General features: G+C 38.8%; 8 protein-coding genes, 1 long non-coding RNA gene and 3 pseudogenes across 17 annotated transcripts; 6 read left to right on the top strand and 6 right to left on the bottom strand.

Annotated features, from left to right (window-relative positions):
* The first annotated feature begins 215 nt into the window (after nt 1–215).
* LOC146707162 (uncharacterized) lies at nt 216–10,259 on the top strand. 2 transcript variants are annotated; one of them, XM_085458494.1, is made up of 5 exons: nt 216–903; nt 1,049–1,365; nt 1,484–1,633; nt 6,899–6,959; nt 7,031–7,363. In XM_085458494.1, the coding sequence occupies exons 1-5, from the start codon at nt 275–277 to the stop codon at nt 7,233–7,235; spliced, it is 1,362 nt and encodes a 453-aa protein (XP_085314620.1). In that variant the 5' UTR covers nt 216–274; the 3' UTR covers nt 7,236–7,363. The 2 variants fall into 2 exon arrangements, with proteins under 2 accessions (XP_085314620.1, XP_085314621.1); XM_085458495.1 differs by lacking the exons at nt 6,899–6,959; nt 7,031–7,363 and adding an exon at nt 10,053–10,259.
* Nucleotides 10,260–12,724: 2,465 nt separating this feature from the next.
* On the bottom strand, nt 12,725–17,429 carry LOC146707161 (ras-related C3 botulinum toxin substrate 2-like; annotated as a pseudogene).
* A 1,201-nt stretch (nt 17,430–18,630) lies between these two features.
* On the top strand, nt 18,631–24,907 carry LOC146707160 (kallikrein-8-like; annotated as a pseudogene).
* A 3,425-nt stretch (nt 24,908–28,332) lies between these two features.
* Nucleotides 28,333–31,781, bottom strand: LOC146707159 (uncharacterized). 2 transcript variants are annotated; one of them, XR_014920769.1, is made up of 3 exons: nt 31,471–31,781; nt 28,640–30,017; nt 28,333–28,409 (listed from the first exon to the last, which is right to left on the bottom strand). XR_014920769.1 is itself a non-coding variant. In XM_085458492.1 (2 exons), exons 1-2 carry the CDS (start codon nt 31,520–31,522, stop codon nt 28,912–28,914), a joined length of 1,158 nt encoding a protein of 385 aa, XP_085314618.1. In that variant the 5' UTR covers nt 31,523–31,781; the 3' UTR covers nt 28,333–28,911. The 2 variants fall into 2 exon arrangements, 1 of the variants encoding a protein (XP_085314618.1); XM_085458492.1 differs by having other exon boundaries at nt 28,333–30,017.
* A 225-nt stretch (nt 31,782–32,006) lies between these two features.
* Nucleotides 32,007–50,122, top strand: LOC146707157 (uncharacterized). 5 transcript variants are annotated; one of them, XM_085458489.1, is made up of 6 exons: nt 32,007–32,383; nt 33,327–34,374; nt 34,520–34,763; nt 35,313–35,440; nt 35,685–35,834; nt 50,037–50,122. In XM_085458489.1, exons 2-4 carry the CDS (start codon nt 33,746–33,748, stop codon nt 35,415–35,417), a joined length of 978 nt encoding a protein of 325 aa, XP_085314615.1. In that variant the 5' UTR covers nt 32,007–32,383; nt 33,327–33,745; the 3' UTR covers nt 35,418–35,440; nt 35,685–35,834; nt 50,037–50,122. The 5 variants fall into 5 exon arrangements, with proteins under 5 accessions (XP_085314615.1, XP_085314613.1, XP_085314612.1 ...); XM_085458487.1 differs by having other exon boundaries at nt 35,649–35,834; XM_085458486.1 differs by having other exon boundaries at nt 34,520–35,440.
* On the bottom strand, nt 40,269–41,825 carry LOC146707158 (serine protease 1-like). Its single transcript, XM_085460735.1, has 5 exons — nt 41,754–41,825; nt 41,493–41,659; nt 40,981–41,042; nt 40,541–40,683; nt 40,269–40,461 (listed from the first exon to the last, which is right to left on the bottom strand). The coding sequence occupies exons 1-5, from the start codon at nt 41,823–41,825 to the stop codon at nt 40,303–40,305; spliced, it is 603 nt and encodes a 200-aa protein (XP_085316861.1). The 3' UTR covers nt 40,269–40,302.
* On the bottom strand, nt 49,321–57,390 carry LOC146707156 (F-BAR and double SH3 domains protein 2-like). Of its 2 annotated transcripts, XM_085458491.1 has the most exons (6): nt 56,402–57,390; nt 54,972–55,067; nt 52,978–53,061; nt 51,304–51,487; nt 51,074–51,219; nt 49,321–49,605 (listed from the first exon to the last, which is right to left on the bottom strand). In XM_085458491.1, exons 2-6 carry the CDS (start codon nt 55,023–55,025, stop codon nt 49,522–49,524), a joined length of 552 nt encoding a protein of 183 aa, XP_085314617.1. In that variant the 5' UTR covers nt 55,026–55,067; nt 56,402–57,390; the 3' UTR covers nt 49,321–49,521. The 2 variants fall into 2 exon arrangements, with proteins under 2 accessions (XP_085314617.1, XP_085314616.1); XM_085458490.1 differs by lacking the exon at nt 56,402–57,390 and having other exon boundaries at nt 54,972–55,613.
* Nucleotides 55,651–77,277, top strand: LOC146707155 (uncharacterized). Its single transcript, XR_014920768.1, has 2 exons — nt 55,651–56,083; nt 77,152–77,277. It is a non-coding gene; the product is annotated as an uncharacterized LOC146707155 (long non-coding RNA).
* LOC146707154 (ras-related C3 botulinum toxin substrate 2-like) lies at nt 75,440–79,701 on the bottom strand (annotated as a pseudogene). Its single transcript, XR_014920767.1, has 7 exons — nt 79,528–79,701; nt 78,911–79,026; nt 78,363–78,480; nt 78,157–78,219; nt 77,598–77,757; nt 77,158–77,291; nt 75,440–75,951 (listed from the first exon to the last, which is right to left on the bottom strand). The product of XR_014920767.1 is annotated as a ras-related C3 botulinum toxin substrate 2-like (transcript).
* Nucleotides 79,702–83,257: 3,556 nt separating this feature from the next.
* On the top strand, nt 83,258–84,042 carry LOC146707153 (snake venom serine protease BITS01A-like; the record flags this gene model as incomplete). Its single annotated transcript, XM_085460734.1, is given in 4 exon segments — nt 83,258–83,446; nt 83,504–83,541; nt 83,623–83,753; nt 83,756–84,042. Coding segments are annotated over 4 exon segments (438 nt in total), but the record flags the coding sequence as incomplete, so codon positions are not given.
* Nucleotides 84,043–91,129: 7,087 nt separating this feature from the next.
* Nucleotides 91,130–94,581, bottom strand: LOC146707152 (uncharacterized). Its single transcript, XM_085458483.1, has 2 exons — nt 94,228–94,581; nt 91,130–92,835 (listed from the first exon to the last, which is right to left on the bottom strand). Exons 1-2 carry the CDS (start codon nt 94,277–94,279, stop codon nt 91,727–91,729), a joined length of 1,161 nt encoding a protein of 386 aa, XP_085314609.1. The 5' UTR covers nt 94,280–94,581; the 3' UTR covers nt 91,130–91,726.
* A 1,841-nt stretch (nt 94,582–96,422) lies between these two features.
* On the top strand, nt 96,423–98,392 carry LOC146707151 (uncharacterized). Its single transcript, XM_085458482.1, has 3 exons — nt 96,423–97,133; nt 97,279–97,595; nt 97,804–98,392. The coding sequence occupies exons 1-3, from the start codon at nt 96,505–96,507 to the stop codon at nt 98,262–98,264; spliced, it is 1,407 nt and encodes a 468-aa protein (XP_085314608.1). The 5' UTR covers nt 96,423–96,504; the 3' UTR covers nt 98,265–98,392.
* Nucleotides 98,393–121,896: the final 23,504 nt, after the last annotated feature.

The following is a 121,896-nucleotide window of genomic DNA, read 5'->3' as shown; positions in this document are numbered from 1 at the left end:
TAAACCTACAGTGCTGCTGACATAGGATGATGATTTATACCAACTATTGGAAGAATTTTGTCTTCAATACAGTTTGTTGTCAATGTGAGGTGATAACTTACATAGTTGGAACACAGCACCACTCTCCCGTTTTTCACTTGGTCATCCATCCTTCTCATCGGGTTGGTCGGGGTAAGGCTGTCTTCTGGGTGGGGTGTTTGCTCCATAAAGTCAAATTGGTTGCTACCACTACTGATTGTTGGTCAGCTCATCAGAAAAATTACCTTGGAGTCACATGCCATTGGAGGAAGAGTCCCTGGAAAGAAGATCTGCAGCACCAGCATGCAAAAGATTGAGAGGGTCTCACACATTTGACATGCTTGCTGGTGCGCTTGATGATATCCATTGCCAATACAAGATTAGAGGCAAAGTTGTAAGAACCACAACTGATAGTGGATCCAACTTTGTCAAGGCCTTCCACATGTTTGGGGCACAAAATGATGCAGATGAAGCTGAAGATGAAGCAGACCCAGAAACTATTGACCTGACTGACCATATTGACTACCATGAGGCAAGTGCAATTCTTGATGAAGACTCTGGTTTGGAGTATCAACTCCCGCCTCATCAGCGATGTGCATGTCACCTGCTAAACCTTGTGGCAACATCTGATGCTGCCCTAGCAGAGAGCATGAATGAAACCTACAAGAGGCTCTCCCGTGCAACCTTTGCAAAATGCCAGGCCATTTGGAACAAAACTCATTTGGCTAATGAAGTGGTAGAGGACAAGTGTGAACTACAGATCATTCGTCCCAATGCAACAAAGTGGAATTCAGCCAACCTTGCCATTGAAAGGATAATACGCATCATTGATGAGAAGGGGGAAAATGCCATCAGGAGCATTTGTGAGGAGTTCAAGGTGAAAGTGTGAGTAAAATTGGACACCTACCAATATGGTTGCAAATTTTGTGAATTTTCCTTAATGGATGGTTAAAAACGTGAGCAGACTCTTAATATTAAATCAGAAGATCCCTATTATAGTCATGGTGGGTTTTGTTGTTGTGTCTTACAGGTTGAGTCCTGCAGAAGTTGCATTCCTTAGGGAGTACTGTACCACCATGAAGCCACTGGTGAAAGCTTCAAACATTCTTCAGTCTGAGTCCACTTCCTTTATGGGATGGCTCCTGCCAGTAATCCAACAACTACTGTCCAAACTTAGCAGGCTGGAGACATCAAGCAAGACATGCGTGCCACTCATCAGAGCCCTGCAAAATGGCCTTCAAAAGCGTTTTGGAGCGATGATGGAGGATCCAGAGTTGGCTGCAGCTGCAGTCCTCTTATCCAAGTTCAAGACTTCCTGGACTGACAGAGCAGATGTAACAGAGGCTGGTAAGGATTCATGTGATCCCATTTTTGTGTATTTTTACATTTGAACAGATGCTTAAGTGAGTATTTCACCTAATACATTGTAAGTTATTGATGGTCTGTCCTGAATACTAAACAACAGAGCATGAGAGTGAGGATCAGCAAAGAGAGTCATCTGATGAAGATGAATTCTTCTCCAGACCAATCTCCAGAAGGCTCCAAAGTGCAGTTGAGCTTGATGGTTACCTTGCTTGTGCCACAGACACCATGGAGCTGCTGCACTCCTTCTCAGGTATCAAAAACCTCTCTCTTAAACTGAACACAGCTCTGCCTGCTTTTCTCTTGTTTGTTTATCACACATTTCGAGCCAGAAAGAGGAAACCAGCGGTGGTCGCTCTAAACAACAACAGCAGGTTAAAGCTTGATCAGCTGCTGTTAGAATTAATTTAATATTGCTTTCTAGTATCAGCTGATGTTGGCTGGAGCCACAGCTGTAACAGCTGCTGGTCATTGATATCGGTTTGGATATGTGGTGAGAGGGAAACGTGAAGATGAAACCAGCAGATGTCCTTACTGAATCATCAGAGCTGAACAGGTGATGGAGAAACAGGTTTACCTTTTAGGTGACATGGATGAGTTGAAGGGAAGTTATGAACTGTTTCTAAGAGACAAATAACATCAGGATCCTTTTCTACTGACAGCTGGTAACTGTGCAGGGACGGGTCTAGCAAAGTTTTGCAAGGGGACAGGTAACCATATACATGCACTGTTCATACAGGGAGTGCAGAATTATTAGGCAAGTTGTATTTTTGAGGAATAATTTTATTATTGAACAACAACCATGTTCTCAATGAACCCAAAAAACTCATTAATATCAAAGCTGAATGTTTTTGGAAGTAGTTTTTAGTTTGTTTTTAGTTTTAGCTATTTTAGGGGGATATCTGTGTGTGCAGGTTACTATTACTGTGCATAATTATTAGGAAACTTAACAAAAAACAAATATATACCCATTTCAATTATTTATTTTTACCAGTGAAACCAATATAACATTTCCACATTCACAAATATACATTTCTGACATTCAAAAACAAAACAAAAACAAATCAGCGACCAATATAGCCACCTTTCTTTGCAAGGACACTCAAAAGCCTGCCATCCATGGATTCTGTCAGTGTTTTGATCTGTTCACCATCAACATTGCGTGCAGCAGCAACCACAGCCTCCCAGACACTGTTCAGAGAGGTGTACTGTTTTCCCTCCTTGTAAATCTCACATTTGATGATGGACCACAGGTTCTCAATGGGGTTCAGATCAGGTGAACAAGGTGGCCATGTCATTAGTTTTTCTTCTTTTATACCCTTTCTTGCCAGCCACGCTGTGGAGTACTTGGACGCGTGTGATGGAGCATTGTCCTGCATGAAAATCATGTTTTTCTTGAAGGATGCAGACTTCTTCCTGTACCACTGCTTGAAGAAGGTGTCTTCCAGAAACTGGCAGTAGGACTGGGAGTTGAGCTTGACTCCATCCTCAACCCGAAAAGGCCCCACAAGCTCATCTTTGATGATACCAGCCCAAACCAGTACTCCACCTCCACCTTGCTGGCGTTTGAGTCGGACTGGAGCTCTCTGCCCTTTACCAATCCAGCCACGGGCCCATCCATCTGGCCCATCAAGACTCACTCTCATTTCATCAGTCCATAAAACCTTAGAAAAACCAGTCTTGAGATATTTCTTGGCCCAGTCTTGACGTTTCAGCTTGTGTGTCTTGTTCAGTGGTGGTCGTCTTTCAGCCTTTCTTACCTTGGCCATGTCTCTGAGTATTGCACACCTTGTGCTTTTGGGCACTCCAGTGATGTTGCAGCTCTGAAATATGGCCAAACTGGTGGCAAGTGGCATCTTGGCAGCTGCACGCTTGACTTTTCTCAGTTCATGGGCAGTTATTTTGCGCCTTGGTTTTTCCACACGCTTCTTGCGACCCTGTTGACTATTTTGAATGAAATGCTTGATTGTTTGATGATCACGCTTCAGAAGCTTTGCAATTTTGAGACTGCTGCATCCCTCTGCAAGATATCTCACCATTTTTGACTTTTCTGAGCCTGTCAAGTCCTTCTTTTGACCCATTTTGCCAAAGGAAAGGACGTTGCCTAATAATTATGCACACCTGATATAGGGTGTTGATGTCATTAGACCACACCCCTTCTCATTACAGAGATTCACATCACCTAATATGCTTAATTGGTAGTAGGCTTTCGAGCCTATACAGCTTGGAGTAAGACAACATGCATGAAGAGGATGATGTGGACAAAATACTCATTTGCCTAATAATTCTGCACTCCCTGTAAGATTGGGGAAACCTGCAGTCAGCTGAGACTGAAGAAGTCAATTGGATGAGTGACGAAACGTTTTTCCCACAAAACGTAAAGTCCAGATGAACAGAATCAACTTTTGGAGATACTATATAGCTCATGCTAATATCACATCTTCACATTTTTCTTTTTAGAGGTAACAATAACTTTGCATTCTCGCTACTCACCATGCTCTAAAACAGGTATATGTTAGCAATGACAACATTTAACAAATGTTTTTAAAATTCTAGCCGTGCTAATTAGCCTTAGGATTGGTTGAGGTCTGTGAAAGCCTTTGGAACAAAATCAGTCTTGTAAAGCTCACTATTTTCCAGCTGAGCCTATAGCACATTTGTTAAAGTCAGTCTGGATTGTACAGCTTCTAATCAGAAACAATTAAAGTTTGTTTCTTTTTTTTCTGCTCATCAATCTTTTTCTGTAACCAGGATACCTGGAAAGTCTTAAATAACTCATGTTAAAATGTTGCAGTGCTGTAGAGTGGGGTCATGTTAACAATCCATTCAAACTTGTGGTCTTCGAGGTCAACTTTATGATTTATTGGTTGAAAATTGACAAAAAGCTTTAGAACTTAGAAACTATCATTCCTACAACTGTGCTGTGTATATGTCACAACATATAGCAGGAACCTATAAAGGTAACTGACCTTTGACCTCTCCTTTAAGAAGGTACATGTAATGTCCACAGTGATTAGACATACTTAATAAAACAGTGTGGGGCCCAGAGTATTGTTGTGCATCAGTGTGGAACATGTCAGTAACACTGAGGGTTACACACACTTTGCCAGGTACACCTGTTCACCTGCTCGTTAAACACAAATGTCTAGTGAACCAATCAGACGTCAGCAAATTAAAGTATTTTAGCATACAGACATGTTCATGATGACCTGCTGAAGGTCAAAGCAAGTATCAGAATGGGGGAAAGAGATTGCGTGGTTGTTGGTGCCAGATGGGCTGGTCTGAGTATTTCAGAAACTGCTCATCCAATGAGCTCACAAAATTACCTCCACAGTTTACAGACTGTAGTGGCAATCCAACCAGCAAAAGGCCACCTGAGGGAATTTGAGTTATTTCCAACTCATCCTGGTGATGAGGTCAAACACAACCAGTACTTTTAACATTTTATCAATTATTTACCAAATTAAAAAACAACATGTGGTAACTTATTTTTAATTTTGCTGCAGACAAGTTGAATGAATGCTTACTGGATCTAGAACACCATTTAGATCATAACAGCTCCTGATCAGGATGAATTTCATTTTCAAATCAAATTTCATGTCGCAGTTTCACAATTTTGTAACATATTATTTCAAAGCTTGCTTATGGGCTTGTTTTGGAGCAGACCAACAGTCAGGCTCGTCTTCACCCTTACTGTCAGACTCTGAATTGATGGTTCTGCTATATCTCACCTGGCTGAGTGGGGACACATGTACTAAAGGTTAGAGTTCCCACTGCAGGAGCTTGGGTTTGAGTCTGCCCTCGACCGTTTCCTGTGTGCCATACCGCCTCACTCTCTCCCCACCTTCCTGCCTCATGTTCTGAAATCTCTTCCTCTCCATCATCTTTGAGTTTCTTTGAGTGGAGCTTCTTTTGCAGCTGTGACAAAATATAGAACGGTTTCTGCAACCAGGGGAGTAAAATGTGCTGCAGTGTGAGGGCGCACAGGTGTAGGTGTGGAATTTTACATATAAATATTATAGTTTACTTCATGCACAAGAAATGTAAACATTTAATCTAACCCACTTTTCATCAACTACATAACCTTTATTGGAGAGTACATTCATAAATTGTGTGTATCACACACACAAACACACATCCACTAAACTCTCTCGTTCTATATTACGGGCGATCGTGGCTCAAGAGTTGGGCGTTCGCCTTGTAATCGGAAGGTTGCCGGTTCGAGCCCCGGCTTGGACAGTCTTGGTCGTTGTGTCCTTGGGCAAGACACTTCACCCGTTGCCTACTGGTGGTGGTCAGAGGGCCCGGTGGCGCCAGTGTCCGGCAGCCTCGCCTCTGTCAGTGCTCCCCAGGGTGGCTGTGGCTACAATGTAGCTTGCCATCACCAGTGTGTGAATGTGTGTGTGAATGGGTGGATGACTGGATATGTAAAGCGCTTTGGGGTCCTTAGGGACTAGTAAAGCGCTATATAAATACAGGCCATTTACCATTTACCATTTATATCTCTCCCTCTCTCTGGTGAATGATGGAAGTTTGGTGGACTGTGTGGTTTGTCTGGCTGAAAGTTGTGTTTTTTTTATGTGTGGCGTGTTGTGAGGCTGATGATGAGTTAGTGTAATTGTGTATGGTGTTGTTAGTGTAGTTTATGTGGCGTTAGTGGTTTTTCCTGGATGCAGAGCAGGTCAGTATGCCGTGGACTTTTACACCACCATGTTAGGGATGGAGTAAAGTAACAAAGCTTGCGTGGAGAAGCTGCTGCAGGGGCTTCCTCAGCTGAGCTCTGAGGACAGAGCTGTCCTGGATGCTAACTTTTCTTTGGAGGAGATTAGTGCTGCTGCTGGTCAGCTGGCTCCTGCACAGGGTGGGCTGCCTGCAGACTTCTGTAAAAGACTGTTACTGGCATCGAGTCATCATGTGGGGCTCTCTCTTCTCCCTAAAAAACAGAGATTTGTCTCTGCTTAGAAATGGAGACGTGGCTCTGTTATGCACAGATTACTAACTTCCTTCAAAGGTACTGGCCACCAGGCCGAAACACTTTGTGAAATGAATCACTCACAGAGATCAGTCGTACTGTGTACCACACAGCTCTAATGTGAACAAGAGTTTTCTCATGAGAGACTTGGTAGTTATTTGTAAATTGTACAGTTTGATGTTGGAATAATTTCTTTAGATTAAGAGAAAGTGTTTGATAGGATTGACAATCTTTTTTTGTTTTTCCATTATGAGAAGTTTTGCTTTTTGGAGGTGGATTTTTGTCACTTTTGGGGCTGTTGTATCAGGCGGCTTTCTGTTTTGTAAAAGTGGATGATGGGCTGAGCTGCCCAGTGTAAGTTTGGAGAGGATCTAACTGGAATGTCCTGTTTCTGGAATATATATTGATATTGGTATATTTGTTAGAAATGTAATCTTTGTTGAATGTTTTAAGAGATAAATAAGCAAAGTTATCTGGATTTATGTTGCCAGGTTTATGTCGGAGGCCTCTGCTGGTGTTGTCATTGTTTTTCTGTTTTCATTACAGATCAGAGTGATGTGGACTTTCTCAAAAGATGTTTAGATTTGTATGAGAACCTTCAGCAAAGGTGAGCTGGTGAAAAAATATGGTGTAACAGGTTTGTTGGTGGTCATATAGACTTTTTTTTTTTTTTTTTAGGAAAAGAAGAGTCTTGGAGGTTGCCATGGAGACGGTCTGTGTCAGACTGTCTAAACCAAAAATGGATGCTGTACATACACTGATAAATGTCATTTCAGGAGTGGCCAGATTGAAATCCAGAGAAAACTATGCTAGAGGTGAAAGGTCAAACATTGGTCATCATGTTGAGATTTTTTTAATACCACAGACTGACAAAGAAAACTGAAATTTGTGAATTTTAAAGGTGCAAGATGTGCTGTGTTCAGTCGCAGGGCCTTGCCTTTTATTTCATTTGTCTTTGGTTTTTATTTGTGCTCTTGTAATTATTTTGTGATAAAACTTTTTCTATTTTGAGATCAAGATTCAAGTGGAAATCTTTGTGTGTCTGTCTCTCCCTTGGTTTCTGTAGAGGTACAGTGTGGGGGCGCCTGGATAAATGTTAAACAGAAGCTAGATGTAGTGTTCCTCCACTGTCCATTAAGGATATGAGGAAAAGAAATGGTCAAGAACAAAGTGTATGGTGTATTTATAAAAGAAAATGGCTTTTAAATTGTATACCAAAACCACCACCAGAAAGTCAACTACAACTTGTTACATAATCATCATGACTGTTGTATCAGTTTAACAGTTTATGGGTTGACTTCTTTCAGTTCATTCACTGTTTACATCATGAAGGAAAAACAAGGCAACAGGCTGAGAAATGAAGCTGTTGTGTGTCTTTGTGGCCACACGGGGGCAGTGCTGCATAAATAGTAGAATCTCTTCCTGGACACTTTTTCTAGACCTTTTTAAATGACTAATAAAGACAACAACAAAATGAATTACATCAGGATCTGATATGGTTTTGTTTTTTTGTTGAGCTTTATATATTTCAGAATGCCTAGAGTTTGTTTGTTTCCCATGTTTTGTGATACAGAACATCTCCTCTCAGACGGCTGTTGTCTCATAATGGGTCATTACCTGGTCTGATGGGGTGTTTGTTCCATTTATAAATCAAGCGATTGATTTGTAAAATGAGAGATGGCCTCTGACCTGCTGACTGGTGTCTGATCTTCTCTGCTCCCCTCAAATTTGACAACTACTCAGCTGATGTGATGGTGGACAGGAAGTCACTAAACCTGGGACTCTGGAAACACATTTCTAGGGATAGAAAAGTTAATGTAGATCGTTTCAGGAGATAAATATGAAATGATCGATTTGGTGATTATACTAATATAGTAAGAAAATAATGTATGAAAAAAAGATTTTTTATCTATACACTTAAGCAACGACCAGAGTCTTAGAATTGCGCTTTCACCAGGTTTTACTTGACTGAACAACAGAACTTCTCTGTCTCCTTTATAAGGGGTCACATCCTGAGTTACACAATGAGTCTTTCAAACGTGTGCGATAACCCACTGCATGTGTAGTCGTGCTGAGACCGCGTGGTCTTACTTTTATTACCCCTTGATTCAGCTGTGACCTGCTTATCAAGTCTTTTTACAAGTACATCATAATTATCTGCTCTGTGCAGACATAAGTTGAGCAATGGTTTAACAAACTTTCCCATCAAAAACATGAAGGTTTAGCTTTAAGCTTATTTGTCCAAACAACAAAGGATAAACTGCCAGCACCTGGACTGAAACAGAACATAGTAGTGTTGGATGTAAGTAAAGGAAATACAAGTATAACTGTGACTATGGAACAAATCTCCTTCAATGTTAAACCTTAATGTTAACCTGATTGTGTTTATTAGAAAAATCAGCCATTACAGTGTCTGTGATTGCTTCACATAGTTAACTCTGGTTGTCTGTGGGTTTGTGTCAAACTTGGAGTGAACAAAAGCATAAAAACTGTGGAAGATGCAGACTGTGAAAGTCTAGTTTATTTCATGAATACAATTATTTTTTACAGTCGCTAGAACAAAGTAGCGTACATTCATGATAAAGTAAATACCACAACACAACATGGACAGTAAGAAGTAAACTGAATTGTCTTAGAACTTATTATATTCTTTAAGCTTAAAAGCAACACCCAGGATTAGACTGTTTGTGTTTTAAGCCTTTTATTCAAAGCTAGTATGTGTCAACACTTCTTTCTGCCAGCAGCATTATTGAAGTGACACTTTAACGACACTTTACCTGCTGATGCTTCACATCACAATCTTTATGACGAAAAAGCTCAGATGTCTGTGCTGTCACTTGTTATGAAAATGGACAGAACCTGGGCTCAGGCTTCCTCTTCTTCTTTCCTTCCTCTTTAATAATAACCATAGATCAGTAAAACAGCCATATTTTTAAACAAATGATTGTGATGAAGAGAATTTTTTTTCCAGTGTGCATGAACTCAAAATCTTTTAAGTTTAAATCTTTTTTGTTTACCAACAACTGGGCAAATCCAAACTTGATGTACCAGGTCAACTCAGCTCCTGCCTTGACCTCCCCTCTGCTGAGCGTACACACACACACACACACACACACACACACACACACACACACACACACACACACACACACACACACACACACACACACACACACACACACACAACATAAAGCAACATGAAATAACGGATCTTTCATCTGAAATAATTACAGTTTGTATAAATTTACACTGAAGACCAAAATACACACACATACATAAAACCCATAAATCACTTAAACCTATTAAAACACATGGAAAATTACCTCATTTGTTGTGCTATTCAAAGATGTGTATGTGTGTGTATTCAGGCCAAGTCATAAAGAAAACAATAGAGGTCAATATACTTTATGTTCTACAGTCGCTGCAGATTAATGAAATATAGTGGAAACCTGAAGATCCTAGGTATAGTAGTTTGTGGGAAATAAATACAGTGAAGTGACCATTTAGCTCTTGTGGCATGAAACTGCTTAGTGCATTATTATTTGCATTTCTACAATATGATATTTGTTTAATAATTGATTGATTTAGTGCATAAAATAGTTGATAAATAAAATGTTAAATATCTAATCATCATATCAAAAATCATATATTTGGAGGGAGTGTCTTTGACACATGCTGACTGCATTCTTCTTATAACCAGAACAGGAAGTGAGATCAGAGGAGAACAAGAGTGAGCAGTTTGGTGAAAGGAACAGGAAGGATGAAGAAGAGGTGAACATCCACACAGTTTAAAAGGAGACATTATGGCACAATAAGAGCACAAGCTCTAAGATGAAGACTGGTAATGATTAAAAACTGCACTAAATAGTATCATTCTGTGACTTCACACTTTAGGTAGTGCATAACATTTACCACTTTATATTAATTTTATTATATGTTTAAATAAATAAAAACAAATAACTTTAAAAGGTGCTGTTATTGAGTGAAAATTCAAAAGACTTCAGGGCTGGGGAGGAAAAGGGAGAAAGATGGAGGAACACAGCACACATAAGAAACAGGTAAGAGTGGACATGAAGTCAAAGTCAGCGACATGTCCGATAATAAAGACCTTCCACCTGGCTACATACAGTGGGGCAAAAAAGTATTTAGTCAGCCACCGATTGTGCAAGTTCCCCCACCTAAAATGATGACAGAGGTCAGTAATTTGCACCAGAGGTACACTTCAACTGTGAGAGACAGAATGTGAAAAAAAAATCCATGAATCCACATGGTAGGATTTGTAAAGAATTTATTCGTAAATCAGGGTGGAAAATAAGTATTTGGTCACCTCAAACATGGAAAATCTCTGGCTCTCACAGACCTGTAACGTCTTCTGTAAGACGCGTTTCTGTCCCCCAGTGAAACTGGTTCACCCGAAAGATAAAACGCCAAAACACAGACTTAACAATGTGGTGTATGCTGTACAGTGCAGCGAGGAATGCCCAGACCTCTACATTGGAGAGACCAAACAGCCACTTCACAAGTGCATGGCACAACACAGAAGAGCCACCTCCACAGGACAAGACTCAGCAGTCCATCTGCATCTTAAGGATAAAGGACACTCTTTCGAGGATGCCAATGTTCACATTTTGGACAGAGAGGACAGATGGTTTGAAAGAGGAGTGAAAGAAGCCATCTATGTCCACTGTGAGCGACAATCTTTGAACAGAGGCGGGGGTTTACGACACCAACTCTCTGCCATCTATAATCCAGTTTCGAGTTCCCTCCCCAGACGCCTTAACGCCCACTCACATCCTGGGCCATCTGATCTCAGGAATTCGCATGATAAGGTGGGGCCAGGTTTCACAATGAACTCACCCGAAACTCTGGCTGATTGGGACCCACGCCCAGTTTCACACCTTGGCTCAGGCGATTAGAGGATCATCAGGGGGTCCTTTTGTCCCTCTGTGGGGGGGATACTCCCACTAGGTTTATATCTGGGACTCTCCACCATTTGACCTTAGAACTAAAGAAGCTTCTCGGATGAGAGGTGAAACGTCTTCAAGTAACTTACAGTTTTCTACAGACGCTAGGACACATTTCTCAATACTTAGGTCACATTTGCAAAACTCCTCACACAGTGAGCACAACAGAAGTCTATGTGGGCTAAACTGAGGACCAGTTATCATTGTTTTGGCACAAAATGCATTCAATGACTACATCTCTCAAATTTCATGAATTATCTTCTCACTCAGACACAACAACTGCCAAAAACCTTTGTACGTGCAGGACATTTTGCATGTGCTTACATACTGTTTTCAAAACTGTTAAACTTATGGCCAAAACAATAACACAATGCAAAACTTGAAAAGACAGCAAAATCCAACAGCAATATTTTATTGACACATATTTTAAATCTAAAAATGCAGTTTAACCAGCCACAGCTGATTCTCATTGTAGATGAACATCTACACAGGTGTTACTCCTCCAATTTTTCAACTCCTTCAATTCTGGCAGCCAGAAGATTCTTTCCTAGGTGTATTGCCCTAGATGACATAAGATGTGATGTGGATGAGAACCTGTGGCCAAATGGAGAAGACCGAGTAGATTAGCATTACTATTGTATGAGTATCAGTGGATGGTGTGTATACAAATTCTTGTATTTTGGGATTACTTAGTGCAGAAAAATAAAAATACATAAACAAATATTAATGAATTCTGCATGATGTCTGATTCATTCCAGTAACATATATTGAAATTATAAACAGAGATGTTTCCTTGTTTTACACAGGAAAACACTGTGTAATGCTACATGTTGTTAGTGTTTTTTAGGTCATTGTTTTGTGGGTGACAAAGTGTGTTTGTCGGCTGTCAACCTTTGCTAGTGTTCTGGAAGAATGAGTTTATTTGAGACCTGAATGAAGTGTTTTGGTAGTTGTAGTGCATTTTGAATGTGAAATGAACTGCTTTGCCACGCTGAGGGTCAGTTAGGAGAATTGTGTGAAGAGTTTTGCAAAAGTGACCTAAGTATTGAGACATGTGTCCTAGCGTCTGTAAAAAACTGTAAAGAAGTCCAGACGCTTTTCTTTGCAAGCTCCTTTGACTACAATGACCTGGATGACTGAGAACCTTCACAGACATGAAGGTGTTTTGGCAAAAAAAGCTGGTCAAACATTAAACTGCAAAACTGAAAGTGCTGCTTGAGTCTGAACATTTTCAACTCACCACCAGAAAAAGATGCTGTTCTCCACAATATGTAAATAAGGATAGAGTATAGGCGATATCAGCAGCTGTATCAAAATGAGAATTTTATATCCCCCATAGTTGAGTATAGGCATTCAATCCAAAAGGTCACATGTTGTGGAGAAATAATGTGAATCTTTTGTGCAATCAAATGTTTTATTTTTATTTTAATAGCACAACAAATAATACATTTGTTAATAAATCTTATTCAGACACAAGTTTGCTTGTTGCTTGCTTCCTCACAAACGACCATTTCTGCTCCTTACATTCATCACCCTGAAAACAGCACAGTGAACAAATCATACTGAAACACTGTGTTTATTTCAGTTACAAAAGTTATTTTTATTTTAGGTTTCATGAAACACATATATATTGTTGGCAGTACTTTAGATGAAGGCAGCATGCTGCTCTCAGACTTACACTTAAACTCAAAGGGTCTATAATCTCTAAACTGATATATTTTACAAAGAAATCCTGTCTGGGCAGCGTCTGGATTTGGACTGAAGAGCTCGTTGGCATTTCTAAAACAATAGCAAACCTGCACACCATACATTGTTTGGTTTTTTGTTTTGTTTAAAGTTGTAGATATACATTAGAGACATGGCAGATTTGCATATATTCTTCAGGGTCTGCAGTCCTTTTCTCTTCTTCTGTGCTCCTGTGAGAATCTAAAACAAAGGTCACATAAATCATGGGGTTAAATTGATGCCTGTGGGACAAAATTACTCCAACAATATTCAGGACAAATTTATTTTTCCTCTGCAAAAAAATGAAATTGAGTACAAAGCATGTGAAACTTTTCTGTCTTGTGTTGTGTTCATTTATGTCTTTTCTTTTCTCTTTAATGTTTCTGTCCATTATATGTGCAAGAACAAACTTCTGAATCACCTCTTAGTGATAAGTGTCTACAGTTTCCTTTCTCGTTTGGCTCTGAACGAAGGCAGTCGCACTTTTCTCCTCTCCCTCTTCCTTCTCTTTCCTGCTTGGCTTCTCAATGTCCTTGTCTAGTCTCGTTTACTTTTCTACTTTTGCCCTGGATGACTCTCACGGTCTGTTACAACCTAAAAGAGGAATTATGGATTTGAACAACTGGTCCCTGAATGCAATTGACACGCTCTTCTCAACGAGAAGCCTGGGCTTGAGTAAGTCCGAGTGTCCTAGAGGGACGTTCCCCTCTGGATACACAATGGACGGGTGGAGGAACTGGAGGGTCGTGTGCCTGGCGGGACTGTCAATCGAGGACATTGTAGACATCTACCTTTTCGGAACCATGATAATAGGGTTCTTGCTGTTCGGAGTTGGCTTGGCCCTGGCTTATCAAGGAAGGCGGAATTGGCTTTCCAAAACCCCACAAGGCTGCCCGCTGTGATGGAAATGATGGGACGGGTCGTGACTTCTCAAAATGGGCTCATTGAACGCAGCACGGATACGATCTTGGAGAAGCTCACGGCAGTCTCTGCTCTCTGAGCACAAGATTGATAACATCTCAGAGAAGCTCTCCAACGGGAGACTGAGAGACCAGTTAGACCAACTGTGAAATTGACATGCAGTTGTTCGCACTAAAGGAAAACCACCATCATTTCATGCAGCTACCATATCGGTGTCAGCTGTGGTCTCAAGGCTGGAGCTGATATGTATGTATGTTCGGGGGGTCCAATTTCACTGCAGATGTAAACATTGCATGTGACAAATAAAAGGCTTGATTGAATAGCTTCAGACTTATGTTCAAAGAAAAGAAAAGAAGCCCTCAAACCTCTACTCTACTTTATGTGTTGATTTAATGAGCGAGTTCACTTTGTTTCTCTCTTCTCTCAAACGTCTAATCTCTCTTCCTCCTCTTCCTCTGTGTTTTATTCAGTCGTACCGTTTACAGCAGCGAGCAGGGCTTCTTCTTGACCTTGGCGGGCTGAGGGCAGAGGACGGCACGAATGGCCTCATCAAACACAGTCTTCAGACCACGCTGGGTCAAGGCTGAGCACTCCAGGTATTTGACTGCATCTATACATGCGAAGACACATATATGTTAATAAAAGAAGAGAAAGAACTACAAAGACAAAGTAAGAGAAGAAAGGTTTGCTGGTAGTGGAGAAGAATAAGTTCAACTTTCAAAGAACACTATAGTCAACTACAGCTACTATACTTTTACTGTGATGCCAGGAAATGAGGGGAATAACAAAAATTTGCAGAGGCAGTCAGGCTACAAAGTTCTCTAGCATCTTCATCTGCTAGTTTCATATCTTCACTGGTGAGGAGAGCTTCAAATCTTAAAGTGCTTTTCAAGCAAATAAAGTAAGAGTGACTGACCTATCTCCTTAGCCAGAGCTAGGCCCTGTGGATAGGTGATAGGCGCCAGCTTCTTGTCCTTCAGTTTCTCAATGGTATCCTTTTCATCCCTCAGATCCAGCTTAGTGCCAACCAGGATGATGGGCGTGGAGGGGCAGTGGTGACGGACCTCAGGGTACCACTGGCAGAATACAGAGTAAAGGAAAACTAAATAAGAGGCAAGAAAGGGGAACACGCAAAATCAAGGAACGTGTTAGAGGCAAAAAACAGAATCAAAGGTGGAGGGAGATGAAGCTCTGATGCCAGGTGTTACAGAAAGGTGGATGAAGGCATGAAAAACAAAAGATATGCTGTAGCTATTAAAGATGAGAGAAATACATCATCCAACTTTCACCCACAGCATCAATCATTCATTCACATCAATTATTAGACCTGTTTAGGCTTTTTCTCCATTTTGTAATCCAAGTACCTATTTTTTTTCTCTATAATAAATTCCTGCTTTTGTTCCGTTTGTTCTTTTTTACATTTTGTTCCTCGGCAGCTGAGAGACAGGCCTCATAAAAAACAGCCAAAACTCACCTTAGCTCTGACGTTCTCATAGGATGCCGGGCTAACCAGGGAGAAGCAGATTAGGAAAACATCCTGGATGGAGAGACAAGGAGACAAAGAATTAGAATAGCTGCTGCAGTTTTAATTAGCTGACATGTTATATAAGTTCTGTCTGTGTAACTTTATGTCCATTAGTTACTGTGTGTGCCTGTGTGTGTATGTGTGATTCTGTACCGTCTGTGGCTAGGACAGTGGGCGGAGCCTGTCATAATCTTCCTGTCCAGCTGTATCCCAGAGGCCCAGGTTGACCGGCTTGCTGTCCACCATCACATTAGCTGAATATTTGTCGAATCTGTGGGGAGAGTAGAGAAGGTCAGCGATCAGCCAACAAGTCATAGGCAACCTTTCATTTCATTGGTTATTCATTCATTCAACAATCTTTCAATTCACTGATTGTTTAACCAGTGAAACTCCTGTAATGGAGAAAAAAACAGGACCATACTTGAAATACCACTGTTCACAAAAACATTAACCAACAACATTACTTTGGATAGTTTGACACAAAAGCCATCCTAACCATGTCTAGTAAGAGAGAATAATACATAATAAGGCAGGGCTGCCCCCGTGTGGTCTCATAGTAGAATAACAGTTTAATTTCTCATTTTTAAAAACTTGAGAAATTTCATATTCATATTCAAATGTATTCAGGCTCAAATGAAACTGATAACACAAATGTTTGCAGACACAGATGTTTTTTTACAGAAAGAAAGAGACTACTGTACCAGATTAATCCTGTTTTATGGCCTGTCCGAGGTCTACCCCGCCCTTTGCCTAATGACAGCTGGGATGGGCTTCAGCCTCCTTAATGACCCAGTAGTTAAAAAGATGGATGGATTTCCTGAAATAGAAAAGTCACTGAAATAACGTAAACTGTCAAACATAGAACAACTATGACAAACAGTCAACACTATCTGAGATCCTGCTGGTGGTTAGGGAGGATATACGTGATTCTGTTTGTTGTTTAAACATATTTATAGAGTTAAGAGTTCAGATTGCTGGAAGAACAACATTCACGCAGTCTGATTGCTGTTTTTCTCCCAAAATGTAGAAACACCTGCTAACCATGGCACACTCTGCTTTTCCATTAGGTCTGTGCAAATACTACTTAAGTACACTCATCCTCCTGTGCCATTAGTGATATTAACAGAGTGTATTTTTTGACATATATAATATAGTTAGTATAGTTATTATACTAGCCGTAGCTGCCCCGCTTATTTTAGACATTCACAATAAAAAAGTAAGCGATAATATTTCAATATCAAACGTCATAATTAAGGTCAACATCTAAATAATGCTGTGTACAGACTCACACAGGTGTTAAATTACAGCATAAACTTACCTTAGACCTTCCTCCGTCATTCTCCTCCTAATTGTGCTCGGAGACACAGAAAACATATCGGCAATTACCCCGATGGTTATCCAGGACAGCACTAAAGTCCTGAGTGCTGCAGCCGGGATTTCAAGACGTGGACGACCAACATTTGAAGACTGTTCTTCCTCGGCGTATTCCAAACGAACACGGTGCTGAATTGATCTTAAACTTTCGACAATGCTGTCATCGATGCTAACATCTTGAAGAGCAATTATCATCCCAAGCATTTCAGAAACATCATCTAAACGACTCAAAACAGTATCTACAGGTAAATGTATCTACCCTCTCTATCTGATCTGCTAAAATGAGCAGAATTGACTGAAGTTCACACCAGTCCGCCATCCTCCCTGACCTTTGACCTAGCACGTTTTTGCTACCTGTGGCAGCCGTCCGCGGAGCAGGTATCCAGGAAAACTAGTCGATAGTAAACGATCAGCCAATAGGCGCAAAAGTCAAGCCCACTTGTTGTGTGCCCACCTTATTACTAAATTAGGCAGAGCACTCTGAATTGAATCAGGACATAAAGCACGGTCTTTATGTTGCTTTATTGAACACTGTCCATCTTACAACTAGCCACTTAACGGGGCTTCCTTCGGACAACCACATCCGGTTCAAAGGTCATCACATTAAGACATAGCCATATCAATACATGACACCCCCCTTTTCCTTAGATTCAAACTTTAGTTGTAATAACTTTGATGTCTTTTTTTCCCCCAACATTGAACATTCTTCTTGTCTTACTTTCTAACAATTATATAATCTAAATGTCTCACCACACATGTACCTTTCTTTTTTCAATATATACATGTCGAAATACACATATGAACTTGAAACTTGCCAAATGTAAGTTACCTCTTCACCTTAACATATTATAGTTCATTTCACCACAAAATCACGAAACCTCTCGGGTATCTTTTTAGCCCTCTGTGATCTACTTGGTCTCTCTGGCCCCTGGGAGCCCTCTTGTGGTGTTGGAGTGAAGGTGTCAGTCTTTGTGGGTGTTTCACCTTCCTCCCTTTCAGGTATTGTGTCATAGTGTCCTTCTCTGGTCTCATTTGTCTCGTATTTCTTCACATGTGTGGTATTCCGGTGATAGCGAGCTCCTGTTGGTGATTCAATAATGACTTGGTTTCCAGTTCTGCTTACAACTTTGTGTGGTGTTGCGTTGAATGGTGTTGTAAACTTGTCCACTTTGTCTTGTTGAACCAGCACTGTGTCTTCCTATTTTTATTTCTTTTTTATTTTTATTTTATTTATTTTTATTTTTATTTTATTTTTCTGAAATTACACACGTTACTAACGTGTGTAATTTCAGAAAAATAGCTCTACCATTGACCAATCTCACCTGTCCTAAGGTTATTTTTCTCACCTCCTATCACTTCCTGTTCCAACACATGGTTGTGTTTTTGTGTAGCTTATCTGGATAGCCGAAATAACTAAAAACTTATAGATAACTTCTTATTTCATAGTTTAATCTTCACTTGCTTCATCCGAAGCACACTCTCTTGTATTCACTCCCTGTATTTTTAGGAATTTGCTACCTTAGCTTAGCTAAGCCAAATAACACAGACCAATTAGTTAAACTACATGAATGTCTCAAAGCCATAAAGACCTGGATGACCTCTAATTTCTGCTTTTAAATTCAGATAAAACTGAGGTTATTGTACTCGGCCCTTAAAATCTTAGAAATATGGCATCTAACCAGATTCTTACTCTGGATGGCGTTACCTTGGCCTCCAGTAACACTGTGAGGAACCTTGGAGTGAATTTTGACAAGGACATGTCCTTCAATGCACATATTAAACAACTATGTAAGACTGCTTTCCTCGATTTGAGCAACATCTCTAAAATTAGAAATATCCTGTCTCAGAGTGAAGCTGCAGTTATTACTTCCAGGTTGGACTACTGTAATTCATTATTATCAGGATGTCCTAAAAACTCCCTGAAAAGCCTTGTAGTACCATATCACCCTATTAGAGCACTTCACTCTCACACTGCAGGCTTACTTGTTGTTCCTAGAGTATTTAGAAGTAGAATACGAGGGACAGCCTTCAATTTTCAGGCCCCTCTTCTGTGGAACCAGCTTCCTGTTTGGACAGACACTATCTCTACTTTTAAGATTAGGCTTAAAACTTTCCAAAATATATAATTAGGGCTGGACCAGGTGACCCTGAATCCTTCCTTAGTTATGCTGCAATGCGGTGGGCTGCTGGGGGATTCCCATGATGCACTGAGTATTTCTTCTTCAGTCACCTTTCTCACTCACTATGTGTTAATAGACCTCTCTGCACTGAATCATACTTGTTATTAATCTGTCTCTCTTCCACAGCATGTCTTTATCCTGTCTTCCTTCTCTCACCCCAACCGGTCCCAGCAGATGGCCCCGCCCCTCCCTGAGCCTGGTTCTGCTGGAGGTTTCTTCCTGTTAAAAGGGAGTTTTTCCTTCCCACTGTCGCCAAAGTGTTTGCTCAACAGAAAGGCAGTTGTTAGAGGGTGAATGGCAGGAACACTGTGTCTGCTGCCTCTTCTCTTGCCTCTGTGTATCAGTGAGTATTCAACAACAGTTTCTATATTTAACTGCAGGTTCTTACTGCATAATTCTGTCTGTATAATATGAAAATGATTCAATGCATCGAGTTATGCCAAACCTCACAGAAACTGTGCACGGTGGGTATTCTGAATTGCTGCTCGGCACATATATGCAGACCACAGTCAGAGCCTTACCCTCTGCAGCTTGAAGTCACACAGAGGTAACCCACTCGCTCTCTGTCAGCACGCAGTCGCAGACTCGTGAGCGAGGTTTTTTTTTTCTTTTGTTTTGCTCTTCTACTCTTAAGAGCTCCATTAGCCACACAGAGGGCACAATATGTTCTGCATTGCTTCTCAAAGTTAGCATTGGTTAGTGATCATGAGCTGTTTTAGGTTTATAAATCATTGGTTTACACCACATTCCTCTGAATTAATGTCACAAATTGACAAACTGACAGTGAGATACAGTGAAGTGTGTAGACCATGTAATTCAAATCAGAGCACGAGCAGAACAAGAGCATGAAGCTGAGATCAAACTTCATTTGCTTCCATCTATAAGGTGCAGGTCACTGAGGTCTTCTGACAGAAACCTGCTGGTGGTTCCTCGTTCTAGGCTGAAAACCAAAAGAGACTAAGTGTGTCTTCAAGGCTGTTGGCTGATAATCTATGGAATGCACTAATATTACATTTGATCTCTGCGGTCTGAATATTTGAAAGAGCAGCTCTACTTATTTGTACAGGCTTAATTTTAGGTAGTGGATATTATTATTGTCTTTTAATGTTTGTATTTATTTTTATTGATTATTATTGTGAAGCACTTTCTCTATAGAAATATTTTACCTTCATTTCCCTTCTGTAACTTTATGAAAGCCAAAAGCAAAAAGAGACGATAAGTAACTTTGCATAAATGTGTGGAGCTTTGCAGCTTTGCAGTTCATAAAGCTTCATAATGACACTATGTGACTATGCAGTGTCCAATATTCAAACTGAAATGCAGTCATTAGAGAGTGAATGGCAGCAACACTATGTGTGGTGCCTCTTCTCTTTTCTCTGTGTATCAGCGAGTGTTCAGCTACAGTATCTATATTTAATGGCTCTGGTCCTCACTGTGTGTTTCTGCCTTACTTCTGAGAGCAGATATTTTACAGGTACAAAGAAAAACTGGCAGTGACCTGGTGGGCGGGGGATTCCTCTTTCAGGTGTGACGGCGAACACAGAGGTCGCTCTGCAAAAGAGAGTCATTGGAGGTGATGAATGTGAGCGACAGTATCATGTACAGCTCAGAGCAGTTTATCCACATGGACCTTCCAGCTTGTGTGGAGGCTCTTTGATCAGCGACCGCTGGATTCTGCAGCTCACTGTCTGAAGCCAGGAGGGTGAGGAGACCAGAGCAGCAACTAAAACTTGTTAACCCAAGGAATGTCTAGTAGCCATGTTTTTGCTATTCAGTAAAAAGTAAAATACATTCAGACAAGATGAGAAATAAAATATGGTGACCATCAGTAATCATGTTTTATGTTTGCTGTGCACATGCAGGACCATGTTTGCAAATCTAAGTGTGCATCAAGGGGGTCCGGAACAAGAAGTGCAGATAACAGCAGAAGCTGAGATCTATACAGACAAAGACACCAGCACAGGCAGAGTTCATGACATCATGCTGCTGCAGCTACTAGCAGCTCTGATATCCAACCTATAAAACTACCTGACTGTGAGTTGTGGATGTTTCTGCTTCAGGTTCATGTGTTCTGACAGATACTGATACGTCGTGCTAACTTCAGTTTTAGATTCAAATGATACTTTGATGTTCCTGTGGCTCAAAGTTTCTTGCTTTGAAGTTTTTTTTCTTAAAGTTTCTTCTTGACCTGAGCTCTGTGCTGTGAAGTGAGTTCAGCATATGTAGAATATATTTCCTTTATCTTATCCCAACAGTGGGAATCAGGATAAGTACTCACAGGAAGCTGCTTATCAATTGAAAGCCCTGGTTATCAAGTTAACCAGGGCTTTCAATCCTAATGGATGTGGATAAACTATACTGGCAGTGCAGGTTTTAAAAAGGAAGATAAAACTGTAATATTAGAAAAATATGAAGGGTTTAAATGCATAATACAGACTGAAAGTAACAGCTGCTGCAGAAAAATCAGTGTTGTGTGTGTGTGTGTGTGTGTGTGTGTGTGTGAGTGGAAAATTGATTGGTAGTAAAAGCACTATATGAATGTGCAAGAACTTCAGATGCTTTGTTCAATAAGACTATCAGGAGGGACTATGCGCTTACCTGCTGCTCCTTGGCAGGTAGCTCCATGCCCTCCTGGGTTTTAATTGCACCTTAGAACACACATGCATCAACACTACAATGAGCGGGTGGAGGGAGGTTTGGAGTCTTCTCCCACCCCCGTTCTCTGCGGCCTGCTGGAGCGGGAGGGCTAGGAGAAGTTGGCCGTCCGACTGCGGTCTGGGGTGTGGGGCCTCCCTGCTGCTACGGAGTCGGGGTGGTCTGCCTCTCCCCACCGCAGGGAAAAGGGTAACACCACCTGGGTCTGGGTGCAGTTCCCCCCTCCAGGGGCAAGGGTACCTAGACCCGGTTTGTAGAGTACGCTTGGGGAGTGTGATCGTGTGTACAGCGTCTCTTTATGTCTGTCTCCACGTTGGTTGAGTGTGGAGTAAGTGCACATGAGAGCATGAGGGTGGGAATGGATGTTTGTGTCTGTGTGTGCCCGTATGTCTGTGTCTATATGTCAGGTTGGGTATCAGACGCCACCTCTCTGGGGACACCTCAGGCCCTCCAAGATTTGGAGGCCTATCTCCACCCACCACCACTTCCCCTGCCGGTGGCGGACTCCCTCAGGTGTCGGTGCGTTGGTGGTTCTTTGTGTCTGGGGGTGGGTGTCCAGGTACACACTGGCTCACTCCTTGGTGGCCGCTTATCGGGGCCTGGAGCCTGGGGCTCGCTCGGGCCCCTTCGGAGGTGGGGTGCCCCCGGCCTCTCGGCCTGGGGCTCGGTCACTCAGGCGCAGCTGGGGGCCGGCGGAGCTCATGGGCGCGTCACTGCAACTCCCCCTGGCTTCTGCTCCGCGGCTGCTGAGTGAACCCTCATCTGGGACTCTCCTCAGCTCTTACTGGAACAGTGGCGCGGCTGCCCCTCTGTTGGTCTTCCATGGTCTCTTGTGTTCTGGGGGCCTCTGGATGTCTGGAGTTTTGACCTCCTCCATACCCGCTTCACACCCTGGAGGACGGGGCTGTGGCCCCCCCACACTCCCTAGCAGATCGTTACATGGAGAAACCTTTGGAATACAAGCGCGCTGATCCACACAGGTATGTACACGGGTGTTCACTGCTCGTAGACCCAAATTACACCTTTCTTGGCCGCTACTTCGAAGCACATCTGTCCTGCGTGCTGCACAACAACATTGAATATTTAGTATTTACTGCTGTTTACACTTAGCTAGATTAATGCGATGGTGTTGTGTTTAGTATGTTGCTTTGTTTTTTTTGCTTGTTTTCTATTTTTCTCTCAACAGGTGATCCAGGAGATTTTTTTTCTCCCCCCCCTTTCTCACTGTCCCTCTCCCCTTCTGTTTCTCCTTTCCTTCCTCTTTCTTTCTTCCTTTCCTATCCCTCACTCATGTCTGTCCCGTCTGTAAAATCTGAAAATAAAATATAATAAATAATAAAAACAAAGATCGACCAAATGGACCAATACGGCAATGCCACGATGATCCATTTGGCAAAGTAAATCCATTGGGTATCCTTGTTGGTCTTCAGACAACAATTCTGATGGCTAAAGAACCAAATGGGACAGGCAAAAAAAAAAAAAAAAAAAAGACAGCAAAAATCCTGACTGACATCACGACCTATCATTACACAGGAGAATCTGATGGATGGATAATTAAGTATTTCATTTAATTAATGTTTGAAAGACAGTTTCAGCTTTTATTCTGTCAGCTACAAACTTTCTGCTGTTTATTAGTTTAAGAGAAAATAAAACTTAATATAACAACAGAATTTAAACATGGGCTGCAAACTGAAAAATGTCTACGAAAAAATGCTATTGAAGAATTTTAGCCCCTCCCACTGTCCATGTAGTACAGTAGGAGGGTCTAAAGTTGAAAGTTTCAAGGGATCTTCCAGGAATGGTGATGCTGCTTTTCTGGACAAATGATCTCTAAGCTTGAACTTAACCAGAGGGATATAGTACAAAGAAAATTCAACAAGGCTTGGCTTACTTTGCGTTAGCTGGCTTGAGAAAACGTAAAACACCAGTCAGTGTCACGCCGCCGGGTATATCAACTTCTCTTTTAAGCTGTGCTTTCTGCTTCACGCTCCGTGCCCACGCATGTAACAAGGGCTGCTACAAGGCCCTTTAAAACAGGAAGTAGCATGTGCTGCAGTGAGCTTGAATGGTGTCCCAATGCGCTGAGCAAGCACAGTGCAAGCATGCTAGCCAGGTGTGGTGCGTGATGATAAAGTGGTGACTAAAACTCTATAAAGGACATAACTAATATAACAGCAGGTCAGGGTTACTCTTACAATTTTCTCTGGTAAGAAGTCAAAATCCTTCATATAGAACTCTGAAGTTACCTGGAGAGATGAGATCCTGCTTCATAGTACAGGCCTCAGGGCAACATTTCAAAGTTAATGTGCAAAACAATCAATATATGTATTTGTATGTAACTGACAAAAAAAAGGAGAGAAAAGCGTCCAAACACTTCTTGTGCCATTCCAGAGTTGAGGTCGCAGGTTATGGTGCCACCACTGGACTAGCTAATGAGAAAAGGAGTAAGATGATTTTTAACAAATTTGTTGTATTAAGAAAAAAGAAAACAAACCATCCAAACTGTTACTTTATTAGTAAAGAGATGTTGCAGATATTTGTACTGAAATTGTATTTTGCTTCATTTCTAATGTGTTCAAAGTAAAAACAAGCTTTTCCTGTGAGCTCAGACCATTTTATTTCTTTCTGCTGCATTTCTGCATAAAATACAAATCTGCATCATTTTTTAAAAAGTGCTTTAAGCTGAACTAATTGTCCCTTTTTTCTAGAACCTGGTGAATCACCCTCTCTTCACTGTGCAGAGACTGAGGTTGTCAGCTGTACAGAGCTCAATGATATTTTACAGAAATAATTCCCCGAGGTCCACAGAGTCAGGAGCTATCAGCACTGGTTCTGTGGACAAAGTCCTGGGAAAGATATATGTCGAGTGAGTTTGCATGATCCCTCAGCTCACAGCTGCATTTATTAAACATTCAAAATACAGAAAGATTTTATAAACCTGGGAAACTGTATTTCTGTCTTGCAGGGAGACTCTGGTGGAGGAGTGGTTCATAATGGCAGGATTTATGGTGTCTCTTCTTTTGTGGGAGATCCAGACTTTGTATGCAGAGCACCGGCTGCCTTCATGGACCTCTGTGATCCTGAGTATGCAGATTGGATCAGGAAAACTATCAACCCATAAAAAGCTGTGAGGTGTGGATAACTGTAAACAAGCTGAAATAAATAATCTTTTAGAGTTTAGCTTTGGTTTCTTTTATTCTCTTTGATATAAGCAGTAGAGGATTTCAGAATTTCTGTTTTATTTGCCAAAAGACGTTTTTTCAGCTGCACCCACACACAGTTTCTTTAGATAACTTCAACTGCAGAAAGTAAAAACTCAGCATTAAGTTTCAAATGCAGTTTTAAAGATAATGATAATATGGTGGCCCTGAAGAAAACACCTGTCAATAGAAAAAGCTGCAAAATCCTGCAAAATGTAACAGAAGTTGAATAAAACACAACGGAAATAGAAAAAAATGCAACAAGGCTGAAAAACTGAACAAACAAACAAAAAACAAACACAAATTACAACAGAAATAATAACAACGATATAAAAAAAAAAAAAAGTAGAAAAAAAACATTCTCATCCTAAAACTTGGTGACAAAGTGGAACATGGTAAGGAAACACTCACTTAAGTGCTGTCATTACTCAAAGGTTCCTGATAATCATGCATGAAGTGATTTCTGGAGGGGAATGAAACTTAACTGAACTGCTCCCTGTGACATTTTGACCTGTCAAACGCAGGCGTAACTCCTGTTATTCATCGTTGTATTGCAGGTCTGCTGTGCACGACGTCTGTGAATCTGAGTAATTTGGTACAGATGAAGGAATAAGACTGCTCAGATGCTTTGGGTGTCACGTAATGATCCCTCAGGTTTGGGTGTCTTTGGTGCCCTTTGATTTCAATCTACCTGCACATTGAACAGAAATCCTGCCATGACAGAACACACTAATGCCTTTTCAAGGGAGAACCGATCCTAATCTGAGCTGTCAGCCCCAAGTTCTCTGCAGTCATCAAATCAAGCATAATCTGGTTTGAACAGGCTCCCTGCCTCACTGCAAAAGCCTTTTTACCAGCTGCTGTTTGACAAATTGCAAAGCCTCTGAAGAGACTTTAGAAAGGGGGAAAAAGGATACGAAGAAAAAGCTGAACAAAAAGCTATCCATGCACTGTTTAACATTTCACTTGGAGCTTATTGACTGTATTCTATCTGTGGATTGCATTATAGCTTCTCTGAGAGCTTTGCTCCCTGAAGATTTTATGATCTGTGAACGCTGAGTCTCTCTTGTGGCTGTAAACCAGTCTGCTCAGCATGGCACTGCATGGCAGAGTTTCTCTCCATTTTTTTGAATCACCTTTGCTCAGTTGTGCTCCTAACTGATCTCCTGAGTTTGGCTGTATTCCTGGACTTTGCCCTTTAGTTACTCTTCAGTCTCTTTGACACACAGGCTGCCAAATTTGAAATAACATTTTTAGTTTTGGAAAAAGAAGAGCGTGTCTAGCAAATTCTTGCACATCCTTGTTCTTAAATAGCACTTTTCTACTCAAGCACTCAAAGTACTTTATACACCTCATTCACCCATTCATACAAGCACTTTTCTGTACCTAAGTTCTTTCTATCTAACATTCATACTCTGATGGACACATGAAAGAGCAGTTTGGGGTTCAGTATCGTGTCCAAGGATACTTTGAGATACAGATCAGATCAGGCTGCGATCGAACCTCCAACCTTCTGATCGGTACTATTTGGACGTTTGCTGCTGCACATGTAGCATCACAGCTTAGAAGATGGTGGTGTGGAAATGTGTTTCCCATTAACAATTGACTAAGAAACTCTTAGTCAAGGGTTAACGTCACTAATGTCAGTATTTTCACTGATCTTCATTAGATTAGATCAACATTGTGCCTTAAACCTGAGCTGTACAGGAAAATAGATTTCTGATACACATGTACATAAACAAATAAAGAGAGATGTTTCCCACCTGCTGAGAAGACAACAAATGCATAACCTGATTACCACCATTAATCTCACATCCACTGATTTCTGGCACCTATAAGTGAGATTGAGTTCACTGTCCTGCTGTCTTGGCCTTTAGGAGAACACAGTGAAACAGATGAAGCTTGCACCAGATGGTGGGAACACAATGATCGTGGTCTTAGACACAGCATCCACACTCTGTACATGATAGTGTGTGTATGGTGCTGTTTGCAGGAACTTGATGAGGCTTTGCTTAAGTGGAAATCCACTGATGTTCAAGCCCCAGGGAAGTGGGCGGGGGGATAGGACCTCTGGGGCCCTCTTCCTGATGGAGCCCTACCTGACTCCTTTCACTGCTAAAGCAAGAATGGTGCCACAACTCATTGAAACAATACTTCATTTCATCAGAATCTTCAAATGATTCTGTTAAAAACAACCGTCCAGTGTACTTGCATGGCAAACATCGTGATTAGATATTCAAGAAGAGCCTCTTAAAGATGAAGGTCTGTGTCTCTTGACCTAAACACATAATCCAGTTAAATCTGATTTATGTTCATTAATGCCCCTCACACTGTAACTTAAAGTAATAAATCGGTCACTGATTAATTACAGAAGTACGTCTGTGAGCATAAAGATTTAAGCCTTGGACCATCAGGATAAAATGTGGTTGGGAAACTTAACAAGCTTTGATAAAACTTCATCAGTAGCTCAAGCAAGACCTCAAAACCTTCGATCACCACGGGTGGTTAGCAGACTGTGGTTGTACCATGCAGCCTAACAACATGCAGTAAATTGCAGGTTAAAGCAGTCTGCTTACACATTGTTAAACGAGGGAAGGGAACTAATGTGGCTGTCACATTACCCCTTTGTCCCATTTCATCCCAGGACTTGATTCAATTGCTGCTCACTTTCTACAATACTTAAAACTGATCAGTAGGACCTGAAACTGCAAACATTCAAACATTCAGGCCAACAATCAGTTGGTGAACATATTAATCTACTACAGTTAGCAAAAATGAATAAATAAACAGAAGAAAGTTAGAGTGATATCAGAGTCATGCAAGTTTTTGACCAGCAGGTTAAACTCATGCAAATTAGCTTCATCCAGGCTCATGAAAACACTGTCCTGCTTATAAACAGCAGATCATTTGTGTCAGTGTCAGGATGGTTTATATTTGAGCTTTTAGTTCACACAGAACAATTTTTATTAATTGTTTTTAGCGATTACGAAAGTCTGTGAATCCCCAAATTGTTCAGTTGTTCTCTTTGCTCCCCATGAGGTCACTTTCACCATGTGACAAAAACAACACCCCACTCTACACACTCGGGCCACCAGCAACTTTCTAAATCCTCAATAAAAAGCTGACAGGTTGCAATGATGTTCCAAATAACTTATTAAGAAAACAACTAAATACACAGAAAATGTTATGAAAATTGGTTTATTTTATATCTCATAGTTTTAAATGATGCAATAAAAATATGTACAAAACATCACAAACTGTAATATTTTACAAATGCTTACGTCCTGCTGATGCAATGGAGACATCTTCCAGTGACAGTCTTCATCAGTGTGAGTGTGAGGAGGATCCTAAACCCACCGACACAGAAGTGCATGTTCACAACTCCCTCTGTGCAGGCGGGGTCAGGACCCTCCTCACCCTGGGTGAGGAGGGTTGGTGCTGTGGCCAGTCAGGTATGAAGTGCTGAGAGTGGATCTTTGGTCCTCTGTGCAGCTCTGTCCACTCTCAGCTGCCCTGCAAAGTAATAACACAAGAAAGACGTCATTTTAACACAAAACAGCATTTTCATTGTTGGTAGCTGCAGTATGTTGTTAAAAAGCAATTTTAAACCCAACGTATACACATGAAAAATATAAATAAAGCTAAACCTACAGTGCTGCTGACATAGGATGATGATTTATACCAACTATTGGAAGAATTTTGTCTTCAATACAGTTTGTTGTCAATGTGAGGTGATAACTTACATAGTTGGAACACAGCACCACTCTCCCGTTTTTCACTTGGTCATCCATCCTTCTCATCGGGTTGGTTGGGGTAAGGCTGTCTTCTGGGTGGGGTGTTTGCTCCATCTTGGACGTAACTGGAAGTAATAACAACTAAAAAACTACCTTTAATTCACAATGTAATATTAATATTAATGTCACATATCAACAAAAAAAGCAATACATTTCACATGTGCGAGTCACATGTTCTTATATCTGTAAAAACAAAGTTTAAAAACACATTCTAACATAAACTAATCAGAGTCACTGTCATCCATGGAAAGGCTAAAAGGCCTCTCCCAGAAACGTCTGACTCCAAAACTACCTGAGGATGTTGAAGGGGCATCAAACTGGTCACTCACCTTGCACCTCTTTGCACTTACCTCTTCGGTGCAGATGTCTTCTCTGCTTCTCTTTTCTGAGGAAGGAGCAGCAGAGAGATCAGCTGAGGAAGAAGCAGCAGAGGGAGCAGCTGAGGGAGGAGCAGCTGAGGAAGAAGCAGCAGAGAGAGCAGCTGAGGAAGAAGCAGCAGAGGGAGCAGCTGAGGAAGAAGCAGCAGAGGGAGCAGCTGAAGAAGGAGCAGCAGAGGGAGCAGCTGAGGAAGGAGCAGCAGAGGGAGCAGCTGAAGAAGGAGCAGCAGAGGGAGCAGCTGAGGAAGGAGCAGCAGAGGGAGCAGCAGAGAGAGCAACTGAGGAAGGAGCAGCTGAGGAAGAAGCAGCAGAGGGAGCAGCTGAGGAAGGAGCAGCAGAGGGAGCAGCTGAGGGAGGAGCAGCTGAGGGAGCAGCAGAGGGAGCAGCAGAGGGAGCAGCTGAGGGAGCAGCTGAGGGAGGAGCAGCTGGCGGATCACCAACTGGGGCAACAACTCGAGGGAAGAGTGGGGCATTGGCCTGGCCGAAAGGCGGCATGGGGATGGGGGCAGCACCTGGAGCAATAGGACGTTGCCAATCGTGCCAAAACGGCTCTGGAGGGTGCTCCCGGATGAGAGGGGAATCATCTCTCTCATCCATGGTGTCATACCCAGAGTCATCGCTAAGCCAATCCCCCCACTCTTCTGAGTCGTTCCAGTCAGATGAATTGTCAGTCTGTTCACTAAACTCTTCATCGTCTACAGGTAGGTAGGGGGGGTACTCACCATACTCACCTTGCTGTTCACCGACATCAGCATCTGGTGCTTCATCAGAAGAGGGTGAGGGTGAGAGAGGGATAAAATACTCACCATACTCACCTTCGCTGATACGCTGGGTATCAGTGTCCTGAGCTTCACCAGAAGAGGTGGTGCTCTGGAGACTGTCATCCAGGATCCTGATGACTTCAGGAAGGCCTTCTTCTGCAGGGCGTTCAACCACATAGTCAAGACGCCCTGTGAGGAAACAATTTTTAAAATAACATTAGGAATGTAATAGACACCCAGTGTTAAAGCAACAGACCTACATCTGTTAGTTTGAGCAGAGGATGAGAGAAAAGCATTTTATGTCAGACTGAATGACACTTCTACTTGTTCAATCTTTAAGTGAAGTTTTTTAATAGAAGACCACCAAACCTCCACCAAGGCAGCTCACTCTGTGTACTTTTAAGGTGACACTATATTGACACTATATATGACACTGTATTTTGTGTACATTCAATTTGTTTTATTTGTTCCTTGTAAGCCTTTATGCAAACACTATGTTGGAATAGGTAATGGATAATAGGTATTGATTTGTAAATAGCCGGACATGAGTAACTTATTATATAAATATACTACAGTACATTTATAACTAACCATGCAGCTCATTCTCCTGTTTTATTTACAATTCACGATGTCACACATTTTGAAAAAAGCTCATAGGTTAAATATGTGGATGCAAACCATAATGTAACATTTAGACCACATGTACCAATTGCATGTCCTAAATATATATATATATATATATATATATATATATATATATATATATATATATATATATATATATATATATATATATATATATATTTTTTTTTTTTTTTTTTTTAAATAAAAACACAACCTTCTTGGCAAGAGTTGGCAAGAATTGCACACACAAAGCTCTGCAGGTATGTCTGAAAATGATGGTCAAGTGAAAAACAAACAAACAAACAAGCAAACAAACAAACAAACAAACAAACAGAAACTCTTAACTCAGAATCCACATTTTTAGAAATGTGCACAAGGACTGTATCTGCCATAAGGACAGATACATCTAATCTGTGGTAAACATGCTATCCCTGTGTAAATATCCCTGTGTACAATATCTCTCTCTGCTATCTAATAAGGTTAAAAGCATTACCGTAACAGAAGATAGGTCTTAATGCCATTATTACTACTGTTTTCATATTCTTTTGATATTATTTTATTTGTATTTTTTTATCTTTGTGTTTTGCAGCAGAGAAAAAATATAGTTTATGTCAATAAAGCCTTTGATCCGGAGAAGAAAAGGATGTCAGGAGGGGACCTGGATCTGTGTGTTTACGCCTGCGTGTTCTGAGGCCATGACATCTTGAAGATGCCGTTACCACAGAAACTGATTTTTGGGCATTTTACAAATTTTAGTCCATTAAGCTATTTTTAACCATTTCATTTTAAAGAAAAGTGTCAAATTTGAAGCCTTCAAATCAAAGTAACACCTTTTTTTCATATTCATACATCAGTCGTTAATAATTTCTACACCTCTCCCGGAAAATTTAAAACATACAAACAATTTACGGGAAACAATCTTGAATACACATATTTGATCACGTTAAAACTTGATATTCACACTGGAACTTGTTAAATTATTACAGTAATTTACATTTAAAGAAATTTTCAAACGTACCTGCAGCGAAGTCCAGGTGACAGTCGGGGAGTCCGGGTCCACGGCGAGCCATCTTCAAACTTGAAAAACAAAAACAAGTACAAACGATCCACAGATGAAGTACTTGTTATGCGTTCAAGTTATATCCGCTTTTAGTAAAATGGTTTGCAAAACTTAGCTTTCCACAGGCTGAGGTTGGAGCAGGTCGAAACAAGTCCACGAGCAAGTGTAAACGGACGTTTGGAACCTTGTGCAGCATTTATATACCCTCGGCGGCCATGGTTACGGTTGTCAACGTGTACAGGTGCACGTGATAGAACTATAGGAATGGAGCTCACCACAGTGTAATTACAGTTAATTTATGGTCATTTACTGTCAGGGTGGAAGTAATAAATTACAAATACTCACGTTACTGTAATTAAGTAGATTTTTTTGGGTACTTGTACTTTTATGAGTAATTTTTCAAGTGTGTAATTTTACTCATCCTTGAGTACAACTTACACCATGTAATCTACTGAGTACTACTGAGTACACCCACAATTTGAATTAATATTCAAACCTTTCGTCTGCATTTTTGCAGCCAATAAGGCCGTGCAATCCCGACCGGCCAATTTAAGACATAAGCAAAGATAAACTCTGCTGCAGCAGCAGGCACAGGTGTCTGGAGGTGCTACATGGTGGAGTACAAACTACTTTATAGACGGAAGATTTGGAGACAAAGAAGCCAAAATGGAGACAGAGGACAACACTGTCAACCATGAAAACGACGTAGAAAAGACGGAGGACGCGTGCCCGTGGCCATACCTGGAGGAATTTTTCATGTGCAGAGGGAGAAAAGGAGACAGCGTCCAGATGCAGTGCAAACTTTGTTTGACCTCTACAGTCATTTCAGCTTACAAGACTTCAGCGTCTAATCTTAAAAAAACACATTGAGGTAAGAGGTTTTACAACTATACGTGTACAATATTGCCTTCTTATTTTTCATGTGTGTTAAGGTTATTAGTTTGGCTAAGATATTGTCACCGCCATTGGTTAGCCTGATATTAAAATAAGACGGAGCTAGCTAATGTGCGTGTGTGTGCATAATTGAGCTAAATTCGTAGGAATGTTTTAGCTTATTATTTGGATAACCACCGTCATTACAATAAATTAAATTTGTAGTCATTTAAAACTCACAGGCCTACAATCAGCTGGCCTATATAAAAAACAAAAACAAAATTTGAACACAGTGCTGAGCTGCATCTCAAATTAATCTTCCAGCTCTCAGCTGACATGTATCAGAGCCTGATGGATCAGTTGATCAGGATCATTGGCCTGATATAGGTCTATCATAGTGACATGGCTCTTAATCAGTAGGTTTATATGTTTCCCAATATGATTTTTTTTTTTTAAAGAACATAATGTGGATTGTTTTTATTTGTTAGCTGTATGGGCAGCATTTTTGTGTATGTGATCCCTTTTCTTAAATTACATTTGCTATATACACATATTTTGCTCTCTTAGTATTTTTAGAACCCGACTAATATTGAAAACTTTAGGGTGATACTGATAAAAAGGAGTTAAAAATTTAGATACTGATACATTGGTCGATACTCTTTTTACAGATAGTATACAGATTACAGAACTTAGAATGTATACAGAAATTCATGTTTTTTGCAATGATCGTTCAAAATTGGTTTACATTTGTAAATAAATACAGCAATATATCTGCAAGATTTGACCAAATTCACCACTCTTTTATACTATGCTAAACAATCAAAGATTAGCTCATGTCTAGTTGAATGATGTTTTAAAAATGTGTTTTCCTGTAGTGTTAATCACAGTGATGTTATGAAGTAATGTATGAACCTGACGTATGATAATATTTATCTCTACAGAGGAAACATCCATCGAAGATTGAGCAGTACAATATCACTGTGGCATCAACATCTCGTCAGCGAAAGACCACAGCCACACCAAACAAGCTCTCAGCAAATACACAAGCCAAGTTACCAGACCTGATGTTGAGAGCTGCAAACAAACATGTTCCACAAGCAACTGTTGACATGCTTGTCATCAATTTCACATGTGAGGGTCTACAGCCATTTGCAGTGCTAGAACAGCCATCTTTCAAAGAATTGGTTACCACATTACAACCTCAAGCCAAAGTCATCTCCAGACCCACTGTCCGTGCCAGAATCTGTGAAGCTGCTGATCACATGAAGATGACTTTGGTTGCAGCATTGGATAAAGTCAAATTGGTTGCTACCACTACTGATTGTTGGTCAGCTCATCAGAAAAATTACCTTGGAGTCACATGCCATTGGAGGAAGAGTCCCTGGAAAGAAGATCTGCAGCACCAGCATGCAAAAGATTGAGAGGGTCTCACACATTTGACATGCTTGCTGGTGCGCTTGATGATATCCATTGCCAATACAAGATTAGAGGCAAAGTTGTAAGAACCACAACTGATAGTGGATCCAACTTTGTCAAGGCCTTCCACATGTTTGGGGCACAAAATGATGCAGATGAAGCTGAAGATGAAGCAGACCCAGAAACTATTGACCTGACTGACCATATTGACTACCATGAGGCAAGTGCAATTCTTGATGAAGACTCTGGTTTGGAGTATCAACTCCCGCCTCATCAGCGATGTGCATGTCACCTGCTAAACCTTGTGGCAACATCTGATGCTGCCCTAGCAGAGAGCATGAATGAAACCTACAAGAGGCTCTCCCGTGCAAGCTTTGCAAAATGCCAGGCCATTTGGAACAAAACTCATTTGGCTAATGAAGTGGTAGAGGACAAGTGTGAACTACAGATCATTCGTCCCAATGCAACACAATGGAATTCAACCTACCTTGCCATTGAAAGGATAATACGCATCATTGATGAGAAGGGGGAAAATGCCATCAGGAGCATTTGTGAGGAGTTCAAGGTGAAAATGTGAGTAAAATTGGACACCTACCAATATGGTTGCAAATTTTGTGAATTTTCCTTAATGGATGGTTAAAAACGTGAGCAGACTCTTAATATTAAATCAGAAGATCCCTATTATAGTCATGGTGGGTTTTGTTGTTGTGTCTTACAGGTTGAGTCCTGCAGAAGTTGCATTCCTTAGGGAGTACTGTACCACCATGAAGCCACTGGTGAAAGCTTCAAACATTCTTCAGTCTGAGTCCACTTCCTTTATGGGATGGCTCCTGCCAGTAATCCAACAACTACTGTCCAAACTTAGCAGGCTGGAGACATCAAGCAAGACATGTGTGCCACTCATCAGGGTGATCCGAAGGGCCAGCTCTGTTCTAGGATGCCCTCTGGACCCAGTGGAGGTGGTGAGTGACAGGAGAATGGCGGCTAAGCTGTCATCCCTGTTGGACAACGTCTCCCACCCCATGCAGCAGACTGTGACAGCATTGAGCAGCTCCTTCAGTGGGAGACTGCGGCACCCACGGTGTGGGACGGAGAGATTTCGCAGGTCTTTCCTCCCCACTGCTGTCAGACTCCACAACAAAGACTTTAACTGAACAAACACACACATCCACACATGTGCAATAACACTAAGTGCAATAATCTTTTCTGGCATCGTTGTATTTTACTCAGTTGTATATAGCATTCGTATTCTATTTTTATCTTATTGTATATTTTTATTCTATTTTATTCTACTGTATATAGTATATTATTTTATTCTATTCTGTACAGCTGTGTACTGTATTTATTCTTATTGTATTCTAATTTTTGCGTCATAACTTTTGCACTGTCCACTTCCTGCTGTGACAAAACAAATTTCCCACATGTGGGACTAATAAAGGTTATCTTATCTTATCTTATCTTATCTTATCTTATCTTATCTTATCTTATCTTATCTTATCTTATCTTATCAGAGCCCTGCAAAATGGCCTTCAAAAGCGTTTTGGAGCGATGATGGAGGATCCAGAGTTGGCTGCAGCTGCAGTCCTCTTACCCAAGTTCAAGACTTCCTGGACTGACAGAGCAGATGTAACAGAGGCTGGTAAGGATTCATGTGATCCCATTTTTGTGTATTTTTACATTTGAACACATGCTTAAGTGAGTATTTCACCTAATACATTGTAAGTTATTGATGGTCTGTCCTGAATACTAAACAATCCTTTTTGAGAATTTGCCGTTTTTAAATTTGTGTTCAGGAATAATCACTGAAATTTAAATAACAAAATTGTGTTATCTACTTACAATTACAGCCTTGACATACATCAAACAACATCTTGAAACGACAGAGCATGAGAGTGAGGATCAGCAAAGAGAGTCATCTGATGAAGATGAATTCTTCTCCAGACCAATCTCCAGAAGGCTGCAAAGTGCAGTTGAGCTTGATGGTTACCTTGCTTGTGCCACAGACACCATGGAGCTGCTGCACTCCTTCTCAGGTATCAAAAACCTCTCTCTTAAACTGAACACAGCTCTGCCTGCTTCTGCTGTGTGTGAACGACTTTTTAGCTGTGCTGGTCTACTCTTCACAGCCAAACCAAGTTGGATTGCCTCTGTTAATTTAGAAAACCAGCTCTTGCTGAAACTGAACAAAAGGTTCAAGTGTGACAGAAATGCTAAGAGTTTAAGACACTCACCTGCCTGTTGTTCAGTGTATGGGGAAAAGTTTAAACGGTTCTACGCATGTTCAGAAACATATTTGTCATTGTTTTAACAAACAAAATTCCTTCTTTTATATCTACATTTATTTACAAAACAAGTTACCTTTCTATACCTTGTTCATCTGAGAAATGTGCTTTGAACATAAATATTTATACTGGTGAATCGAGTTGAATGCCTGCTATTGACGACAGAATAAAACATCAGTCTGTTAAAAAGTAATTAATACTCTGAGTAGTTTTTGAGAAGAGTACTTTGTACTTTTACTCAAGTATTTTTTAACACCAGTACCTTTTACTTGTAATTGAGTACAATTTTGAGTACAGCAGGTGGATGAGGGAAAGGGGAGGAAGGAGGAGGAGAGACCCGCGGACCGGCCGCGCTTCGTATTGAAAAGGAACCCGATTTGTCCCGGACTTCAGCTTGAATGAAAAAAAAAATACACAAAGCTGGAGTTCTTCTGTGTCTTTACGTGGCCAGCTGCCTCTTCTTCTCCCATTCTCTCTCCCTCTCTCTCCTGTTGCTACTTAAATCATGAAACTGATCAATGATCAGCTGATCGCTTTTCTCTTGGAGATACTATATAGCTCATGCTTACGGAGCCCCTCTGATGACATCCTCCAAAAAATAAATAGATTGTGGCGACAAAATACTACTTCCTGCCCTCGAAATAGTATAAGTGCCCACGAAATACTTATTTGTGGCCACAAAATACTATTTCGAGGGCACGAAATAACGTGCGCACGAAATGCTAATTTGTGGGCACGAATTGGGTATAACGTGGCAACGAATTACGCATTTGTGGCAACAAATAGATGACGTGCGCACATCATATTGATACATTGGACAGCTGTGTAGAGACATAAGCATAAGAGTAGGCTAAACCTGTACAACATGGCCAGAGACAGTATGATTGAGTTTTATTTTTGTCATGGTCTGCGTGGCAGACCTTGGGTGTGTGGGGAAGGAGGACCCAAAATGCGTTTATTTACAGTGGAGTAAACAATACACAATAATAGGTCTAGGTCCCTCAGACCCAGATCCCTGACAATTTTAGGCTGGGAATGAGCTACACATGCATTTTGAAAAGCCTGGCACTGAAAGGAACCATTATTATGGAGAGACAGTTAAACAGGATATTAAGAGCCCAGTTGCATTGCAGACGTAAGTACGACCCGGACGTTGGGATAGATTCTATTGTCAACCAACTGCAAGGGCCTGGGAAGGATCACGGTTATTGGTCAAGTGTTTCGTGCTCACAAATAAGCATTTCGTGCGCACGTTATACCCATTTCGTGGCCACGAAGTAGTATTTTGTGGCCACAATTTATTTATTTTTTGGACCATGTCATCAGAGGGGCTCCGTACATGCTAATATCACATCTTCACATTTTTTTTTAGAGGTAACAATAACTTTGCATTCTCGCTATTCACCATGCTCTAAAACAGGTATATGTTAGCAATGACAACATTTAACAAATGTTTTTAAAATTCTAGCCGTGCTAATTAGCCTTAGGATTGGTTGAGGTCTGTGAAAGCCTTTGGAACAAAATCAGTCTTGTAAAGCTCACTATTTTCCAGCTGAGCCTATAGCACACTTGTTAAAGTCAGTCCGGATTGTACAGCTTCTAATCAGAAACAATTAAAGTTTGTTTCTTTTTTTCTGCTCATCAATCTTTTTCTGTAACCAGGATACCTGGAAAGTCTTAAATAACTCATGTTAAAATGTTGCAGTGCTGTAGAGTGGGGTCATGTTAACAATCCATTCAAACTTGTGGTCTTCAAGGTCAACTTTATGATTTATTGGTTGAAAATTGACAAAAAGCTTTAGAACTTAGAAACTATCATTCCTACAACTGTGCTGTGTATATGTCACAACATATAGCAGGAACCTATAAAGGTAACTGACCTTTGACCTCTCCTTCAAGAAGGTACATGTAATGTCTACAGTGATTAGACATACTTAATAAAACTGTGTGGGGCACAGAGTATTGTTGTGCATCAGTGTGGAACATGTCAGTAACACTGAGGGTTACACACACTTTGCCAGGTACACCTGTTCACCTGCTCGTTAAACACAAATGTCTAGTGAACCAATCAGACGTCAGCAAATTAAAGTATTTAAGCATACAGACATGTTCATGATGACCTGCTGAAGGTCAAAGCAAGTATCAGAATGGGGGAAAGAGATTGCGTGGTTGTTGGTGCCAGATGGGCTGGTCTGAGTATTTCAGAAACTGCTCATCCAATGAGCTCACAAAATTACCTCCACAGTTTACAGACTGTAGTGGCAATCCAACCAGCAAAAGGCCACCTGAGGGAATTTGAGGTATTTCCAACTCATCCTGGTGATGAGGTCAAACACAACCAGTACTTTTAACACTTTATCAATTATTTACCAAATTAAAAAACAACTTGTGGTAACTTATTTTTTAATTTTGCTGCAGACAAGTTGAATGAATGCTTACTGGATCTAGAACACCATTTAGATCATAACAGCTCCTGATCAGGATGAATTTCATTTTCAAATCAAATTTCATGTCGCAGTTTCACAATTTTGTAACATATTATTTCAAAGCTTGCTTATGGGCTTGTTTTGGAGCAGACCAACAGTCAGGCTCGTCTTCACCCTTACTGTCAGACTCTGAATTGATGGTTCTGCTATATCTCACCTGGCTGAGCTCTTGTAATTATTTTGTGATAAAACTTTTTCTATTTTGAGATCAAGATTCAAGTGGAAATCTTTGTGTGTCTGTCTCTCTCCCTTGGTTTCTGTAGAGGTACAGTGTGGGGGCGCCTGGATAAATGTTAAACAGAAGCTAGATGTAGTGTTCCTCCACTGTCCATTAAGGATATGAGGAAAAGAAATGGTCAAGAACAAAGTGTATGGTGTATTTATAAAAGAAAATGGCTTTTAAATTGTATACGGGCTTTTCAGGCACTGGCACCTAGGCTGTGGAACTCTCTGCCGTTGTCTTTACGCTGTCTAGACTCTACTGACTCCTTTAAAAAGCAGCTGAAGACATTTTTATACAAACGGGCTTTTAACTAATTTAATTAATTTTAACTTGTATGTCTGATCTTACTGTAAAGCACTTTGTGATTTTTATCTGTGAAATGTGCTATATAAATAAATTTTACTTACTTACTTACTTATACCAAAACCACCACCAGAAAGTCAACTACAACTTGTTACATAATCATCATGACTGTTGTATCAGTTTAACAGTTTATGGGTTGACTTCTTTCAGTTCATTCACTGTTTACATCATGAAGGGAAAACAAGGCAACAGGCTGAGAAATGAAGCTGTTGTGTGCCTTTGTGGCCACACGGGGGCAGTGCTGCATAAATAGTAGAATCTCTTCCTGGACACTTTTTCTAGACCTTTTTAAATGACTAATAAAGACAACAAAATGAATTACATCAGGATCTGATATGGTTTTGTTTTTTTGTTGAGCTTTATATATTTCAGAATGCCTAGAGTTTGTTTGTTTCCCATGTTTTGTGATACAGAACATCTCCTCTCAGACGGCTGTTGTCTCATAATGGGTCATTACCTGGTCTGATGGGGTGTTTGTTCCATTTATAAATCAAGCGATTGATTTGTAAAATGAGAGATGGCCTCTGACCTGCTGACTGGTGTCTGATCTTCTCTGCTCCCCTCAAATTTGACAACTACTCAGCTAATGTGATGGTGGACAGGAAGTCACTAAACCTGGGACTCTGGAAACACATTTCTAGGGATAAAAAGTTAATGTAGATCGTTTCAGGAGATAAATACGAAATAATCGATTTGCAAGTCAAATAACTGATTGATCAACTACAGAAACAAAATTGTACTTCATGTGTTTCACGAGCACAAATCTTCATCTGTAAAATAACAACTAAAGATGTCAGATATTTGTAGTGGAGTTAAATGTACCAATTTCCACTTAGAAGCAGCGGAGAAGAAGCCACAAATGTGATGGAAAGACCAAATAAAATAAAATAAAGTACAAATTCCTTACATTTGTACTTTACTGTAGTAATTGTACTTAATATCATCTGGCAAAAAGGACCCAACAACCTTCATGCAAACTTCACAGTTTCTGAACAACTGAATGATCTACTTGATGCCTGAAACTACATTGAAAACACACATGACGTATTTATATTTTAACAATCGAAAGTTCACATGTAGAAACAATTCACACCGAAGCAGCTTCTTGCAGAGCGGACTGTTTATTTTGAATGTTATTTTAATTTTATTATTTTCCATTACTCCGTGTAATGACTTGATTTATCCAACCAATGTAAGAGCAGACCTTCAGAGAAATAGTTGGTCCGGTACAGGCAGGTTCACAACCACCAACATGCACACCATGAATCTTGTTGTTTTTGGCCATCACTCCACCACCAGAATCACCCTGAGAGAGAAAACATAAATATTTTGTACCAAAAATCTGATAATGATACAGATAAAATGTTGGCAGCATGGTAACTCACCTTACATATGTCCACTCGAGGTTCTTTGTAACACATCGTGTTTCCATTTGGCCATAAGAATGTTGAATTACATGGATGGAGGTTAAGCTCACACTCAACAACATGCATCTTTGCACACTGGAGATGAGGCGGTTCATCAGGGACTAGAGAAAAAAGGAAAATAACAAATGCTACTGCATGTTTCATGCAAGGAAATCAGATATTGAAAGAAACATGCTTTGCCTCATTTCTGGAACAAAATGTGTTCTTTAAAAGAAGCTGAGCAGCATTTAAAAAGGAGGGAAATTGACAGTATATCCACAAAAAAATGAAATAAATACTTTATGTCATCACAGTTTTCAAATAAAATGAAAAGGTAACTATAACAGGCACACAAGACAAAATCAAAGTATAATATAAACTAAAAAATTGTGAAATAATCAAAACAATACTGGTCTTACGTTTGTTGTAGTTTACATCAACCGTATAGCCACCATGGCCTGCAATCTGAATGACATCCATCCTACAAATTAAAAAATAAATAAAATTCCATCTCCATGTCTGCAGGCTGAATATTTCCAGTTCACTCTAAGTCAGCTAATCTTTTCAGATTCAAACATTTTATTAAAACATTACATTTCCTTCCATTTCCTCATGCTCGTGTTTTATTGTCAGTTATTATAGATCATGGATGTAGCTCCTAAGCAGGTACCTAAAATCAAAACCAGAACCCTCTGCTCAATATTCAAGTCTCAGTTACATTATTGTTAATAAAGAAGCTCTGCAGTCACTAATGGGGGTTTGTAACTTCAAAAGCATGATGTCATTTTGTTCATAGACTACAGATGTTGCTACATTTTTTTTGCTCTTCCTGGAAGTTTAAAAAACCAACCAACTAAACAAGAAAAATACATATTATGTCAACATATTCCAGAATTCAAACTTTACACTTAAAAGGTTACTCAAAACTCACTTTTTGCGACATTTAGGGAAGACAACAGGCTTAATCTTATTCTCTGGTGGGTCGATTTTCAGAAGCATGATGTCATGTTTTCCTGTTTGGTCCTCAAAGATTTTGTGATCAATAATTGTCACCATTCTTCCTGGACCTGGATGAATTCCTATTATGCAGACATAGTCCTAAACAATGGAAATGGTAAAAGAACAAAATACCAGTAATGATTTTTGTCTCTGGACTGGTTTTTTTAAAATATGTGAAACAGTCATTTCTCACCATCCAGGTTGATCTTTCCAGCAGTGAGCTGCAGTTAGAACCCACTGGCTGTGGATCAGAGAGCCGCCACATAGATGATGGTAATGTGTTCCATGGGTCAGAGTTATGTGCACGTGATACAGACGATCATTTTTCTCACAGCTATGGTCGTGAAAGATTCTCTTGTGCAAATCCACCTCTGTGCACACCGTGAAACCTGAGAGAAGAGTAATATACTTACAGATGGTTGGCTTACCACCTGAACAACATATTGTGCAGCAACTATACTCGCAGTCCCAATTGTTCTGTTTCACAAACTCTTTGCCTTTTTCAGTGATATAGATGCAAAGCTCAGTGACAGTTATTTATTTGCTTCAGTAGCTCATTAGGGTCTGTCTCAAACTTTTTATAAAAGCAGTATAAAAAAAGCATGAAACATCAGTTGTTCAGTTAATGTGATATTGGCTCACTTGATATAACAATTTCTTTTCTTTTATTTGTCTTGTACATATCGTTATTGCACTTCCATAAGTGACAACATTGAACACCGATGTTTGACAGAAACGAATCCACAATGTCTCATTCACTCAGTACAAAACCTTGAGGCTGTTTTCCTGCCTTAGTGAACAAAGATATGAAATGCTATTTGATTATGAGTAAGCTCAAAATGAAGTTCATTGTTCTGTGACATACAGCTGTCTTACAGCCTTAAAACTTTTTGTGTGGGCCTCTTTCAGTGGTCACTTATTGCACTCTTAGTTGTTAATACTCAATATTCAGTTTTTCCCCATGCAGGTTAATCAGTCATGTTTGCATGGTTGTAAAATAAAAATATTCATTGTTAATTATTGATAATCAATAAGTACATAACCTAAGAAGTTGTTTCACATCCTCCTGAATCATATCTTGATATTGTTACCTTTTTAATAATAGCACAACTTTAATCAATTGAATTCTTTCACCTCAGGTGTCTATTTCCAAATCCACTCTAAGCTTCTTCAGAGCGGTTGGTGTGTGTGTGTCCAGGTGGCAAAGACCTTAAGGTCAGATTTGTGATATTTGGCTGTATAAATTAAAATATGCATACTATGTGATGTGATTGCAGAGAGATTCAGATGGTGCAAAAGGAGATTTAATGGTTCATTACCTGGACACAATTTAAACTACCATTTATCACAACTACCACCACCATCACCCAGGACCTGAAGTGGGAGCCCACCATCACCTCCGTCATTAAGAAAGCCCAGCAGAGGATGTACTTCCTGAGGCAGCTGAAGAAATTCAACCTGCCAACACGGACGATGACGCAATTCTACACTGCAATCATCGAGTCCATCCTCACCTCCTCCATCACTGTGTGGTACGCTGGAGCCACTATCAGGGACAAACAGAGACTGCAGCGTGTTGTGCGCTCTGCTGAGAAGGTGATTGGCTGCAGACTCCCATCTCTGCAGGACCTGTACACCTCCAGGACACTGGGGCGTGCAGCTCGGATCACAGCTGACCCTTCTCACCCTGGACACAGTCTGTTTGACCTGCTCCCCTCAGGCAGGAGGCTCCGGTCCATTCGCACCAAAACCTCTCGCCATAAGAACAGTTTCTTCCCCTCTGCTGTCGGACACATGAACAATAACCGTATGACTGTTCCCACCACTAACACATGACCCTACGCTGTGTTCACTGCATCATTCCATGTTTGGCACTGATCACCACCTGCACTCATGTATATATCATGTATATATCTATCTACTTAGCACTTTTAATTCTTACTCTTATTTTTATTTTCATGTCTATTTAAACGTAATTTATAACAGTATGTTTGCACTGAAGCACCGCAGCAATTTCCTAATGTTGTAAACCTGCTCAACATTTGGCAATAAAACCCTTTCTGATTTCTGAACTAGCTTGTAGCAGTATTTCTCTCTTTCTCTTTCTTTCCCACACATGCATGAGCGTGCAGTGGCGTGTGAGCACCTACAGAGTTAGTTTTTCGAATATATTTCAAATATGGACCCAAATGCAGAACTCAGGAGACAAAGGATGAACTCAAAGATCAGCTTCAATGCAGTAGCAAAAAATACAAAAACACAGTGGCAGGGCAGCAGCAGGGAAACTGGATACTAGCAAAACCAGGGAAACACTGAGGAAGGAAACAATACAGAGAGGGAGGACACAGCAACCAATTAAGACAAACTGAGGGAGTAAATACACAAGGAGCTCAGGACAAACAGGAGACACCTGGGAGGGCAGCTGAACCTAAATAAGAAAACGAGACAAGCGACGTAAAACTAAATAAAAACCACAAGAGACAACAGACTAACACAATAAGTAACTTGGTGTGCAAGAACAGAAACACAGACGTGACACAGAACGCAGGACAATGGAGGAAAATAAACTCACTGAACTATTTTTACAAATTACAAAAGGAGATAGTCTGAGAAATAAGCTCGAGGCTACAAAATTCAAAGTAACCAGAACAAACTAAGCATAAAGATGAAAGGTGAAAATTTAAATCACAAATAAACTAAGAAACAAATTGAAACTATTTAATAATAACAGCAGTATCTTGGGCTACGTCCACACGTACCCGGGTACTTTTGAAAACGCAGATTTTTCTATGCGTTTGCACCTTTCGTCCACACGTAAACGGCGTTTTCGGTCACTGAAAACGGAGATTTTTAAAAACTCCAGCCAGGGTGGATATTTTTGAAAACTCAGTTTTTGCGTTTACGTGTGGACGAGAAAAACGGAGAAAACGCAGCGTCAAAGGTGTGCGCATTTTTTGACGTCACACTGTGCGCCAGGTTATTGTTTCGGTGAAATGAATTTCTACAATGGCGGACTTACACAAAATACCATTACTGTTCATTTTACTCTCTGCAGTGTTTAAATGCTTACACAGTTACTGTCCCTCCACACATAGGACTCAGTTCTGCTTCTATGCGCCATCTTTGTTTACTCTTTCCCACCCAGGCTGACTTCTGATTGGCCAACATTTCTACATGGATAGGAATATAGCGCCATCTGCTGCTTTGGCATGTTCCTAGCAGCGTTTTCCTTCGTCTTTGGCTTTTACGTGTGGACGGGATTTTTAAAAAAAACGAAAACGGAAAATCTCCGTTTTCAAAAACACCCGTGTACGTGTGGACGTAGCCTTGTTTTGTGTTTCTGGCTTCTAGGGATTCTAGAAGTGGAAAAATGTACTTGATGGAAGGGAAGAGCAGTCATGCTGTCAAAATGTAAAGTAAAACATGAGTTGAATCTATTAATTTACACACTTTTCTTATTTGCCTTTCCATCATACTGTATCATAATGTGCTATTTCTTCTCTGCTGTGCTGAATTTCACAATAGAAGACGACCATTTGGCAGCCACTGTGCAGAGCTGTGGCCCAACTCCAAATGTGACCAGAGCTCTTATCCATCCATTTAGTGGGTTTATCAGCAGTGATCAGTCCCATAGATATGGGCTAGTCGGGCTTTCTACACCTGCTAGTCAGTTCAGAAGGTTGTTATCATCCATTCAGATGGAGGATCACTAACAGGAGGATGGGAAGACTCCAGAATCCATTCTCACTGATCTCCGGTGGATACGGCAGTGTTTACAAGTGAGATGATTTAAAGCATTTATAGAGTGACTATAAAAAGTCAGCGAGTCTGTGTCTGTGCTGAACCATTTAGAATCAGGTTTTGAGTCAGGCTGCATTGAGTGTGGGACTTAAAAGCATTAGGCTTGAAGATGGTATGAAAATCTCTACTTACCTTCTACGCTATATTTTTGTTACTGATTTATTAATACATTTTACATTGTTTCTTTTGTTTATCAGTAGAGAGAACACAGATTTCAGAGGCGCAAAGAGAAGCACTGTTGCTTCATACTTAATACTTTAAAGCTGCATTAGGGGAAGACAAGAAGCAGAAGTACTTCCAGGCACAGCCACAGTGAGGGAGCAGACACCTTACACTGAGTTCGGTGCTGGACCAAGGCCAGGAAGATCGTGAAGGACCTCAGCCATCCCAACAACAGACTGTTCTCTCTGTTGAGGTCAGGAAAGCGATTCCGCTCCCTGAAGACCAACACAGAGAGACTGAGGAGGAGCTTCTTCCCGCAGGCGATACGGTCTCTCAATCACACCACCACACAGTACTGACCCACACATACAGTTCTTACACACACACTGGACTTTCTGGACTTTGGTTTTGCACAACACTGGTCACTATATTCTTCATTTCCGGTTAATACTTGTACAGCTGCTGTTATTGTGTATATATTTATTTATATTTAGATTTCTTCATACATTCTTATATAGTTCTATATTGTGTATTTTGTTGTACAGTTATTTTATTTTCAACTTTAATTTATATATTTATCTTTATCTTATTCTTCCCAGTTAAATTTACCCTTCATTCTAATTTGTGTTGTACAGTTATTTCATTTTTAACCTTAATTTATATTCTATTCCTTCCTAGTTAAATTTACCCTTTTTAATTTTTCATATTTATTTCCTATCTTATTCATAGCCTTTTCCTTTTTTTGTTTTCTTTAGGTCACGAGCAGTTGTCCAAGCATTTCACTACATATCGTACTGTGTATGACTGTGTACGTGACAAATAAAATTTGAATTTGTATTTGTATTTGAATTTGAGTTCAGAGAAGTCAGAATTTCAAGAAGCATCTGAAACAGCTCAGGTTTGGAAAGAAGCCTTTTATGTTGGGTGTTATAAAAAATATACACATATTTATAATAACAACTATAATATTATTATATATAGTAGTTATTCTCTTATTATTATAAATAAATATCAAACATTTCAGTTGATTTTCTATCACATATATTGTGTTAGCCCTGTGATAAACTGGCAGCCTGTCCTGCTTTTGCCCTGTGGCAGCTTCAACCTCCCACTGTCACGATCCTGGGTCTTTTGACCCAGCGTTTTAAGTTTTAGTTTATTTTTGATGTTTATGGTTTATTTTTAAGTTCATCAGGTTATCTAAGCTCATTTGTTTATTTAGATTCCTCTTGTGTCTTCTACCCCTGTGTTTTAGTCTCCCTTTGCCCTCTTATGTTATCAAGTTTATATTGTCTTGTCTGCGTCTCATGTTTCCTGTTTTATTTTGAAGGTCTGTGTCCTATTTCAGTGTAGTCAGCTTTGCTTCCTTTGTCTCCTTATGTCAGAGTAGTGTCAGCTGTTTCCCCATGTGTTTCCACTTCCCCCTAATCACCCTTGTGTGTATTTATTCTGTGTGTTTCTGTTCATTCTTTGTCAGGTTGTCTGTTGTTCCATGTCTCCAGGAGTGTCCATGTTTATGTTTTTGCAACGTTCAAGGTTTTGTTCTTTGCATTTAGTTTTCCCAGTTTACTTCTAGTTAGGTTCTTTCTTGTGTGCATCTGCCTTTTGTTTTTGTACTCGTTTATCAGCCACATTAAACGGCTCGCTTTTAACCTGACCGTGTTTTACCCAGCAGACATTTATTTCAGTGACTCTTTTGAATTTAACGGACTTTGGATTATTTCCTGTGCAGGAGGAGGAGAAGGAGGCTATTCGGGCTCAGATGACCCGGATAGCCACGGCTAACCCAAGGTTTCTGGATTTTCTTGCCTGATGATTTAAAGAACTTTGTTACTGCCTCAACCTCAGTAGTAATATAACTAGTTTAGGAGCATTTCACTTTTCTTTTGTGCTCTGAAAGACACAGAGGCTAATAGTTTTTAAAACAGAGTACCACAAACAACATGTATCCCTTTAGAAATAAACTTTTCTTGTGATACTTCTAAAAACCACATTCTTAACTAGCCACAATAGCACTGTATCGACCCCCCAATGTTCCTTTAATACACAGGTGTCAAACTCTGGCCCGCAGCCTAATTACATTTGGCCCGCGAAGCCATACCAAATTACTATTAGAGCTGGCCTACTGGTATTATACAGCTAATATATATATTGTTTAGTATTAAGCTTTGCTTGTTCCATATTCAGGTTTCCAGCAAAACTTATTTGAGTCCATAAGAAAATATTCATTCTTATATCTGGAGGAAGATTTTTTTTTCAATAAATATTAATGTTAGCCCACGACTTTGTTCCAGTTTTGAATTTTGGCCCACTGTGTATTTGAGTTTGACACCCCTGCTTTAATACAACCTATAATTGTCTAGTAGCCACACAAACGCACTGCAACAGTAAGACTTGATGATTAGACAGAGGGGGTTACAGGTAGGGCCCCAACAGTCAGCAAAACAAGTCATAAAACAATAAAAGCTGCACACTTATCAAGAGCATCCCAGCACACACATCCCAACTGTAGTTCCATAGTTTCCACCTTTTTTCTTTACAAACTGCTCTTTTCATCTCTCCATGTCAGAGGTCAACTGAAACCAAGTCCACCTATATAAAAACACCCCATCAGACACACAGTATTTTCCTCAGCACTTCACAACTTTCGCAAGGTATATCGTTTTAACTTTTTTTTTCGGACCCCGGACACAGCGCTGTGAGGTAGTTAGCACACAATTTGGCCATGTAGAAAGCATCGTTTGTTTGGAACGCGTCATCACTGTTCATAAGAGTTTAATTTAATCAAACCTGATTTTAGGATCTACGTGGCTCCTCATCACTCGCCGATTCATCATTTTATTTAAATATCTGAATTTTCAGAATGGTGATCCAAGCGGGACACAGAGGCTGCTAGTTTTAACGCACCAGAATGCCGCAAATATAAATAAAAGTCTGACTATCCCGAGAGCCTAGCCGCAGCGACACCTTTCTTTCAAATGGATGCCTGCAGGTGCGTTGGAGCCGACTTTGCTACCCGCACAGAGCGTTTCTGACAGTCGGGCGCTGCTTATGCAATAAAGAAAAACAACAATACAGCATGTTTCTCTGCTCCAAGACATCCGCGGTCCTTTCACACGGTAAGCATGTCTGTTATACCCAGCGCATAAATGTCTGTATGTCAGCGCTGATTAAACCCTGTTTAAAAAAAAAGAAAGAAAAAAAGAAATGTTTACGTGGAGGCTGTTGGCTCATTGGTGTCAGATGAACTTTTTTTCAATCACTGCACTGAGGGCATTAAAATAAATACAGTAACCATCAAAAATAAGTTTTGTTGATAAAATACATTTCTTGAAACCGTCCATTGTTTTGTCCGAACTCTAAACACTGAATCCAATTTTCAAACTAAAAGCAGTGCTTTCAAAATTTACACTAAAGCAAAAAACCTACAAGAACAAAAAATAAACAAAATAAAATTATAGTACATAGTGACATGTGTTTTATTTCTCATAACACATCATTTCCATCTTGTCTTCAGTCCTGCATTTTTATACTTCTAAGACCAAAATGAAAACTAAACTCTTCATATTCACAAACACTATTTGTTTCAGGATTTCATCATGATTCATTTTCCATATGAGGCAGTGCTTTCAAATTACTTTTGAAGTAGTACAGAGAAATTACTCTTCTCCTCTTCTTTTAAATTGCATCAATATTTTCCAACTGAGCAGTAAAAGGACACGGAAGTCAAACATGAAGCATCAACGTGATGTTTAGATGTCGATTAATATTACAATAAGAGACTAAAATAACTCGCTTTGAACACTTCAGTTTTCTCTCTTGATGCTGCTGTTTGTTTCCTCCTCCACTTGTATTTTTCTGCACTTCAGTGAATGTGCATAGCGCCCTCTGTTGTATGTTTGGGAGAACTGCACTGCACTGTCATCAAATGAAACTGTGCAGAGGTGGAAAATGAGCAAAGGAAGCACATCAACTGAAGAAGCTTCTTGGATCAGAAGTTAAACATCATCCAGAACCTTAAAGAAGTAAAGTCGCTTTCTTTCCAGGCTCCTTAGACAACCATGACCTGGATGACTGAGAACCTACAAACACACATGAGCAGCAGTTTATTTAATGTGGACCTGAGCAGTGCCCAAACCAACAACCAAACAATTTTTATTGAACCCCACTTCAGCCAATCAGCAGTCTTTATCTGTTTCAGCATCAAACACAAACCACACCTTGAAGAGAGGTGACAAATCCACAAACACCTTCAAATGTAAACACACATCACACATGATGAACATGGATCCTAACATAGTTGATACTTTTTTTTGTAAAGCCTGATACTAAATGTGTGCAGGCCACCTGAACTGCTTCGTCTCGAGTGCCGCCCACTGGGTTGGTCACTAGAACTGTGTGTTGCCATCACTGGAGCCGTGGTTGGTCTTTTAGATTATTTAGACTGGGACTGTTTTTTGTTGATTAGGCGGCATGGTGTCCTGACGGCTGCCTCTGTTGTTTTTTTTCCCAGGAGGAGGAGAGTGGAGCACAGGTGGACAGCAGCCACGGAGCAGAGAGCACGGAGTTTTGGGTGAAGACATGACACAGGAGTCGAGGGAGCTCACTGGATTGTTGTGTTGTCTTATTTACTCCACTGTAAATAAAGAGCACTGTCCATCGCACGAGTCCTGCTTTTGGGTCCTCCTTCCCCACTTCACAAAGACTGAAACTAATTATACAGGTAATAATAAAGGAACCAAAAGTTCACATCTATAGCTTTAAATTTGGACAAATCTGTCAACACAACCATCATGAATAGAATAAAATACAAACAAACACTGAAACTAATGAAAAATTACACATGATATATGAACTGTGGAAACTAACTGAACAATAAAACTCAGAATAAACAAATTCAAACATTATATGAAAGGTATAAACTGATTTGCATCTTATTGATTTGCAGGCTCACTTTGCTCCAGGACTTGACGACTGGCCCAACCCGTACAGTCTTTGTCTCTTAATACTGAATGTTGAAAACTGATACTCATGGACACCTTATTTCAGCCTCTTTACTTTGCATAAGAGACCCAAAGCTTTACATCAACATGATGTTGTCTAGTGGACCAGCACGTCCATTACATGTTTTGCCGTTATTGCTGTTTGTTACGAGTTCAAATATTGAGGGTGAGCACAAAACAATAATGGTCCAGAAGAGCTTCGGTCAAACAATGATTTTAATGAACACGTGCGTGGGGAGATGAACACTGCCCACAGACAGCATCGATCTCCGCCCAATGATACACAAGCAGTTGTTTTATACCATCAGGGTTTACTTTTATGACGCCCCCTCATGCGTCAAGCAGATACAACACAGGCATAAGTTTCAAAACCACAAATGTTCTGTTGATGACTTTGGACACATTTAAAAGGACATCTTCTCCGTCTGGAGGCCAGGTGCTTCCTATTAATCTTCTAACTCTCGCTTATCTCCTGGAACAAACTGTCCCTTAGGCAGACACAATTTTGCAGTCACAAGCTTTTGCAAACTATTATTTGAACTCTTACACCAACAACGCCGTTAAACTCGCCCTCCCAGAAGCCATCGTCCTCGTGGGTCTCTCTGCTCAGGATGGGGATGATGGCGCCTTCTGGGAACGACAGCTCATCTTCCGTTTGTCCCGCGTAGTCGTACAAAGCCTTTGCGAATGAAACTGCAACACAGACAGTGGCAACGAGGGTATTAAACAAAGCAGGAAATCAAAACTCCGATATTATCTGGTGGAGGCGGATCTCACTCCTCGAGTCTCCGTTGACGGAGCCGGTTGGGAGTTCGGTTTCAGGTTCGGTGGAGTTGCTGGAGGAATGGGATCGGGCGTCCAGCGCGGCCAGCGACTGCAGCATGCTCAGCAGGCTGTTGGAGGAGGGCAGCTGCAGGTATTTCTCCGGGACGTAGCCCACCTGTCCGCTACGGTTTCTGGCCTGGAAACACAGACAATGCACACAGACGATGACAACAGCCAAAAATGTTTCAACAGGAAAACTCCTAATGAGAAAAAATAAAGTCAGATGTAAAGAGTAGGGCTGTAACAATATCACTGCATCGTCGCCAGAATTTAATAACAGCCACAAAGAGAATAATAGGAGAGCTTTTGTTCTCTCTTCCTGAATTAACGAGAAATCTAAAATCCTAAACAAGCCTCTGCTGAATTCATGAAGCTTGATTTCATGAACACCGGTGGCCTCCCCTGCCGCTGCTTACTTATTTTCATTCAGATTGAAAACACTCAGAGGTATTGGGATCTCTGTTGGGGCATGCTGTGGGGAATCACAGCACTAAAACAGATCTATATAAATGATATTGCTCACATTTTTATGTATGATTATATTCATTAAAATAAATACCCCATTAAAACACTATATCTGTATATGAAAAGATAATCACCTAAGTAAATATACATAAAATATTGGCTCAACACGTGGAACATTTGCACAATGGCTCACAGGAAAGCCAGACTTACACAATAAACAAAAGTAAAACAGCAACAATGCACAATGTTCCTTCAGGGAAATGATCTGAAAACAACCACACACAAAGTACACAATGACTACACACCAGCAGCTCTGCAGAGGCGTTTATAAAAGAATGACTTCACACAATGATGGGAGCATCCACAGCTGACATTTCTACATTTAAGTAGACACCACTGACCACCCGAAAAATGTCCTCAAAGACTTCTCAAATTTTCTCCCAAAGGTCCAGGAGCAACTTTGTAACAGTCTGTGACAAACAAAGTGAAAATGATAACTAAGTAGCTGGGAGATCATCAAATTAACATTTTATATCCATGACCAGGTCACTCCGCAGATCTCAAACTGATCAAGAGTCCACGAACCGCTGTTAAAAAGCAGAAGCTGACAAACTGTGATCAAACCGGAGCGCTGCTGAGGCAGGATTGGATCACCATCAATCAGGATTTGGTCCAGATTTTCAGTAGCTGCACTTAAGGTATGAATTTAAAAACTGCCTCATTCATGAATTATTGCATTCACAAACTTGGGTGCCATGCCCGCCCACCTGCCTGCCCGGCTGCGTGACGAGAATCTCCCATCAGCCCTTTACGGCTGCAGGGCCAAAAAAGAAGCAGAGAACTGTGTATTTGTACATTTTTTGATTTGTCTTTATGTTCAGCAGAGCTTCTACCACCCAGGCCAACCTGACCTGCCTCAATGCACCGCACGCATTTTAGTTGAATTATTCTAATTCCTGAAGCCACATCAGTTCAACTGATCCCAGAGAAACACTAAAACGTCCAGTAGATAGTCTGTACCGGTGCGAGGTCTTATAAAAACTGAAACTAAATGTTTGTCAAACAGTCTAAGAGCCAGAGAGTGAACTAATACACAAAACAACCAACCCTCAAACATGAGAGTGCATCTGCTACATAACTGTGTTTGTGTTATTTTTGTACCTTGACCCAGTCCTCCATGTCGCCATCATCGATGACCTCCAAGATTTCCTGCTCCTCGATGGTCAGCTCGTCTGGCTGAGAAGCCTGCAGACAGACAAACACGTTCATTCAAATTAAAGCTGCGATGTAACAGTTTAACCATCTTCATTTCACCCGTGATGTATATTTTTCAAATACCGCCACACTGGTGAACGGACAAAAATGCTCACTGTGGCTTCAATAACATCAGCCAGAACACTGAAGAAAACACTGAGACCATGCATTTATACCACACTTTACTCAGGACTCAGGTAATATAAAACAACTAATACTCCAAAGCAGCACAAAACTCAGACTTAAACTAGAATTTCTGTACAAATTCAAAGAGCAGGTGTTTTAAACCTGGACACAGAATCATTAGTGCCACAAAGTTTGGGAAAGTAAATCTAAATGGGGGTTAAACACGACTGGAACTGATTAAAAACAGCCAAAACAAAAAGTGGCTTCACTTCAAAGTCAGAATTATAACTGGTATCCCAGTATTCGCTGCCTGTCTGTTGTCAGACGCATTTGTGTGACCATAAATACCACTTAAGTGGGAAAAGGAACTTCTGGTCATCTCTGCTTGGACTGCTGACTCAAGTGTCAAAAAATGATTTGATAGAGGAACTTGTATTGGAAAAAAGAGGAGCAGGGTATTGATCCCTGTTGATTTACCCGTCAGTCTACAGTCATAACTTTACCTATGACTAAAATCTGACACAAATGAGCATCTTCTGAAGGATGTCACCAGTCCTTCACCTGGTGACATGTTAAAGATCCACGTCCAATCCAAATATTTAATTAAAAGTGGAGTTTGTGCATTTATTTAGGAAGATAAACAGTCTGATAAAGTCGGAACAAACACGAGCTGGAAATAGTCCCACGGTGAGGAAATGAGACGACACATCTGTAAATAAAAACTAAAAATGGGAAATAATCTAAGTTCCTGTGCAGGGCAAGGAGTACAGTACAAAGTTCACTGTTCTGCCTTCAGGCTCATAGTTCAGACTAACAAAGATAAAGACCAATCACGCAGGACTTATTATGTTTCCTGCTTTGACTTCTTACCCAGACTGTTCCATAATGTGTGTGCAGCACTTTTGTGATTAAAATCTATTTAAATTAGTTGTTTATTTCAGTGCAGACAGATTATTGACACTCAAACAATGGAGCTACTTTGTCTGTTACTTACAATTTTTTAGAAAATTAGAACATTTTTTCCTGCTTGTGTATCAATTTAGAGGAAAGGTCATCACCCAGCTTCTCAAGCTTCATACTCCAGTGATCATGAATGTCTAAAAAAAAAAAAATCTTTTCTGCATCTGGTATTGTTGAGATGTTTAACTCTGGACCAAAAAGGTGGATCTGCTCTGCCTAAAGCCGCTTTGAGCATCAAGGTCCTGAGCCGAGTCCAGTCCGGGCTTTTGTGGCCACGGCCAGCTCAGCTTTCAGGATGCCCGTGAGCTGCTTGTTCCACTCGTCTGATTTTGTATTGATTGTTGTCTAAACAAATTAATCTGTCATCTGTTGAGCTTTGTTCCACTTCTCAACAATCTCCTCTGATCTGTGTTCATTACAGCATTTTACCTGTGGTTTCCAACCTGTGCAGTTCAAACCTGAAGGATCCACATTTCACTTCACTTTTCTGTAGAAATTGATTTTCCGGTAAACTGATTAACACCTCCTGCCAACTAAATTAGTCAAACACGAACCTTATTTTATGCTACAAAATTTGTATTAAAAGCAACCCAAACACTTTGAGATTTGGATTTTAATAGTTTCAAAAATTATTCTTCAAGTTTTACTTGAACATTTTAGAGAAATCATGTTAAGTTCTAAATTTTTAAGGTTGGGGATTTCATTCCATGCATAATAAATACGAGTTTATTTTCCCCAATAATCACTAAAAGCAATCGCATGTGATATTTTATGCATTTAATAATGAATAAAAAGAGAAAAACATCAGTATTTACCGTATCTGAGTCGACAGGCTGGAACATGAAGTCTGGTGCTTGCTGGAACGCCATGTTCTTCTGCACAAACAGCTGCTGGTGAAACTCCTGCAGAACCTGCATGCGTTTCAAGGGAACAGACAAAAATATACATATATACTTATTTAAGGTTTATCACAAGCTTACAAATCAGCCCATGTCTAAACCTGCATAATTAACACTTAGTAAAGCCTTTAGGGTTCAGGCTTGCTCCCTATTTAGTTTTAATTTCTTGCCCACATTTATTTCTATTTAAAATTAACTTTGAAAAAAAAAAAGACCTCCAGCTGAATGAATTGTGGCCAGTGATCCGTGTAGCTTTGGGCCACATTTATCATTTTTTATTTTCCATTACTCTGTCAGTTTATTTCTGTTGTATTAAGTTATGTGATTTGCTTATAAAATGAACCCAAATCAGCTTTTTATTATTTTAAACAAGTCAAATAAAAGAAAACGCCAATAACAATTAAGAGAATGACCATAAAGCCGTTTCTGGTTACTATCAGCTGATCTGAATGCTGATGACCACTCTGGTGTTTGTGGTCACAGCCTGACATTAAAAACGTATCACAGGCTCGAGTTCACCACCTGCCTATTTTCACACAGACTATTTTTAACTCTCCAGCTGCTGAAAGCTTAAAGAGACAGTTAACAAATTACATAACATATCACTGTAAGTAACACAGGTGAAGGTACAAACAGTTTTAATTCTAATTTCAGGTTTTTTCTAAAGCCAGCTAAAGCAGCCGGGGACTGGACCACAACCTGGACCACAAAGCTCTCTGCCCACCCGAGGGAGGACGAAGTACCTGTGTGGATATTTTAAGCTGAACTCATGGGGCACAGCTATTAGCTGTTCTGGAAAACAAAGAAACCTCCCCAGTACTGGTCCCAGGCTAGTAACTTTGGTCTTTTGAATTGTACTTAAGTTTGGCCCCTCATCAAGAACCAGTTGCCTTGGGGAGACCATACCAGGGGACAGCATAGCTTCTCCTCCTCAACTGCGATCATTCACAGAAAGGAAAGGAGCCAGTGTAGGTGGTTTGACTGGCATCTGAAATAGGAGGCCTCCAGAATGTCTCCTAGACGAGCTGGTAAGGGCAGACCAAACACACACTGGACACATTATGTATCTCGGCCGGCTCGCCGTGGTATCCCAGTATTCGCTGCCTGTCTGTTGTCAGACGCATTTGTGTGACCATAAATACCACTTAAGTGGGAAAAGGAACTTCTGGACATCTCTGCTTGGACTGCTGACTCAAGTGTCAAAAAATGATTTGATAGAGGAACTTGTATTGGAAAAAAGAGGAGCAGGGTATTGATCCCTGTTGATTTACCCGTCAGTCTACAGTCATACCTTTACCTATGACTAAAATCTGACACAAATGAGCATCTTCTGAAGGATGTCTGACCTCTGCCTTAGAAACACGATGAAGAGCTGAGTTATTTGGAAAGCTACTCGTTTACACCGAAAGGCACCAGAGTGGCGGCTCACTGTTCTCCAGGAAGAGCAGGAGTAGGTGGCTGGGGAGGGGGACGTCTGGGCATCATGACCGGACTCAGATAAGCAGCAGAAAATAGATGGAAGGAAGTCAGGTTTAGTAATATCAGTTTTATATTCTTTAATCTTGTACACCGTATAAATGCCTAACATTTTAATCAGGCTTCCTGTAGAAACAAGATGCTGCTGCGTCTCTGCTCACATGGAGAGGCAGAGGTTGAGGTTGTGTGTGAGAAATATATTACTATGAATTACAAGGCTAACAATTACACCAAACTGCCAGGCTTGACACCATCTGAAAAGTAAAATGAGCATAAAATGAGCAGCTTACCCAAGCCAAGTTAAATAGTATCCCACAAGTAGCTCATTTTACTTTTGCTCCCCCAACTTATTTAATCAACCAGCCACAGTGTGGAGCTGACATTCCAATCAAGCTTAATCAAACAATTAAGCTCTCTCTTTCATAGATATAAATAACTGCTGCTAGCTATGACGTTTAAGGAGTGAATAGTGAACTTCTTTTAATGGTGTGTTTAATTAATTTTATTTAATAACTTGTGACCTTTGAGTCCCTTCCTTGCAAGAATTATGGCCAATGACGGAAATGTATGTATTACATTTAAATCAAATCAAATCACTTTTTATTGTCACATCACATGTGCAGGCACACTGGCACAGCACATGCGAGTGAAATTCTTGTGTGCGAGCCCCACAAGCAACAGAGATGTGCAAACACAACAACACAAACGAGCAAAATACAAGAATGGTCAACCTGAAACTAATAAATATATGTACAATATATAATAGTGTATGCATTTCTGGATGTGTATACTAAATATTTTCCTACGTGTGTGTGTGTGTGTGTGTGTGTGTGTGTGTGTGTGTGTGTGTGTGTGTGTGTATACACATTTTTACAAATTAAATAGTAAAAAAATAAAATAAAATAATAATAATAATAATAAAATATATAAAATATACAGAGTTGAATATGTGCAAAACAAGTGGCATTTATATACAGTGTGGAGTGCATAATGTTGAAGTTCCAGTAGTGAAGCTGAGGTGTCTATGACGTGTTCAGCAGTCTGATGGCCTGATGGAAGAAGCTGTCTCTCAGTCTGCTGGTACGGGACCGGATGCTGCAGAACCTCCTTCCTGATGGAAGCAGTCTGAACAGTTTATGGCTGGGGTGACTGGAGTCCTTGATGATCCTCCCCGCTTTCCTCAGGCACCGCTTCCTGTAGATGTCTTGGAGGGAGGGAAGCTCACCTCCAATTATCCGTTCAGAGCACCGCACTACTCGCTGGAGAGCTTTGCAGTTGTAGGCGGTGCTGTTGCCATACCAGGTGGTGATGCATCCAGTGAGGATGCTCTCAATGGCACAGTGATAGAAGGTCCTGAGGATGCGGGGGCTCATGCCGAATCTTTTCAGTCTCCTGAGAAAGAAGAGGCGCTGCTGGGCCTTCTTCACTGTTTTGTTTGTGTGTACTGACCACGTAAGATCCTCAGCCAGGTGTACTCCAAGGAACCGGAAGCTGCTCACTCTCTCCACAGCAGCGCCGTTGATGGTGATGGGGGTGTGTACTTCTCTGCACCTCCGGAAGTCCACTATCAACTCCTTTGTCTTTGCGACGTTGAGGGTGAGATGGTTGTCTTGACACCAGTGGGTCAGGGCGCTGACCTCCTCCCTGTAAGCCGTCTCATCACCATTGGTGATAAGACCCACCACTGTAGTGTCGTCCGCAAACTTCACAATGATGTTGGAGCTGTTAGTGGCTGTGCAGTCGTAGGTGTAGAGTGAGTACAGGAGAGGGCTCAGTACACACCCCTGTGGAGCACCAGTGTTCAGTGTGATGGGGGATGAGGTGATGCTGCCCAGTCTGACCACCTGGCGTCTGTCAGACAGGAAGCTAAGGATCCAGCTGCAGAGGGAGCTGCTCAGTCCTAGATCCTGCAGTTTCCTGTCCAGCTTCGAGGGAACGATGGTATTGAATGCTGAGCTGTAATCTACAAACAGCATCCTCACATACGTGTCTCTCTTCTCCAGGTGTGACAGGGCAGTGTGTAGTGTCAGGGCTATGGCATCATCAGTGGACCTGTTGTGGCGGTATGCAAACTGTAGAGGGTCCAGTGAGTCGGGTAGTGCAGAGCAGATGAAGTCCCTGACCAGCTTCTCGAAGCATTTGCTTACGATGGGGGTCAGGGCTACAGGTCGCCAGTCGTTCAATGAGGAGATGGTGGAGGATTTGGGTACAGGGACGATGGTGGCCATTTTGAAGCAGGCTGGGACTACAGACAGAGAGAGGGAAAGGTTGAAGATGTGCGTGAACACTCCAGCCAGCTGAGCCGCGCATGACCTGAGGACGCGGCCGGGAATCCCGTCCGGACCAGTAGCTTTGCGTGCGTTCACCTTCCTGAAGCACTTCCGCACATCCTCCTCAGACACAGTGTGCGCACTGACGTCATCCGCGGTGCGCACACTGTCCGGTCTCATGGTGTTCGCTGTGTCGAATCTAGCGTAGAATACGTTTAGATCCTCACACAGAGAGGCCGTGGTCTGCGGTGTGCTGGTTTTCCCTCTAAAGTCTGTGATCGTGTTTAGTCCCTGCCACATACTCCGAGGGTTGTCAAACTGTTGTTCCACCCTGTCCCTGTACTCACGTTTGGCTGCTTTGATCGTCTTCCGGAGTTGGTAATGTGCGTGTTTGTAGTCCGATGTGTTCGCGGAGGCAAAGGCGGTGTTCCGTGCCGCCAGTGCCGCGCAAACATCTCCGTTAATCCAGGGTTTTTGATTTGGGAAGGATTTGACTGTTCTGGATGGGACGACATCTTCCACGCATTTCCTGATAAATCCACAGACTGAGTCTGTGTATTCATCAATGTCTCTGGCGGCCACGTGAAACATTTCCCAGTCCGCGTGATCAAAACAGTCCCGCAGCGCAGACTCCGATTGGTCCGTCCAACAGTGCACCGCCCTCCGGGTTGGAGCTTCCTGTTTCTGTTTAAGATTGGAAAACAATGTTAATGCCACAAACGTGAGTTGTCATATACATCTGTGAGTTAATCTGCACAACCGTGTGCACATGTGCTCTGTGCATGTACACACACAAAGAATTGACCTTCGTTCCTTAAATTTGTAGCATTGCCTCTGTGCTGACTGATGGTGCTCAGTGGCTTTTGCTTCTTGCTTTTAAATCAGATGTCACTCTCAACATAAACACAAGCTACAGCAGCCAAGCATTCTTAGCTGAGGAAACAAAGATACATTTCCTCATTTAATGTAAAATATTGTGGTGATGTTATGTTATATTAGGCAGGCAGCTGCCCAAATAACACTGTGACAATCAAAAGTATATCTATTTTGAACGCCTCAGCTGGAAAAATTCAAAATGGTTTGTAAAGTTGGCCACAGGTCTGTATGTAAATGGGAGTTAAAACATTGCTTCATATTTGGATATGTATGATGTTAGTGTTTCTAAAATACTAAAAAATGTGTTTATTAACAAAGTAAACTAAAAATAGACATTATTAAACTTTATACTTTTAACTACAGAATTGAACATAATATGAGATAATGTGTTTCCACTGTGGGAATGATGGATCCAATGACAAATAACTTTCAGATTAGTAAAGCTATATTTTTAATCTTTCTAGTTTTCCATTTCTATTTAGATGGTTTATATTTATATTTAAAAGGAACAGGATCATAACAAAATAACACCACTGCAAGTGTAACAAAAATATGTTGAAATCAAATGGTATGTTATTTGAAATCAATATGAAACAATGACACATGCATTTTATCCAATTTTTTTTATTTATTTAATTTTTCCCAATTGTCCAAATTAGTCTGTGATTTGCCTTATTGTCCAACAAATCATATTTATATACAAATATATGTGACTCTCAAATATGATTTAAATGGATCATTCCTCACTTGATGACGAATTATCCATTTAAATATTTGCAGAGTCCTAAACTTGATGCCAGTGAAATTATCAGCGGTTGGTTTTAAGAAAAAAAAGCCCAAAAAATCCCCTATGAGCAAGCACTTGGCGACGGTGGGGAGGAAAAACTCCCTTTTAACAGGGAGAAACCTCCGACAGAACCAGGCTCAGGAAGGGGTGGCCATCTGTCGCTGCCGAGTGGGCTTAAAATGTTCACTGTCCATCCTCCTTCTGACAGGAACTTCCTACAGACCAGGTATGAAGGATGCCTGAGTGGATATACAAAACTCACAAGTTCCTGGCTCTCACGGCTCCTCTGCAGAGGGTTAGTCGAAGAAGGAGGGGCATCGCGAGGGGCGTCGGGGGACGGGGGACTGTGCCTCACTGCCCTCCCCTTCTCCAAGAAACCCGTCTTCAACCGAGCCGAGAGAGCCGGGAACTTGTGAGGTGTGCATGTCCTGGTGAGCCTCCACCGTTTTATGGGTGGGTGCAGCCTCGACTGTACAGAGACAGACCAGACCAGCTGCACCACACAGACACTTCAAACCTGATCTGTGGACAATAAACAGACACACACAGACAGACAGACACACATACACACACACACACACACACACACACACACAGACAGACACACATATATACACACACACACACACACACACACACATATATACACACACACACACACACACACACATATATTCAAACCTCAAGGACAAAAACCAGAGGACATTATAAGACATAAAAACAAGTCAAAGATATTCGCAATAAACAGACCTCAGTGCAAGAAAGTTACTTACCAGCAATACAAGACATAAATACACATATAAACATGATAAGACATAAAAACAAGTCAAAGATATTTGCAATAAACAGACCTCAGTGCAAGAAAGTTACTTAACAGCAATACAAGACATACATACAGACATAAACCTTATAAGACATAAAAAAGAGGCAAAGATATTTGCAACAAACAGACCTAAGTGCAAGAAAGTTACTTACCAGCAATACAAGACATAAATACACACATAAAGATTACAAGTATTAAAAAAAAGTCAAAGATATTTGCAACAAAAAAAACTCAGTGCAATAAAGTTACTTACCAGCAATACAAGACATAAATACACACATAAACATTACAAGACATAAAAACAAGTCAAAGATATTTGCAACAAACAGTCCTCAGTGCAAGAAAGTTACTTACCAGCAATACAAGACATAAATACACACATAAAGATTACAAGACATAAAAACAAGTCAAAGATATTTGCAACAAACAGACCTCAGTGCAATAAAGTTACTTACCAGCAATACAAGACATAAATACACACATAAAGATTACAAGACATAAAAACAAATCAAAGATATTTGCAACAAAAAAAACTCAGTGCAAGAAAGTTACTTACCAGCAATACAAGACATAAATACACACATAAAGATTACAAGACATAAAAACAAGTCAAAGATATTTGCAACAAACAGACCTCAGTGCAAGAAAGTTACTTACCAGCAATACAAGACATAAATACACACATAAAGATTACAAGACATAAAAACAAATCAAAGATATTTGCAACAAAAAAAACTCAGTGCAAGAAAGTTACTTACCAGCAATACAAGACATAAATACACATATAAACATTACAAGACATAAAAACAAGTCAAAGATATTTGCAACAAACAGACCTCAGTGCAAGAAAGTTACTTACCAGCAATACAAGACATAAATACACACATAAAGATTACAAGACATAAAAACAAGTCAAAGATATTTGCAACAAACAGACCTGAGTGCAAGAAAGTTACTTACCAGCAATACAAGACATAAATACACATATAAACATGATAAGACATAAAAACAAGTCAAAGATATTTGCAACAAACAAAACTCAGTGCAAGAAAGTTACTTACCAGCAATACAAGACATAAATACACACATAAACATTACAAGACATAAAAACAAGTCAAAGATATTTGCAACAAACAGACCTCAGTGCAAGAAAGTTACTTACCAGCAATACAAGACATAAATACACACATAAACATTACAAGACATAAAAACAAGTCAAAGATATTTGCAACAAACAGACCTCAGTGCAAGAAAGTTACTTACCAGCAATACAAGACATAAATACACACATAAAGATTACAAGTATTAAAAACAAGTCAAAGATATTTGCAACAAAAAAAACTCAGTGCAAGAAAGTTACTTACCAGCAATACAAGACATAAATACACACATAAAAATTACAAGACATAAAAACAAGTCAAAGATATTTGCAATAAACAGACCTCAGCGCAAGAAAGTTACTTACCAGCAATACAAGACATACATACACACATAATCATTACAAGACATAAATACACACATAAACATTACAAGACATAAAAACAAGTCAAAGATATTTGCAACAAACAAAACTCAGTGCAATAAAGTTACTTACCAGCAATACAAGACATAAATACACACATAAAGATTACAAGTATTAAAAAAAAGTCAAAGATATTTGCAACAAAAAAAACTCAGTGCAATAAAGTTACTTACCAGCAATACAAGACATAAATACACACATAAACATTACAAGACATAAAAACAAGTCAAAGATATTTGCAACAAACAGACCTCAGTGCAAGAAAGTTACTTACCAGCAATACAAGACATAAATACACACATAAACATTACAAGACATAAAAACAAGTCAAAGATATTTGCAACAAACAGACCTCAGTGCAATAAAGTTACTTACCAGCAATACAAGACATAAATACACACATAAAGATTACAAGACATAAAAACAAATCAAAGATATTTGCAACAAAAAAAACTCAGTGCAAGAAAGTTACTTACCAGCAATACAAGACATAAATACACACATAAAGATTACAAGACATAAAAACAAGTCAAAGATATTTGCAACAAACAGACCTCAGTGCAAGAAAGTTACTTACCAGCAATACAAGACATAAATACACACATAAAGATTACAAGACATAAAAACAAATCAAAGATATTTGCAACAAAAAAAACTCAGTGCAAGAAAGTTACTTACCAGCAATACAAGACATAAATACACATATAAACATTACAAGACATAAAAACAAGTCAAAGATATTTGCAACAAACAGACCTCAGTGCAAGAAAGTTACTTACCAGCAATACAAGACATAAATACACACATAAAGATTACAAGACATAAAAACAAGTCAAAGATATTTGCAACAAACAGACCTGAGTGCAAGAAAGTTACTTACCAGCAATACAAGACATAAATACACATATAAACATGATAAGACATAAAAACAAGTCAAAGATATTTGCAACAAACAAAACTCAGTGCAAGAAAGTTACTTACCAGCAATACAAGACATAAATACACACATAAACATTACAAGACATAAAAACAAGTCAAAGATATTTGCAACAAACAGACCTCAGTGCAAGAAAGTTACTTACCAGCAATACAAGACATAAATACACACATAAACATTACAAGACATAAAAACAAGTCAAAGATATTTGCAACAAACAGACCTCAGTGCAAGAAAGTTACTTACCAGCAATACAAGACATAAATACACACATAAAGATTACAAGTATTAAAAACAAGTCAAAGATATTTGCAACAAAAAAAACTCAGTGCAAGAAAGTTACTTACCAGCAATACAAGACATAAATACACACATAAACATTACAAGACATAAAAACAAGTCAAAGATATTTGCAACAAAAAAAACTCAGTGCAAGAAAGTTACTTACCAGCAATACAAGACATAAATACACACATAAAAATTACAAGACATAAAAACAAGTCAAAGATATTTGCAATAAACAGACCTCAGCGCAAGAAAGTTACTTACCAGCAATACAAGACATACATACACACATAATCATTACAAGACATAAATACACACATAAACATTACAAGACATAAAAACAAGTCAAAGATATTTGCAACAAACAAAACTCAGTGCAATAAAGTTACTTACCAGCAATACAAGACATAAATACACACATAAAGATTACAAGACATAAAAACAAGTCAAAGATATTTGCAACAAACAGACCTCAGTGCAAGAAAGTTACTTACCAGCAATACAAGACATAAATACACACATAAACATTACAAGACATAAAAACAAGTCAAAGATATTTGCAACAAACAGACCTCAGTGCAAGAAAGTTACTTACCAGCAATACAAGACATAAATACACACATAAAGATTACAAGTATTAAAAACAAGTCAAAGATATTTGCAACAAACAAAACTCAGTGCAATAAAGTTACTTACCAGCAATACAAGACATAAATACACACATAAACATTACAAGACATAAAAACAAGTCAAAGATATTTGCAACAAAAAAAACTCAGTGCAAGAAAGTTACTTACCAGCAATACAAGACATAAATACACACATAAACATTACAAGACATAAAAACAAGTCAAAGATATTTGCAACAAAAAAAACTCAGTGCAAGAAAGTTACTTACCAGCAATACAAGACATAACTACACACATAAACATTACAAGACATAAAAACAAGTCAAAGATATTTGCAATAAACAGACCTCAGCGCAAGAAAGTTACTTACCAGCAATACAAGACATAAGTACAAATATAAACATTATAAGACATAAAAACAGGTCAAAGATATTTGCAACAAACAGACCTCAGTGCAAGAAAGTTACTTAAGAGCAATTGAAGACATAAATACACACATAAACATTAAAAGACATAAAAACAACTCAAAGATATTCGCAATAAACAGACCTCAGTGCAAGAAAGTTACTTACCAGCAATACAAGACATAAATACACATTTAACAGCAATACCAGACATAAATACACACATAAACATTACAAGACATAAATACACACATAAACATTAAAAGACATAAAAACAACTCAAAGATATTCGCAATAAACAGACCTCAGTGCAAGAAAGTTACTTACCAGCAATACAAGACATAAATACACATTTAACAGCAATACCAGACATAAATACACACATAAACATTACAAGACATAAATACACACATAAACATTAAAAGACATAAAAACAACTCAAAGATATTCGCAATAAACAGACCTCAGTGCAAGAAAGTTACTTACCAGCAATACAAGACATAAATACACACATAAACATTACAAGACATAAATACACACAAAAACATTAGAAGACATAAAAACAAGTCAAAGATATTTGCAACAAACAGACCTCAGTGCAAGAAAGTTACTTACCAGCAATACAAGACATAAATACACACATAAACATTACAAGACATAAAAACAAGTCAAAGATATTTGCAACAAACAGTCCTCAGTGCAAGAAAGTTACTTACCAGCAATACAAGACATAAATACACACATAAAGATTACAAGTATTAAAAACAAGTCAAAGATATTTGCAACAAACAGACCTCAGTGCAATAAAGTTACTTACCAGCAATACAAGACATAAATACACATATAAACATGATAAGACATAAAAACAAGTCAAAGATATTTGCAACAAACAGACCTCAGTGCAAGAAAGTTACTTACCAGCAATACAAGACATAAATACACACATAAAGATTACAAGACATAAAAACAAATCAAAGATATTTGCAACAAAAAAAACTCAGTGCAAGAAAGTTACTTACCAGCAATACAAGACATAAATACACATATAAACATTACAAGACATAAAAACAAGTCAAAGATATTTGCAACAAACAGACCTCAGTGCAAGAAAGTTACTTACCAGCAATACAAGACATAAATACACACATAAAGATTACAAGACATAAAAACAAGTCAAAGATATTTGCAACAAACAGACCTGAGTGCAAGAAAGTTACTTACCAGCAATACAAGACATAAATACACACATAAAGATTACAAGTATTAAAAACAAGTCAAAGATATTTGCAACAAACAAAACTCAGTGCAATAAAGTTACTTACCAGCAATACAAGACATAAATACACACATAAACATTACAAGACATAAAAACAAGTCAAAGATATTTGCAACAAAAAAAACTCAGTGCAAGAAAGTTACTTACCAGCAATACAAGACATAAATACACACATAAACATTACAAGACATAAAAACAAGTCAAAGATATTTGCAACAAAAAAAACTCAGTGCAAGAAAGTTACTTACCAGCAATACAAGACATAAATACACACATAAAAATTACAAGACATAAAAACAAGTCAAAGATATTTGCAATAAACAGACCTCAGCGCAAGAAAGTTACTTACCAGCAATACAAGACATACATACACACATAATCATTACAAGACATAAATACACACATAAACATTACAAGACATAAAAACAAGTCAAAGATATTTGCAACAAACAAAACTCAGTGCAAGAAAGTTACTTACCAGCAATACAAGACATAAATACACACATAAAGATTACAAGTATTAAAAACAAGTCAAAGATATTTGCAACAAACAAAACTCAGTGCAATAAAGTTACTTACCAGCAATACAAGACATAAATACACACATAAAGATTACAAGACATAAAAACAAGTCAAAGATATTTGCAACAAACAGACCTCAGTGCAAGAAAGTTACTTACCAGCAATACAAGACATAAATACACACATAAACATTACAAGACATAAAAACAAGTCAAAGATATTTGCAACAAACAGACCTCAGTGCAAGAAAGTTACTTACCAGCAATACAAGACATAAATACACACATAAAGATTACAAGTATTAAAAACAAGTCAAAGATATTTGCAACAAACAAAACTCAGTGCAATAAAGTTACTTACCAGCAATACAAGACATAAATACACACATAAACATTACAAGACATAAAAACAAGTCAAAGATATTTGCAACAAAAAAAACTCAGTGCAAGAAAGTTACTTACCAGCAATACAAGACATAAATACACACATAAACATTACAAGACATAAAAACAAGTCAAAGATATTTGCAACAAAAAAAACTCAGTGCAAGAAAGTTACTTACCAGCAATACAAGACATAACTACACACATAAACATTACAAGACATAAAAACAAGTCAAAGATATTTGCAACAAACAGACCTCAGTGCAAGAAAGTTACTTACCAGCAATGCAACACATAAGTACAAATATAAACATTATAAGACATAAAAACAGGTCAAAGATATTTGCAACAAACAGACCTCAGTGCAAGAAAGTTACTTAAGAGCAATTGAAGACATAAATACACACATAAACATTAAAAGACATAAAAACAACTCAAAGATATTCGCAATAAACAGACCTCAGTGCAAGAAAGTTACTTACCAGCAATACAAGACATAAATACACATTTAACAGCAATACCAGACATAAATACACACATAAACATTACAAGACATAAATACACACAAAAACATTAGAAGACATAAGAACAAGTCAAAGATATTTGCAACAAACAGACCTCAGTGCAAGAAAGTTACTTACCAGCAATACAAGACATAAATACACATATAAACATGATAAGACATAAAAACAAATCAAAGATATTTGCAACAAACAAAACTCAGTGCAAGAAAGTTACTTACCAGCAATACAAGACATAAATACACACATAAACATTACAAGACATAAATACACACAAAAACATTAGAAGACATAAAAACAAGTCAAAGATATTTGCAACAAACAGACCTCAGTGCAAGAAAGTTACTTAGCAGCAATACAAGACATAAATACACATTTAACAGCAATACCAGACATAAATACACACATAAACATTATAAGACATAAAAACAGGTCAAAGATATTTGCAATAAACAGACCTCAGTGCAAGAAAGTTACTTAACAGCAATTGAAGACATAAATACACACATAAACATTACAAGACATAAAAACAGGTCAAAGATATTTGCAATAAACAGACCTCAGTGCAAGAAAGTTACTTACCAGCAATATAAGACATAAATACACACATAAACATTAAAAGACATAAAAACAGGTCAAAGATATTTGCAATAAACAGACCTCTGTGCAAGAAAGTTACTTAGCAGCAATACAAGACATAAATACACATATAAACATGATAAGACATAAAAACAAGTTATTAGATTATTCTGTTATTATATGTTACCTTATATATGTAATCAAAGTAGTTGAATTAGAATACTGCTGTAGATCACATTATACCCTTTAATATAGAGTGTGTGAGCTGTATGTAGTTTAGTTCTCATTATACTTTTGAGTTAACAGAACATATTCACATATTAGTTCATTAGATAAATGTGCATCACTCTGTATCCTTGATCTGCTGGGAATGTGTTACACTGTTTTCTTGACATGCTTAATTGTTGAATCATGAAGAGAAGGTTGTAAGCAGGAGACTCTGTGTCTAAAGACAGGGGAGATAGACAGACCACATTCCACACCCCCACCTTACAGAAAGCAGAGAAACAACTGCCGAGGTCATAACTTAGGCGCTGTAACAGAGAAAAAATGTGATGTTTTGGCTTTTACGACTAGCTGGGGGCCACTAGAGATTATAAAAAGCTGAGCAACCCGTCACCATTCTGAGACATGTGCCTGACCCTCTGGTAGCATCTCTCCCGTCCGGACGTTGTAATGCTCTTATTGTTGAATTGTATGGAAATAAATGATTGTTGATTGAGCATTGATACACCGAGTATTGTCCTTCCTTCAGCCCAAAGATTCAAAGAATTGGGAGAATTCAACAAAGTGAAAAATATTTGCAACAAACAGACCTCAGTGCAAGAAAGTGGGGACGGGGGACTGTGCCTCACTGCCCTCCCCTTCTCCAAGAAACCCGTCTTCAACCGAGTCGAGAGAGCCGGGAACTTGTGAGGTGTGCATGTCCTGGTGAGCCTCCACCGTTTTATGGGTGGGTGCAGCCTCGACTGTACAGAGACAGACCAGACCAGCTGCACCACACAGACACTTCAAACCTCATCTGTGGACAAAAAACATATACATATATATATATATATATTTACACACACAAACACACACACACACACACACACACACACACATATATTCAAACCTCAAGGACAAAAACCAGAGGACAAAAACTACAAGAACAATATAAATATGGAGAAAACTAACCTTAGAAACATGCAGGGTGACAGGAGACAGCAGCACTGCAGACATGAGGACAGATAGACAGTTAAGGCTGTGTGAGAGTCAAGTTCACTCCTATATATGACCTCCTATCGCAGAATGCGTTACTGTGACAACGCAGGCTTTGTGCTTTGAAGTGTGGTGATTGGTGACGTCATTGGAACGGCCTGTGATCTTACGTCACACTAGGCCGGATCAATTTGAAAAAGGTGTTTTTGTCTGAAAATGCTCGTGTCCAAACTACCGTTTTGACAGAGTTGTTCCAGCACTGCGCATGCGTGAAACGCAAGGTGACTCGACCTGCCTCATTTCTGTCTGCCGTTTATTTACTTTCCGGCTCTTTGAAACATGCAGCAAAATGAAAAGGAAAAGCGACTAGTTTTTTAAATGGACTAACAATGAGGTGGAGTTGTTGCTGCAAGTAATACAAAAGTACAAAGTTACAAAAGCGATTGAGAATTAAAGAATTTGAAGAAAAGCTATCTGGAGGATGTACAAACTGATATTAATCTTTAACGGGGCTGTCACAATTTATCACATGATTGCATCACTTGACTAGGCTATGTCCACATGTATGGGTATTTTTGAAAACGTAGATTTATCTATGCGTTTGTACCTTTCGTCCACACGTTTCGGCCACTGAAAACGGAGAGTTTTAAAAATTCCTGCCTGGGTGGAGATTTTCAAGAACTCCGTTTTTGCGTTTACTATGGACAAGGAAAACGGAGAAAACGCAGGGTCAAAGGTGTGCGCCTTTTTTGACGTCACACTGTGCGCCAAGTTATTGTTTCGGTGAAATTAATTTCTACAATGGCGGACTTAGACAAAATACTGTTAATTTTACTCTCTGTAGTGTTTAAATGCTTACATACACAGACAGTTACGGTCCCTCCACACATAGTACTCGGTTCTGCTTCTTTGCGCCGCCATCTTTGTTTACTCTTTCCCGCCCAGGCGTCTAGACATCTGATTGGCCAACATTTCTACACGGTTAGGAATATAGCGCCACCTGTTGCTTTGGCATGCTCCTGGCAGCATTTTCCTTCGTTTTTGGTGTTGAGGTGTGAATGGGATTTAAAAAAAAAACGAAAAATCTCAGTTTTCAGAAATACCCGTGTATGTGTGGACGTAGTCTACAATGTGTCATTGTTTTTAAAAAGGCTCCAGTTCGCTTTCCACAATGCTATGCGAAAACGGCGTCAAATGTATACGCTTTGGAGAGCGTTTTCAAAACGCTGCGCTTTCCTTGACCGAAAACGCTGTCTCAGTGTGGACGGAAGGCCAAAACGGAGAGAAAAAGATGCGTTTGAGTGATGAGTCATGATAGCATTATAGGCTGTTCACTTTTAAGTGTGGTAATTAGAAATATTGCAAAATAAAATACACACAAATATACTGTAAGAAAAGGCTTTATTTTTTAGTATATGCTGAATTATCAGTTTCAAAGCTACTCTACCAGAGTTTCACTAAAAAATGAAACAAAGGATATGTTTTAACCCTTTCATGCATGAATTATGACAACCTCTCAGCGAATAGCTTCTCTAAAATCAATAGAAACCCAACATTAAGTTCAGCTGAAGGTCAAACTGCAACAAAAAACTCTATAATCAACAGTTTACGTTAAAAACAGCTTCTTCTTTTGGAAAATAAAAACAAAAACGAACAGAAATCCCAGTACAGTACAGTTCCTTTGTATCGTGCTGCTGCCACCTGCTGCTCTGGGGTGGGAACAACAACACTTTGGATTTGCGTTCGTTATCAGCAACAAATGAGTTTTACTTTTGAGGCTGCAGTTTTTAGTTATGTTTATTTGTTGGATTCCATCAGTTTTTCTTCGAAGAGCCGAAAGACTTTCAGTTACTTATGATAAACTGTTTGTCTTATACAAACAGATAAATACAGAAAACAAGGAAGAAAACAAAGCTTGTATTCTATTTGATTTTCAAGATATTGAACTTTATTTTTTCCATTTCACCGAGTTCTTTTTTCCATGTACTTTTTGTCCAATAATTTTTTTTAATAATCAGATTAATGTTTATTTTAAAATTAAGAATTATTTATATTTTTTCTATTTGCTATATACTGAGCTGAAACATCCTTCTGTGTAGTCATGTAACACATTATTTTAAAATAATATATTTTAAACAGGTGGATGCAGGAATTAAGTGTTAAAACAGAGTCTTGTTCCATTTAAGCTATCTTTATTTCACATTTATTTGTACGCAATAAATACAGTTAAACATCCATGGGTGTGTAAATACGACGCCTGGCAGCCTCCGCATAGCCGACGCTGTAAAACGTGGGAGTTTTTACGTCCTTTTTAAAAAAAATGAATTTCAGATTCTGACTTGATGCATAATCAAGACCAGTAAACAGGTTAACAAAAAATTCTCTAATGGAAAAGAAACTTTAGGTATTCTTTTAATACAACAGGGTAAATGCAAACTTCAAAAATAAGTTTGATGTCATTCAGATCTCAAGGAGATCAACGAGAACGCAGCGTCACAGCTGACGGATACCTCTTTTCCTCTGATCAGATTCAGCTACGGTTTAATTGTTTTTCTTTTCTTAAAATCTTAATTCTAAAAACAAAAAAGGGGAAAAAAGCTGTGCCATTACTTACACAGATATCCATCTCTAAGCTCTCCGTAAATTATCAATACGATCGATAAGTCATATCTCAATCAAAGACACTACAATGGCTATTTATGGCTAAATAACAGGAAGTATTGATACCAATACGGCTGGTAAACAAACATCAAAAAGGAAATATTGAACAAAACATCCACAATACTGAAAAGGAATAAGAAGACATCAGAAAGTGCTTCACTATAGATTTTAAACTGGACAGCTAGCAGCTCAGGATGGTTTCCTCCTTAAAAATAAAAGGCATCTTTAAACTGCACATGCTCAGTGTAAACTGTCCTCCCCAACAGCGACTGTTACTGGCATCATTAGTGTCGTAAAAACAGTTTTTCTCTGTGTTATGGCCCGTCTAGGCGCGGCCAGACCACAACATAAAGGGTGATCCATCCCCGTCCAACCCCAAGCAGCACGTCACACACTTACTATCTTGTGACAGTGATTTATTTACAATAGGTGCGGTTAAACAAAGAAAGGGAGCATATCATAGCTTCAGGGTGAACCCAAGGCCAAAACAACAAACAAAAGCAGCCTATCTCAAAAATAAACGAAACTTACCTACTCAAAGGAACTAAACAAAACGACAATCACTTTCCTCCCTACCTAACAAAAACAGGAGAAAACTGATCAACCAAAAAGGCGGTCCACCCCTACATGCTCTTACATTACATAATACGTCGATACAGTGACCGGTCTGCCGGCTGGGTTGGGCCGAGGATGAATGACTGGGCAGTCCCTGGCGGGCTCTTCTTATCCGCTGTCTCCCAGTCCTCAGCCAATCGGTGTGAGCCATCCACCCTGGATGCACCAATCCCGGAGGAGCACCTAGACACTCAAATCCACACACAATTACGGTCACAGTCGTAACACCCCCTTACCCAAGAATTAACATTAACCCCAAAATGTTTAATTCAAGGAGACAGTGCTCTAGACAGGGTGTCAGCCAATACGTTATCCTTCCCTTTCTTGTAACTGATCTCCAAGTTAAAATCTTGCAACAACAAGGACCAGCGCATAAGTCTTTGATTGGAGTTGCACATTTGGGAAAAGAACACCAGTGGGTTGTGATCGGTAAACACCTGCACAGGCAGCACACTTGACCCAGCATAGACCTCAAAATGCTGTAACGCAAGGAGTAAAGCAAGGGCCTCTTTTTCAATGGTACTATAATGGGTCTGGTGTCTGTTAAACTTTCTTGAAAAGTAGCAGACGGGATGATCTACGCCGTGATCATCTTCCTGTAACAGAACAGCGCCTGCGCGAACGACAATATTTCACCACATCTGATTTTAAACCAGGCCAAAAGAAGTTACGTAATACACGATGATACGTCTTTTTGACCCCAAGATGTCCAGCTAAGCAGGCATCATGCGCGAGACTGAGAATCTGGGGTCTATATTCCTTTGGCACCAAAACCTGGTTTACCCGATGCAAATCAGTTGAATCAGGAGACCAAGATCGCAACAGTACACCATTCTCAATGAAATATTTTACGGGAGCTTTAGATCCCTCTCTGTCCACAACAGAGGAAAAACAAGGCACCAGTGAAGGATCACCCTGCTGTGCTTTGATCAACAGCTCTCTGGTAATATTCAAGCTCTGATTAATGTCCTCAGGTATCATTTCAGGGACGTCACATGTGGAGAGTTTCACAGAATCAATGGGTGACACGAAAGAGTCGTCTTCATCAAGCGTAGCCATAAACGACCCCGACAAATCCACAATCTCACCCATTTTACGAGCCTGAGCACGAGTAATTGCACACGCAGGAAACACCTCTGAAGCAGTGGAGCTTGAGTCAGCAGCAAGGGCAGGAATATCAACAACTTCTGGCGGGGGAAAAACATGCCCACCAGCTAGATCATTACCAAGAATGAACACTCTGTATTATGCAACATAAAAACAAAGGAGTTAGACTGTGTGTTGCCTCTTTCATATCAGATTTTGTATGTTAACTGAATTTTTTTGTGTCCTTTCTTAAACCGATGGTGATTTGCTAATAGGGTCATTTTGTCTCAACTCAAACAATTTTTAGAATTTTTCCTGGTCCTTCCAACCATGAAATTAAATCAGGATCTGTCATCAGGGAAATGTACCACAAAAAAATTCTAGGTATGGTCTAGTTAAATTATATTATTAAAAAAAAATTATTTAAGGTCCCATATTTGAGCAAACACCAAAAAGAATTTGAAAAGTACTCTACATGCTTTATTTTGTCCATTCGTCCATTGTCTTCTGTGTATCCTTAATAGGGTCATAACTATAAACCATTCAGAAAAGATTACCAAATGTTTTGCAGTGTGGCGGTCCACGTCCATGTTGATTTCTTGTCTATGGAATCAATTTCTGTTACTGTCAGTCTCCTGAAAATTACAATACCACTACAATACAATACTAACTGGCAAGAGAAAATATTTTGTGAATGAAACATAATTCATGTTCATTATTATTATTATTATTATTATTATTATTATTATTATTATTATTACATGAATGCCTATACTTTACTACTTTCATTGATATTTGGAAAGTAGTAAAATATTTTTTACTACTACTGTATAGTTAAGAGTTTAATGATAATGTATTATCATATATCATTGCTTATTTATTTTTACAGTATCCACTAGAACAGCGGCATATGGAGCCTCTTGCAGAAAGGCAGAGAGGATGACAGTCATCATCCTGGCAAACTAACCACAAAATATCAAAGTTAACCTAATAATTCAAGAGGAAAATATTCCACATCAGTTTTATATGGACTAACATTACTGTTCTGTTATGAGTTTAAGATTGAGCTTCTTTTAAATGCTTTATATTCAGTTTAATCTTCAGTCGCACTGGGGATTAATAAAGTAAACAATCTCTCTGTATGCCTGTGTAGCTATCTATATTATAAGACATTAAACTGTATTAATTAAATAACAAATAAAATCACAGCTGAAGACTTGAGCACCATGTGACATGATTAACTGTTCGCAGGATTACTAAAATGATTGAAACATGAAGGTGTTTTGGCAAAAAAAGCTGGTCAAACATTAAACTGCAAAACTGAAAGTGCTGTTTGAGTCTGAACATTTTCAACTCACCACCAGAAAAAGATGCTGTTCTCCACAATATGTAAATAAGGATAGAGTATAGGCGATATCAGCAGCTGTATCAAAATGAGAATTTTATATCCCCCATAGTTGAGTATAGGCATTCAATCCAAAAGGTCACATGTTGTGGAGAAATAATGTGAATCTTTTGTGCAATCAAATGTTTTATTTTAATTTTAATAGCACAACAAATAATACATTTGTTAATAAATCTTATTCAGACACAAGTTTGCTTGTTGCTTGCTTCCTCACAAACGACCATTTCTGCTCCTTACATTCATCACCCTGAAAACAGCACAGTGAACAAATCATACTGAAACACTGTGTTTATTTCAGTTACAAAAGTTATTTTTATTTTAGGTTTCATGAAACACATATATATTGTTGGCAGTACTTTAGATGAAGGCAGCATGCTGCTCTCAGACTTACACTTAAACTCAAAGGGTCTATAATCTCTAAACTGATATATTTTACAAAGAAATCCTGTCTGGGCAGCGTCTGGATTTGGACTTAAGAGCTCGTTGGCATTTCTAAAACAATAGCAAACCTGCACACCATACATTGTTTGGTTTTTTGTTTTGTTTAAAGTTGTAGATATACATTAGAGACATGGCAGATTTGCATATATTCTTCAGGGTCTGCAGTCCTTTTCTCTTCTTCTGTGCTCCTGTGAGAATCTAAAACAAAGGTCACATAAATCATGGGGTTAAATTGATGCCTGTGGGACAAAATTACTCCAACAATATTCAGGACAAATTTATTTTTCCTCTGCAAAAAAATGAAATTGAGTACAAAGCATGTGAAACTTTTCTGTCTTGTGTTGTGTTCATTTATGTCTTTTCTTTTCTCTTTAATGTTTCTGTCCATTATATGTGCAAGAACAAACTTCTGAATCACCTCTTAGTGATAAGTGTCTACAGTTTCCTTTCTCGTTTGGCTTTGGATGAAGGCAGTCGCACTTTTCTCCTCTCCCTCTTCCTTCTCTTTCCTGCTTGGCTTCTCAATGTCCTTGTCTAGTCTCGTCTACTTTTCTACTTTTGCCCTGGATGACTCTCACGGTCTGTTACAACCTAAAAGAGGAATTATGGATTTGAACAACTGGTCCCTGATTGCAAGTGACACCCTCTTCTCAACGAGAAGCCTGGACTTGAGTAAGTCCGAGTGTCCTAGAGGGACGTTCCCCTCTGGATACACAATGGACGGGTGGAGGAACTGGAGGGTCGTGTGCCTGGCGGGACTGTCAATCGAGGACATTGTAGACATCTACCTTTTCGGAACCATGATAACAGGGTTCTTGCTGTTCGGAGTTGGCTTGGCCCTGGCTTATCAAGGAAGGCGGAATTGGCTTTCCAAAACCCCACAAGGCTGCCCGCTATGATGGAAATGATGGGACGGGTCGTGACTTCTCAAAATGGGCTCATTGAACGCAGCACGGATAAGATCTTGGAGAAGCTCACGGCAGTCTCTGCTCTCTGAGCACAAGATTGATAACATCTCAGAGAAGCTCTCCAACGGGAGACTGAGAGACCAGTGACGGACTGTTAGACCAACTGTGAAATTGACATGCAGTTGTTCGCACTAAAGGAAAACCACCATCATTTCATGCAGCTACCGTATCGGTGTCAGCTGTGGTCTCAAGGCTGGAGCTGATACGTATGTATGTTCGGGGGGTCCAATTTCACTGCAGATGTAAACATTGCATGTGACAAATAAAAGGCTTGATTGAATAGCTTCAGACTTATGTTCAAAGAAAAGAAAAGAAGCCCTCAAACCTCTACTCTACTTTATGTGTTGATTTAATGAGCGAGTTCACTTTGTTTCTCTCTTCTCTCAAACATCTAATCTCTCTTCCTCCTCTTCCTCTGTGTTTTATTCAGTCGTACCGTTTACAGCAGCGAGCAGGGCTTCTTCTTGACCTTGGCGGGCTGAGGGCAGAGGACGGCACGAATGGCCTCATCAAACACAGTCTTCAGACCACGCTGGGTCAAGGCTGAGCACTCCAGGTATTTGACTGCATCTATACATGCGAAGACACATATATGTTAATAAAAGAAGAGAAAGAACTACAAAGACAAAGTAAGAGAAGAAAGGTTTGCTGGTAGTGGAGAAGAATAAGTTCAACTTTCAAAGAACACTATAGTCAACTACAGCTACTATACTTTTACTGTGATGCCAGGAAATGAGGGGAATAACAAAAATTTGCAGAGGCAGTCAGGCTACAAAGTTCTCTAGCATCTTCATCTGCTAGTTTCATATCTTCACTGGTGAGGAGAGCTTCAAATCTTAAAGTGCTTTTCAAGCAAATAAAGTAAGAGTGACTGACCTATCTCCTTAGCCAGAGCTAGGCCCTGTGGATAGGTGATAGGCGCCAGCTTCTTGTCCTTCAGTTTCTCAATGGTATCCTTTTCATCCCTCAGATCCAGCTTAGTGCCAACCAGGATGATGGGCGTGGAGGGGCAGTGGTGACGGACCTCAGGGTACCACTGGCAGAATACAGAGTAAAGGAAAACTAAATAAGAGGCAAGAAAGGGGAACACGCAAAATCAAGGAACGTGTTAGAGGCAAAAAACAGAATCAAAGGTGGAGGGAGATGAAGCTCTGATGCCAGGTGTTACAGAAAGGTGGATGAAGGCATGAAAAACAAATGATATGCTGTAGCTATTAAAGATGAGAGAAATACATCATCCAACTTTCACCCACAGCATCAATCATTCATTCACATCAATTATTAGACCTGTTTAGGCTTTTTCTCCATTTTGTAATCCAAGTACCTATTTTTTTTCTCTATAATAAATTCCTGCTTTTGTTCCGTTTGTTCTTTTTTTACATTTTGTTCCTCGGCAGCTGAGAGACAGGCCTCATAAAAAACAGCCAAAACTCACCTTAGCTCTGACGTTCTCATAGGATGCCGGGCTAACCAGGGAGAAGCAGATTAGGAAAACATCCTGGATGGAGAGACAAGGAGACAAAGAATTAGAATAGCTGCTGCAGTTTTAATTAGCTGACATGTTATATAAGTTCTGTCTCTGTAACTTTATGTCCATTAGTTACTGTGTGTGCCTGTGTGTGTGTATGTGTGATTCTGTACCGTCTGTGGCTAGGACAGTGGGCGGAGCCTGTCATAATCTTCCTGTCCAGCTGTATCCCAGAGGCCCAGGTTGACCGGCTTGCTGTCCACCATCACATTAGCTGAATATTTGTCGAATCTGTGGGGAGAGTAGAGAAGGTCAGCGATCAGCCAACAAGTCATAGGCAACCTTTCATTTCATTGGTTATTCATTCATTCAACAATCTTTCAATTCACTGATTGTTTAACCAGTGAAACTCCTGTAATGGAGAAAAAAACAGGACCATACTTGAAATACCACTGTTCACAAAAACATTAACCAACAACATTACTTTGGTTAGTTTGACACAAAAGCCATCCTAACCATGTCTAGTAAGAGAAAATAATACATAATAAGGCAGGGCTGCCCCCGTGTGGTCTCATAGTAGAATAACAGTTTAATTTCTCATTTTTAAAAACTTGAGAAATTTCATATTCATATTCAAATGTATTCAGGCTCAAATGAAACTGATAACACAAATGTTTGCAGACACAGATGTTTTTTTAAAGAAAGAAAGAGACTAGTGTACCAGATTAATCCTGTTTTATGGCCTGTCCGAGGTCTACCCCGCCCTTTGCCTAATGACAGCTGGGATGGGCTTCAGCCTCCTTAATGACCCAGTAGTTAAAAAGATGGATGGATTTCCTGAAATAGAAAAGTCACTGAAATAACGTTAACTGTCAAACATAGAACAACTATGACAAACAGTCAACACTATCTGAGATCCTGCTGGTGGTTAGGGAGGATATACGTGATTCTGTTTGTTGTTTAAACATATTTATAGAGTTAAGAGTTCAGATTGCTGGAAGAACAACATTCACGCTGTCTGATTGCTGTTTTTCTCCCAAAATGTAGAAACACCTGCTAACCATGGCACACTCTGCTTTTCCATTAGGTCTGTGCAAATACTACTTAAGTACACTCATCCTCCTGTGCCATTAGTGATATTAACAGAGTGTATTTTTTGACATATATAATATAGTTAGTATAGTTATTATACTAGCCGTAGCTGCCCCGCTTATTTTAGACATTCACAATAAAAAAGTAAGCGATAATATTTCAATATCAAACGTCATAATTAAGGTCAACATCTAAATAATGCTGTGTACAGACTCACACAGGTGTTAAATTACAGCATAAACTTACCTTAGACCTTCCTCCGTCATTCTCCTCCTAATTGTGCTCGGAGACACAGAAAACATATCGGCAATTACCCCGATGGTTATCCAGGACAGCACTAAAGTCCTGAGTGCTGCAGCCGGGATTTCAAGACGTGGACGACCAACATTTGAAGACTGTTCTTCCTCGGCGTATTCCAAACGAACACGGTGTTGAATTGATCTTAAACTTTCGACAATGCTGTCATCGATGCTAACATCTTGAAGAGCAATTATCATCCCAAGCATTTCAGAAACATCATCTAAACGACTCAAAACAGTATCTACAGGTAAATGTATCTACCCTCTCTATCTGATCTGCTAAAATGAGCAGAATTGACTGAAGTTCACACCAGTCCGCCATCCTCCCTGACCTTTGACCTAGCACGTTTTTGCTACCTGTGGCAGCCGTCCGCGGAGCAGGTATCCAGGAAAACTAGTCGATAGTAAACGATCAGCCAATAGGCGCAAAAGTCAAGCCCACTTGTTGTGTGCCCACCTTATTACTAAATTAGGCAGAGCACTCTGAATTGAATCAGGACATAAAGCACGGTCTTTATGTTGCTTTATTGAACACTGTCCATCTTACAACTAGCCACTTAACGGGGCTTCCTTCGGACAACCACATCCGGTTCAAAGGTCATCACATTAAGACATAGCCATATCAATACATGACACCCCCCTTTTCCTTAGATTCAAACTTTAGTTGTAATAACTTTGATGTCTTTTTTTCCCCCAACATTGAACATTCTTCTTGTCTTACTTTCTAACAATTATATAATCTAAATGTCTCACCACACATGTACCTTTCTTTTTTCAATATATACATGTCGAAATACACATATGAACTTGAAACTTGCCAAATGTAAGTTACCTCTTCACCTTAACATATTATAGTTCATTTCACCACAAAATCACGAAACCTCTCGGGTATCTTTTTAGCCCTCTGTGATCTACTTGGTCTCTCTGGCCCCTGGGAGCCCTCTTGTGGTGTTGGAGTGAAGGTGTCAGTCTTTGTGGGTGTTTCACCTTCCTCCCTTTCAGGTATTGTGTCATAGTGTCCTTCTCTGGTCTCATTTGTCTCGTATTTCTTCACATGTGTGGTATTCCGGTGATAGCGAGCTCCTGTTGGTGATTCAATAATGACTTGGTTTCCAGTTCTGCTTACAACTTTGTGTGGTGTTGCGTTGAATGGTGTTGTAAACTTGTCCACTTTGTCTTGTTGAACCAGCACTGTGTCTTCCTATTTTTATTTATTTTTTATTTTTATTTTATTTTATTTATTTTTATTTTATTTTTCTGAAATTACACACGTTACTAACGTGTGTAATTTCAGAAAAATAGCTCTACCATTGACCAATCTCACCTGTCCTAAGGTTATTTTTCTCACCTCCTATCACTTCCTGTTCCAACACATGGTTGTGTTTTTGTGTAGCTTATCTGGATAGCCGAAATAACTAAAAACTTATAGATAACTTCTTATTTCATAGTTTAATCTTCACTTGCTTCATCCGAAGCACACTCTCTTGTATTCACTCCCTGTATTTTTAGGAATTCGCTACCTTAGCTTAGCTAAGCCAAATAACACAGACCAATTAGTTAAACTACATGAATGTCTCAAAGCCATAAAGACCTGGATGACCTCTAATTTCTGCTTTTAAATTCAGATAAAACTGAGGTTATTGTACTCGGCCCTTAAAATCTTAGAAATATGGCATCTAACCAGATTCTTACTCTGGATGGCGTTACCTTGGCCTCCAGTAACACTGTGAGGAACCTTGGAGTGAATTTTGACGAGGACATGTCCTTCAATGCAGATATTAAACAACTATGTAAGACTGCTTTCCTCGATTTGAGCAACATCTCTAAAATTAGAAATATCCTGTCTCAGAGTGAAGCTGCAGTTATTACTTCCAGGTTGGACTACTGTAATTCATTATTATCAGGATGTCCTAAAAACTCCCTGAAAAGCCTTGTAGTACCATATCACCCTATTAGAGCACTTCACTCTCACACTGCAGGCTTACTTGTTGTTCCTAGAGTATTTAGAAGTAGAATACGAGGGACAGCCTTCAATTTTCAGGCCCCTCTTCTGTGGAACCAGCTTCCTGTTTGGACAGACACTATCTCTACTTTTAAGATTAGGCTTAAAACTTTCCAAAATATATAATTAGGGCTGGACCAGGTGACCCTGAATCCTTCCTTAGTTATGCTGCAATGCGGTGGGCTGCTGGGGGATTCCCATGGTGCACTGAGTATTTCTTCTTCAGTCACCTTTCTCACTCACTATGTGTTAATAGACCTCTCTGCACTGAATCATACTTGTTATTAATCTGTCTCTCTTCCACAGCATGTCTTTATCCTGTCTTCCTTCTCTCACCCCAACCGGTCCCAGCAGATGGCCCCGCCCCTCCCTGAGCCTGGTTCTGCTGGAGGTTTCTTCCTGTTAAAAGGGAGTTTTTCCTTCCCACTGTCGCCAAAGTGTTTGCTCAACAGAAAGGCAGTTGTTAGAGGGTGAATGGCAGGAACACTGTGTCTGCTGCCTCTTCTCTTGCCTCTGTGTATCAGTGAGTATTCAACAACAGTTTCTATATTTAACTGCAGGTTCTTACTGCATAATTCTGTCTGTATAATATGAAAATGATTCAATGCATCGAGTTATGCCAAACCTCACAGAAACTGTGCACGGTGGGTATTCTGAATTGCTGCTCGGCACATATATGCAGACCACAGTCAGAGCCTTACCCTCTGCAGCTTGAAGTCACACAGAGGTAACCCACTCGCTCTCTGTCAGCACGCAGTCGCAGACTCGTGAGCGAGGTTTTTTTTTTCTTTTGTTTTGCTCTTCTACTCTTAAGAGCTCCATTAGCCACACAGAGGGCACAATATGTTCTGCATTGCTTCTCAAAGTTAGCATTGGTTAGTGATCATGAGCTGTTTTAGGTTTATAAATCATTGGTTTACACCACATTCCTCTGAATTAATGTCACAAATTGACAAACTGACAGTGAGATACAGTGAAGTGTGTAGAACATGTAATTCAAATCAGAGCACGAGCAGAACAAGAACATGAAGCTGAGATCAAACTTCATTTGCTTCCATCTATAAGGTGCAGGTCACTGAGGTCTTCTGACAGAAACCTGCTGGTGGTTCCTCGTTCTAGGCTGAAAACCAAAAGAGACTAAGTGTGTCTTCAAGGCTGTTGGCTGATAATCTATGGAATGCACTAATATTACATTTGATCTCTGCGGTCTGAACATTTGAAAGAGCAGCTCTACTTATTTGTACAGGCTTAATTTTAGGTAGTGGATATTATTATTGTCTTTTAATGTTTGTATTTATTTTTATTGATTATTATTGTGAAGCACTTTCTCTATAGAAATATTTTACCTTCATTTCCCTTCTGTAACTTTATGAAAGCCAAAAGCAAAAAGAGACGATAAGTAACTTTGCATAAATGTGTGGAGCTTTGCAGCTTTGCAGTTCATAAAGCTTCATAATGACACTATGTGACTATGCAGTGTCCAATATTCAAACTGAAATGCAGTCATTAGAGAGTGAATGGCAGCAACACTATGTGTGGTGCCTCTTCTCTTTTCTCTGTATCAGCGAGTGCTCAGCTACAGTATCTATATTTAATGGCTCTGGTCCTCACTGTGTGTTTCTGCCTTACTTCTGAGAGCAGATATTTTACAGGTACAAAGAAAAACTGGCAGTGACCTGGTGGGCAGGGGATTCCTCTTTCAGGTGTGACGGCTAACACAGAGGTCGCTCTGCAAAAGAGAGTCATTGGAGGTGATGAATGTGAGCGACAGTATCATGTACAGCTCAGAGCAGTTTATCCACATGGACCTTCCAGCTTGTGTGGAGGCTCTTTGATCAGCGACCGCTGGATTCTGCAGCTCACCGTCTGAAGCCAGGAGGGTGAGGAGACCAGAGCAGCAACTAAAACTTGTTAACCCAAGGAATGTCTAGTAGCCATGTTTTTGCTATTCAGTAAAAAGTAAAATACATTCAGACAAGATGAGAAATAAAATATGGTGACCATCAGTAATCATGTTTTATGTTTGCTGTGCACATGCAGGACCATGTTTGCAAATCTAAGTGTGCATCAAGGGGGTCCGGAACAAGAAGTGCAGATAACAGCAGAAGCTGAGATCTATACAGACAAAGACACCAGCACAGGCAGAGTTCATGACATCATGCTGCTGCAGCTACTAGCAGCTCTGATGTCCATCCTATAAAACTACCTGACTGTGAGTTGTGGATGTTTCTGCTTCAGGTTCATGTGTTCTGACAGATACTGATACGTCGTGCTAACTTCAGTTTTAGATTCAAATGATACTTTGATGTTCCTGTGGCTCAAAGTTTCTTGCTTTGAAGTTTTTTTTCTTAAAGTTTCTTCTTGACCTGAGCTCTGTGCTGTGAAGTGAGTTCAGCATATGTAGAATATATTTCCTTTATCTTATCCCAACAGTGGGAATCAGGATAAGTACTCACAGGAAGCTGCTTATCAATTCAAAGCCCTGGTTATCAAGTTAACCAGGGCTTTCAATCCTAATGGATGTGGATAAACTATACTGGCAATGCAGGTTTTAAAAAGGAAGATAAAACTGTAATATTAGAAAAATATGAAGGGTTTAAATGCATAATACAGACTGAAAGTAACAGCTGCTGCAGAAAAACCAGTGTTGTGTGTGTGTGTGTGTGTGTGTGTGTGTGTGTGTGTGTGTGTGTGTGTGTGTGTGTGTGTGTGTGTGTGTGTGTGTGTGTGTGTGTGTGTGTGTGAGTGGAAAATTGCTTAGTAGTAAAAGCACTATATGAATGTGCAAGAACTTCAGATGCTTTGTTCAATAAGACTATCAGGAGAGACTATGCGCTTACCTGCTGCTCCTTGGCAGGTAGCTCTATGCCCTCCTGGGTTTTAATTGCACCTTAGAACACATATGCATCAACACTACAATGAGCGGGTGGAGGGAGGTTTGGAGTCTTCTCCCACCCCCGTTCTCTGCGGCCTGCTGGAGCGGGAGGGCTAGGAGAAGTTGGCCATCCGACTGCGGTCTGGGGTGTGGGGCCTCCCTGCTGCTACGGAGTCGGGGTGGTCTGCCTCTCCCCACCGCAGGGAAAAGGGTAACACCACCTGGGTCTGGGTGCAATTCCCCCCTCCAGGGGCAAGGGTACCTAGACCCGGTTTGTAGAGTACGCTTGGGGAGTGTGATCGTGTGTACAGCGTCTCTTTATGTCTGTCTCCACGTTGGTTGAGTGTGGAGTAAGTGCACATGAGAGCATGAGGGTGGGAATGGATGTTTGTGTCTGTGTGTGCCTGTATGTCTGTGTCTATATGTCAGGTTGGGTATCAGACGCCACCTCTCTGGGGACACCTCAGGCCCTCCAAGATTTGGAGGCCTATCTCCACCCACCACCACTTCCCCTGCCGGTGGCGGACTCCCTCAGGTGTCGGTGCGTTGGTGGTTCTTTGTGTCTGGGGGTGGGTGTCCAGGTACACACCGGCTCACTCCTTGGTGGCCGCTTATCGGGGCCTGGAGCCTGGGGCTCGCTCGGGCCCCTTCGGAGGTGGGGTGCCCCCGGCCTCTCGGCCTGGGGCTCGGTCACTCAGGCGCAGCTGGGGGCCGGCGGAGCTCATGGGCGCGTCACTGCAACTCCCCCTGGCTTCTGCTCCGCGGCTGCTGAGTGAACCCTCATCTGGGACTCTCCTCAGCTCTTACTGGAACAGTGGCGCGGCTGCCCCTCTGTTGGTCTTCCATGGTCTCTTGTGTTCTGGGGGCCTCTGGATGTCTGGAGTTTTGACCTCCTCCATACCCGCTTCACACCCTGGAGGACGGGGCTGTGGCCCCCCCCACACTCCCTAGCAGATCGTTACATGGAGAAACCTTTGGAATACAAGCGCGCTGATCCACACAGGTATGTACACGGGTGTTCACTGCTCGTAGACCCAAATTACACCTTTCTTGGCCGCTACTTCGAAGCACATCTGTCCTGCGTGCTGCACAACAACATTGAATATTTAGTATTTACTGCTGTTTACACTTAGCTAGATTAATGCGATGGTGTTGTGTTTAGTATGTTGCTTTGTTTTTTTTGCTTGTTTTCTATTTTTCTCTCAACAGGTGATCCAGGAGATTTTTTTTCTCCCCCCCCTTTCTCACTGTCCCTCTCCCCTTCTGTTTCTCCTTTCCTTCCTCTTTCTTTCTTCCTTTCCTATCCCTCACTCATGTCTGTCCCGTCTGTAAAATCTGAAAATAAAATATAATAAATAATAAAAACAAAGATCGACCAAATGGACCAATACGGCAATGCCACGATGATCCATTTGGCAAAGTAAATCCATTGGGTATCCTTGTTGGTCTTCAGACAACAATTCTGATGGCTAAAGAACCAAATGGGACAGGCAAAAAAAAAAAAAAAAAAAAAGACAGCAAAAATCCTGACTGACATCACGACCTGTCATTACACAGGAGAATCTGATGGATGGATAATTAAGTATTTCATTTAATTAATGTTTGAAAGACAGTTTCAGCTTTTATTCTGTCAGCTGCAAACTTTCTGCTGTTTATTAGTTTAAGAGAAAATAAAACTTAATATAACAACAGAATTTAAACATAGGCTGCAAACTGAAAAATGTCTACGAAAAAATGCTATTGAAGAATTTTAGCCCCTCCCACTGACCATGTAGTACAGTAGGAGGGTCTAAAGTTGAAAGTTTCAAGGGATCTTCCAGGAATGGTGATGCTGCTTTTCTGGACAAATGATCTCTAAGCTTGAACTTAACCAGAGGGATATAGTACAAAGAAAATTCAACAAGGCTTGGCTTACTTTGTGTTAGCTGGCTTGAGAAAACGTAAAACACCAGTCAGTGTCACGCCGCCGGGTATATCAACTTCTCTTTTAAGCTGTGCTTTCTGCTTCACGCTCCGTGCCCACGCATGTAACAAGGGCTGCTACAAGGCCCTTTAAAACAGGAAGTAGCATGTGCTGCAGTGAGCTTGAATGGTGTCCCAATGCGCTGAGCAAGCACAGTGCAAGCATGCTAGCCAGGTGTGGTGCGTGATGATAAAGTGGTGACTAAAACTCTATAAAGGACATAACTAATATAACAGCAGGTCAGGGTTACTCTTACAATTTTCTCTGGTAAGAAGTCAAAATCCTTCATATAGAACTCTGAAGTTACCTGGAGAGATGAGATCCTGCTTCATAGTACAGGCCTCAGGGCAACATTTCAAAGTTAACGTGCAAAACAATCAATATATGTATTTGTATGTAACTGACAAAAAAAGGAGAGAAAAGTGTCCAAACACTTCTTGTGCCATTCCAGAGTTGAGGTCGCAGGTTATGGTGCCACCACTGGACTAGCTAATGAGAAAAGAAGGAAGATGATTTTTAACAAATTTGTTGTATTAAGAAAAAAGAAAACAAACCATCCAAACTGTTACTTTATTAGTAAAGAGATGTTGCAGATATTTGTACTGAAATTGTATTTTTCTTCATTTCTAATGTGTTCAAAGCAAAAACAAGCTTTTCCTGTGAGCTCAGACCATTTTATTTCTTTCTGCTGCATTTCTGCATAAAATACAAATCTGCATCATTTTTTAAAAAGTGCTTTAAGCTGAACTAATTGTCCCTTTTTTCTAGAACCTGGTGAATCACCCTCTCTTCACTGTGCAGAGACTGAGGTTGTCAGCTGTACAGAGCTCAATGATATTTTACAGAAATAATTCCCCGAGGTCCACCGAGTCAGGAGCTATCAGCACTGGTTCTGTGGACAAAGTCCTGGGAAAGATATATGTCGAGTGAGTTTGCATGATCCCTCAGCTCACAGCTGCATTTATTAAACATTCAAAATACAGAAAGATTTTATAAACCTGGGAAACTGTATTTCTGTCTTGCAGGGAGACTCTGGTGGAGGAGTGGTTCATAATGGCAGGATTTATGGGGTCTCTTCTTTTGTGGGAGATCCAGACTTTGTATGCAGAGCACCGGCTGCCTTCATGGACCTCTGTGATCCTGAGTATGCAGATTGGATCAGGAAAACTATCAACCCATAAAAAGCTGTGAGGTGTGGATAACTGTAAACAAGCTGAAATAAATAATCTTTTAGAGTTTAGCTTTGGTTTCTTTTATTCTCTTTGATATAAGCAGTAGAGGATTTCAGAATTTCTGTGTTATTTGCCAAAAGACGTTTTTTCAGCTGCACCCACACACAGTTTCTTTAGATAACTTCAACTGCAGAAAGTAAAAACTCAGCATTAAGTTTCAAATGCAGTTTTAAAGATAATGATAATATGGTGGCCCTGAAGAAAACACCCGTCAATAGAAAAAGCTGCAAAATCCTGCAAAATGTAACAGAAGTTGAATAAAACACAACGGAAATAGAAAAAAATGCAACAAGGCTGAAAAACTGAACAAACAAACAAAAAACAAACACAAATTACAACAGAAATAATAACAACGATATAAAAAAAAATAAAGTAGAAAAAAAACATTCTCATCCTAAAACTTGGTGACAAAGTGGAACATGGTAAGGAAACACTCACTTAAGTGCTGTCATTACTCAAAGGTTCCTGATAATCATGCATGAAGTGATTTCTGGAGGGGAATGAAACTTAACTGAACTGCTCCCTGTGACATTTTGACCTGTCAAACGCAGGCGTAACTCCTGTTATTCATTGTTGTATTGCAGGTCTGCTGTGCACGACGTCTGTGAATCTGAGTAATTTGGTACAGATGAAGGAATAAGACTGCTCAGATGCTTTGGGTGTCACGTAATGATCCCTCAGGTTTGGGTGTCTTTGGTGCCCTTTGATTTCAATCTACCTGCACATTGAACAGAAATCCTGCCATGACAGAACACACTAATGCCTTTTCAAGGGAGAACCGATCCGAATCGGAGCTGTCAGCCCCAAGTTCTCTGCAGTCATCAAATCAAGCATAATCTGGTTTGAACAGGCTCCCTGCCTCACTGCAAAAGCCTTTTTACCAGCTGCTGTTTGACAAACTGCAAAGCCTCTGAAGAGACTTTAGAAAGGGGGGAAAAAGGATACGACGAAAAAGCTGAACAAAAAGCTATCCATGCACTGTTTAACATTTCACTTGGAGTTTATTGACTGTATTCTATCTGTGGATTGCATTATAGCTTCTCTGAGAGCTTTGCTCCCTGAAGATTTTATGATCTGTGAACGCTGAGTCTCTCTTGTGGCTGTAAACCAGTCTGCTCAGCATGGCACTGCATGGCAGAGTTTCTCTCCATTTTTTTGAATCACCTTTGCTCAGTTGTGCTCCTAACTGGTCTCCTGAGTTTGGCTGTATTCCTGGACTTTGCCCTTTAGTTACTCTTCAGTCTCTTTGACACACAGGCTGCCAAATTTGAAATAACATTTTTAGTTTTGGAAAAAGAAGAGCGTGTCTAGCAAATTCTTGCACATCCTTGTTCTTAAATAGCACTTTTCTACTCAAGCACTCAAAGTACTTTATACACCTCATTCACCCATTCATACAAGCACTTTTCTGTACCTAAGTTCTTTCTATCTAACATTCATACTCTGATGGACACATGAAAGAGCAGTTTGGGGTTCAGTATCGTGTCCAAGGATACTTTGAGATACAGATCAGATCAGGCTGCGATCGAACCTCCAACCTTCTGATCGGTACTAATTGGACGTTTGCTGCTGCACATGTAGCATCACAGCTTAGAAGATGGTGGTGTGGAAATGTGTTTCCCATTAACAATTGACTAAGAAACTCTTAGTCAAGGGTTAACGTCACTAATGTCAGTATTTTCACTGACTCTAAAAAGGCACTGATCTTCATTAGATTAGATCAACATTGTTCCTTAATCCTGAGCTGTACAGGAAAATAGATTTCTGATACACATGTACATAAACAAATAAAGAGAGATGTTTCCCACCTGCTGAGAAGACAACAAATGCATAACCTGATTACCACCATTAATCTCACATCCTCTGATTTCTGGCACCTATAAGTGAGATTGAGTTCACTGTCCTGCTGTCTTGGCCTTTAGGAGAACACAGTGAGACAGATGAAGCTTGCACCAGATGGTGGAAACACATTGATCGTGGTCTTAGACACAGCATCCACACTCTGTACATGATAGTGTGTGTATGGTGCTGTTTGCAGGAACTTGATGAGGCTTTGCTTAAGTGGAAATCCACTGATGTTCAAGCCCCAGGGAAGTGGGCGGGGGGATAGGACCTCTGGGGCCCTCTTCCTGATGGAGCCCTACCTGACTCCTTTCACTGCTAAAGCAAGAATGGTGCCACAACTCATTGAAACAATACTTCATTTCATCAGAATCTTCAAATGATTCTGTTAAAAACAACCGCCCAGTGTACTTGCATGGCAAACATCGTGATTAGATATTCAAGAAGAGCCTCTTAAAGATGAAGGTCTGTGTCTCTTGACCTAAACACATAATCCAGTTAAATCTGATTTATGTTCATTAATGCCCCTCACACTGTAACTTAAAGTAATAAATCGGTCACTGATTAATTACAGAAGTACGTCTGTGAGCATAAAGATGTAAGCCTTGGACCATCAGGATAAAATGTGGTTGGGAAACTTAACAAGCTTTGATAAAACTTCATCAGTAGCTCAAGCAAGACCTCAAAACCTTCGATCACCACGGGTGGTTAGCAGACTGTGGTTGTACCATGCAGCCTAACAACATGCAGTAAATTGCAGGTTAAAGCAGTCTGCTTACACATTGTTAAACGAGGGAAGGGAACTAATGTGGCTGTCACATTACCCTTTTGTCCCATTTCATCCCAGGACTTGATTCAATTGCTGCTCACTTTCTACAGTACTTAAAACTGATCAGTAGGACCTGAAACTGCAAACATTCAAACATTCAGGCCAAAAATCAGTTGGTGAACATATTAATCTACTACAATTAGCAAAAATGAATAAATAAACAGAAGAAAGTTAGAGTGATATCAGAGTCATGCAAGTTTTTGACCAGCAGGTTAAACTCATGCAAATTAGCTTCATCCAGGCTCATGAAAACACTGTCCTGCTTATAAACAGCAGATCATTTGTGTCAGTGTCAGGATGGTTTATATTTGAGCTTTTAGTTCACACAGAACAATTTTTATTAATTGTTTTTAGCGATTACGAAAGTCTGTGAATCCCCAAATTGTTCAGTTGTTCTCTTTGCTCCCCATGAGGTCACTTTCACCATGTGACAAAAACAACACCCCACTCTACACACTCGGGCCACCAGCAACTTTCTAAATCCTCAATAAAAAGCTGACAGGTTGCAATGATGTTCCAAAGAACTTATTAAGAAAACAACTAAATACACAGAAAATTTTATGAAAATTGGTTTATTTTATATCTCATAGTTTTAAATGATGCAATAAAAATATGTACAAAACATCACAAACTGTAATATTTTACAAATGCTTACGTCCTGCTGATGCAATGGAGACATCTTCCAGTGACAGTCTTCATCAGTGTGAGTGTGAGGAGGATCCTAAACCCACCAACACAGAAGTGCATGTTCACAACTCCCTCTGTGCAGGCGGGGTCAGGACCCTCCTCACCCTGGGTGAGGAGGGTTGGTGCTGTGGCCAGTCAGGTATGAAGTGCTGAGAGTGGATCTTTGGTCCTCTGTGCAGCTCTGTCCACTCTCAGCTGCCCTGCAAAGTAATAACACAAGAAAGACGTCATTTTAACACAAAACAGCATTTTCATTGTTGGTAGCTGCAGTATGTTGTTAAAAAGCAATTTTAAACCCAACGTATACACATGAAAAATATAAATAAAGCTAAACCTACAGTGCTGCTGACATAGGATGATGATTTATACCAACTATTGGAAGAATTTTGTCTTCAATACAGTTTGTTGTCAATGTGAGGTGATAACTTACATAGTTGGAACACAGCACCACTCTCCCGTTTTTCACTTGGTCATCCATCCTTCTCATCGGGTTGGTTGGGGTAAGGCTGTCTTCTGGGTGGGGTGTTTGCTCCATCTTGGACGTAACTGGAAGTAATAACAACTAAAAAACTACCTTTAATTCACAATGTAATATTAATATTAATGTCACATATCAAGAAAAAAAGAAATACATTTCACATGTGCGAGTCACATGTTCTTATATCTGTAAAAACAAAAACACAAAGGCAAAGTTTAAAAACACGTTCTAACATAAACTAATCAGAGTCACTGTCATCCATGGAAAGGTTAAAAGGCCTCTCCCAGAAACGTCTGACTCCAAAACTACCTGAGGATGTTGAAGGGGCATCAAACTGGTCACTCACCTTGCACCTCTTTGCACTTACCTCTTCGGTGCAGATGTCTTCTCTGCTTCTCTTTTCTGAGGAAGGAGCAGCAGAGAGATCAGCTGAGGAAGAAGCAGCAGAGGGAGCAGCTGAGGGAGGAGCAGCTGAGGAAGAAGCAGCAGAGAGAGCAGCTGAGGAAGAAGCAGCAGAGGGAGCAGCTGAGGAAGAAGCAGCAGAGGGAGCAGCTGAAGAAGGAGCAGCAGAGGGAGCAGCTGAGGAAGGAGCAGCAGAGGGAGCAGCAGAGAGAGCAACTGAGGAAGGAGCAGCAGAGGGAGCAGCTGAGGAAGGAGCAGCAGAGGGAGCAGCTGAGGGAGGAGCAGCAGAGGGAGCAGCAGAGGGAGCAGCAGAGGGAGCAGCTGAGGGAGGAGCAGCTGGCGGATCACCAACTGGGGCAACAACTCGAGGGAAGAGTGGGGCATTGGCCTGGCCGAAAGGCGGCATGGCGATGGGGGCAGCACCTGGAGCAATAGGACGTTGCCAATCGTGCCAAAACGGCTCTGGAGGGTGCTCCCGGATGAGAGGGGAATCATCTCTCTCATCCATGGTGTCATACCCAGAGTCATCGCTAAGCCAATCCCCCCACTCTTCTGAGTCGTTCCAGTCAGATGAATTGTCAGTCTGTTCACTCACCTCTTCATCGTCTACAGGTAGGTAGGGGGGGTACTCACCATACTCACCTTGCTGTTCACCGACATCAGCATCTGGTGCTTCATCAGAAGAGGGTGAGGGTGAGAGAGGGATAAAATACCTACCATACTCACCTTGCTGTTCACCGTCATCAGCATCTGGTGCTTCATCAGAAGAGGGTGAGGGTGAGAGAGGGATAAAATACTCACCATACTCACCTTCGCTGATACGCTGGGTATCAGTGTCCTGAGCTTCACCAGAAGAGGTGGTGCTCTGGAGACTGTCATCCAGGATCCTGATGACTTCAGGAAGGCCTTCTTCTGCAGGGCGTTCAACCACATAGTCAAGACGCCCTGTGAGGAAACAATTTTTAAAATAACATTAGGAATGTAATAGACACCCAGTGTTAAAGCAACAGACCTACATCTGTTAGTTTGAGCAGAGGATGAGAGAAAAGCATTTTATGTCAGACTGAATGACACTTCTACTTGTTCAATCTTTAAGTGAAGTTTTTTAATAGAAGACCACCAAACCTCCACCAAGGCAGCTCACTCTGTGTACTTTTAAGGTGACACTATATTGACACTATATATGACACTGTATTTTGTGTACATTCAATTTGTTTTATTTGTTCCTTGTAAGCCTTTATGCAAACACTATGTTGGAATAGGTAATGGATAATAGGTATTGATTTGTAAATAGCCGGACATGAGTAACTTATTATATAAATATACTACAGTACATTTATAACTAACCATGCAGCTCATTCTCCTGTTTTATTTACAATTCACGATGTCACACATTTTGAAAAAAGCTCATAGGTTAAATATGTGGATGCAAACCATAATGTAACATTTAGACCACATGTACCAATTGCATGTCCTAAATATATATATATATATATATATTTATTTATTTATTTATTTTTTATTTTTTTTAAATAAAAACACAACCTTCTTGGCAAGAGTTGGCAAGAATTGCACACACAAAGCTCTGCAGGTATGTCTGAAAATGATGGTCAAGTGAAAAACAAACAAACAAACAAGCAAACAAACAAACAGAAACTCTTAACTCAGAATCCACATTTTTAGAAATGTGCACAAGGACTGTATCTGCCATAAGGACAGATACATCTAATCTGTGGTAAACATGCTATCCCTGTGTAAATATCCCTGTGTACAATATCTCTCTCTGCTATCTAATAAGGTTAAAAGCATTACCGTAACAGAAGATAGGTCTTAATGCCATTATTACTACTGTTTTCATATTCTTTTGATATTATTTTATTTGTATTTTTTTATCTTTGTGTTTTGCAGCAGAGAAAAAATATAGTTTATGTCAATAAAGCCTTTGATCCGGAGAAGAAAAGGATGTCAGGAGGGGACCTGGATCTGTGTGTTTACGCCTGCGTGTTCTGAGGCCATGACATCTTGAAGATGCCGTTACCACAGAAACTGATTTTTGGGCATTTTACAAATTTTAGTCCATTAATCTATTTTTAACCATTTCATTTTAAAGAAAAGTGTCAAATTTGAAGCCTTCAAGTCAAAGTAACACCTTTTTTTCATATTCATACACCAGTCGTTAATAATTTCTACACCTCTCCTGGAAAATTTAAAACATACAAACAATTTACGGGAAACAATCTTGAATACACATATTTGATCACGTTAAAACTTGATATTCACACTGGAACTTGTTAAATTATTACAGTAATTTACATTTAAAGAAATTTTCACACTTACCTGCAGCGAAGTCCAGGTGACAGTCGGGGAGTCCGGGTCCACGGCGAGCCATCTTCAAACTTGAAAAACAAAAACAAGTACAAACGATCCACAGATGAAGTACTTGTTATGCGTTCAAGTTATATCCGCTTTTAGTAAAATGGTTTGCAAAACTTAGCTTTCCACAGGCTGAGGTTGGAGCAGGTCGAAACAAGTCCACGAGCAAGTGTAAACGGACGTTTGGAACCTTGTGCAGCATTTATATACCCTCGGCGGCCATGGTTACGGTTGTCAACGTGTACACGTGCACGGGATAGAAGTATAGGAATGGAGCTCACCACAGTGTAATTACAGTTAATTTATGGTCATTTACTGTCAGGGGTGGAAGTAATGAATTACAAATACTCACGTTACTGTAATTAAGTAGATTTTTTTGGGTACTTGTACTTTTATGAGTAATTTTTCAAGTGTGTAATTTTACTCATACTTGAGTACAACTTACACCATGTAATCTACTGAGTACTACTGAGTACGCCCACAATTTGAATTAATATTCAAACCTTTCGTCTGCATTTTTGCAGCCAATAAGGCCGTGCAATCCCGACCGGCCAATTTAAGACATAAGCAAAGATAAACTCTGCTGCAGCAGCAGGCACAGGTGTTTGGAGGTGCTACATGGTGGAGTACAAACTACTTTATAGACGGAAGATTTGGAGACAAAGAAGCCAAAATGGAGACAGAGGACAACACTGTCAACCATGAAAACGACGTAGAAAAGACGGAGGACGCGTGCCCGTGGCCATACCTGGAGGAATTTTTCATGTGCAGAGGGAGAAAAGGAGACAGCGTCCAGATGCAGTGCAAACTTTGTTTGACCTCTACAGTCATTTCAGCTTACAAGACTTCAGCGTCTAATCTTAAAAAAACACATTGAGGTAAGAGGTTTTACAACTATACGTGTACAATATTGCCTTCTTATTTTTCATGTGTGTTAAGGTTATTAGTTTGGCTAAGATATTGTCACCGCCATTGGTTAGCCTGATATTAAAATAAGACGGAGCTAGCTAATGTGCGTGTGTGCATAATTGAGCTAAATTCGTAGGAATGTTTTAGCTTATTATTTGGATAACCACCGTCATTACAATAAATTAAATTTGTAGTCATTTAAAACTCACAGGCCTACAATCAGCTGGCCTATATAAAAAACAAAAACAAAACTTGAACACAGTGCTGAGCTGCATCTCAAATTAATCTTCCAGCTCTCAGCTGACATGTACCAGAGCCCCATTGATGGATCAGTTGATCAGGATCATTGGCCTGATATAGGTCTATCATAGTGACGTGGCTCTTAATCAGTAGGGTTATATGTTTCCCAATATGATTTTTTTTTTTAAAGAACATAATGTGGATTGTTTTTATTTGTTAGCTGTATGGGCAGCATTTTTGTGTATGTGATCCCTTTTCTTAAATTACATTTGCTATATACACATATTTTGCTCTCTTAGTATTTTTAGAACCCGACTAATATTGAAAACTTTAGGGTGATACTGATAAAAAGGAGTTAAAAATTTAGATACTGATACATTGGTCGATACTCTTTTTACAGATAGTATACAGATTACAGAACTTAGAATGTATACAGAAATTCATGTTTTTTGCAATGATCGTTCAAAATTGGTTTACATTTGTAAATAAATACAGCAATATATCTGCAAGATTTGACCAAATTCACCACTCTTTTATACTATGCTAAACAATCAAAGATTAGCTCATGTCTAGTTGAATGATGTTTTAAAAATGTGTTTTCCTGTAGTGTTAATCACAGTGATGTTATGAAGTAATGTATGAACCTGACGTATGATAATATTTATCTCTACAGAGGAAACATCCATCGAAGATTGAGCAGTACAATATCACTGTGGCATCAACATCTCGTCAGCGAAAGACCACAGCCACACCAAACAAGCTCTCAGCAAATACACAAGCCAAGTTACCAGACCTGATGTTGAGAGCTGCAAACAAACATGTTCCACAAGCAACTGTTGACATGCTTGTCATCAATTTCACATGTGAGGGTCTACAGCCATTTGCAGTGCTAGAACAGCCATCTTTCAAAGAATTGGTTACCACATTACAACCTCAAGCCAAAGTCATCTCCAGACCCACTGTCCGTGCCAGAATCTGTGAAGCTGCTGATCACATGAAGATAACTTTGGTTGCAGCATTGGATAAAGTCAAATTGGTTGCTACCACTACTGATTGTTGGTCAGCTCATCAGAAAAATTACCTTGGAGTCACATGCCATTGGAGGAAGAGTCCCTGGAAAGAAGATCTGCAGCACCAGCATGCAAAAGATTGAGAGGGTCTCACACATTTGACATGCTTGCTGGTGCGCTTGATGATATCCATTGCCAATACAAGATTAGAGGCAAAGTTGTAAGAACCACAACTGATAGTGGATCCAACTTTGTCAAGGCCTTCCACATGTTTGGGGCACAAAATGATGCAGATGAAGCTGAAGATGAAGCAGACCCAGAAACTATTGACCTGACTGACCATATTGACTACCATGAGGCAAGTGCAATTCTTGATGAAGACTCTGGTTTGGAGTATCAACTCCCGCCTCATCAGCGATGTGCATGTCACCTGCTAAACCTTGTGGCAACATCTGATGCTGCCCTAGCAGAGAGCATGAATGAAACCTACAAGAGGCTCTCCCGTGCAAGCTTTGCAAAATGCCAGGCCATTTGGAACAAAACTCATTTGGCTAATGAAGTGGTAGAGGACAAGTGTGAACTACAGATCATTCGTCCCAATGCAACACAATGGAATTCAACCTACCTTGCCATTGAAAGGATAATACGCATCATTGATGAGAAGGGGGAAAATGACATCAGGAGCATTTGTGAGGAGTTCAAGGTGAAAATGTGAGTAAAATTGGACACCTACCAATATGGTTGCAAATTTTGTGAATTTTCCTTAATGGATGGTTAAAAACGTGAGCAGACTCTTAATATTAAATCAGAAGATCCCTATTATAGTCATGGTGGGTTTTGTTGTTGTGTCTTACAGGTTGAGTCCTGCAGAAGTTGCATTCCTTAGGGAGTACTGTACCACCATGAAGCCACTGGTGAAAGCTTCAAACATTCTTCAGTCTGAGTCCACTTCCTTTATGGGATGGCTCCTGCCAGTAATCCAACAACTACTGTCCAAACTTAGCAGGCTGGAGACATCAAGCAAGACATGCGTGCCACTCATCAGAGCCCTGCAAAATGGCCTTCAAAAGCGTTTTGGAGCGATGATGGAGGATCCAGAGTTGGCTGCAGCTGCAGTCCTCTTACCCAAGTTCAAGACTTCCTGGACTGACAGAGCAGATGTAACAGAGGCTGGTAAGGATTCATGTGATCCCATTTTTGTGTATTTTTACATTTGAACAGATGCTTAAGTGAGTATTTCACCTAATACATTGTAAGTTATTGATGGTCTGTCCTGAATACTAAACAATCCTTTTTGAGAATTTGCCGTTTTTAAATTTGTGTTCAGGAATAATCACTGAAATGTAAATAACAAAATTGTGTTATCTACTTGCAATTACAGCCTTGACATACATCAAACAACATCTTGAAACGACAGAGCATGAGAGTGAGGATCAGCAAAGAGAGTCATCTGATGAAGATGAATTCTTCTCCAGACCAATCTCCAGAAGGCTGCAAAGTGCAGTTGAGCTTGATGGTTACCTTGCTTGTGCCACAGACACCATGGAGCTGCTGCACTCCTTCTCAGGTATCAAAAACCTCTCTCTTAAACTGAACACAGCTCTGCCTGCTTCTGCTGCGTGTGAACGACTTTTTAGCTGTGCTGGTCTACTCTTCACAGCCAAACCAAGTTGGATTGCCTCTGTTAATTTAGAAAACCAGCTCTTGCTGAAACTGAACAAAAGGTTCAAGTGTGACAGAAATGCTAAGAGTTTAAGACACTCACCTGCCTGTTGTTCAGTGTATGGGGAAAAGTTTAAACGGTTCTACGCATGTTCAGAAACATATTTGTCATTGTTTTAACAAACAAAATTCCTTCTTTTATATCTACATTTATTTACAAAACAAGTTACCTTTCTATACCTTGTTCATCTGAGAAATGTGCTTTGAACATAAATATTTATACTGGTGAATCGAGTTGAATGCCTGCTATTGACGACAGAATAAAACATCAGTCTGTTAAAAAGTAATTAATACTCTGAGTAGTTTTTGAGAAGAGTACTTTGTACTTTTACTCAAGTATTTTTTAACACCAGTACCTTTTACTTGTAATTGAGTACAATTTAAGCAGTGTAACAGTACTTGTACTTGAGTACAAATTTTGAGTACAGCAGGTGGATGAAGGAAAGAGGAGGAAGGAGGAGGAGAGACCCGTGGTGGCCGCTGGACCGGCCGCGCTTCGTATTGAAAAGGAACCCGATTTGTCCCGGACTTCAGCTTGAATGGAAAAAACAAATACACAAAGCTGGAGTTCTTCTGTGTCTTTACGTGGCCAGCTGCCTCTTCTTCTCCCATTCTCTCTCCCTCTCTCTCCTGTTGCTACTTAAATCATGAAACTGATCAATGATCAGCTGATCGCTTTTCTCTTGGAGATACTATATAGCTCATGCTTACGGAGCCCCTCTGATGACATCCTCCAAAAAATAAATAGATTGTGGCGACAAAATACTACTTCCTGCCCTCGAAATAGTATAAGTGCCCACGAAATACTTATTTGTGGCCACAAAATACTATTTCGAGGGCACGAAATAACGTGCGCACGAAATGCTAATTTGTGGGCACGAATTGGGTATAACGTGGCAACGAATTACGCATTTGTGGCAACAAATAGATGACGTGCGCACATCATATTGATACATTGGACAGCTGTGTAGAGACATAAGCATAAGAGTAGGCTAAACCTGTACAACATGGCCAGAGACAGTATGATTGAGTTTTATTTTTGTCATGGTCTGCGTGGCAGACCTTGGGTGTGTGGGGAAGGAGGACCCAAAATGCGTTTATTTACAGTGGAGTAAACAATACACAATAATAGGTCTAGGTCCCTCAGACCCAGATCCCTGACAATTTTAGGCTGGGAATGAGCTACACATGCATTTTGAAAAGCCTGGCACTGAAAGGAACCATTATTATGGAGAGACATTTAAACAGGATATTAAGAGCCCAGTTGCATTGCAGACGTAAGTACGACTCGGACGTTGGGATAGATTCTATTGTCAACCAACTGCAAGGGCCTGGGAAGGATCACGGTTATTGGTCAAGTGTTTCGTGCTCACAAATAAGCATTTCGTGCGCACGTTATACCCATTTCGTGGCCACGAAGTAGTATTTTGTGGCCACAATTTATTTATTTTTTGGACCATGTCATCAGAGGGGCTCCGTACATGCTAATATCACATCTTCACTTTTTTTTTTAGAGGTAACAATAACTTTGCATTCTCGCTACTCACCATGCTCTAAAACAGGTATATGTTAGTAATGACAACATTTAACAAATGTTTTTAAAATTCTAGCCGTGCTAATTAGCCTTAGGATTGGTTGAGGTCTGTGAAAGCCTTTGGAACAAAATCAGTCTTGTAAAGCTCACTATTTTCCAGCTGAGCCTATAGCACACTTGTTAAAGTCAGTCCGGATTGTACAGCTTCTAATCAGAAACAATTAAAGTTTGTTTCTTTTTTTCTGCTCATCAATCTTTTTCTGTAACCAGGATACCTGGAAAGTCTTAAATAACTCATGTTAAAATGTTGCAGTGCTGTAGAGTGGGGTCATGTTAACAATCCATTCAAACTTGTGGTCTTCAAGGTCAACTTTAAGATTTATTGGTTGAAAATTGACAAAAAGCTTTAGAACTTAGAAACTATCATTCCTACAACTGTGCTGTGTATATGTCACAACATATAGCAGGAACCTATAAAGGTAACTGACCTTTGACCTCTCCTCTAAGAAGGTACATGTAATGTCCACAGTGATTAGACATACTTAATAAAACAGTGTGGGGCACAGAGTATTGTTGTGCATCAGTGTGGAACATGTCAGTAACACTGAGGGTTACACACACTTTGCCAGGTACACCTGTTCACCTGCTCGTTAAACACAAATGTCTAGTGAACCAATCAGACGTCAGCAAATTAAAGTATTTTAGCATACAGACATGTTCATGATGACCTGCTGAAGGTCAAAGCAAGTATCAGAATGGGGGAAAGAGATTGCGTGGTTGTTGGTGCCAGATGGGCTGGTCTGAGTATTTCAGAAACTGCTCATCCAATGAGCTCACAAAATTACCTCCACAGTTTACAGACTGTAGTGGCAATCCAACCAGCAAAAGGCCACCTGAGGGAATTTGAAGTATTTCCAACTCATCCTGGTGATGAGGTCAAACACAACCAGTACTTTTAACATTTTATCGCCGTGGTATCCCAGTATTCGCTGCCTGTCTGTTGTCAGACGCATTTGTGTGACCATAAATACCACTTAAGTGGGAAAAGGAACTTCTGGACATCTCTGCTTGGACTGCTGACTCAAGTGTCAAAAAATGATTTGATAGAGGAACTTGTATTGGAAAAAAGAGGAGCAGGGTATTGATCCCTGTTGATTTACCCGTCAGTCTACAGTCATACCTTTACCTATGACTAAAATCTGACACAAATGAGCATCTTCTGAAGGATGTCTGACCTCTGCCTTAGAAAACACAATGAAGAGCTGAGTTATTTGGAAAGCTACTCGTTTACACCGAAAGGCACCAGAGTGGCGGCTCACTGTTCTCCAGGAAGAGCAGGAGTAGGTGGCTGGGGAGGGGGACGTCTGGGCATCATGACCGGACTCAGATAAGCAGCAGAAAATAGATGGAAGGAAGTCAGGTTTAGTAATATCAGTTTTATATTCTTTAATCTTGTACACCGTATAAATGCCTAACATTTTAATCAGGCTTCCTGTAGAAACAAGATGCTGCTGCGTCTCTGCTCACATGGAGAGGCAGAGGTTGAGGTTGTGTGTGAGAAATATATTACTATGAATTACAAGGCTAACAATTACACCAAACTGCCAGGCTTGACACCATCTGAAAAGTAAAATGAGCATAAAATGAGCAGCTTACCCAAGCCAAGTTAAATAGTATCCCACAAGTAGCTCATTTTACTTTTGCTCCCCCAACTTATTTAATCAACCAGCCACAGTGTGGAGCTGACATTCCAATCAAGCTTAATCAAACAATTAAGCTCTCTCTTTCATAGATATAAATAACTGCTGCTAGCTATGACGTTTAAGGAGTGAATAGTGAACTTCTTTTAATGGTGTGTTTAATTAATTTTATTTAATAACTTGTGACCTTTGAGTCCCTTCCTTGCAAGAATTATGGCCAATGACGGAAATGTATGTATTACATTTAAATCAAATCAAATCACTTTTTATTGTCACATCACATGTGCAGGCACACTGGCACAGCACATGCGAGTGAAATTCTTGTGTGCGAGCCCCACAAGCAACAGAGATGTGCAAACACAACAACACAAACGAGCAAAATACAAGAATGGCCAACCTGAAACTAATAAATATATGCACAATATATAATAGTGTATGCATTTCTGGATGTGTATACTAAATATTTTCCTACGTGTGTGTGTGTGTGTGTGTGTGTGTGTGTGTATACACATTTTTACAAATTAAATAGTAAAAAAATAAAATAAAATAATAATAATAATAATAATAATAAAATATATAAAATATACAGAGTTGAATATGTGCAAAACAAGTGGCATTTATATACAGTGTGGAGTGCATAATGTTGAAGTTCCAGTAGTGAAGCTGAGGTGTCTATGACGTGTTCAGCAGTCTGATGGCCTGATGGAAAAAGCTGTCTCTCAGTCTGCTGGTACGGGACCGGATGCTGCAGAACCTCCTTCCTGATGGAAGCAGTCTGAACAGTTTATGGCTGGGGTGACTGGAGTCCTTGATGATCCTCCCCGCTTTCCTCAGGCACCGCTTCCTGTAGATGTCTTGGAGGGAGGGAAGCTCACCTCCAATTATCCGTTCAGAGCACCGCACTACTCGCTGGAGAGCTTTGCAGTTGTAGGCGGTGCTGTTGCCATACCAGGTGGTGATGCATCCAGTGAGGATGCTCTCAATGGCACAGTGATAGAAGGTCCTGAGGATGCGGGGGCTCATGCCGAATCTTTTCAGTCTCCTGAGAAAGAAGAGGCGCTGCTGGGCCTTCTTCACTGTTTTGTTTGTGTGTACTGACCACGTAAGATCCTCAGCCAGGTGTACTCCAAGGAACCGGAAGCTGCTCACTCTCTCCACAGCAGCGCCGTTGATGGTGATGGGGGTGTGTACTTCTCTGCACCTCCGGAAGTCCACTATCAACTCCTTTGTCTTTGCGACGTTGAGGGTGAGATGGTTGTCTTGACACCAGTGGGTCAGGGCGCTGACCTCCTCCCTGTAAGCCGTCTCATCACCATTGGTGATAAGACCCACCACTGTAGTGTCGTCCGCAAACTTCACAATGATGTTGGAGCTGTTAGTGGCTGTGCAGTCGTAGGTGTAGAGTGAGTACAGGAGAGGGCTCAGTACACACCCCTGTGGAGCACCAGTGTTCAGTGTGATGGGGGATGAGGTGATGCTGCCCAGTCTGACCACCTGGCGTCTGTCAGACAGGAAGCTAAGGATCCAGCTGCAGAGGGAGCTGCTCAGTCCTAGATCCTGCAGTTTCCTGTCCAGCTTCGAGGGAACGATGGTATTGAATGCTGAGCTGTAATCTACAAACAGCATCCTCACATACGTGTCTCTCTTCTCCAGGTGTGACAGGGCAGTGTGTAGTGTCAGGGCTATGGCATCATCAGTGGACCTGTTGTGGCGGTATGCAAACTGTAGAGGGTCCAGTGAGTCGGGTAGTGCAGAGCAGATGAAGTCCCTGACCAGCTTCTCGAAGCATTTGCTTACGATGGGGGTCAGGGCTACAGGTCGCCAGTCGTTCAATGAGGAGATGGTGGAGGATTTGGGTACAGGGACGATGGTGGCCATTTTGAAGCAGGCTGGGACTACAGACAGAGAGAGGGAAAGGTTGAAGATGTGCGTGAACACTCCAGCCAGCTGAGCCGCGCATGACCTGAGGACGCGGCCGGGAATCCCGTCCGGACCAGTAGCTTTGCGTGCGTTCACCTTCCTGAAGCACTTCCGCACATCCTCCTCAGACACAGTGTGCGCACTGACGTCATCCGCGGTGCGCACACTGTCCGGTCTCATGGTGTTCGCTGTGTCGAATCTAGCGTAGAATACGTTTAGATCCTCACACAGAGAGGCCGTGGTCTGCGGTGTGCTGGTTTTCCCTCTAAAGTCTGTGATCGTGTTTAGTCCCTGCCACATACTCCGAGGGTTGTCAAACTGTTGTTCCACCCTGTCCCTGTACTCACGTTTGGCTGCTTTGATCGTCTTCCGGAGTTGGTAATGTGCGTGTTTGTAGTCCGATGTGTTCGCGGAGGCAAAGGCGGTGTTCCGTGCCGCCAGTGCCGCGCGAACATCTCCGTTAATCCAGGGTTTTTGATTTGGGAAGGATTTGACTGTTCTGGATGGGACGACATCTTCCACGCATTTCCTGATAAATCCACAGACTGAGTCTGTGTATTCATCAATGTCTCTGGCGGCCACGTGAAACATTTCCCAGTCCGCGTGATCAAAACAGTCCCGCAGCGCAGACTCCGATTGGTCCGTCCAACAGTGCACCGCCCTCCGGGTTGGAGCTTCCTGTTTCTGTTTAAGATTGGAAAATAATGTTAATGCCACAAACGTGAGTTGTCATATACATCTGTGAGTTAATCTGCACAACCGTGTGCACATGTGCTCTGTGCATGTACACACACAAAGAATTGACCTTCGTTCCTTAAATTTGTAGCATTGCCTCTGTGCTGACTGATGGTGCTCAGTGGCTTTTGCTTCTTGCTTTTAAATCAGATGTCACTCTCAACATAAACACAAGCTACAGCAGCCAAGCAGTCTTAGCTGAGGAAACAAAGATACATTTCCTCATTTAATGTAAAATATTGTGGTGATGTTATGTTATATTAGGCAGGCAGCTGCCCAAATAACACTGTGACAATCAAAAGTATATCTATTTTGAACGCCTCAGCTGGAAAAATTCAAAATGGTTTGTAAAGTTGGCCACAGGTCTGTATGTAAATGGGAGTTAAAACATTGCTTCATATTTGGATATGTATGATGTTAGTGTTTCTAAAATACTAAAAAATGTGTTTATTAACAAAGTAAACTAAAAATAGACATTATTAAATTTTATACTTTTAACTACAGAATTGAACATAATATGAGATAATGTGTTTCCACTGTGGGAATGATGGATCCAATGACAAATAACTTTCAGATTAGTAAAGCTATATTTTTAATCTTTCTAGTTTTCCATTTCTATTTAGATGGTTTATATTTATATTTAAAAGGAACAGGATCATAACAAAATAACACCACTGCAAGTGTAACAAAAATATGTTGAAATCAAATGGTATGTTATTTGAAATCAATATGAAACAATGACACATGCATTTTATCCAATTCTTTTTATTTATTTAATTTTTCCCAATTGTCCAAATTAGTCTGTGATTTGCCTTATTGTCCAACAAATCATATTTATATACAAATATATGTGACTCTCAAATATGATTTAAATGGATCATTCCTCACTTGATGACGAATTATCCATTTAAATATTTGCAGAGTCCTAAACTTGATGCCAGTGAACTTATCAGCGGTTGGTTTTAAGAAAAAAAGCCCAAAAAATCCCCTATGAGCAAGCACTTGGCGACGGTGGGGAGGAAAAACTCCCTTTTAACAGGGAGAAACCTCCGACAGAACCAGGCTCAGGAAGGGGTGGCCATCTGTCGCTGCCGAGTGGGCTTAAAATGTTCACTGTCCATCCTCCTTCTGACAGGAACTTCCTACAGACCAGGTATGAAGGATGCCTGAGTGGATATACAAAACTCACAAGTTCCTGGCTCTCACGGCTCCTCTGCAGAGGGTTAGTCGAAGAAGGAGGGGCATCGCGAGGGGCGTCGGGGGACGGGGGACTGTGCCTCACTGCCCTCCCCTTCTCCAAGAAACCCGTCTTCAACCGAGCCGAGAGAGCCGGGAACTTGTGAGGTGTGCATGTCCTGGTGAGCCTCCACCGTTTTATGGGTGGGTGCAGCCTCGACTGTACAGAGACAGACCAGACCAGCTGCACCACACAGACACTTCAAACCTGATCTGTGGACAATAAACAGACACACACAGACAGACAGACACACATACACACACACACACACACACACACACACACACACACACACAGACAGACACACATATATACACACACACACACACACACACACACACACATATATACACACACACACACACACAGACAGACACACATATACACACACACACACACACACACAGACAGACACACACACACACACACACACACACACACACACACACACACACATACATACATACATACATACATCTTACTATTAAAAAAATAAATAAAGTTAGGGTTCCTAACAATTAGCAATACAAGACATAAATACACACATAAACAATATAAGACATAAAAACAAGGCAAAGATATTTGCAACAAACAGACCTCAGTGCAAGAAAGTTACTTACCAGCAATACAAGACATAAATACACACATAAACATTACAAGACATAAAAACAGGTCAAAGATATTTGCAATAAACAGACCTCAGTGCAAGAAAGTTACTTACCAGCAATACAAGACATAAGTACAAATATAAACATTATAAGACATAAAAACAGGTCAAAGATATTTGCAACAAACAGACCTCAGTGCAAGAAAGTTACTTACCAGCAATACAAGACATAAGTACAAATATAAACATTATAAGACATAAAAACAGGTCAAAGATATTTGCAACAAACAGACCTCAGTGCAAGAAAGTTACTTACCAGCAATACAAGACATAAATACACACATAAACATTAAAAGACATAAAAACAAGTCAAAGATATTTGCAATAAACAGACCTCAGTGCAAGAAAGTTACTTACCAGCAATACAAGACATAAATACACACATAAACATTAGAAGACATAAAAACAAGTCAAAGATATTTGCAACAAACAGACCTCAGTGCAAGAAAGTTACTTACCAGCAATTGAAGACATACATACAAATATAAACATTATAAAACATAAAAGCAAGTCAAAGATATTTGCAACAAACAGACCTCAGTGCAAGAAAGTTACTTACCAGCAATCCAAGACATACATACACACATAAACATTAGAAGACATAAAAACAAGTCAAAGATATTTGCAACAAACAGACCTCAGTGCAAGAAAGTTACTTACCAGCAATCCAAGACATACATACACACATAATCATTACAAGACATAAATACACACATAAACATTAAAAGACATAAAAACAAGTCAAAGATATTTGCAATAAACAGACCTCAGTGCAAGAAAGTTACTTACCAGCAATACAAGACATAAATACACACACAAACATTAGAAGACATAAAAACAAGTCAAAGATATTTGCAACAAACAGACCTCAGTGCAAGAAAGTTACTTACCAGCAATTGAAGACATACATACAAATATAAACATTATAAAACATAAAAGCAAGTCAAAGATATTTGCAACAAACAGACCTCAGTGCAAGAAAGTTACTTACCAGCAATCCAAGACATACATACACACATAAACAATAGAAGACATAAAAACAAGTCAAAGATATTTGCAACAAACAGACCTCAGTGCAAGAAAGTTACTTACCAGCAATCCAAGACATACATACAGACATAATCATTACAAGACATAAATACACACATAAACATTATAAGACATAAAAACAAGTCAAAGATATTTGCAACAAACAGACCTCAGTGCAAGAAAGTTACTTACCAGCAATACAAGACATAAGTACAAATATAAACATTATAAGACATAAAAACAAGTCAAAGATATTTGCAACAAACAGACCTCAGTGCAAGAAAGTTACTTAACAGCAATACAAAACATAAATACACACATAAACATTATAAAACATAAAAGCAGGTCAAAGATATTTGCAACAAACAGACCTAAGTGCAAGAAAGTTACTTAACAGCAATACAAGACATAAATACACACATAAACATTATAAGACATAAAAGCAAGTCAAAGATATTTGCAACAAACAGACCTCAGTGCAAGAAAGTTACTTACCAGCAATATAAGACATAAATACACACATAAACATTATAAGACATAAAAACAAGTCAAAGATATTTGCAACAAACAGACCTAAGTGCAAGAAAGTTACTTACCAGCAATATAAGACATAAATACACACATAAACATTATAAGACATAAAAACAGGTCAAAGATATTTGCAACAAACAGACCTCAGTGCAAGAAAGTTACTTACCAGCAATATAAGACATAAATACACACATAAACATTATAAGACATAAAAACAAGTCAAAGATATTTGCAACAAACAGACCTCAGTGCAAGAAAGTTACTTACCAGCAATACAAGACATAAATACACACATAAAGATTACAAGACATAAAAACAAATCAAAGATATTTGCAACAAACAAAACTCAGTGCAATAAAGTTACTTACCAGCAATACAAGACATAAATACACACATAAAGATTACAAGACATAAAAACAAGTCAAAGATATTTGCAACAAACAGACCTCAGTGCAATAAAGTTACTTACCAGCAATACAAGACATAAATACACATATAAACATGATAAGACATAAAAACAAATCAAAGATATTTGCAACAAAAAAAACTCAGTGCAAGAAATTTACTTACCAGCAATACAAGACATAAATACACATATAAACATTACAAGACATAAAAACAAGTCAAAGATATTTGCAACAAACAAAACTCAGTGCAATAAAGTTACTTACCAGCAATACAAGACATAAATACACATATAAACATGATAAGACATAAAAACAAGTCAAAGATATTTGCAACAAAAAGACCTCAGTGCAATAAAGTTACTTACCAGCAATACAAGACATAAATACACACATAAAGATTACAAGACATAAAAACAAATCAAAGATATTTGCAACAAAAAGAACTCAGTGCAAGAAAGTTACTTACCAGCAATACAAGACATAAATACACACATAAACATTATAAGACATAAAAACAAGTCAAAGATATTTGCAACAAACAGACCTCAGTGCAAGAAAGTTACTTACCAGCAATTGAAGACATACATACACACATAAACATTATAAGACATAAAAACAGGTCAAAGATATTTGCAATAAACAGACCTCAGTGCAAGAAAGTTACTTACCAGCAATACAAGACATAAATACACACATAAACATTATAAAACATAAAAGCAAGTCAAAGATATTTGCAACAAACAGACCTCAGTGCAATAAAGTTACTTACCAGCAATGCAAGACATACATACACACATAATCATTACAAGACATAAATACACATATAAACATTAGAAGACATAAAAACAAATCAAAGATATTTGCAACAAAAAAAACTCAGTGCAAGAAAGTTACTTACCTGCAATACAAGACATAAATACACATATAAACATTACAAGACATAAATACACACATAAACATTACAAGACATAAAAACAAGTCAAAGATATTTGCAACAAACAGACCTCAGTGTAAGAAAGTTACTTACCAGCAATACAAGACATAAATACACACATAAACATTACAAGACATAAGAACAAATCAAAGATATTTGCAACAAAAAAAACTCAGTGCAAGAAAGTTACTTACCTGCAATACCAGACATAAATACACATATAAACATTACAAGACATAAATACACATATAAACATGATAAGACATAAAAACAAGTCAAAGATATTTGCAACAAAAAAAACTCAGTGCAAGAAAGTTACTTACCTTCAATACAAGACATAAATACACATATAAACATTACAAGACATAAATACACATATAAACATGATAAGACATAAAAACAAGTCAAAGATATTTGCAACAAACAGACCTCAGTGCAAGAACGTTACTTACCAGCAATACAAGACATAAATACACACATAAACATTACAAGACATAAAAACAAGTCAAAGATATTTGCAACAAACAGACCTCAGTGCAAGAAAGTTACTTACCAGCAATACAAGACATAAATACACATATAAACATGATAAGACATAAAAACAAGTCAAAGATATTTGCAACAAACAAAACTCAGTGCAAGAAAGTTACTTACCTGCAATACAAGACATAAATACACACATAATCATTACAAGACATAAATACACACATAAACCTTAGAAGACATAAAAACAAATCAAAGATATTTGCAACAAAAAAAACTCAGTGCAAGAAAGTTACTTACCTGCAATACAAGACATAAATACACATATAAACATTACAAGACATAAATACACACATAAACATTACAAGACATAAAAACAAGTCAAAGATATTTGCAACAAACAGACCTCAGTGTAAGAAAGTTACTTACCAGCAATACAAGACATAAATACACATATAAACATGATAAGACATAAAAACAAGTCAAAGATATTTGCAACAAACAAAACTCAGTGCAAGAAAGTTACTTACCAGCAATACAAGACATAAATACACACATAAACATTACAAGACATAAGAACAAATCAAAGATATTTGCAACAAAAAAAACTCAGTGCAAGAAAGTTACTTACCTGCAATACCAGACATAAATACACATATAAACATTACAAGACATAAATACACATATAAACATGATAAGACATAAAAACAAGTCAAAGATATTTGCAACAAAAAAAACTCAGTGCAAGAAAGTTACTTACCTTCAATACAGGACATAAATACACATATAAACATTACAAGACATAAATACACATATAAACATGATAAGACATAAAAACAAGTCAAAGATATTTGCAACAAACAGACCTCAGTGCAAGAACGTTACTTACCAGCAATACAAGACATAAATACACACATAAACATTACAAGACATAAAAACAAGTCAAAGATATTTGCAACAAACAGACCTCAGTGCAAGAAAGTTACTTACCAGCAATACAAGACATAAATACACATATAAACATGATAAGACATAAAAACAAGTCAAAGATATTTGCAACAAACAAAACTCAGTGCAAGAAAGTTACTTACCAGCAATACAAGACATAAATACACACATAAACATTACAAGACATAAAAACAAGTCAAAGATATTTGCAACAAACAGACCTCAGTGCAAGAAAGTTACTTACCAGCAATACAAGACATAAATACACACATAAACATTACAAGACATAAAAACAAGTCAAAGATATTTGCAACAAACAGACCTCAGTGCAAGAAAGTTACTTACCAGCAATACAAGACATAAATACACATATAAACATGATAAGACATAAAAACAAGTCAAAGATATTTGCAACAAACAAAACTCAGTGCAAGAAAGTTACTTACCAGCAATACAAGACATAAATACACACATAAAGATTACAAGACATAAAAACAAGTCAAAGATATTTGCAACAAACAGACCTCAGTGCAATAAAGTTACTTAGCAGCAATACAAGACATAAATACACATATAAACATGATAAGACATAAAAACAAATCAAAGATATTTGCAACAAAAAAAACTCAGTGCAAGAAAGTTACTTACCAGCAATACAAGACATAAATACACATATAAACATTACAAGACATAAAAACAAGTCAAAGATATTTGCAACAAATAGAGCTCAGTGCAAGAAAGTTTCTTACCAGCAATACAAGACATAAATACACATATAAACATTACAAGACATTAGAACAAATCAAAGATATTTGCAACAAAAAAAAACTCAGTGCAAGAAAGTTACTTACCTTCAATACAAGACATAAATACACATATAAACATTACAAGACATAAATACACATATAAACATGATAAGACATAAAAACAAGTCAAAGATATTTGCAACAAACAGACCTCAGTGCAAGAAAGTTACTTACCAGCAATACAAGACATAAATACACACATAAACATTACAAGACATAAAAACAAGTCAAAGATATTTGCAACAAACAGACCTCAGTGCAAGAAAGTTACTTACCAGCAATACAAGACATAAATACACACATAAAGATTACAAGACATAAAAACAAGTCAAAGATATTTGCAACAAACAGACCTCAGTGCAAGAAAGTTACTTACCAGCAATACAAGACATAAATACACACATAAACATTAAAAGACATAAAAACAACTCAAAGATATTCGCAATAAACAGACCTCAGTGCAAGAAAGTTACTTACCAGCAATATAAGACAAAAATACACACATAAACATTACAAGACATAAAAACAGGTCAAAGATATTTGCAATCAACAGACCTCAGTGCAAGAAAGTTACTTACCAGCAATACAAGACATAAATACACATTTAACAGCAATACCAGACATAAATACACACATAAACATTATAAGACATAAAAACAAGTCAAAGATATTTGCAACAAACAGACCTCAGTGCAATAAAGTTACTTACCAGCAATACAAGACATAAATACACATATAAACATGATAAGACATAAAAACAAATCAAAGATATTTGCAAAAAAAAAACTCAGTGCAATAAAGTTACTTACCAGCAATACCAGACATAAATACACATATAAACATTACAAGACATAAATACACATATAAACATGATAAGACATAAAAACAAATCAAAGATATTTGCAACAAAAAAAACTCAGTGCAATAAAGTTACTTACCAGCAATACAAGACATAAATACACACAAAGATTACAAGACATAAAAACAAATCAAAGATATTTGCAAAAAAAAAACTCAGTGCAATAAAGTTACTTACCTGCAATACCAGACATAAATACACATATAAACATTACAAGACATAAATACACATATAAACATGATAAGACATAAAAACAAATCAAAGATATTTGCAACAAAAAAAACTCAGTGCAATAAAGTTACTTACCAGCAATACAAGACATAAATACACACAAAGATTACAAGACATAAAAACAAATCAAAGATATTTGCAACAAACAAAACTCAGCGCAAGAAAGTTACTTACCAGCAATACAAGACATAAATACACATATAAACATGATAAGACATAAAAACAAATCAAAGATATTTGCAACAAACAGACCTCAGTGCAATAAAGTTACTTACCAGCAATACAAGACATAAATACACACATAAATATTACAAGACATAAAAACAAGTCAAAGATATTTGCAACAAACAAAACTCAGTGCAATAAAGTTACTTACCAGCAATACAAGACATAAATACACATATAAACATGATAAGACATAAAAACAAGTCAAAGATATTTGCAACAAACAGACCTCAGTGCAATAAAGTTACTTACCAGCAATACAAGACATAAATACACACATAAAGATTACAAGACATAAAAACAAGTCAAAGATATTTGCAACAAACAGACCTCAGTGCAATAAAGTTACTTACCAGCAATACAAGACATAAATACACATATAAACATGATAAGACATAAAAACAAGTCAAAGATATTTGCAACAAACAGCCCTCAGTGCAAGAAAGTTACTTACCAGCAATACAAGACATAAATACACACATAAAGATTACAAGACATAAAAACAAATCAAAGATATTTGCAACAAACAAAACTCAGTGCAATAAAGTTACTTACCAGCAATACAAGACATAAATACACACATAAAGATTACAAGACATAAAAACAAGTCAAAGATATTTGCAACAAACAGACCTCAGTGCAAGAAAGTTACTTACCAGCAATACAAGACATAAATACACATATAAACATGATAAGACATAAAAACAAATCAAAGATATTTGCAACAAAAAAAACTCAGTGCAAGAAATTTACTTACCAGCAATACAAGACATAAATACACATATAAACATTACAAGACATAAAAACAAGTCAAAGATATTTGCAACAAACAAAACTCAGTGCAATAAAGTTACTTACCAGCAATACAAGACATAAATACACATATAAACATGATAAGACATAAAAACAAGTCAAAGATATTTGCAACAAAAAGACCTCAGTGCAAGAAAGTTACTTACCAGCAATACAAGACATAAATACACACATAAACATTATAAAACATAAAAGCAAGTCAAAGATATTTGCAACAAACAGACCTCAGTGCAATAAAGTTACTTACCAGCAATGCAAGACATACATACACACGTAATCATTACAAGACATAAATACACATATAAACATTAGAAGACATAAAAACAAATCAAAGATATTTGCAACAAAAAAAACTCAGTGCAAGAAAGTTACTTACCTGCAATACAAGACATAAATACACACATAATCATTACAAGACATAAATACACACATAAACCTTAGAAGACATAAAAACAAATCAAAGATATTTGCAACAAAAACAACTCAGTGCAAGAAAGTTACTTACCTGCAATACAAGACATAAATACACATATAAACATTACAAGACATAAATACACATATAAACATGATAAGACATAAAAACAAGTCAAAGATATTTGCAACAAACAGACCTCAGTGCAAGAACGTTACTTACCAGCAATACAAGACATAAATACACACATAAACATTACAAGACATAAAAACAAGTCAAAGATATTTGCAACAAACAGACCTCAGTGCAAGAAAGTTACTTACCAGCAATACAAGACATAAATACACATATAAACATGATAAGACATAAAAACAAGTCAAAGATATTTGCAACAAACAAAACTCAGTGCAAGAAAGTTACTTACCAGCAATACAAGACATAAATACACACATAAACATTACAAGACATAAGAACAAATCAAAGATATTTGCAACAAAAAAAACTCAGTGCAAGAAAGTTACTTACCTGCAATACCAGACATAAATACACATATAAACATTACAAGACATAAATACACATATAAACATGATAAGACATAAAAACAAGTCAAAGATATTTGCAACAAAAAAAACTCAGTGCAAGAAAGTTACTTACCAGCAATACAACACATAAATACACACATAAACATTACAAGACATAAAAACAAGTCAAAGATATTTGCAACAAACAGACCTCAGTGCAAGAAAGTTACTTACCAGATATACAAGACATAAATACACATATAAACATGATAAGACATAAAAACAAGTCAAAGATATTTGCAACAAACAAAACTCAGTGCAAGAACGTTACTTACCAGCAATACAAGACATAAATACACATATAAACATGATAAGACATAAAAACAAGTCAAAGATATTTGCAACAAAAAAAACTCAGTGCAAGAAAGTTACTTACCTTCAATACAAGACATAAATACACATATAAACATTACAAGACATAAATACACATATAAACATGATAAGACATAAAAACAAGTCAAAGATATTTGCAACAAACAGACCTCAGTGCAAGAACGTTACTTACCAGCAATACAAGACATAAATACACACATAAACATTACAAGACATAAAAACAAGTCAAAGATATTTGCAACAAACAGACCTCAGTGCAAGAAAGTTACTTACCAGCAATACAAGACATAAATACACATATAAACATGATAAGACATAAAAACAAGTCAAAGATATTTGCAACAAACAAAACTCAGTGCAAGAAAGTTACTTACCAGCAATACAAGACATAAATACACACATAAACATTACAAGACATAAAAACAAGTCAAAGATATTTGCAACAAACAGACCTCAGTGCAAGAAAGTTACTTACCAGCAATACAAGACATAAATACACACATAAACATTACAAGACATAAAAACAAGTCAAAGATATTTGCAACAAACAGACCTCAGTGCAAGAAAGTTACTTACCAGCAATACAAGACATAAATACACACATAAACATTACAAGACATAAAAACAAGTCAAAGATATTTGCAACAAACAGACCTCAGTGCAAGAAAGTTACTTACCAGCAATACAAGACATAAATACACATATAAACATGATAAGACATAAAAACAAGTCAAAGATATTTGCAACAAACAAAACTCAGTGCAAGAAAGTTACTTACCAGCAATACAAGACATAAATACACACATAAAGATTACAAGACATAAAAACAAGTCAAAGATATTTGCAACAAACAGACCTCAGTGCAATAAAGTTACTTAGCAGCAATACAAGACATAAATACACATATAAACATGATAAGACATAAAAACAAATCAAAGATATTTGCAACAAAAAAAACTCAGTGCAAGAACGTTACTTACCAGCAATACAAGACATAAATACACATATAAACATGATAAGACATAAAAACAAGTCAAAGATATTTGCAACAAAAAAAACTCAGTGCAAGAAAGTTACTTACCTTCAATACAAGACATAAATACACATATAAACATTACAAGACATAAATACACATATAAACATGATAAGACATAAAAACAAGTCAAAGATATTTGCAACAAACAAAACTCAGTGCAAGAAAGTTACTTACCAGCAATACAAGACATAAATACACACATAAACATTACAAGACATAAAAACAAGTCAAAGATATTTGCAACAAACAGACCTCAGTGCAAGAAAGTTACTTACCAGCAATACAAGACATAAATACACACATAAACATTACAAGACATAAAAACAAGTCAAAGATATTTGCAACAAACAGACCTCAGTGCAAGAAAGTTACTTACCAGCAATACAAGACATAAATACACACATAAACATTACAAGACATAAAAACAAGTCAAAGATATTTGCAACAAACAAAACTCAGTGCAAGAAAGTTACTTACCAGCAATACAAGACATAAATACACATATAAACATGATAAGACATAAAAACAAGTCAAAGATATTTGCAACAAACAGACCTCAGTGCAATAAAGTTACTTACCAGCAATACAAGACATAAATACACACAAAGATTACAAGACATAAAAACAAATCAAAGATATTTGCAACAAACAAAACTCAGCGCAAGAAAGTTACTTACCAGCAATACAAGACATAAATACACACATAAAGATTACAAGACATAAAAACAAGTCAAAGATATTTGCAACAAACAGACCTCAGTGCAATAAAGTTACTTAGCAGCAATACAAGACATAAATACACATATAAACATGATAAGACATAAAAACAAATCAAAGATATTTGCAACAAAAAAAACTCAGTGCAAGAAAGTTACTTACCAGCAATACAAGACATAAATACACATATAAACATTACAAGACATAAAAACAAGTCAAAGATATTTGCAACAATTAGAGCTCAGTGCAAGAAAGTTTCTTACCAGCAATACAAGACATAAATACACATATAAACATTACAAGACATTAGAACAAATCAAAGATATTTGCAACAAAAAAAACTCAGTGCAAGAAAGTTACTTACCTTCAATACAAGACATAAATACACATATAAACATGATAAGACATAAAAACAAGTCAAAGATATTTGCAACAAACAGACCTCAGTGCAAGAAAGTTACTTACCAGCAATACAAGACATAAATACACACATAAACATTACAAGACATAAAAACAAGTCAAAGATATTTGCAACAAACAGACCTCAGTGCAAGAAAGTTACTTACCAGCAATACAAGACATAAATACACACATAAACATTACAAGACATAAAAACAAGTCAAAGATATTTGCAACAAACAGACCTCAGTGCAAGAAAGTTACTTACCAGCAATACAAGACATAAATACACACATAAAGATTACAAGACATAAAAACAAGTCAAAGATATTTGCAACAAACAGACCTCAGTGCAAGAAAGTTACTTACCAGCAATACAAGACATAAATACACACATAAACATTACAAGACATAAAAACAAGTCAAAGATATTTGCAACAAACAGACCTCAGTGCAAGAAAGTTACTTACCAGCAATACAAGACATAAATACACACATAAAGATTACAAGACATAAAAACAAGTCAAAGATATTTGCAACAAACAGACCTCAGTGCAAGAAAGTTACTTACCAGCAATACAAGACATAAATACACACATAAAGATTACAAGACATAAAAACAAGTCAAAGATATTTGCAACAAAAAGACCTCAGTGCAATAAAGTTACTTACCAGCAATACAAGACATAAATACACATATAAACATGATAAGACATAAAAACAAGTCAAAGATATTTGCAACAAACAGACCTCAGTGCAAGAAAGTTACTTACCAGCAATACAAGACATAAATACACACATAAAGATTACAAGACATAAAAACAAATCAAAGATATTTGCAACAAACAAAACTCAGTGCAAGAAAGTTACTTACCAGCAATACAAGACATAAATATACATATAAACATGATAAGACATAAAAACAAGTCAAAGATATTTGCAACAAACAGACCTCAGTGCAAGAAAGTTTCTTACCAGCAATACAAGACATAAATACACATATAAACATTACAAGACATAAGAACAAATCAAAGATATTTGCAACAAAAAAAACTCAGTGCAAGAAAGTTACTTACCTGCAATACAAGACATAAATACACATATAAACATTACAAGACATAAATACACATATAAACATGATAAGACATAAAAACAAGTCAAAGATATTTGCAACAAACAGACCTCAGTGCAAGAACGTTACTTACCAGCAATACAAGACATAAATACACACATAAACATTACAAGACATAAAAACAAGTCAAAGATATTTGCAACAAACAGACCTCAGTGCAAGAAAGTTACTTACCAGCAATACAAGACATAAATACACATATAAACATGATAAGACATAAAAACAAGTCAAAGATATTTGCAACAAACAAAACTCAGTGCAAGAAAGTTACTTACCAGCAATATAAGACATAAATACACACATAAAGATTACAAGACATAAAAACAAGTCAAAGATATTTGCAACAAACAGACCTCAGTGCAATAAAGTTACTTACCAGCAATACAAGACATAAATACACATATAAACATGATAAGACATAAAAACAAATCAAAGATATTTGCAACAAAAAAAACTCAGTGCAAGACAGTTACTTACCAGCAATACAAGACATAAATACACACATAAAGATTACAAGACATAAAAACAAGTCAAAGATATTTGCAACAAACAAAACTCAGTGCAATAAAGTTACTTACCAGCAATACAAGACATAAATACACATATAAACATGATAAGACATAAAAACAAGTCAAAGATATTTGCAACAAAAAGACCTCAGTGCAATAAAGTTACTTACCAGCAATACAAGACATAAATACACATATAAACATGATAAGACATAAAAACAAGTCAAAGATATTTGCAACAAACAGACCTCAGTGCAAGAAAGTTTCTTACCAGCAATACAAGACATAAATACACATATAAACATTACAAGACATAAATACACATATAAACATGATAAGACATAAAAACAAGTCAAAGATATTTGCAACAAACAGACCTCAGTGCAAGAAAGTTACTTACCAGCAATACAAGACATAAATACACATATAAACATGATAAGACATAAAAACAAGTCAAAGATATTTGCAACAAACAAAACTCAGTGCAAGAAAGTTACTTACCAGCAATACAAGACATAAATACACACATAAACATTACAAGACATAAAAACAAGTCAAAGATATTTGCAACAAACAGACCTCAGTGCAATAAAGTTACTTACCAGCAATACAAGACATAAATACACATATAAACATGATAAGACATAAAAACAAATCAAAGATATTTGCAACAAATAGACCTCAGTGCAATAAAGTTACTTACCAGCAATACAAGACATAAATACACACATAAAGATTACAAGACATAAAAACAAGTCAAAGATATTTGCAACAATCAAAACTCAGTGCAATAAAGTTACTTACCAGCAATACAAGACATAAATACACATATAAACATGATAAGACATAAAAACAAGTCAAAGATATTTGCAATAAAAAGACCTCAGTGCAATAAAGTTACTTACCAGCAATACAAGACATAAATACACATATAAACATGATAAGACATAAAAACAAGTCAAAGATATTTGCAACAAACAGACCTCAGTGCAATAAAGTTACTTACCAGCAATACAAGACATAAATACACATATAAACATGATAAGACATAAAAACAAATCAAAGATATTTGCAACAAACAGACCTCAGTGCAATAAAGTTACTTACCAGCAATACAAGACATAAATACACATATAAACATGATAAGACATAAAAACAAGTCAAAGATATTTGCAACAAACAGACCTCAGTGCAATAAAGTTACTTACCAGCAATACAAGACATAAATACACATATAAACATGATAAGACATAAAAACAAGTCAAAGATATTTGCAACAAACAGACCTCAGTGCAAGAAAGTTACTTACCAGCAATACAAGACATAAATACACATATAAACATTACAAGACATAAATACACATATAAACATGATAAGACATAAAAACAAGTCAAAGATATTTGCAACAAACAGACCTCAGTGCAAGAAAGTTACTTACCAGCAATACAAGACATAAATACACACATAAAGATTACAAGACATAAAAACAAGTCAAAGATATTTGCAACAAACAGACCTCAGTGCAAGAAAGATACTTACCAGCAATACAAGACATAAATACACATATAAACATGATAAGACATAAAAACAAATCAAAGATATTTGCAACAAAAAAAACTCAGTGCAAGAAAGTTACTTACCAGCAATACAAGACATAAATACACATATAAACATTACAAGACATAAAAACAAGTCAAAGATATTTGCAACAAACAAAACTCAGTGCAAGAAAGTTACTTACCAGCAATACAAGACATAAATACACATATAAACATGATAAGACATAAAAACAAGTCAAAGATATTTGCAACAAACAGACCTCAGTGCAATAAAGTTACTTACCAGCAATACAAGACATAAATACACACAAAGATTACAAGACATAAAAACAAATCAAAGATATTTGCAACAAACAAAACTCAGCGCAAGAAAGTTACTTACCAGCAATACAAGACATAAATACACACATAAAGATTACAAGACATAAAAACAAGTCAAAGATATTTGCAACAAACAGACCTCAGTGCAATAAAGTTACTTAGCAGCAATACAAGACATAAATACACATATAAACATGATAAGACATAAAAACAAATCAAAGATATTTGCAACAAAAAAAACTCAGTGCAAGAAAGTTACTTACCAGCAATACAAGACATAAATACACATATAAACATTACAAGACATAAAAACAAGTCAAAGATATTTGCAACAATTAGAGCTCAGTGCAAGAAAGTTTCTTACCAGCAATACAAGACATAAATACACATATAAACATTACAAGACATTAGAACAAATCAAAGATATTTGCAACAAAAAAAACTCAGTGCAAGAAAGTTACTTACCTTCAATACAAGACATAAATACACATATAAACATGATAAGACATAAAAACAAGTCAAAGATATTTGCAACAAACAGACCTCAGTGCAAGAAAGTTACTTACCAGCAATACAAGACATAAATACACACATAAACATTACAAGACATAAAAACAAGTCAAAGATATTTGCAACAAACAGACCTCAGTGCAAGAAAGTTACTTACCAGCAATACAAGACATAAATACACACATAAACATTACAAGACATAAAAACAAGTCAAAGATATTTGCAACAAACAGACCTCAGTGCAAGAAAGTTACTTACCAGCAATACAAGACATAAATACACACATAAAGATTACAAGACATAAAAACAAGTCAAAGATATTTGCAACAAACAGACCTCAGTGCAAGAAAGTTACTTACCAGCAATACAAGACATAAATACACACATAAACATTACAAGACATAAAAACAAGTCAAAGATATTTGCAACAAACAGACCTCAGTGCAAGAAAGTTACTTACCAGCAATACAAGACATAAATACACACATAAACATTACAAGACATAAAAACAAGTCAAAGATATTTGCAACAAACAGACCTCAGTGCAATAAAGTTACTTACCAGCAATACAAGACATAAATACACATATAAACATGATAAGACATAAAAACAAATCAAAGATATTTGCAACAAAAAAAACTCAGTGCAAGAAAGTTACTTACCTGCAATACAAGACATAAATACACATATAAACATTACAAGACATAAATACACATATAAACATGATAAGACATAAAAACAAGTCAAAGATATTTGCAACAAATAGAGCTCAGTGCAAGAAAGTTTCTTACCAGCAATACAAGACATAAATACACATATAAACATTACAAGACATTAGAACAAATCAAAGATATTTGCAACAAAAAAAACTCAGTGCAAGAAAGTTACTTACCTTCAATACAAGACATAAATACACATATAAACATGATAAGACATAAAAACAAGTCAAAGATATTTGCAACAAACAGACCTCAGTGCAAGAAAGTTACTTACCAGCAATACAAGACATAAATACACACATAAACATTACAAGACATAAAAACAAGTCAAAGATATTTGCAACAAACAGACCTCAGTGCAAGAAAGTTACTTACCAGCAATACAAGACATAAATACACACATAAACATTACAAGACATAAAAACAAGTCAAAGATATTTGCAACAAACAGACCTCAGTGCAAGA

The sequence above is a fragment of the Copadichromis virginalis genome, linkage group LG6 (assembly GCF_057382275.1).
Source record: "Copadichromis virginalis isolate Kocher_CV1m ecotype Utaka linkage group LG6, C_Virginalis_male_GT1.1, whole genome shotgun sequence".
Classification (NCBI taxonomy): domain Eukaryota; kingdom Metazoa; phylum Chordata; class Actinopteri; order Cichliformes; family Cichlidae; genus Copadichromis; species Copadichromis virginalis.
Note: the sequence above shows the minus strand (reverse complement) of the source record. Positions and strands in the feature narration are given on the sequence as shown.

Bases quoted from the DNA above. Each gene is read 5' to 3' on its own strand.
- LOC146707162 (XM_085458494.1), top strand. From the start codon at position 275: ATGCCATTGGAGGAAGAGTCCCTGGAAAGAAGATCTGCAGCACCAGCA. The intron at 904-1,048 runs GTGAGTAAAATT...TGTGTCTTACAG, and splicing joins GAGGAGTTCAAGGTGAAAGT to GTTGAGTCCTGCAGAAGTTG. The intron at 6,960-7,030 runs GTGAGCTGGTGA...TTTTTTTTTTAG, and splicing joins TATGAGAACCTTCAGCAAAG to GAAAAGAAGAGTCTTGGAGG.
- LOC146707159 (XM_085458492.1), bottom strand. From the start codon at position 31,522: ATGGCTCGCCGTGGACCCGGACTCCCCGACTGTCACCTGGACTTCGCT. The intron at 30,018-31,470 runs GTACGTTTGAAA...GTTTCCTCACAG, and splicing joins TCACCTGGACTTCGCTGCAG to GGCGTCTTGACTATGTGGTT.
- LOC146707157 (XM_085458486.1), top strand. From the start codon at position 33,746: ATGCCATTGGAGGAAGAGTCCCTGGAAAGAAGATCTGCAGCACCAGCA. The intron at 34,375-34,519 runs GTGAGTAAAATT...TGTGTCTTACAG, and splicing joins GAGGAGTTCAAGGTGAAAAT to GTTGAGTCCTGCAGAAGTTG.
- LOC146707158 (XM_085460735.1), bottom strand. From the start codon at position 41,825: ATGTGGCGGCTCTCTGATCCACAGCCAGTGGGTTCTAACTGCAGCTCA. The intron at 41,660-41,753 runs GTGAGAAATGAC...TCCATTGTTTAG, and splicing joins TGGAAAGATCAACCTGGATG to GACTATGTCTGCATAATAGG. The intron at 41,043-41,492 runs GTGAGTTTTGAG...TTTAATTTGTAG, and splicing joins TTCCCTAAATGTCGCAAAAA to GATGGATGTCATTCAGATTG.
- LOC146707156 (XM_085458490.1), bottom strand. From the start codon at position 55,073: ATGCAGGTTCTGCAGGAGTTTCACCAGCAGCTGTTTGTGCAGAAGAAC. The intron at 51,220-51,303 runs GTGAGATCCGCC...TCTGTGTTGCAG, and splicing joins CGTCAACGGAGACTCGAGGA to TTTCATTCGCAAAGGCTTTG. The intron at 49,606-51,073 runs GTAAGAGTTCAA...GTGTGTTTGTAG, and splicing joins AGTTTAACGGCGTTGTTGGT to GTTCTCAGTCATCCAGGTCA.
- LOC146707152 (XM_085458483.1), bottom strand. From the start codon at position 94,279: ATGGCTCGCCGTGGACCCGGACTCCCCGACTGTCACCTGGACTTCGCT. The intron at 92,836-94,227 runs GTAAGTGTGAAA...GTTTCCTCACAG, and splicing joins TCACCTGGACTTCGCTGCAG to GGCGTCTTGACTATGTGGTT.
- LOC146707151 (XM_085458482.1), top strand. From the start codon at position 96,505: ATGCCATTGGAGGAAGAGTCCCTGGAAAGAAGATCTGCAGCACCAGCA. The intron at 97,134-97,278 runs GTGAGTAAAATT...TGTGTCTTACAG, and splicing joins GAGGAGTTCAAGGTGAAAAT to GTTGAGTCCTGCAGAAGTTG. The intron at 97,596-97,803 runs GTAAGGATTCAT...TTGCAATTACAG, and splicing joins AGCAGATGTAACAGAGGCTG to CCTTGACATACATCAAACAA.